A 142,841-nucleotide genomic window follows, 5' to 3' on the forward strand; every position below is an offset into this window, starting at 1 on the left:
TGTGCCCAAGAGAAGGCGCCTCTCTCCCTAGGATGCTAGTTTTCTGCATGCGGGGTCCACACACACCAGCAGGGGATGATTCTAACAATGCATCCACCACCACCACCTGCAGCGTGAAAGGGTACAATCCGACTGGGGGTGGTGGTGGAATACTTTGCCTTTTGTTTCAGCCAGATGTTCTTGCCCTTGCGAGTTGCCGTGGGGTGCTGGAAGGTAACGACTGGTTTTTACTGCTGTGTGAATGGTCAGACTTTTAAAAAATATATATTGTTGTTCTCTTGTGTGATGTTGATGTAAACCACTTTGGGCTAAGTTTTAAGAAAAGGGCAAACAAAATGTTTGAACTGAACGAGAGAAATCATAGAATCATAGAATACTAGAGTTGGAAGGAGCGTAAAAGGCCATCGAGTCCAATCCCCTGCTCAGTGCGTCAGGCGGCCCCCGGTTGAGGCCCATGAAAGAGACAGGCGGAGCGAAAGAAGCAGAGAGTGCAGTTTTGGGGCCAGGCAAGAGAGGAGAATCCCTACCCAGCCCCAGCCTTTTGATCTGGCGCTGGACTCAAACCAGTCTGGGATGTTTTCCACAGCTGTACTTAAGTGGGATTACTTCAGCAAATGCCACCGGCTGGAATTTACCTGAGGGCAATAAAGCAAGTTGAGATTGAATAAGAGAGAAAGAACTCTGGGAGAAAGAAACGAGTCTCATAAATCCACGCAAGAAAGTTATCCTCTGTAATAAAGTTACTCTCTGTTTTAAAACATGTATATTGCATGGATTGAACTGTTAATGTTCCCCAAACCCTCAAGTGCCTCCATCGGAAACCCGGAGCGTTCGCGCAGGCGGCCAAAATTTACAGCCGAGCGCTGCCGTTCGTCTTTCTAAGGGCCCCATTATAGACCGTGTTCTTTGCCTAACTACAGGGGCTTATTGATTTCGGAGATCAAACCGCCGCCTCTTCGCTGCTTGTCAGTTTCTCAGCGACAACTGGGGTGGAGGGAAGGAACGGCCAAAGCCACATTTGCCAGACGAGAACCCTTTAGCTTCCTTTCTTTTAGCTCAGGAGCCAAATTCAGGTTCAGAGAAACATTCGGAGGGGGCGTATTCTGGGGCTGGGCAGGGCTGAAGAGGAAAGAGGTGGAGCACCCAATGCCCCCAAATGCCAGCATAGTTTAGCTTAAACCACTTTACTGCCGGTGTCAAAATCTTTAAACTTTTTGGAATGGGGGCAAAACCACACAAAAGCTGGAAATGAGTAGTTGAGAGAAACGGTGTGAGGAGCACCAGAGGACTGGCTTTCAACCCGGGCTTTAGCGGTTCAGCTTTATGTTTTTATTCTTATTTTATTTGTCCACCGCTCCGAAATTCTGAATGGGGAGTGGTATAGAAATAGTGCAATAAATAAATGAATAAAAGACTGATTGTCAAAGTTCCTTGTGAAGTATGTGCGAGAAAGGCCAGTGAAGAATGCTCCAAGCTGAAGGGCAAGTCCAAGCCGGATCAGGGCCAGTGTTGGGTGGAAAATGGGGGGAGGGGTTGTCATCAGAGGGTCAGAGCCAACTAGGGATGGGAGGGGCAGAGTCTGTTCCATTTGCCTTTTATCTTTTTTAATTTATTTATTTATTTATTTATTTATTACATTTTTATACCGCCCAATAGCCGAAGCTCTCTGGGCGGTTCACAAAAATTAAAACCATCATAAAACAACCAACAAGTTAAAAACACAAATTCATTTATGTATTGCATTTCTATACCGCAATAACCAGAGATGTCTGGACAGCTCACAACCATTCCGCTATTAAAGTCATTCCAATTACAATAACAATACAAAACCATACAAAGAGCAGTAAAACAGAGCAGCACGTGTGAGTGTACACCATCTGTTGTGTGCATGTGTGTTTATGTGTATTTGTTTTTAAGTTTTGCATATTGTTTTTAATGCTTTTAATCTTTGTCAGCCACCCAGAGAGCTTTAGATATGGGGCAGTATCAAAATGTAATAAATAAAATCAATCAATTAATTAAATAATTGCAATTAATTACAAGCAAGGGAAAGCCTGGGTGAACAAGTGCATTTTCAGGAGGCAGTTGAAGCATGCCCGCCTCCCAAACTGCACATGGGAGGGTTTTCCAGAGGATGGAGGCCACCACCAAAAAGGCCCACCATCGAGACTTTAGTGACAGCGTTCTGTCAGTAGCGGAATGACCAGGAATGCCTCCTCTAATGATCTTCAAGGTCGGCTGGATACCTATAGGGGAAGATGTTCTGCTAGGTCATCACTTTGAACATGGCTTGGTAGCTCATAGGTAGCCAGTGCAGTTCTTTTAACTAGGAACGTTTCAAGCACCCAACTGAGTCCATCGGACTCCCCCGTGCCAGCCCCCCCAGCCCCCGAACGGCCGCGCATGCGATGAGCTGATGGGTGGGAGATTCAGGACAGACCAAAGGAAGTGATGCTTCACACAGCGCATAGTCAAACTATGGGATTCGCTACCACAAGGTGTAGTGAGGACCAACAATTTGGATGGCTTTAAAAGGGAATTAGAGAAATTCCTGGAGGAGGAGGAGAAGACTATCAATAGCTACTAGTCCTAATGGCTGTGTGCTACCTCCACTAGCAGAGACAGTGAGCCTGTATACGCCAGTTGCTGGAGAACGTGGGTGGGAAGGGGTTGTTGCATTGTGTCCTGCTTTGTTGGTCCCTGGTCAGCATCCAGTTGGCCACTTTGTGCTGGACTAGATGGACTCTTGGTCTGATCCAGCATCACGGCTCTTCTTATGTTCTTACAAGTGCCCACAGGCATTGGACAGAGTTGAGTCCATCCAGTCCTACTTTTGACACAGGTGTTATGTGAACGCTGGGTGTCCCAATGTTCAAAACGTTTTCGGAGAACACATGCTCACAACCATATTCATGCCTTCAAAGGGGGCCCAGGCGTGTACATTTTGGAAGCAAAACCAAAATCCCCCTACCTCCCTAGTCAGTTTCATGAGGTCAGTTTCTATCTGTCCTTTTAAAGAAAAGAAAAGAAAAGAAAAGAAAAGAAAAGAAAAGAAAAGAAAGATGTTAACGATATAAAATGGAATACAGTTGTTTTAATAATAAACAAAAGAAAAGGCACATGGTATTGAAACTCATGCAGCTTTACTGGTTTTGGCAGAGAGCAGAGGTGGACGGGGGAGGGACATTTGGAATCCCATGTCATAGAATCGTAGAATTTATTTATTATTTATTTATTTATTTATTTATTACATTTCTATACCGCCCAATAGCCGGAGCTCTCTGGGCGGTTCACAAAAATTAAAAACATAGTGGAGAATATAGAATAGCAGAGTTGGAAGGGGCCTCTAAGGACATCGAGTCCAACCCCCTGCTCAATGCAGGAATCCATCTTAAAGCATCCCTGATAGATGTATGCTGCCCTGAGATCTTAATGATATAGGGCGGGATACAAATGTTTTAAATAAATAAATAAATGAATAAATGATAGATGGCTGTCCAGCTGCATCATGAATGCCTCCAGTGTGGGAGAGCCCACAACCTCCCTAGGCAACTGGTTGCATTGTCGTACTGCTCTAACAGTCAGGAAGTTTTTCCTGATGTCCAGCCGGGATCTGTCTTCCTGTCACTTGAGCCCATTAGTCTGTGTCCTGCACTCTGGGAGGATCAAAAAGAGATCCTGGCCCTCGTTGATCTTTCCACTTGCCAATGAGCTTCCAAAGGATGCCAGCGTCATCCTAGAAACACAATTTGGAAGCCACAATATCAGGTGCCAATCTCACGTCAGTGGAGTGGAGCCTGAGTGGTGTTGTATAGACACTACCCAGGATAGCCAGAGGATAACAGCCAGAGACTCCCCCAGACAGGAAATAGCAGGGAATCCTTCTTGCCGGAGGACAAACACAGCAAATGACTCCTTCCGCTGATATGAGCTGGGAGGAGGAAGCTGTCGAGACAATGAACCTTCACTCTTCTCTTTGTCTATAAGGCAATTCATTGGAATGAGACTAATATTGATGTTCTGTCTGCCAGGATGGGTGGAAGGCAAGGAGCAGCCCAGATTATGTTAGCAATGCTGAGATGGGGGTGACTCTGCCTTAGACTAGATCAAATCATTAGAGACTTAGAGCTGCAAGGGGCCACGGAGGTCATCTAGTCCACAGTGGAGGCTAATGTCAGTGGGGCGGTGAAACCAGGTTTCCTTCAGAACCAGCCAGAACTCTAAAGGAGCCATCCAAGGTGCTTAGAATCATAGAATAGTAGAGTTGGAAGAGGCCCAAAAGGCCATTGAGTCCAACCCCCTTGTCAATGCAGGAATCCACAATCTTTCCCACGTTCTTTCTCCCTCGGGCTGATAGACATATTCTCTCAAGTAGCCAATGCCTGCATCTGAAAAGTCAGCAAAATTCAGGTGTCACAACGACCCACCCAGAGGACTAGTGGCTTTGAAATTAAAATCCGGTGATGATAATGCTGTGGATGTCCAAACTGAACACCCAGAATGCCATGGATGTCCAAACGGAAAGCTTTACACCAGTTTTTGCCCTGCTGCTGTCCTGCAGGCAGCTGTGTCGGACTGCAATTCCCATTGGATGATGGGAATTGCAGTCCAACACAGCTGGAAGGAAGCAGCTTGTGGAGGATGGGTTTAATTGAAGCCAGTAATCTACACCCCCCCTCCACTAAGAAAAAAAACCCCAATGTAAATGCAAAGTTGAATGTTTCCATCTGCAGAAGCCTCATGGGATTAGCAAAAGCCACTGAGTTATCTTTTCTGTTCTCTCTGCATTCAAAGCATGCCAGAGCTGAGTTCCCAAGACTTTTTTTCTTCACAAAAAGGTGTTCTACACACACACTTCTCCTCCCTCAAACCTGTGTTTCTTCTTTCCCTTGCTAATTACAGTCAGTTTTAAGCAGATGTTCTAGGTTAACAAGTGTCTGTATTTTCGGAAGTCAAAGTCATGCATTTTTTAAAAAAAATGTTTCAGGGAAACTCTCAGCGACCTTGGAAAATAGTAGAGGTTCTTCTCTCTCTCTCTCTCTCTCTCTCTCTCTCTCTCTCTCTCTCTCTCTCTCCTTTAGGAGGGGTAAAAAAAACCACCTAAAGTTTTACTGCTTGAAAGAGGAGACCCCGGGCCCTTTGCCGATTCATCCGTCTCTCCCTAGCAACAGTCATTAAAGAGTCACTGGTGCCTTTTAAGTCTGTGTTAGCGAGGAGAGGAAAAATTCAAATTTTAGTTCAATATAGGGAGAAGTTGCCTCACCTTTGCAAAGTGCGGGAAAGGTGGTGTTTGAAGGCTGTCCAGGATTTCTGAATTTCTGATCATTCCTTGCTGCGCCGGATCCGGGAGGCACTGCGGGGTTTGGAAGGGTCACGTGGAGCCCTGAGTGTGAACGTGCTCTTCGAGCAAAGCGGCTGCGGGGCGAAGGAATTGCACCCTGCCAGTTAAACAGCGGAGGAGCTCCAGAGGCCGGAGGGGCCTTGGCAATAATCTGGTGTTGGTGGCCACCTGGGACAGCCCTGCGGAAGGGGCAGGGTGCAGGCCGCCTCCGAAAGAAGGGTGCTGCTGGCCTTCCCCTCTTCTGGATTCCTCCCCAGTCGGACTGTCCGGACTTTGTTAAATCTGCTTTTTGCATCTTTTGTTCCATCGTCTGCTCATGGATAGAATCAGATTTTTTAAAAAATCAGAATTGCTTGCTAGGTGCTTTAATTGGCATTAGTGCAAATGCAATTAGGATTAATGTGAATTAGCATAAATCTCCCCCCCCCCAAAAAAAACCCCAACGGTCCACAAGGCCGTGGAATCTGTGTGACTCGGAAGAAGCTGATCCACTGTGGGATCTGTGGGTTGAATTCTTAGAAATCCAAAAGCATTTAAATGTGTTGTGGATTTCTCTGATATTCCTGCAGCCCTGTTCTTGGAGATCCAAATTTGTCTGGTTTCTAAAGTAGAGGATCAGTTGTCAATTGTCCATGCAGAATCTACTTTGGGTTCTCCCCCCCCCAGATCACCACAGAGGGGCACATGAATAACACAAATGTGGGTCATGCATGGTGAATCCCCCCCTCCAAAATTTGCATGTGGCACAGCCCCTCCCTCACATGCCCCTATTGGCTGCTTTAGTCCCCTTCCAGCTCCCTGTTGGCAGTGTCAGCCTAGCCATGCCCACCTACGCACCACACGGATTGGCCAAGCAGGGCTGCCCATCATCCCGCTGGTGGACGGGCTGCCCTGCCTGTTTGTCACGGAGGAAATTAATTGTTATTAAGGCTTGAGTATTTATTTATTTATTTATTTATTTATTTATTTATTTATTTATTGTATTTGTATGCCACCCCATAGCCGAAGCTCTCTGGGCAGTTTACATAAGATAAAAACACAATATACACAAATTAAAAACACAAAAACATACAATATACACATACATTTAAAAACAATTGCAACAACTTTTTAAAACTATGAGCCTAAAAGAACAGACCCCAGCTAATTACATATTGCTAAATGCCTGGGAGAAGAGAAAAGTCAAACCTGGTGCCGAAAAGATAACAATGTCGGATGTCAGCGCCAGGCGTCGTCATCAGGGAGATTGTTCCACAGTTGGGGGGCCACCACAGAGAAGGCCCTCTCTCTTGTAGCCGTCCTCCGAGCTTCCCTCGGAGTAGGCACCTGGAGGAAGACCTTAGAAGTTGAGCATAGTGTATGGGTAGGTTCATGTCGGCAGAGGCGTTCCGTTTTGAACTTCTTTTTTAAAGTTTCAAAATTTTCTGCATGTCAGCACTACTCAAACTTCAATTTAAAATAAAAATGAGCAAAATTGGTCTGGGAGATCTCACGTCATAAGCCTTACTTACACTACTGTATTCTTATATAGATCAGGTGTTTCTCAGCTCGTCTCTCCTCCGGAGGAGGCTGGAAGCAATAAAAGGAAAAAGCAGGGCGCTGGTCTGACTGTACCACAAGCGAGACCTGCAGTGAAATGTTGCAGTGTAAAGTGCTGCCAATCCAGATTCGAGCCAGCCAGTCAAACATGCCCTCTCCTGCGGTTCCATTCTATTCCCCCTCCCTGCAGCCTTTCCATTTTTTTCTCCACCCAACACTCACCCAGCATTCAATGCCCCCGTTGTGCAGTTTGGGGAGATCTGTCTTCTCCTTTTTGGCTTACCCCTTAAAGAAGTTTTGTACTTCTGTGAACATTTGGGTTCCCCCAACCCAGCCCTGCCCCAAGCCTGTGGATGCTTTGTTTGTTTGTTCTTTAAAAATGACATTTGATCCCACCTTTCCTCCAAGGAACCCTAAAAACGTGTTCATGGTCCCCTCCTCCTCTTTTGTTTTAACCTCACATCAACCCTGCAAGGTAGGCTGAGAGCAAATAACGGGCTCAGGGTTGCCCCATGAGCTTTATGGCTGCGTGGGGAGTGGGACAGTTTTGCACAGAAAAGCAAAGGGTAACCCAGACGATGCTTCCCCGTTTAGCACCTCCACGCCGGCACTTTTAAAAATGGACCTGAGCTCGGCCTGTTTTCCCTTCTGTTGTTGTGACGTGGGTTTCTATCAAACTGACAGGTGTTAGTGGGGGGGGCATGGGGGGTGACTTGCGGCCTGGAACTGTGAGGAAGCCCATGCGTTGATTCATCTGTCAGAAAGATTGATTCTTTTGAGCGGCAGCCTGTCATGCGCTACAGGCAGGCTGAACACCTGTGGGAACGATGGGGGCACCTCCAAGGTTGGAATTCTGAGTGACGGCGGGGTGGGTGTGGGTGGGTGGGGTGTCTGCATTTCTGACCCTGCAGGCTGGGGGTGGGGGCTTGTTCCTGGCCTTCTTCCAAGCAGAGCGGTTCCTCTCAAGTAGGCATGTGCTCCGCTCCGATTAGAAGCGCAGAAGCAGGAGCGAATTGGCCTGCTCCGCCTTGCCCAGAGGCGGAGTAGAAGCGGACCGCGGACCCCTAGAAGCAAGGCGAAGAGAAGCGCCCATTTTCGGAGTGCTCCGGTTTCCGCGTTCCGCTTCTATCGCCATCTTGAAACATTTCGCCCATAGGATTGCATTGCGGAAAAGAATCGCAGATAACTGTGTTGTTTTTGAAGCTATCTTTCTAAAAATTCTTGTGCTTGGAGAGTCGTGGATGGGGGTCATTTTGAGACTACTCTCACCTCTCTGCGTGGTGCAGGTCGCGCGCTAGAATTTTTTAAACCGGCGGGAAAAATACCTTTTCTGAAGGGCTGAGGGGCAGAGTCAACTCCCGGTCATGATCACATGATCCCAAAGTTGGAGGAGGGGATAGGCAAAACGGGTAACTTGGGATTCTGGGAACTTCTCTTTCTTAGTCTGAACGGACTTTTCCCAGTGTTTTTTTAAAACAGTAGCCCCACCAAATGCACAAACACAACCTGTGAAATCATAAACTAAGCCAATAATAAGAGATAGAAACACAGCACTGCTACCCACCCTAACTTTGGGGAACAACTGAAAAGATGTGGTGCAAGGGGATGAGCTCCCCTAGGGCATCCCATGTGGACGTGCCCTCACTCTCTGCCTATCATGAGTTGAAGTGACAGTTCCACTTTTCTGTTGTGGTGAAGCAATGGCTTTCATGAGTTGAACTGACAGCCTTGCTTCTTAAAAGACTGGTTGACCACCAGTCAAATTGGCAGCTGCTGCTTCCCCCTCCCCTGGGCACGTCCCCCTATTGCTGGTAAAAGACAGATATAGCCTTTTTAAAAAAGTTCTTGTTGTTGTTTATTCAGCAACACTGCTGCTTTTAATTCCACCCCTCCTTTGTTTATTTATTTATTTATTCCATTTTATATGCATTACTGGCTTATCCTTGGCTCACTTCCTTATGCCCCCAGAAATGTCTGCTGCCTGCCTGCCTGCCTTCCCTCTCTCCTCCCCTGCCTGCCTTGCAGGGATGTTGTGTGTGTCTGGCTTTGACTCAGGGGAGAAGTCCTTCCTGCACTCACTTGGAGTTTTGGAACTTCCAAATCCATTTTTCAAGTGTGGAAGAAGATTCATATTAGGTTGATGATCTCTACTCCCCAATTCATGGCATGTTGGGATTTCCTTTGAAATGGCCCCATTGAGATGTCTGCAGGTTTAAGCCCCGCCAAAAAACAGGGGATGATGGGACTGCCTTGAGTCTGGGCATGCATGTGTATCCCTGGATAAGCTGTCATGGTGGTGAGTTTGAGGTTTCTAACCTGCAAATTGACGGAGCTATGGAAAGGGGTGTGAATGGGGTGTTGGATTTTCATAAATTCCCCAAAAATCAGGGGATGATGGGACTGCCTTGAGTCTCGGCGTGCATGTGTATCCCTGGATAAGCTGTCATGGTGGCAAGTTTGAGATTTTTAACATGCAAATTGACGGAGCTATGGAAAGGGGTGTGAATGGGGTGCCCGATTTTCATAAATTCCCCAAAAATCAGGGGATGATCGGACTGCCTTGAGTCTTGGTGTGCATGTGTATCCCTGGATAAGCTGTCATGGTGGCAAGTTTAAGATTTTTCACGTGCAAATTGACGGAGCTATGGAAAGGTGTGTGAATGGGGTGCCCGATTTTCATAAATTCCCCAAAAATCAGGGGATGATGGGATTGCCTTGAGTCTTGGCGTGCGTGTGTATACCTCCATGAGGTGTCATGGTGCCAAACTTGAGGTTTCTAACTTTCACAGAAAAAAAGTTGTATACTTTTTTAGCTTAATGCAAGCCTATGGGGGGGGGGGGGAAATGGAGCTCCGATCCGGATCCGGAGCTCCGAGAGGAGCGGAGCGGACATGGGCGGAGCGAAGCGGGCCGATCCGAAAATCACGGATCTGAAAGTGAAGCGGAGCGGGGGGGGGGGGTCCGTGCACACCCCTACTCTCAAGGCCGCCTCCTCCTCCAAATTCCACCACCCGTTCTGGAGTTCCCAGTTAAGCGGCCACAATTCCAGCAACGGCAATAGGACTTCAGAGAAGGTCCAAGCTGTGGCATTCCTCTGGTGAGCTAAGCTATAAGCAAGCGTGGCCTCCAAAGAACCTGCAAACCGGGCTATCAGTCCCAAATAAAACAAAGTGAGAGACTTGTGTGACTAGTCCCTTCGAAGGAAGAGGTCATAGTACGAAGCCTCTTTGTTTCCTCTTTTGCAGAAAATAACGTTAGGGTGGCGTGCTTGCACTTTGGGAATCCTCATGCCTCCTTTTCATAAGAGCCCTGATGGATCAGACCCAGGGTCCGTCCAGCTCAGCATTCTTTTCCCACAGTGCCCAGAAGCAGGACATGCGCCCACGGGCGCCCACGCTCCTGCTCCCCAGGAAATTCCTCTGAGAGGCAATACTGCCTCTGGCCATTTGTAGCCACCAGGACTAGTAGGCACTGATAGCTTTCCCCTCCGTGAATTTGTCTAGCCCCCTGTTAAGGCCATCCAAGCTAGTGGGCACCGCGGCAACTCGTGAGAGTGAGTGCCATGCGCTGTGCCTACTGGAACCAACGAGTCAGGAATCCTCCCTGGTGCGGCTGTTTCTTTACAATTCTGTTTCTTTACATTCCCTTTTTTGCCCTTCAACGTCACCAAAGTGCAATTGAGCTCATTGACTCCTAGTATCTGAGCATTCGAGGAGTCTCAGGGGTCAGCTAGTCCAGCCCCTTGCTCGATACAGGAGATCCAGCGCTAGAACCTCGCACAACAGATGGCTGTCCGGCCTTTGCTTGAAGGCCTCCTGTGAAGGAGAGCCCTCACCCTACTCGGTCATTGCTTCCATTGTCCAACTGCTGTCACCATCCAGGCGTTTCTCCTAATGTTCAACCAAAATCTACTTCCTGTACCCTGAAGCCCTTCCAATGTAGTCCTGGTTTCTGGGGCAGCAGAGAACAAGTCTTTTCCCCTCTTCTCTAACAAAGTTGCAGGGATTTGAAGACAGCCGTCACGTCCCCTCTCAGTCTGAATGTTTCCAAGCTAAACACTCCCTGCCCCGCTAACCATTCCTCTCCTGACTTGATTTCCATACCCAGGGCTGCCTTCACGACTTTTCTACAAGCGCATTCCAATTCATCTTGTTCTCTCTTTTGCTCAGCATTTGACCAATGCACGTGCACCCTTGTGTGCACAGATCAAGCACCACTGTAGAACAATGGGACAAAGTGAAATCATCCATATGGGTGATTCCGGATTCTTGTTACGTGTGGTGTTTTACTGAGGTGCAGAAGTGCTTGTGTACCCCCCCCCAAAAAAAACACCACATGCATGCACACACACAAACACAGACAAGAATCTTGATGCACTCATACCTACATCCCATTGTGAACACTCTGTATGTGCGCATGTGCGCATGCAGCACGTTAATGCACCTATGCATGCCCATAAAGGGGGGATGTAGGAATTAACCGGAAGGGCTGTCAGTCTCTGAGATTGCCTAATGGTGATGGACATATTTCTTAGCTGAGGCCCACAAATTCCTCAACCCAAAGTGATGTCCAGGGTGTGCTGTTGGGAGAGGCCTGGGCCATTCACCACAGCACTCTTCCTGAACTCAGACAAGCACGCAATTACAAGGTAGCCTCCCCTCCCAGAAGACTCTGCCAGGAACCCTCCCTGTCATTGCATCGTGGCTGTGTGCTTCCCTACAGAAGGAGCACGAGATAGGGACAAGTCAGCAGTTGCCTTTGGAGGGGAACGGGGAGGGGCGAGAGAGGCATCACGGTGGCCACTTCTGTGCCACCAAAATAGAGGAAACGGGTGATTCAAACGGAGGGCCAAAGTGACAGGGATTTGCCTAAAATGATGACTCTCATTTAAATTTTAAAATACAATCCATCTAGCCACAGTGGGAAAGGCTGGGACCAGGCAGGTGACCGGTACACCTGCTCATTGTTGATGGGCAACTTCAAGGCCTCATCTCCCTCTTCTCTTTCTCTTTAAGCCAGGCTTGGACATGAAACAGAGGGTTGTCCTCTGTAAAGTGGCCACCCTATCATGCATGGAGCAGTAGCCAGTGCAGCCTGGCTGCAACCGGGGACCACCACTGCTTCGGTTCTGTGATCCGCCATCCCCACTGATTCTGGTGCGCAAGCGGTGCCCTTATGTGAGTTCCACCAAACTGCCCCATTCGAGGAATGAGCATTGCCCCCCAGAAGCCCTAGATCTCCACAGTTCAAGTCGGACCTGCTGCTTGCACAGTGTGGTCTTTGGTGCTGGATACTTGCAATGGCCTCTTAACTTTTCACAGATGAAATTAGGGCTTCTTTCTTTCTCTCTGGACTGATAAACGGCTTTTTAGAAAACCTCCGGGCACCTTGCAAAAAACAACAGTTAAACAAATAAAAAATACACTTTAAAAATATACGTTCAAAAATGTGTATTTAAGAGTAAATTTTCATGTTGGGTTGGGTGTTTTGGTTTTTTTAATGCAAAAATGGGATGAAGCGGAATTAACAAATGAACACATGCAAAAGTTGACATGGGCTGAAAGAAGGGTGATTTATCCATTCCTATAATTACGTCTAGATCCATCTTTTCTTCCAAGGAAGTCAAAGGCCTCTAGGACTTTTCAGCACACAATGAAGTAGAAACCACACACCACACACACACAAATATCTCATAGCTACAGATACAATTGGGGAAGGCCCAGAATAAAAGTGATCTTCAGAACCCGATAAATTGCTTAAAAAGCCAAATTGCTCATGACGAGGCAGCCCTGAAAGGCCCACCACCAAAGGCCAGTTGGGTGTGTGGAGGGGGAGGGATTGCCCTGGGTTCTGCCCTGCTTGGCAGCTGGGAAATTGCATGTCTGTGGAAGGCCAGCCATCCCAGATTTAGCTTGGGAAGAACAGGCGGGCCGCCCACATCACACTGACCGCGGACGGGCCTTATAATTTTCAGCCATCCGTGGGAATCACACCCTGCCCTGAGATGAAACGGAGCTCATACTGCAATTTGTACAGCTCCCTGTTCTGCCCAGGCCACGAGTGCAGGACATCCTGTTCTTTCATCCAGTGTGGAATCTGGGCCAAGCTCTGTTTGAAGGGTTGCCTTTAGAGCCCCTTTCAAAATATCTAGATTCTGTAAAGGGGAAAGCAGCAATGGGAGAAATCCATTGGGTAATTTCGCACTTTTGAGCCAATACTCGACCGAAACTTGGCTCTCCTTCGAAATTTCTGTGCCTCTGAATTTTGCAGCAGAGAGCTGTAATTAAAAAATTATAATAAATGCATACATGAATGTGTATATAAGGGGAAATGGCACATCAAACCGCATTTGTTGCTGAAAACAATGTTTAAAAATGCAAAACTGCTTGCAAAAAAATGTGTATTATATTTGGCTATGAGGCGGTATAGAACTGAAATATATAAATACGATATTACGTTAAGCGAAATTGCATTAAAATGCACATATTAGAAACCCCCCAAAGACATGTGCAAATTTTCATCTGAACCTTTTAAATAAAAAAGATTCTCAACCGAACTTCACGTTGGGAAAATTCTCAGTATTTGGGAGGAACGGAATTTAAGATTGACAACATGAGAAAGGGAGAGAAGCCGAAACAGGCTGATTTTTCTCCCTCCTTGGAAATTGGGGCCCCTGAGCATGTGTAAAGTACCTCCTTTTGTCTCTGAAAAGGCCTGGTGGAGGGAGGGGTGTTGTCGGCTGAGAGGCACGATTTAAAAGCAGGCCTTTCCGGCCACCCAAACACAGCGCGATCCTGTGCGTGTTTGCTCAGAACTAAAACCAACTGTGTTCCTCTGGCAGAGACGGCAGCTTCTGCAGCAGCATTGGCACCGGTGGGTGACTTTGGCTTGGGCCTTTTGCACCGGCGGCTGCAGATCCGCGCCTGAATTATTCAGAGCACACGCCGCTACCAGCAGCTTGGTGGAGGCTGCTCAGCGCAGAGGGCCAGGAGGAAGGAGGAGGAGTTGGCAGGAGCTTTTCCTGCTTGCAAAATCTACTGGGCAGCTACTGATTTGCCCTCCCTGCCTCCCCAAAACCTGCCACCCAGAGTCTTTTTCTTTGCAAGGCGAGTGTTTGGGAGACAGGAGGTGTGTTGGGATCGTAATATCTGCTCACTGACAGCTCCACAAGCTGAGCAGGTGAGACCAAGCTGCATCGACACAGGTGTTGGTCCTTTAAAAGCTCCTTCTCCCCCTTTCCAAGATTCCCCCCCTCCCTCAAGGATCCTTCTTACCGTCTGCCTACAAAACCTTCGGTCTTCTTGCCTTCCGCCTCTGCCCTAGCAGGCAGGATGCACGAGGGATGCATGAAACAGTGGTTTCAGTTTGTTTTCGGTCAGGATTTTGACCATCTCACACCTCCTTAACCAAACACGGATCCGGGCCCAGTCTGCGGTCGAAGTCTGTACATTTCTGAGCTTGTCATGTCATTCACATTGGCAGTAGGTGTACACTTAGGGGTGGGGGAGGAACGTGCATGGAAAACAATGGATTTTTTTTAAAAAATGCACACAAGCGCACCTGCCTCAATGGAAGGAGTATTGCGTCAATTTCAAAGATGCTCACAATTGATGTGTAAATTTGAGGAGAAAATACACATGAAAATACACTGATTTTCATGTGGGGAAAAAAAAGCAAGCTCACAACCTGAAACAGAATTTAATTATTTTATTGCATTTCTATACTGCCCCATAGCCGAAGCTTAACAAAAGTTAAAACCATCAGACACAAATTGAAGTACCTTTTTATTCTCCCAGCATTTTGACAGTCTATAAATAAATTTTAACTTGGTGTTTTAAATTTGTAATTTTGCATTGCTGCTGTTTTTATCTGGTTGAGCTTTTATATTGTATTTTATATTATGGTTTTATACTGTTGTTTTATACTTGGAATGTTTTTAATTTTTGTGAACCGCCCAGAGAGCTTCGGCTATTGGGCGGTATAAAAATGTAATAAATAAATAAATAAATAAATAAGTATAAAACAACAGTATAAAAACACAATATAAAAATACTATATAAAAGCACAACCAGGGTAAAACCGAGCACCAATGCAGAAATTCATATAGATTTAAAATACCGATTTAAAATGCAGGTTTAAAACAGCAAGGTTAAAAAAACTAAGATGATAAACTGTTAAAATACTGGGAGAATAAGAAGGTCTTCACCTGGCATCAAAAGAAGTACACTGTAAGTGCCAGGCGAACCTCTCTAGGGAGCTCATTCCACAGCCGGGGTGCCACAGCAGAGAAGGCCCTTTTCCTCCTGGTAGCCAGGAGAACTTGGACCAGCCCATCAGTGCTCTCTAAGCAAAGGAAGTAAGCACGCAACGTCAGGTGGCCAGGGTTAGAGAAGACACGTTTTGCATCTCAAGAAGAGAATGCCTACAAGAATAGTTGCCAGGATTCAGATGGTCAGCACTGTCTTGGACTCACCGATTTCTCTCCCTCCCCCACCCACCCCCCGAGTTAGAGGAAGGGCTGTTGCTCACCATCAGATCCCTTATTTTGCAATCAAAAGACCCCCAACGTCAATTCCCAGCGACATGCAGCACTGGTTGGGTCAAAGGTCCAATTCTGAACCTTCCTTGGTTCCTCTCCCCTGGAAATTGGAAGTTGAAGGGAGCGCCTCTGAGGATGTGCAAAGCATTTCCCCAAACGCATGCTAAGGAGTAAATCAAACCACGCCACCAGAATTAAGGGAAAGGACACTGAACAACTTCTAGGCTCGTATCGACCCCTGGACCTTTTGTTTTAGAAAAAATAAAATAAGCACCAGACATCTGACGGTGTGCTCAGAACCAAGAGGTGGTAGTGCTTGTTCGTGTTTCTGGATTAATTGACATTGAGCACAAGCCTGGAAACGCAAGTTTATTTGAGCCTGGGGAAACCCAGAGCTCCATCAGATGAGTGTTTTATTGCACACTCATTACTGGGCATTCATGGATTTTCACAGGTCCCGCTCACAACATCGTGCGCCTCCTGTGCACCTCTCGCTGATTCTAGCCTTCTTTGCACCACAAAAAAACACCCCAGTAAGTCTGACTTAAAATAAAGACGCAACTTGCCGCTTTCCCCTGCTGTGTGCAGGAGAAGCAGCGGGATCAAAACGGCCCACTGAATGGGCCACGTGCAGGTTGTTTACTGCCTCTTTCGAAAGGGGAAGTAATGAGGGACAAATGCGTGGCCGGAGAAGCGGCGTTCCCCCTGTGTGATGACGCTCCTTGTGGGGCTGATGCGTCCTCCCCACCCCATAACCTTGCTTCTCCATGTTGCTACCAGAGTCAGACAGTTGCGGAGTGAATTGATGGGCTGTCCTTTGAGTTGAAGGTGTTTTGTTCATTCTGACAGGAGTGCGAGAAAGGGACCGCCCTCCGCGTCTGGAATCAGGCGGAAGTTACAGTCCTTCTTGCTCCGAAGCAGAGAACTGAGTGCCAGAGCATTCCCCACTCAGGCCGAAAACTCAAATCGTTAAAGCACGAGGGGAATCATATGATAGCGGCTGGTTTTGCACTTAAAAGGTTGGTTAATGAAATTGATCTGCAACCTCCGAGATATTTCCCGTGGCTTCTGTGGCGAGGCCTTTCTCCCTTTTTAAAAATGATATCTTGCCAGCGTCCCTTTCGGGCACAGCAGGAGCAAGTGTGCTGCTCTCTTCATTGATTGATTGATTGATTTTCTGTTGCATTTCGATCTCAGCTTTATTTCTCTTGCAAGGAACCCAAAGCTGCTTAGGGCACAATCCTATGCTTGTTTAGACAGAAAAAAGTGCTACAACTCCCAGCATGCCCTTATATCCTCCTGCTCCCTTCTTTATCCTCACAACAACCCTGTGAGGTAGGCTAGTGAGTCAGTGACTGGCCCAAAGTCACCCAGTGAGCTTCACGGCCAGGTGTGAACTAGAACCCGGCTCTCCCATGTCCCAGCCCAGCGCTCTAACCACTACACCACCCTGTCTCTCCTCACTCTTTGACCTCAATGACAGAAAGATGTTTCAAGCAGTAGCACGTGACAAAGCCTCCTCTCTTTAGACCCTTGGGGGCAGATGTCCTGCAACAGAGGGGTGTTGTCAGTTTGCAGGCAATTCACCTGGAATGCCCCAACCCATCTCCAGCCTGAATGTCGCGTCTTTTCCTGCTTTGTCGTACGCTTTGTCGTACGCAGCGGCCTCCGTCTCTGTTGCTCAAGGCCCCGCCGTTGAACCGTCTGCTTCCCCCTTGGCCGGTGTAATGCACAGACTCCTCCTTGGCTCTGTGTTTCTGTTCCTGCTGAGCGTCTGGCTTCACAACACACAGAATGGCCAAGTTTTCTCCAATTAAAAGGTTCAGGGAGCAGCGGATATGAGAGATTCTTCTCTGGTTGATACACAGGAAACTGCCTTATCCCGAGTCAGACCCTTGGTCCATCTAACCTGCTTAAATATAAAACATCAACATCATCGCCCACACATCCCTGCCTGAGTCCCTGTTCTGATTATGTGTTTTGACTGGAAGGAAACAGGCCCAGATGAGCAGCAGCAAAACAGTGTAGCTTCTGCTGCAAGAGAGTAACTAGAAACATCAGAAGACACCATATCCTCCTGAGTCTTAGCACTGGCACACCTTGCTCCAGCTTCCTATGATGGGAATTGTAGTCCAAGACATCTCAAAGGACTGAACTGGGAACCCTTTGCGTGCAAAGCGGGCGCTCTGCCACGGAGCTTCCTCCCTTCCACTTCATCTTCATGGATAGCAAAAGGGGTGACAGAATGATCCTAAGGAAAAAGCAGACTCAACTCCTCTCCAAGCAGACACTTAAGCACAGCTGAACGTGGAACGTATCATTCAGAGTCACAGTGGGGACCCTCCTGTAGTTGATGCTACAGGAGTTCTTAATTAATTACTTAGTTAACTGTTTAACTCTGCAATTCCTCATGAGGCATCTGCCCCAAACGCTGTCCACCCATCACCCCCCCAAACACCATACGCCAAGGGTTCCGCTTGGGCTTTCCTTCCAAACATTTAATCCCACCCCCACCCTCTCCCCGTTACCTTTGAACAATTAAACTGTCAAAGCAAAGGGCCCGGCCTCCCAGCGAACCACTGTCTGGCACCAGCAGTAAAGTCCTCTCCGCTTGTGACATTGCAAAGGCCCAGCTGCCTTAAGCAGACACTCGCCGGGAAAAGAATACGGTTGTCTAAACGCCAGAAGGCCAGCAGTTTACAAAACGGTGTGTATTTAGTGCCCATTTTTCTCTGTCAGGAAGGAGCCCCCCCTCCCCCCTCCCCATCCCCCAAATCCTTTTTTAAAGGAAACACACACACACACCCGAAATTTAGCCCAGGCTGCGGAGTTCTATCTCTGCCACTCTCCGCCACTTCACAGATGCCACAATGAGCGCCTGCACTGTTTTCCTTCCGGCAGTCTGTGCTCGCGGGTTGCCCAATTAATTGCATTTTGGTGCCTGTTCTCTTCCAGCAGTCTGGATAAACACAAGGCAGCCGGGATTTTGAAGTAACCTACTCTTGGCTGCTGTGGGGGGTGGGGGTGGGAATCCGTCATTGTCTCAGGCTCATTATGCGCTGCGAAGGCATCTTTCGAACACAGCATCATGGCAGGGGGAGGAGGGAGGGCCGGCCGGCCGGCCGAATCTGAGCACCTTGCCATTTTGAGGTCAAAGATGGCGCGTGACTTTGGTGGCTCAGCGGTCGGCGTTCTCTCGTTGCACAGTTCTTCCTTGTGAAATGTTTGGAGCAGGAAAAGGATGTTATTGATTTATGCTTAATTTTTTATTTTATTTACCCGTTGTTTTGCAGCGAGGCTGCCCTCTGAATAATCATAGCCAACTTCTTTGTGTCATGCCACGTTTTTCACAACACACTGCGCTCACAGCAGTTCACAAATCAAACATGTAATTATAACCATAATTATAATAAAACGTTAAGGATGCAATCCTATGCAGTTTTAGGCAGAAATATGTCCCACAACTCCCAGCATACTACAGGCCAACTAGGTTACAGTTCATTTCCAATAAAACCAGGGTCTCCCGTTACTACCTGTCCTACCCCCTGAATGCACAGTTACTTGGATCCATTTGCAGGGGAAGATGGGTGGGAGGCTACTGTTGCACCATGTCCTGCTTTTGGGTCCCTGGTCAACAGCTGGTTGGCCACTGTGGCTCGGTGGTCCCTTGGTCTGATCCATCAGCTCTGATCTTATGGATGAGGGTGTTCATTCCTGGATGCCCTCCAACGGTTCAGAGCTCTTTTTGTCCAGCGTGCTTCTGTCAAAAGGCTGCTTTAGCAAGGTTTAGGATTGCAGCTTTCGTCATGACACAGTATCTCTTTATTTTGCAGTAGCATGTGCCGCACTGTTTGTTTGCTTTTAAAAAGCCGCCCTGGGTTAGAGGTTAAAGATACGTAAAGGTAATTGTGCAAGAATCTGTTATCGCAAACTACTCAAGTGGAGCCTTCTGGGCAGTGGAAGGGCTGGCCGTGCACTGTTGGAAGCCTTGGCATTCACGCATCTGTGCTTACATGCGCGCACACTCCAGATAAGATGTACGTACCTTCCCCCACCCCACCCCATCCCAGTTTGGAGATTTCACTTCTAGAAACACAATGTTGAACCCTGAAGAGTGATTGCTTCCAGATAGCCTCCTCAACCCAGCACTCTCTAGGTGCATTGGATTACAAGTCCCATCATACCCAGTCAGCATGGCCAATGGCCTGGCCAGAGACAGGAGGAGGTGCTATTAAATGGGCATGGTTGAGGAGGGTGAGGTTATCTGAAAGACCGTATTCTCTCTTATGAGCCTGCCTGTGCTTTGAGATCTTCTGGGGGAAGCCCTTCTTTCAGTCCCACCATCTTCACAGGCCTGCCTGGTGGGAACGCGGGAGAGGGCCTTCTCGGTGGCAGCCCCAGGGTTCTGGAACTCCCTTTTTTTTTGTTCTGGATGGCCTTTGGGGAGAAGTCTGTACCTCTGTTTATGCACTGTGTATATACTGGCTTTTTAAAAATCATTCACATTTTAAATATTTTAAAATGTTTAAATATTGTAGCTTGTTTAATTATTGTTTTAATTTTTGTATATCTCTTTTTGTGTTAACTGTAAAGCCGCCTTGAGTCCCAGTTTTGGGGGAAAGGCAGGAGATGGTGGTGATGATGATGATGATGATGATGATGATGATGATGAAACAACCCCCCACCCCACTCTGCAAAAACATCACTGGCCTGATCTACATAGACTGGGGCAGCACAAAAGATGTGGAAGTGTGCAGGATCACAAATCCACCTGTCTGCTTCAGCTGCTGCCCCCCAGAAGCATATGTCAATATCCTTGTCAATTTCATCCTCTCCATACACACAACTTCATTTAGTACAGCAGAGCCATATTCCTTACTTGCCAAAGAACTGGTCAATTCCACCCAACCTCTTTCCCTTGGGAATGCCAAAGTGGAGGATGAAATTGACACCTTCTTTGACAAGTACAGAATAGGGCTCGGCTGGACTAAACAAAGGAGTGTGTGGCAAGAATGAAACTGACAACGATATTGACAAGAGGGGGATACATAGCAGACACCTGGACTTGCAATTGTGCAAAATGTGCAAGGTTGCTATTTTTTAAAAAAAATGACCCCCATTTGCACAAATTTTAAGACCCAGGAGGGGGAAGGATGCAATTTGTGCAAATTGCCACCAATAAACAAAGAACAGAACATGGAATCTGTGAATTGGATCAACGCACTACATACTGAGTCAACACCAGTGGGGGAAGCAGAACGAAATTCACAGGGGCGAAACTGGAACCATCCATCAGGATTTCACCCCCAGAACGGAATTCTCACACATTCCTAGGCAAATGCTTGGCCCAAACAGTCTGGCCTTGTGGTCAGCTGTCAGCGATACCTTCAGAGATCCTCTGCTAGCTGGCAGTAATGTACCCCCAAAGGCCACAGGCGAAAGGATGTCCAAGCATAACGCACTGCCCCTCATAAACATAGTGAGTTTTGGGCTGATGATGTGAGATTCGAACCCAGAACGTGCTAGGCCGGAGCTTCAAGACAGCTGCCGGCAGCTGTGACCCGTTCCTGGCCGCCTCCGTCCACGTCGACGCAGGTGCCTGGGCTCATTTCATCCCTGGAGCACTGGAAGTCACAGCTGGTGGCTACGGGGCTGGAGCCCCACCCCAAATGAGCACCCAGAGCGTGGCCAGCCAGGAGGGCTTCAGGGAAGCGGAAGCACGGCTCGTTTCATTCCAATGTAGTCAGTCGCAAAGGTGCCGGGCTTTAAGTGAGTTTCAAATGCAAAACTGCACGGGGCTGGAGTGTTTAATTTTGGAAATCAGGCTTGGTACACAGTTTTCTTGTTGTTCTGACATATCAGGGATGGAGGAGCAGTTGCAAACCATGGAACGGGCTGGCTGGGGGTGGAGTGTCCGGAAAAGTTTGCTGCGTGCGTGGCAACTAAATCCATGTAGACATCTCTGGTAGCATCTCATGTAAGTCCTGTTTAGAATAGATCCACTGAAATGAGTGGGATTTGTCAGTGGTGACTAACTTAAGTTCCCTTCATTTCAATGAGTCTACTCTAAGGAGGACTAACATTGAACACGACCCTAGAGACTCTCCTCCCCCCCATAAGACCATGCAGTCCAAGCTCATCCAGTGACTTTGGGCCAGTCGCGGACTCTCAGCCCAACCTACCTCACAGGGTCCTCGTGAGAATAAACTGGAGAACCCGAGGAGGGCGTGAGCCACCTTGGGTTCCTTGCAAGAGGGAGAAAAGGTGGGATGTAAATGTAATAGAAAATAAATAAAATGAAATAAATTCACCTAGCTGGACCACCGGTCCTAACAAAGACGAGGGTGCCTCTGAGCACGTGCAGAGTGCTTTTCCCAGGCGACGGGAGACAACGACTCCCTCCCATCCCTGTTGTATTGCTTTGTTTCAGCGTGGGGAGGAGAGAGAGGCCGTGGCTGGAGCGGGGCCGCCGTGCGGAGCCCGGCTTCGGATCGTGTGAACGCGCGCTGCTTGGCGAAGCGCTTCGGCGCGCCGGAGGTGAAGCCGAGCGCGGCTGTTTTTCCTCCCCTTTCCCAGGCGGAGGGAGGAGGGCGGGCCAGGATCACGGGCGAGGGGCCGGGCCGGCCGGGCGGCCTTTGTCTCCTCCCTTCCCGCGGAAGCCGGATCCGAGGCCAGTCGGCTGCTGCTGCTGCTGCCGCCGCCGCCGCCACCGGGGGGATCGGGGCCCGAGCCAGAGGCGGAGCGCCCCCGACCCCGAAATCCATTCCTGGCGGCGGCGATGGAGGCCAGCGGAGGAGGCGGCGTTCCCGTAGGGCGCTCGCCCTGGCGCCTCCTCGGAGGAGACCTGCCGGCGCTGGCGGCTGCTGCCAAGGTAGGCGTTCTGCGGCACGGGCGGGCGCCGCGGGGCTCCCGATCCACACGGCCCCGCGCTTCCTCTCGAGGAAGGCCCTCCGCGGAACTTGCGCGTCCTCTTCTCGCGGTCTCGCTCCGGAAAGCGCCTTTTGGATCCGGTGGGCGGGTTCCCCTTCAAGGTCGCGATCCCGCCCCGCGCTTCCTCGAGAGTAAGCGCCGGAGACGCTGCCCCGCCGCCACCGTCCCGGCACTGCTGCCTTGAGCTCCCGGTGGCACTGGCTCCGCGGGTTTCCTCGCGAGGAAGCCCAGTCGGACGGCGGCGGCGACGCTTCCTTAGGGGCTGCTGCCAGTCCTTTCCCTGTGTTCGCCGCTGGAGGGGCGAAACCGGCGACGGAGGAGCGCGCGAAACCGGCCGAAACGTCGCCGCGGGCCGGGTTTGGAAGGCGGCCGAGCAGCCGGGGTCTTCCTGCGAAGCGGCCCGTTTCTCGCCCGTTCCAGCGAGCGGCGGCAGTTTCGCGAGGGTAGGCTGGGGTCCCGATCCGAGCATGGAGGGGGAGTCCGTGGTCTCTTCTGCACTTCAGCCATGCCAGGAGAGCCTCCCCATCCTACAGTCCTCCAGATGTTTTGGACTACAACTCCCATTATCCTCAATCCCTGGCTGAGGCTGATAGGAGTTGAAGTACCAAAGATCCGGAGGGCATCACGTTAGACTCTGGACTCCATGGGAATGTGAAGCCTTCCCCAAGCTCCTCCCCCTCGCAAAGAGTTTGACTACAAATCCCAGCATCCACAACTGGGGGGGCTGGTTTTTGCAGTACAGTGCCTCTGGAGGGCCCCAGCTTGGAGAAGGCGGATCTTGCACCCACCTCTTTCCCTGCCTTGCGATGCCCGTCTGAGGTGCGTTTGGTGGTTCCCCCCCTCACCTCCCTGCGGTCGGATGAAAAACCCACAGCAGGGGCAGAAGCGGATGTGGCGGTTTGCAATATATGCTTTCGGTGGCCAAGGTCTTGTTTGTTCGTTTGTGCGTCATGTTCTCTTTTTTTAATCTTTGCAACAACCCTGCAAGCGGGCCATCGGAGAGGGACTGGCCTAGGTTTCCTCTAAGGGGGGGGGGGGCTGGGCTTCATTTATTTATCTATTTGTTTGTTTATTACATTTCTATGCTGCCCAATTTCCTCATCTCCGGAGATGTTGTACTTCAACTCCCATCATCCCCCAGCCAGTGAGGGCCTCTGCTCTAACCACTACACCACACTGCCTTTAACCCAGAGAAGAGCAGATTTTGGGCTTCCAGGATCTCCTTTGCTTTTCTTAGCAATATCCTGAGCTCTACCAACCAGTGCTGTGTGCCTAATAGTGCTTTAGGGGAACATGAGTGCACTTCAAAGCAAGGAACAGGGTGCCTCTGAGCAGATGCCGAGTGCAGCAGTAGTTTTGGTGCCGAAAATGAGCATCCAGTTCCTCATGGTTGTTTTATTTCCCTACCCCCCAGGTTTCTTAACTAAGGTGGTATGGCGCCACAAATGTTCTCTAGGAGATCAGGATGGCCAATGTGGATTTTTATCCCATTTTTATTCTTCAAAACATCTCAGCGATGTAGACTAGGCAGGGGACAAGCTTTAGGAGGGACGGAACCGCTTATTCCTCTCCGCCCCTCCACCTTGATCGACTTTGTTATGAAGCAGATCATAACAACCTCTTGGGCAACCTCTGGACTTCAACTCCCATCATGGCCAATAGGAGATGCAGAACAACAAAAACTCTGTGCGTCACTCTGGTCCGGTAGCTTTTTCTCAGCCTAACTGACCCCACGGGCTTGTTTTGGCACAGATAACACAGAGACGCTTCCGTTCCTTGGAGGAAGAGTGGGGTCAAAATTAAATAAACCATGAAACGGGCCCACGCGTGTGCACGCATGCAACCGCGGGCATACCTCTGTGTGTGAGAGAGAGAGACTCTGCCCTGTGTTGTATTAAAAAGCAAAAGCAGGATAGCATCCAAGTCAGATCAGAAAAAAGGGAGAATCGAGCCGCCATTGATTATCGTAGGAGCCTGTCGTGCGCGGAGTATTGCTGCAGACATCTTCTAACCAGTTACAGCCCCCTGAAAAGATTCTGGCCGAAACGCATCGGGCTTTGAAATAAAACATCTTTTGCAGATGTTTCTCCCTTTTTCCTGACCTGTGTTGTATTAGCTCCACTGCAGTAGTGATCATGATACTTACAAGAAGTAAATTGCAACAAAGGCTTTGGAAACTTCGCTGCTTCTCTCTCCCCCACCCCCCAGTTTTTATCTTTTATTTTTGCAATTTAATCTCAAATGGGTGTGGCATGAGACCACCAGGTCCTCCTAGTTTTTCTCAACCGACTGCCACCCCTACTTCCCACTTTGAAGATCCAAATGGAGATTCCAAGAAGGGATGTAGTCCTGTGCATGTTTAGATGGGGAGGGGGGAATCCTACAACTTCCCATGCTAGGAATTGTAGGACTTTTTTTCCAAGTATGCATAGAACTGCATCCTGATCAGAGTATGGAGGCAGGGTGTTGGGTTTATTCCAGAGTAAGGTCTGTGCGGTGTGGCGTAAAAGCGCTGGACTTTCTGAGTCTTGGAAAATTCAAAAGAGGAAACCAGTGATTTCAGTCTTGCTGTATCTCCCCTCCCCTAATTAAAAACCAAACCAAACCAATCTTTCTGTTGTTTCATCCCCAGTGCTCCGATTTCCATATCTGTAGTGTTTGATGGCTCTACGAGGATTTGAACCCTGGCCTGGTATTTCCTGGTCTGGTATTTGTGCTTTCTTTCTCTTTCTTCTTGCATTTATATCCTGTTTGTATTCCTCTTGCAAGGAACCCAGGGTGGCTGATGTGGTTCTCCTCCTCCTCTCTATTTTATCTTCACAACAACCCTGTCGGGTAGGTTAGGCTGAGAATAAGGGACTGGCCCAAAGTCACCTAGTGAGCTTCACAGCCAAGTGGGCACTCAAACCTGGATCTCCCGGGTCCGTGTCTAGCCTGCCACACTGCTATACCACACTGCTACTGTCTCTTAATACTTCTCACTGGTATTGATAAAGTGAAGAATATAAGAAGATTAAACCAAGGATCCATCTAGTCCAGCATTCTGTTCCCACAGCGGCCAACCAGCTGCCCACAGAAAACCCACAAGCAGAACATGAGTTCAACAGCACTCTACTGCCCATGTTCCCCAGCAACTGGTGCACACAGGCTTACTGCCTCTGATACTGGAAATAGCACATAGCCCATCAGGGCTAGTAGCCACTGAAAGCCTTTTCCTGCATGAGTTCCAAAGCATTGCAATTTCCCTCCCACAAAGGGAGCACTGTATTTGGAGAAGAGTTGCAGTCCAGAGGTAGGACATGCAAAAGCTTCCGGGTTCAGTCTCTGACGCACACCCACCCACCCCAGGATAAACTTCTTCCTGAAACCCAGGAGAGCTGCTGCTGCCAGGTTGAATATCAGGTCTGATTTGTGATGAAGCAGATTCCCTATTTATTTATTTATTGCATTTATATACCGCCCCATAGCCGAAGCTCTCTGGGCGGTTTACAAAAGTCTGTTGCCTTTGCACAGAGGGGGAAGGAAAGGGGGCAGTGCGTAGAAGGGCCTGTCTCACCTGTGCGCCAAAGGGGCTGTTTCCAGGCTGAAAGTTACAATCCTGTTGATAGTGTCCCTGTTGAATCCAGCCCTTATTTAGAATCCTAAGGACTAGCGTCTTAGTTTATTTTTAGGGAAAGGATCACAGCCCATTGGAAAAACATATCCTTGGCAGGCAGAAAGTCCCGGTTTCAATCATCAGCATCTCCAGGTAGAAAAGAATTCTGCCTGGGGAGCGAGCGGCTGCCTGCCAGTCCAAGTCAGCCTGAAGCTGCTTCCTATATTGCGATGGGGGGCGGAGGGGGGGGAGCCATTTTGTAGCATCAGTTGCCCAGCGGGGGGACGGAACAGAAGGCTCCGAGCATTAAAACGAAAATGGGGTCATTGTGACATCTCTCTTTCCTGGCTGGCGCAGTGGAGGTTGCTCCCCCCCCCCCGCCCCCATCTTGTCGCCGTTTAGTGCTCCCACCTCATTTTGCTGCTTAGATATTCCAAGCCAGTGAAAAGCGACGCTGCAGCAGCCGTGCACCTACGACGACGACGACGACAGAGTCGGACCAGGGCTCCAGCAGTTTCCAAGCTAAGGAGGCCGCTGTGGTTTCGAAGGAGTGGCCAGTGGGGGTGGGGGTGGGTGTTTACCGCTCCTCCCGAGGCACGAGGTGTTGACACCATGCTGCTATTCCACGTTTCTTCTGGGTGGAACGTACAAAGCAAACAGCTGCAGAATCAGCGGATGGAAAGTCTTCAAAAAACCAAAACAAACACGCACAAAAAACACCCGAGAGGAAGCCGCCCACAAAATCTGTGAACATGACAGATTTGAGAAGCGCTGCGTTGGGTGCGTCCGTTTTCAAACAGCTTCCAAATTCACAGGACTCAGTCGTGCGCGCGCACCGGATCTCTCGAGGTGCCTTGCAGCCCTTTGATTCAACGGAAGGAATTTGTTCAATTACGTTGTAATTAAGAGCAGCTTTCAAAAGGCATCCATTGGCGCCATAAACTTCTCAAGGGCCCTATGAAGGAGGCAGCTTGTAGTAGTAGTAAGTAGTAGTAGTAGTAGTAGTAGTAGTAGTATTCTGTTTTGCAGAGGGAATAGCGCTTCCCTGAGGCCTCTGGGTGCATTCACAGCTGAGGCAAGGTTGCAGGTTATACAACGCCAGGGGCGTTTCCCTCCCCGCCATGCTGGCTCCATAACTCCCAGAGCAATCCATGCGCACGCCCCCCCCCCCCGGAGATTTCCCTGTGGCTTTTTGGGGAGGGGAGCAGGGCGGCTCCCTTGTTTTGCAAACGTGAACAAGAGAAGAACATCCGGTGTGACACATGGTTATTTCAGAGGCTGTGTTTTCATGACATTGCCATGCTGGGTTCATAAGCTGCATAGAATCTCTTGTGCAGAAGACGGGGCTGAAAATGCAAGTTGGAAAAAGTCTCATCGGATCTCCCTCCTTCCGTGTGCGTCAGCTGGATTGAGGGTCTTGCAGTTAGAATTGCGCTCTGCGCTGTACGTGCAAGAGTGTCCTGGGTGTTCGGTCAGGATGCAGCAGTAGGCTGGCTTCTGCTCCAGATGTCATGCAGAATTCATGAGGCAGGGAAATCAGGACAGTTGTGCGTGTCTACAATTCCACAGGTGTGGCTTTTTCTGTTGCTGCAGTGGGAAAACTGCACCAGTTGAACTCCTACCGCCGTCGAAGGCCAGGCAGCTCTGTCGATAAAGTGCTGGCGACCCCCATCTGAGCTTGAGTCATCCGGTGTTTTTCTGTCTGTGGGAAGCCACCAGTGGTGCCTGGGAGTGCGCATAGGAATGCCTGCAAAGGGCAATGAAGTCCCCTCTGGATGTGGGGACTGCAGCTCCATTGTCCCCAGAGAGGGATACCAATAATCCTGCCAAGTTCATGGGTCACCTCCTGCCCATATGCCCTGGGATGGTTATTTATCTAGAATACGCCCCCACCCACCACGGATTTTTTTTTTTTTAAACCAAACTGGTGACCTTGACCACAGGCTTCTTTTATGTAACACATTATTTGCAAATGATTATTCTGCAGCAAAAGTGCCAAATCCAGCCTGCTACAATTTTTACAACAACCCCATAAGGTAGGCCAGCATTATTCTCCCATATTACAGATGGGAGACTGTGGCTGAAAGATAAACATTTTCATTGAGGAGGCCAAAGGCTGAGTTGGTTGCTCAACACCAATTTGGGCTGGCATCTGCCCGGTACATACTATCTTAGCTGCTACACTTGAGGAGTTGTTCTCTGGTTGTTCAGAGATTTGATCCTGTCTCTCCAAGCCTATAGATCTGTTAGGATCCAATCCAGGCTTAATTTGAGCCCGCCTGAGAATCCGTCTGGGACACCAGGCTTGACCTGAAGGCATGGGAAGTCATAATAGGGCCTCTGAGCCTATGCAGAGTGCATGCTGCTACTCTCTGAGCACAGACACATGCCTCTGTGCAGGAGAGGGTCCTGGCTTTGAGGCAACCCCACTGCCTGAAGACTTTCAGAGAGGCAGTGTGGTGTAGTGGTTAAAGTTGGACTGGAGAGTCCTAGGTTCGAACCCCCACTTGGCCATAAACTTTATTGGGCGAATTTGGGTCAGTTGCTTTCTCAGCCTAACCTACCTCACAGGGTCATTGTAACATCATTATTATCAATAATAACATCATCATTGTTGATGTTAAATAATCTGGAAACAAGCAGCTTGTTCCAGTCTACTCTGCTTTTAAAAAAAAAAACTGATTAAAAACCCTGCAGCCAGGCAGCCCTCCTCCTCCGAAGAAGGGGGTCGCCATGGAATCATAGAATAGCAGAGTTGGAAGGGGCCTAAAGGCCATCGAGTCCAACCCCCTGCTCAATGCAGGCATCCACCCTAAAGCATCCCTGACAGATGGGTGTCCAGCTGCCTCTTGAAGGCCTCTAGTGTGGGAGATCCCACAACCTCCCTAGGTCACTGGTTCCATTGTCGTACTGCTCTAACAGTCAGGAAGTTTTTCCTGATGTCCAGCTGGAATCTGGCTTCCTTTAACTTGAGCCCGTTATTCCGTGTCCTGCACTCTGGGAGGATCGAGAAGAAATCCTGGCCTTCCTCTGTGTGACTACCTTTTAAGTATTTGAGGACTGCTATCATGTCTCTCCTCAGTCTTCTCTTCTCCAGGCTAAACATGCCCAGTTCTTCCAGTCTCTCTTCGTAGGGCTTTGTTTCCAGACCCCTGATCATCCTGGTTGCCCTGCTCTGAACACGCTCCAGTTTGCACATTCAGCAAAGTTCTCTGATATTGCATACTTGTATTCTGATTGTGTTACTCATGAGGAGGGTGCAGGGGCCCTGAAGCCCCCCCTCCCCACCCACCCAGACCACTGGCAATCTTATTTTCTGATTTCTGCGATTCTATCAGGCATCGCCCACACACTTTTGGGCATGGACACATGGTGTAGTGGTGAGAGCATTGGACTAGGAACTGGGAGACCCCGCTTCACATTCCCCAATCTGTCAGCCTAACCCACCTCACGGGGTTGTTGTAGGGATAAAATTGTTTGCATGGGGGAGGGAGAGCAGGTTCACTGCTCTAAGCTCCTTGTGCGAAAAGCGGAACCTTTGGAAACCATTTGTCTTTGCCATAATAAGGACTAGAAACTTGATTGCTTAAAGATGACAGCTCAGGAATACGAATTCCGCTCCTCAAGCCCCATTGTTCACATTTTCCATAGAACAGCAATGCAAGTCCAGGGTTTGTGTTTCTTTTTAAAAAAAGTTTTCCCAGCCAGAAAAAATGCAAATGCACCGTTGGCGACTTTGCCCAGTGTGAGGTTTTTTTCAAGTGGGTCTTCGTAGTTTGGAGCAGGTGAGAGGGAGGAGTAGAGAGCAGATGTCCTTTGCTGAGGTTGTTGTGTGTGGGGGGGTTGCGCGCTGGGGAGAGGGACCCAGAAATGCTGGCAGCTGCCAACAGATTTACGGCAGCGAGAAGGCGCCAAGGTAATAAAGCGAATGACTTCAGCAGTCGCCTTTAAACAGCCGATTGCCTCATCCCGCAACCGGGACTCGCGCGGCGTACCTGCTAATAACTCTCTCGGCGGAGTCGTGTCACTCCGGGGGGGGGGGCTCTGCGATGGCCTGGGTGCTGCTGGCCAGAGGGTGGCACAGTGCGGGCTGGTGGCTCTGATGTCAGTGGGGCAGTAAATCCATGCTGGGTTTGAGTTTGGATTGGTTTGGACTGACACCCGGGACGTATTCACAGTCCCACCGACATTACAGCTTGGATCGGTCCTTTAGGGTTCTGGTGCGGATTCACCGCCCTGCTGACATCAGAGCCACCAGCCTTCATGTGGTTTGCATGTCACTGCCCTGCCCAGAGGGGGCTGACTCCCCAATCTGTCGGCACCCTTCCCCTCCTGCCCTGGGCTGTGTTTCAAGTCATGCACCTCCAGCAACCCACAAATCGATGAGTTGCAAAGGCGATCCATTAGGGTGCATCATCTCCTGGTTCTTTCATCGCCACCCCTGTGATGAAATTAGTTTTGTGGTCGGCCCTGGAACGCTGCCACAGGGCATAGTTGGAGGGTACTTGGAGGTGGTCTAGTCCACACACACACACACAGCCCTGCTGGAGGCATGAAATCCAGAAATAGCCATCCCTCAAAAGAGCCCCTCTTCTGCTTGAAGACTACCGGCGAGGGAGAGCCCAGCCCCTTCCAGGACATTGGTTCCCTTGTCAAATTGCTCTTCCTGTCAAGGAGTTTCGCCTCACGGTCAGCTGAAATCCGTCCTCTTGGAACTTGTTCCCTTAGGTAAGAAGACCTGTGCTGGATTGGACCAAGGGTTGGTTGACACTCTGTTCAGTGGCCAACCAGCTGCCCAAGGGAAACTGACAAGCAGGACACGGGTGCAACAGAACTCTCCTGCCCATGTTCTCCAACGTAGGCGCACTGCCTCTGATACTGGAGGGAGCACGTAGCCATCAGGACTCGTAGCCACGGATAGCCTTCTCTTCCTCCATGGATTTATCCAGCCCCCCTTTAAAGCCATCCAAACTGGTGGCCATCACCACATCTTGTGGTAGTGACTTCCAGAGTTTAACTCTGTGCTGTGTGGAAAAGCCCTTCCTTTGATCTGTCCTGAATCTCCCACCAACCAGCTTTATGGGATAATTAATGACCCCTTTGGGTTCCAGCGTTTTAAGAGAAGGAGGAAAATGTCTCCCCTTCCACATTCTCCACACCACACATGGTTTTGCATAACTCTATCATGTCTCCCCTTACCTTCCCTTTTTTCCAAGCTAAACGGTCCCAGCTGTTATAACCTTCCCTCTTAGGGGAGATGCTCCAGGCCCTTGATCATTTGAGTTGCCCTTCTCTGCACTTTTTCCAGCTCTACAATCTCTCTCTCTTTTTAGATCAGAACTGTTCATAGCACTCCCAAGTATGGTCGCACCATAGATTTGTACACCGGGAAGACGATCTTAGGCATTTTATTCTCACTTCCTTTTCTAAAGTAGTGCTGTCCTCTGAATCGGAGACAGTGAACAAGTCTTTTGCTCTTTGTTCTATGATAACCCTTCCACGTCTTTGAAGAAGTTATTGTGCGTCCGCCCCCAGTCTTCCCATCTCCAGCAGAAACATTCCCAGTCATTTTCAATCTCCATCACACACACACACACACACACACACACACTCCACGTTCTTCACCCATCTCAACATCAGGAGGGACCGTAAAAGCCTGTGAACACAGCCGGTGAGTCTCAGATGGTGGCTGTGGCGAGCCTTGGCAGAAGGCAGGCATGCATCCGGAAGGTTTTATTAGGCGCTGTCAGATAACAGCGGGCAGAGGGGGGACGGGGGACACAAATTATGCCACGGGAAAGGTTTCCTGTTATCAGGCCTCAGCCTGTGGAAAGCAAGCAGGCAAGGCCTGCCGGAGCGGGCACGAAAAGCGCCCCGACAGCATGGCAGTCACTGATTAATTTGTCACGGGCGCCTTTCTGCACGTCTCCTAGCAGAGCGCATAAATTCTCATCTATGCTGCTGCCGCTGCTTCTCCCCAGGCAGTCAGCCCGGCTGGGGGGTCCCTGTGTGCGCACGCACAACTGTTAACTCCCCTCCTTCCCTCCTTCCAAATGCTCCTCATTCATTTATATCATTTCTAGGCTCTCTGGGCATTTTAAAACAATTAATAACCATAAAAATACACTATGGTACAGGATATAAAAAAACATTTACAAACATATCAACAGGATGTCCACCCGTGTGCATGGACACACATACACGTGCACACGCACACACACACATCGTTTTAGCAAGCAATGAGAAATTCCAGCTACCCATTAAAATCATGCGTTCATTGTGCCTCAGTACTACTGAATTCAGTGGGGGCTTGTGGCTCTGACATTGGTGGGGCAGTGAATCTGCTCCGGGTTTCAGTCAGAACCAGTCAGAATTCTGACGGAGCTTCTTTAGAGTTCCAGCTGGTTCCGACTGAAACATGGAGCGGATTCATCGCCCCACTGGCATCCGAGCCACCAGCCTCCACTGGACTCTAGCCAGTCGGTCTCAACAACGCTGACCAAGGTGGTTCCAAGCTATCCGAGGTGATTCTGACTGAAACCCGGAGCGGATTCCTTGCCGCACTGGCATCCGAGCCACCAGGCTCAAGTGCCACAGTCCCAGCTCCATGGGAGGCTTGAGTGACCCAGGCTCCTCCCTGGTAGGAGCAGCCTATCTGAGCAATGAGAAACTCGCATTGTGGCCGCACTGTTCGTTCTTTTCTGCTCTGAAACCTTCACTCCACCTGCGGCCTTCTGCAAAGCAAGCCTTGATCTCCAATGGCAAAGTCCGTGCGCAGAGGGGTTTGCCACCTGCCCTGGCGGAAGCGGAGATCAGTGCTGGCAGAAATCTTCTTTGCAAGGGCTTCTGCAGAATGCGGTCCCTGGACTTTGGACGCTCCCGCCCTGGGCAGCCCCATTTTACTGGGGGTGGACCGGGACGTTTCTACAGCTGGGTTGCCCCCCTTTCTAACGTGGTGCAATCCTCCTGTGACGTTGCCCTGTATGAGCCCCGTCGAATTCACGTGGCCACCGACCTCGTGGCCATTTTCGGCCACGTGCAGGCACCTGGCTGTTTGCCAAGCAGCGAGGAGACTTTTACCCCGAACTCCTGTGGGGTTGGCATTTCTTATTTCTGCCCAAGCTCTTGTGGCTTTAACAGACTAAAAGTAGGTAGAAATTCCACAGGTACCATTTCACCCCCTGGCTTGGTGAAGTGGTGATGTCGAAAAGCTGCCACTCCTGGATTTCCATCTTTTACATGGCTCTAAATGGCAGAGGAGCGCCCTGCCAGGAGAATAGTTGGCACTATTCTTATACATCTGCTTTCCTGCAATAAGTAAGAGAGAAAGGCAGTGTAGCATAGTGGGTTGCATGACAGACGTGAAAGAGCCTAACCTACCTCACAGGGTTGTTGTAAAGGGCCATTGCCCGAACCAGGATGATCAAAGCCCTATGAAGAGAGACTGAAAGAACTGGGCATGTTTAGCCTGGAGAAGAGAAGATTGAGGGGAGACATGATAGCACTCTTCAAATACTTAAAAGGTTGTCACACAGAGGAGGGCCAGGATCTCTTCTCGATCCTCCCAGAGTGCAGGACACGGAATAAGGGGCTCAAGTTAAAGGAAGCCAGATTCCAGCAGGACATCAGGAAAAACTTCCTGACTGTTAGAGCAGTGCGACGGTGGAATCAGTTACCTAGGGAGGTTGTGGTCTCTCCCACACTAGAGGCCTTCAAGAGGCAGCTGGACAACCATCGGTCAGGGATGCTTTAGGGTGGATTCCTGCATTGAGCAGGGGGTTGGACTCGATGGCCTTATAGGCCCCTTCCAACTCTGCGATTCTATGATTCTATGAAAGAAATGTCAGTAGATTTAATTCAATGGGATTTAATAGATTAAATCTACCCCTGACACTCCCCGAAACATTATTTCAAAGAAAAATAGAGAGCCGCCTTTGATTTCTCAATGGGACATAAATATGTTTGTGCCTGGGACGGAGGCACTGCCTCCTCTAAGGGTGGGGGGCTGCCATGTACACTTTCAATACGCCCTTTGCATTCAAAATAATTAAGGCTGCAACCCTATGCAGGGAACGCTGGGAGATATAGAGCTTTTTTCTGTTTAAACATGCATAGGACTGCGCCTGTAACTTATTAAAAACAATAAAAAGCGCACCGGCTGATTTAATCGTGGGGCGGGGGAGGGGCTTCATCAATTAATCTAAACAGCTAATCAGTTAAACGTTTTAGTGCGTCTAACGGTCTCAGCGTTAAAATGAGGAGCTGGGCCTTTGTCCCACTGCTTATAGAAAGGGTCAGGGTGGGATGAAAATGTAAATTTCACGTTCAGTGTGATGTGGCGCCTCCTCGAATATCTCCTCGGGTGGGTGAGACAGTGGGCCAATTTGCCAGGCAGAGACGGGCGCCTGCATTCCCACGCACACAGTGGAGCGTGGAATCTCGGAACCGGCCTTCGACCAAGTCGGAATATTTGTTAGCCTCGCCCAGGGTGGCCTCCGCCTACTTTCCCCAACCTGGCGCACTCTGGATGCCTTGGACGTCAGTGCCCATCAGCCCCTGCCAGTTTGATCAGTGGTCGGGCATGTTGGGAATTGTAGTCCAAAACTTCTGGAGGGCACCAGTTTGGGGAAAGCTGGTCTACCCAGATGCGCACAAGGGACAACCCATGTGGCAGGGCCAGGGCCGGGCTGAATGCCGCCCGGAGGGGCGGAGGCTGCAGAAGGGGACTTCCCATGTTTGGGAGGGGGATCAGGGCTCGCTCTCCCAGCCCTTCGCGCAAGCCAGGCGCCTTGTCACCCCCACAGAGCTGCGCACCCTCAGCCTGTCCCTTTAAAAGAAAGTCCCAGCGCAACTCACAAGGGGTTAAAGGAACGGCTTTGTTTGAACTGGGCAGGGATTCTTCCCTGCGGACGGACGGCTGGAACAGCTTGCGGAGGCCAGAACGCACTGGGCTCGCAGCCAGCAGCCGGCGTGCCGAGCCCAACGGCTCGCGCCATACAAGGAGGTCTGAGGACTAGCAGGCTGAACTTCCTGCTTTGGGGGGGCAGTGGGGGAAGGTCCACCAGAGCCTCCCCCCGCACCCCACTTTCTGGAAGCGTCCCGGGAGTGGAACTCACTGCTGTAAGTAGATCCTCCTGACTTTGCTGTCAGGTGTTGGCATCGCCCGGAGGACAAAAGTCCTGGTAGCTGTTCCGAGCTCCCAGCGCAAGGCTGCCTGCTTCTGCTCTGGGCCTTTCTGCGTCTCGCTTCGGAGTCTCCTGCTCCGGCGCTTCGTTTTCTTCCTTTCGTTGATTAAACAACCGGAAAATGAAGAAGGGAAGGGGGGGGTGAACCACGTTTGCAAATATCAGCCCGAACAGCTGGGATCACGTCTTGCAAACAGGATGTGCTTTCCAAGCTGGCCTGGTTTGTGCTCGCGTCAAGGGCGACGGGTGGGATTCCTCGCCTTGCCACCTCTCACGTGCGGAATTTGGGGGGGGGGAATGTCAGGTTTTCCCTTCTTTGCACTCGGTTGCGCACGGGGTGGGGGTGACGCCGCACTGTGGTCTCCTTTCCTGCAACTTATTTTTAATGCGCAGGAATGGCGTGTTTGCAGTATGTTTCCGTGCCCGGGGCCTCTGCCTGTTTACCCTCTGGGACTTCTGGATGCCCCTTTGCTTTGGGGAGGGAGGTTGAAATGTTGGAATTCTTGACATTCAAGAGGAACACTTAAGTGGAAATGAGGTAATTATTCGTTTATTTAACATCCGGCTCTTCTGCCCCCACCCCCGGCAAAATGGCACAAAAGGCAGGCTATTGCTCGGGATATTGCAGAAGTCTTCAACGGATTCAAAGGGTTAGGGTTAGGTTCTGTCCATCCGACCCGCAGATTCCTACCCGCGGAGTCGTGTTTTTTACACATCGTGTGGATTCCAGTTCGTGTGGATTCCAGAATTGCACGCAAATTTAGTCATACAAAAATATGGAAAATTTAAAAAAGATGCTGTCTCAAAATGTGCATTCCCCACCCCGCGCCCCCAGGCTAAAGCACGAACATGTGCAGTTGAAGGAATTTGCGCATTTGCACAAATGCACTTTTTGGAAGTGCACATTTGCGCAAGATCACACTTTTCAAATGCGAACACAAGTTCAGGATGTTAAGAATAACTCGATTCCATCAATGTGCAGAGGGCGGAACGAAAAGTACCTGACAATCTAACACAGACGGAACGCGTTTAACAAAATCTGTACATCCGTAGCTGTAAGGAACCGAGAAATGGGGCAGTGTGACTTGCAGGTAGACTTGGGGCGCAGCTCCTTAATGTGGACTAGTTGCTTCCAAGAACTGTAAGGTTTAGCTGTGTACACAGAGTATCACCATGAGCTTTAAACCCATCAGACAGCTTTTGGGCTGCATTCTCACAATGCTGTTGGAAGAAAGCGTGTCTGTGTGTGCTTAATTTCTAATGAGAAAATGCCCTAGCAGGAAGTTTTGACTTCTTAAGTCTGTGTCAGGGATAGGCTCCGTGGCAAGGATGAGGTGCTGTCTGTACATGTTCAGAGGCACTGTGATGACATGGATAGCTGTTTCTTTAAGGAAAGGGGCATGGCCAAAAGGGGAGAAGGCTGTGCTGAACAGGTGAGGTTAAAGATGGGAGGGGCGGAGCTAGATGGCCAACTGTTCCTGCAAGGGATTTTTATGGGGGTTCTCCCCCACCCCCCGATTCATGCCACTGCTTACACTTTTAACACTGCGGTTTTGTTTCGTTTTCTTCCATTTGCCCTTTCGGTGCATGGTTAAGAGGAGAGTCTAAAATCCTTTCTTCTGACCATGAAACCCAGAAATGACATTTATTCCAGATCAGCAGCGGGGCAGGAGGGCGTGGCCTGAGAAATTCCAAACAGAATGCCATCGGGAGGGGCCTTCCAGTAGCGCAGGCTTGGAAGTTACTTGCCTCTGCTCACCAATGGGGTGTTTCCAAGGAAGTCCCTGAACAAGGAGTCAGGAACGTTGCCTTGGCCCAGTTCTGGGTGTGCGTTTGCTCCCCAAGTTGTTCTGGCCTGGTGGGACCTGTGTACCCCAGTACGTGTGATTTAAATGGCCATTTAAGCTCCTTTCAGGGCGTTCTGTCTGCATTTGGATTATGTTCACCTCCCCTCGTGCATATTAATTCCTCTTGCATGCATGCAGGGAGAGTTCTGCATACACAAACACACACCTTCTCCTTTTCCACTCTGTGCTTTAGAGTAGGGTCTGGATTCTTATCCATGACCACAGTGGGGCGTGCATGTGTGTGTGTGTGTGTGTGTGATTATTCCGGATAAATTAATCCAGGGTTTTTAAAAGAGGTGCAATCTTCCGCCTGTATTTCTGCTGCATGAGTGGGGTTTGGCAGGGGACAGGGGCCTCAGCCAAGGGTCCCTCAACCGGCAAAGACTTTCCACGTTTAACCATGGTCGCCAGTCGCGCTCGGTTTGTCTTCGGTATCGTCCTCCAAATGTGCGGAAGAGACGGCCCGCTTATGTAATGCATCGAGCTACACGGTTAAGGGTGCATCCTTTGCAGGCTTAGGCAGGAAAAAGAGCTCCTAAAACTCCCGGCATTCGCCAGTCGGCATCGCTTGGTTCTAATTAAACAAGAAAGTGAAAGTAGATCGGAGTGCCTGAAGTCTGCCCACCTCTGGGTTAAGGGGCAGAAAACCTGCCTCTTTTCAGCGGCTCCGGAGATGAGTCCGCGTTTTGCTTCCTCCCGCCACGGTTGCTCAAGTTCCATTGCAACCACATCTGCATCGCTCCAAAAATGTCAAATGTTCAAGCCATGAATTGTCTTTTTCTCTTGCCTAATCCATGGTTAAAGCTGTTTGCATTAATTATTTCCAGCCTTCCAGAATCAAGTCCCGTTTGCGGCCCAAGGAAATAATTGGGGCAGATGTTGGCTGAGAGCAGCCCTTTCCCGAGCTCAGGGAGCAGTGTGCATGCTGGGAGGGGGGCGAGGAGGAGGAGGAGGAGGAGGAGGAGGAGGAGGAGAGAGAGAACAGCTCGCTCTGGAATTAGATATTTTCAAACAACTGTCAAAACTAGGTCACTCGGATATGGTCGGAGGGGTGGGGAGGGGGAGAGGAATGAAATCTTTGGAAGAAAGAACATTCTGTCTGGGGGATTTTCAAATTTCATGCAGATCCACAGCCATTCGTGGCTGTCAGCTTGGAGTAAGAGAGAGAGAAAGGGAGGGGCGAGGCTGCCGTCCCCCACCCTGAACCCAGCCTGCGTACACCTTCCTGGCCCATCTCATCATAGATTCCACTGTCAACAATACTTCAGCCTTTATGGAAGCAAACAATTTGAGAGTTCAAGGGAATTGCCCTCTCAAGGCTTCAGGTTTGGTGTTTCCCAAGTGTCGCCACCACCTCCTGCGCTTTTGGTAGCAGGAGGGAGAATTCCGGCAGATGCAGCTTCTCTCACCATGGCTCAAGGGTGGGGGGACAAGCTGCTTGGAATGTTCTCCCTTTTCCACAGCTATTTAAGATCAGTTTTGAGGCTCAGTGGGAGCGTTGGGCAGGGTGGCTGGGTTCGAATCCTGCTTGGTCACAAAAGCTCTCTGCATGCCACCCCCCTCCTGTAACCTACCTCAGAAGGCTGCGGTGAGGATACCGTGGGATTGCCCTGTGTAGGCTATCCGGAGAACAGTGGAGAGCCAAAGCAAGCCAATGGCAGACGGTGCAGAAGCGGCTGCAGGTCTTGTGTGGTTTGCTGCGGTGGCGTTACTTGGCCGACAGCTGTGTGCAGCTGTGCTCACGTGGAGAGGCCGGAAGGAGGAAGGTGCTGCTGCTTCCTAGGGTTTGGTCCACATTGCTGGGGCTGCATAGAATTACTATTTATTCTGCTTGATTCAGAGGGCCTCCCCCCACCCACCTCCAGAAACACATATAGGGGCTTGCAACAAATTTGCAACATTTCAAAATAATAATGATGATGATGATGATGATGATGATGATGATAATAATAATAATAATAATAATAATACCACCACCACCACCACCACAGGCCTATTCCTGCCATAAACACACACATAAAAGCTTGCAATAACCCCACAATGTTTCATAGAATTATAGAATATTAGAGCTGGAAGGGGCCTATAAGGTCATCATCATCATCATCATCTCATTGCTATGCCAGTTTTCCACAAAAAGTGCCCAAAGCGACTAACAAAACAGCCATATCAAGACATCATAAGGACATAAGAACATGAGAATCATAGAATAGCAGAGTTGGAAGGGGCCTACAAGGCCATCGAGTCCAACCCCCCGCTCAATGCAGGAATCCACCCTAAAGCATCCCTGACAGAGGGTTGTCCAGCTGCCTCTTGAAGGCCTCTAGTGTGGGAGAGCCCACCACCTCCCTAGGTAACTGGTTCCATTGTCCATTGTCGTACTGCTCTAACAGTCAGGAAGTTTTTCCTGACATCCAGCTGGAGTCTGGCTTTCTGTAACTTGAGCCCGTTATTCCATGTCCTGCACTCTGGGAGGATCCAGAAGAGATCCTGGCTCTCCTCTGGGTGACAATTTTTTAAATATTTGAAGAGTGCTATCATGTCTCCCCTCCAGGCTAAACATGCCCAGTTCTTTCAGTCTTTCTTCATAGGGCTTTGTTTCCAGACCCCTGAGCATCCTGGTTGCCCTCCTCTGAACACGCTCCAGCTTGTCTGCGTCCTTCTTGAATTGTGGAGCCCAGAACTGGACGCAATACTCTAGTTGAGGCCTAACCAGGGCCGAATAGAGAGGAACCAGTACCTCATGTGATTTGGAAGCTATACTTCTATTAATGCAGCCCAAAATAGCATTTGCCTTTCTTGCAGCCATGTTGCACTGTTGGCTCCTATTCAGCTTGTGATCTACAACAGTTCATCATCATCATCATCATCATCATCATCTTTATTTGTATTATTATTATTATTATTATTATTTATATAGCACCATCAATGTACATGGTGCTGTACAGAGTAAAACAGTAAATAGCAAGGCCCTGCCGCATAGGAGAATGCCAACAGACACAGAGTAGGGTAAGCAGGCATAAATGCTGGGCCTCAAGGCGGCTCTACAAAATTAAAACATATACAGGTAAAAGCTATAAGTAAAAATACTAATAATAATAATAACAACAACTTACAATCATCATCATTAATCAAAGGCCTCCTTCCGTCACAAATACGTAACAGCTTGCAATAAAATCATATTTCAATAATAATAATAATAATAATAATAATAATAATAATAATAATAATAATAATAATAATAATTCTTTTCTGCCCCAGTGGCCCGGACTCCCAGGTTAGCATGCCTCATATGGCCTCTCCCTGCCAGGGGGGCTCCTGATGTGTTGGACTGCTGCCATTGCCTGCCAATGTCCAATGTCATGGGAGTTGTAGTCCAGAGACCATCGAGTCCAGTGGTGGGGAACCTGAGTCCAGAATCACCTTTCCCGCAGTGGCCAACCGGATGACCATGGGTAGCCCATGAGCACTAGCCCTCCCTTGCTGGTCTTCACCAGCAACCATTCTTCCGGTAGGACGGCAGCTGTGTTTCCTCTTGAGACTGGATTGAGAACGCAGGGTGCAGGCAGGGGAGAAAGCTGTGGCTTTAGATCAGCCCAGGAGAATTTCCAAAGTATTTCTGGGATGGAACGTCGGGGGGGGGGGGGAGGGAGATTCCGACATGCCGCAGTTGCCCCGTGGGGCTGGTGCTTGCTGGCCTGTGTGCTTGTGGCTGCTGTCCTTCCTGAGCATGCTGAGTCTGTCCACTCATAGCATGCGCGCAATCCGGCTTGGCTCCAGAGGCACCGGAACACAGGAAACAGACACTCTTTCGAATCGGGGGGGGGGCAGGAACCGAACACTCGTGGGCCAAATTCGGATGACCAAACAGTCCCAACCGTCCCGTTGCCAAGATCCAAGGGAAAGTAACCCACATTTATTTATTTATTTATTTATTTATTTATTTATTTATTACATTAATATACCACCCCATAGCTGAAGCTCTCTGGGCGGTTTACAAAAATTAAAAACAGTGAACAATAAAAACAGATATACTAAATTTAAAACCACCCTGTGGTTTTGCTGGTGGGCTACTTTTTAGAGGGGTTGGGTTGCGCCATCGCCCCCGCCGCTCACCCCTTTTACGGAGAGGCCATGTAGTTGCCAACCAGAGCTGTGAAGAACGCCCCCAGCCATGCAAGATTGAAATAGGACTGCACGCTTGCTTCTCCAACTTCATCTAAGCATCCACCAGACCATTTGGAGTTCCATAATATTATCCGTTCAGGCCTGGGGGAGCGGGGGGGGGGCTGTTCCTCTTGCACCCTGCCTCGATAGGTGGGAGCTCTCACTCCTTCCTTTTATTTTTGCACATGGTCCAGGAGGTGGGCCTCAGAACCCACCCACCCCGGCATTTTATGACGATTCATTAACAATAAATGAATTTCTCGTTTACAAAACCGTAATCCTGTTTGATCCGTGCTACTGAGTAGGACTCACTTTCACTCTTAAAATTCAGTGTGCTTAACAGCGCTAGGAGGGCTTATGAATGTTTAAAAATTGCTTTGTTGGTCCCTGAAGTAATTTGACAAGTCTGTCAGCCATTGATTAAAAAAAAAGAAGAAGAAGAAGCTACCTGGAATTATTCAAGGTTTGGGATGACTTGGGGAATTAGATAGAAATGGCCGAGGGAGGGGGGCGAGTTAAATGTAAACGGGAGTAAGATATTGTGAAGTGAATATGTTCTTGAAATACTTTCTGCAAAATCCATGACGGATGTAAAATTAAATTGAAATGAGATACTTGGGTGAGGAGCTTGTTGGGAGACGGAGGTGGCGGGATGGATCCATGTGTCCGCGCCCTGCATGTTCTCCAGCGCTCTGAATGGGTGGGTTACGGAGGAGTAAGGGACACGATTCTGATGAGGAGCGCCCCCCAGCGTGGGGAGGTTCTCGAAATGATGGGTTGTGCAGTTTTCCAAACTGCTTCCCCTCCATATCTACATCTACCATCATCTACCGTCATCGCTAATGGTCATGTTGGATGGGAACGATGGGAGATGTAGTCCAACACATGTAGGCCACCACCCAAAAACCCCCCATGGTTTTTGTGTGTGAACCACCCAGAGATCTTCAGCTACTGGATGGCATAAAAATGAGGTAAATACATACTTAAGTTTAATACCAGCATATTTTATCTTAAAGCTATTCTGGCCAGTAGCTCACCCTTAGGAGAGACGTTTTAGTGCTTTTGGAAAGGGGAAGAAAAGGAGCTGAAGGTGAATGATTGGATGGGGGGGAACGGGGGGGCAGGGAAAAGGGAACGGGGCCATCTGGAGAAATCTGGAGGGCTGGATTGGGACTACAGACAGGCCAGATTTGACCCAGAGGCCTTGAGATTCTGCATCCCTGGTGCAGTGTGTGCATAGAGAGAGGGTTTCTTAATGCTGGCCTACTTTGCAGGGACGTTGTAAGGATCATTGCAATGACTCCTGACCTGCATGCAGGAACATGTAAGCATGCTGCAAGAGAACCAGTAGTGAGGCATAGTGGGAGGATTCTTTTGGCCTTCCAAGAGCCCTTAGTTACCACCCCCAAAGAAGTTGCTTGTCGCCTCTCTGCGGGATCCGCTGTTTGTCCGACTGCATCTCATTCCTGTTATCCTCTGTGGGGGAATGTCTGCTGTGTTCCCCCCTGCCTCAGAGTGATGAAATGACCCGATACAGAGATGCAGCTTAATTTAGCTATCCCCAGATAAAACTATTCCTTGCATTTCTGTATGAGTTGCTGTTCTCGGCTTGATCTTTGGGGTGGTGCTTCAAACACCCAAAAAGGCTTTATACCTCAATTGCGGCCAGTTCTCATGTGTCAGAAGGCGCACCTTGGCGCTTTGAAGTGTGGGTGTTCCAGTAAACAGGGAAGCCTCTGGGTTCCTCCATCTTGAAGCTTCCAAGGCCTTGAACAGGCTAGCAGAGAATGTCCTTTGCTCAGCTGCTTGCCTGGAGATGCCTTCTGCTCGCCCCAGGTGAGCGTGCAAGCCACCAATGGCAAGGCTGTGTGTGAGAGCCTTTCTCCAGACATCGATGCTCTCCTAGGAAGCTGCCTCGTCCTGGGATTGAACTGGGAACCGCTGCATGCGAAACATGCGCTCTGTCACCGGGCTACGATCCCCACCTAACGCAGCGGCTCATGGCAGACCACTGCGGCCATAAATCTCAAGCCAACGTCCCGCTAATGGCTTTGGCTGCTGCTGAGCTCTTTAGTGGCGAAATAAATTAATGTTTGTAAAGAGGGAGGGACCCAAAGATGTGAGCAGGGCAGGCATGGCATGAGGAAGTGGATTGATTGTGAGGAGGTGTGTTCCGTCTGGCGAGCGAGCGAGCGAGTGAGGTCTCTTCCCCCAGACGGCTCCCGCCTGTCCTTGGAGCGTGAGGTTGCCATTCCCTCCGCCGCTCACGGACCTCCGCTCACCCTCGGAATCCTTCGCCCCGCTCACCAGTCCGGCCACCCCAATTAGGCTGGCATTTTTAATTGTGTTTCTGTGCATTTGTTTTATCATTGTTTTAATCCAGTTTGATTTGTGGCTGCAAGCCACCTCGGGTGTTGTTTTTTTCTTGGTAGAAAGGCAGGCTACAAATCAAGCGAAGGACTTTCACAAACGAGCAGTTGTGGCCCGCCGTCTTGCTTTGGGTAGACAGATCCGTAACACCACCACCCCTCCCTTGACTGCTGAGCTGCCTGAAGCAGTGCTTCCCAGACGTCCGGTATCGAAACATGTCCCTCGTACATTTCATTTTTAGACCAGGACAGAGAAAGTATGATCTACCCTCCTGTGGCATCTGCTGCCCCCTTCTATTCCTGCCCTGCCTGCCTAGCTTCCACCCGGGTCTGTGTGTTGAGCATAAAAACTAGGCATGTCTGCTTTTTGTAAAATCCACCTTGTCTGCATTTTGCAGATCGTTCAGTTCCTTTCATAGAATCATAGAATCATTGAATAGCAGAGTTGGAAGGGGCCTACAAGGCCATCGAGTCCAACCCCCTGCTCAATGCAGGAATCCACCCTAAAGCATCCCTGACAGATGGTTGTCCAGCTGCCTCTTGAAGGCCTCTAGTGTGGGAGAGCCCACAACCTCCCTAGGTAGCTGATTCCACTGTCGCACTGCTCTAACAGTCAGGAAGTTTTTCCTGATGTCCAGCCGGAATCTGGCTTCCTTTAACTTGAGCCCGTTATTCCGTGTCCTGCACTCTGGGAGAATCGAGAAGAGATCCTGGCCCTCCTCTGTGTGACAACCTTTTAAGTATTTGAAGACTGCTATCATGTCTCCCCTCAATCTTCTCTTCTCCAGGCTAAACATGCCCAGTTCTTTCAGTCTCTCTTCATAGGGCTTTGTTTCTAGACCTCTGATCATCCTCGTTGCCCTCTTCTGAACACGCTCCAGCTTGTCTGCGTCCTTCTTGAATTGTGGAGCCCAGAACTGGACGCAATACTCTAAATGAGGCCTAACCAGGGCCGAATAGAGAGGAACCAGTACCTCACGTGATTTGGAAGCTATACTTCTATTAATGCAGCCCAAAAGAGCATTTGCCTTTCTTGCAGCCATATCGCACTGTTGGCTCATATTCAGCTTGTGATCTACAACAATTCCAAGATCTTTCTCATTTGTAGTATTGCTGAGCCAAGTGTCCCCCATCTTGTAACTGTGCATTTGGTTTCTATTCCCTAAATGTAGAACTTGGCTGCTCATTCCATTGTCTGCTCATTGATGGAATCAGATTTCCCCCCCCAATAACCCAAATTTGCGCAAATTCACATTCGTGCAAATTCGCACTTGCAAAAATGTGGAAATCACCCCTCAAATGCGCGGATCCTCACAAAATGCACGCACATACCCAAAACACACATTTTAATGCACACCCCCATGGAGGAAATGAACCTTTTTGGTTGTTGTTTTTTAAAAAATAATCAGATATTTTTCTGTGACTAAATTTGCGTAAAATTCCAGATTTCTTTTTTTTTTTTTAAGGTTGGCAAATCTGCAGAGTGCATGTGACTCAGAAAAAGCTGGTCCACTATAGAATCCATGAGTTGGACTCATAGAAATCAGAACTCATTTGGTTCCTTTGCAAAGTTTCCCAACATCCCCAAAAAGAACATGGGCAGAGCTCTGCTGGATCAAACCAAAGGCTCAACGAGTCCAAGCAGATGCTCCCGGGAAGCCCGTGAGAAGGATATGGAAGACACTTCCCTGCTGCTCTTCAGCAGCCGGCATTCAGAGCTTGGCTGCGCCTGAACATGGAAGCTTCACTTTAGTCCTCAATGGCGAAGAACCCTTGATCGGCCTCCTAGAATTTGGGGGTGAGCTAAGGCCGTGGACTTTCATTGGCGCTTGGGGGTGGCTGGTTGACCCCTGTGGGAAGCAGGACCCTGGCTGGGAGTGATGGAGTTGAAGTCCAACACATCCAGAGTTGGACTTTTGGTCTGATCCATCCAGACAGCTCTGACTTTACCCCCTGTCCGGGGGGATGAGAAGCAATAGGGAGGAACAGTGGTGTAGTGGAAGCAAAGCTCACAGGGACGTTGGTCCAGCATCTTTTTATTAACAGGGATGCCAGCATTATCCACCAACCTCGCCGGACATCCCTTATCATCATCATCATCATCATCATCATCATCATCATCATTTCATTGCTATGCCAGTTTTCCACAAAAAGTGCCCAAAGCGACTAACAAAACAGCCATATCAAGACATCATAAGGACATAAGAACATTAGAATCATAGAATCATAGAATAGCAGAGTTGGAAGGGGCCTACGAGGCCATCGAGTCCAACCCCCTGCTCAATGCCCCCTGCTCTTGAAGGCCTCTAGTGTGGGAGAGCCCACAACCTCCCTAGGTCACTAGTTCCATTGTCATACTGCTCTAACAGTCAGGAAGTTTTTCCTGATGTCCAGCCGGAATCTGGCTTCCTGTAACTTGAGCCCATTATTCCGTGTCCTGCACTCTGGGAAAATTGAGAAGAGATCCTGGCCCTCCTCTGTGTGATCAACCTTTTAAATATTTGAAGAGTGCTATCATGTCTCCCCTGCTGGATCAGACCAAGGGTCCATCTAGTCCAGCACTCTGCTCACACAGTGGCCAACCAGCTGTTGACCAGGGACCAACAAAGCAGGACATGGTGCAACAGCGCCCTCCCACCCATGTTCCCCAGCAACTGGCGCACACAGGCTTGCTGCCTCAGATACTGAAAGTAGCACATAACCATCAGGGCTAGTGGCCATTGAGAGCTTTCTCTTCCGTCATTACAACCATACATCATCGCAATCATAAAACCACTCATTTCGCTAACCCTGACATAAAAATACTCCAAATTAAGTACAAGATAGGCAAACTCAAAACATCACAGCACAACATCAGTCATTATTGATTTGGAATGCGCAAGCCAGAGCCAAATCAACAAAACCTTTCCCATGCATTCAGGCTTCAATGAACGCTACAAACTGCAAACGGCTGTCCCAAGAATATCAAGTTTGGAAAAGAGCAAGTGGATTCCTCCCAGCCTGTAGGAGCTGGGCAGGATCTACACTACTGCTTTAAAGTGCTTTATAACAGTTATAAAGCGCTTTAACTGCTTTAAAGCGCTATAAAACTGTTATAAAGCGCTTTAAAGCAGTAGATCTCTCTCCTGCTGGCGGATTTCTCAGAGCCACTGAGGGCTGGGATTGGGGAATGAATCAGCGGCCATATTTTTGTTTCCTGTTTTCATGCAAAGTGTTTTGGGGCAGGTTGGGCAATTCAGACCCGATCACTTTACAAAAGAGGTGAGGAAGCAAACTGCCATAGAAGGTGCGCGGGGTTTGCCCGGCCGCGAGGTGCGGGAGGCCAAATCCCACCTATCGATTGGGAATCAACCAGGTGAATCATTGACTACAGGCCTCCGCGGCGCAGTTAATGGAGCCATCTCCCGAGGAGCGGGTCTCCAGAATGCACCTTTGCTTCGCTGGGCTGCCGACAGAACACGCTCGCGTCTCGGGAACCCGCTCGTGCGCCGGCTCCCAAATTCGGTGGTTGATGCCCGTGCAGCCGGAGGGGGATTTGAGGAGGGGGGAAGACGAGCTCCATGTTTGGTGCTTGACGAAAGCTTGTCAGAAGTGATTCTGCTGATACCTTAATTAATTAGGACTGCTTGTGTCTGTGTGTGCATGGAGTAACGCACCCCACATATTAGCTTTGGAGAGGGAGCAACAGCTCTGAGCATGCTAGGAATGCAGACGGACAGAAGGACGTGTCAAATCTGCAATGAAATATCTCTTCTGCGCCCCCTCCCTTTTATTTATTTTTCTCTTGACCCACAAATAACCAGCACTGTGTATAATAATAATATATTTAGTTGGGGTTTGGTTTTTTAAAAAGCCAACACTCTGCAACTTGATTACACTATGCAAATCAAGCAGATTTGCATAATGCATTGTGTCTCTAGCAGCGCAAGGGAAGAGAGCTCAGGCAGTGTGTGTGGGGGGGGGGGTTCGTGGAGGGGGGGGAACCGCGATGCAAACGCTGGAGCTCCGAGCAATTCCTTTGGTTTGTGAGATTTTGCATGTTCCAGGGCTGCCTTCCCTGACCTGCCGCTCCCCCCCCCCGATGTTTTGGACTACAACTCCTATTGACTGTGCTGACTGGGGAATTTGGGAGTTGTAGTCTGAGAGCTCTGGAGGGCACCAGGTTGGGGAATGTTGGTCTAGGGCTTGAACCCGGAGCTCAAGGCTGGTAGAAATAACCTTAGTGAGCTACCTGGCGAGCTACCTTCAGGTGTGCCAAAGGTACATGGCAGGCAGCCCATAGGATGCCTAGGAAGGCCCCCAAAATGTTCCTCCTCCAAATTTCTCCCCAAATACCAAACACCTGGACATTTAATTTTTAAAGGGACACTGTCCTGATGTATCAGGACAATAATCCTTTTACACCAGTGTGGTCTAATCTCAGTTGCTCATAAACCTGTGATTCAGGGCAGGAAGTTGAGGGGCCCTGGGGGGACAGAGCCAAAATTAAATGAACATTAGCCTGCCTGGGTCAGACTAAAGGCCTCTCTAGTCCAGCATTCATTCACACACTGGAACACAAGTAGGACGTGAGTGTAATAGCTCCCTCATTTTTGCTGTTTCTGCCGGTGCTGAGGAGGCAAGTCACTTTTCCATTTCAGCTTTAAACAGAAAAAGTGGCTTGCTTCTTCCACAATTCAAGCAACAACGATAGAACTTTGTAGAAGGCCCACGCGGAAGCACTCCTCCAGTTAGCCACGGTGTGAGCAAGCAGAGCCTCCAAACAACTTGCAAACAAGACATTGTCCCCACAAAAACAAAATGAGAAACTTGTGTGGCTAGTCCCTTTGAAGGAAGAGGTCATTGTATGAAGCCTCTTGGTGTCCTTCCCTGCAGAAAATAATGTTAAGATGGCTTGCACAGGGGTTTCTCAATCCGCTCATGAGAAAACTCAAGCTGGGTGAGACCAAGGGTCCATCTTGTTCAGCGTTCCGTTCCCACAGTCGCCAACCAGCTGCCTCAATGAGAAGCCCACGGGTGCAGTAGCACCCTCTTGCCTGCGTTCCCCAGCATCCTGCCTCTGATACTGGTGGTAGCATAGAGCCATCAGGACTAGTAGCCAGTGATGGCCATAGCCTCCAAGAATTTGTCTAAACCCTTTTAAAGCCATCCAAAATTAAGAGGAAAATCAAACCACCTTCGGATCTTCTCTGAACTTTCCATCCCCTTGGAAGGGAGCCCAGAGTTTCAGTTTAACTGCTGTGGAGGCGGTTTGCTGCAAAAGCCAGGCCTCTCCCCCAAGATGCATCTTTATTTTGTCTTTATTTTGTCTGTCGTCTTAACAATTTCGTTTGTTGTTGTTTTGTAAGTTTATCTCTTGCCCGTTCCGTGGCAGCTCGGAGAGGGCTTTTTTGGTTTTGGTTTTGGTTTTTGGCACCCTGATGGCATACTGGGCCTGTCAGCCCGAACATCAGCTGAGGCTTTTGCCCTGCATGGAAAAATTTTTTATCCCTCAGCTGAGAGATAAAAAATAGTGGTTAATGCCACTTTTAGGCTGTTGGACTTCTAAAACCGGCCTTCTTCTTGGAAAGATGGAGGTCGCCTACATCCGAATATCAGATGTTCAGGGGGAAATTAGGTGGGGTGCGACTTCTTAATCATAGAATCATAGAATAGCAGAGCTGGAAGGGGCCTACAAGGCCATCGAGTCCAACCCCCTGCTCAATGCAGGAATCCACCCTAAAGCATCCCTGACAGATGGTTGTCCAGCTGCCTCTTGAAGGCCTCTAGTGTGGGAGAGCCCACCACCTCCCTAGGTAACTGATTCCATTGCCGTACTGCTCTAATAGTCAGGAAGTTTTTCCTGATGTCCAGCTGGAATCTGGCTTCCTTTAACTTGAGCCCGTTATTCCGTGTCCTGCACTCTGGGAGGATCGAGAAGAGATCCTGGCCCTCCTCTGTGGGACAACCGTTTAAGTATTTGAAGAGTGCTGTCATGTCTCCCCTCCATCTTCTCTTCTCCAGGCTAAACATGCCCAGTTTTCTCAGTCTCTCTTCCTAGGGCTTTGTTTCCAGACCCCTGATCATCCTGGTTTCCAGACCCCTGATCATTGTATGTTGCTGTGGGAGGACAGTACTTGGGCTGAATAAATAAATAAATGAAATCACCTTGATGCCCATTGATATGCCAGAATTCTGTACCCAACAGCATGCAGGTTTCTTGGGTGATGACCTTGTCCTGTTTGTTTTCTGTCACTGCCTTTGAATATGGAGGTTTTACTGAGTTATAATGGCTGATAGCAATTGAAATCCTATAACTTTGTCTATTTAAAGCCTTCTAAGTGGTGGCAGTGAGTTCCATAAGCTAACTTTGCAGGGGGTTGTTTGCTTTTTTTTTATTTCCACGGACTCTGAATCTCCCTGCTAACGGATTTCACTGCAAGGCCCTCCATTCTGGTATTATGAGAGGTGGAGAAAGACATCTCTCTGATCACTCCCTGTACACCAGGTATACTTTTATAAGCATCAGTCTCTCTCTCTCTCTCTCTCTCTCTCTCTCTCTCACACACACACACACACACACACACACACAAACACACACACACACACACACACACACCCCTCTCTAAAGCAGATCTGTGTTTGTTTTAGAGCACAATCCTATACCCACTTCCTTGAGAGTAAGCCTCATTAAACAAACAGGCTTACTTCTGCGTAAATATGCATAGGCTTGTGCTATTCAGTTTATTTATTTATTTTATTAGTAATATTTACATACCTCTTAATATAATAAAATTTCTAAGCAGCTCATGTAAAATTGCCCTTGGCTAGATCAAATGTCTGCAACCGAGGTCTGCAATGTGTTGGGCTACAGCTCCCATCGCCCCCAGCTGACATGCTGGCAAGGGTCCATGGGAATTGTAGTTGAAGACACCTGGAGTGTGCCAGGCTGAAGAAATCTGGTTCCGAATGTCCACTTTATTTTTTTAAAGAAGGAAGAAAAGTAAAGCTCTTTCACTAACGACATTCACATGTGCACACAGTACAGGACAGGCGAGGAAGCTCAGAGGCTTCTGGTTCTGGCGCATAAGCAAAGGCTCTGCTTTCCCTGGGCCTTCATGGCTTTGTTTGTGACTCTGCCTTTGAAGAAGAAGAAACGGTGCCTTGCTGTGCAGCTCTGTTGTGGGCTCTGCTCCTGGTCTCCCCTGGGACGGTGCGCTAACTTGCCAAACCAGTTGGCGCACCAGGAATTCCATGCCCCAGAGGTATGAAAATCCACACGCCCTCTGTGTGTTTTTAAGCAGGTTCCAAAGTCTCCACCTCTGTTTATCTGGGGAAGGTTTTCGCAGGGACCTTGTGTGCTTCCCCCCCTCCTTTTGCCAAAAAAAATATTTCCCTTGATGCTGCAATCAATGCTGTCCTGAACTGAAGCACGCAGCGAAATGAGGTGGTGGATGTAAAACCGACTATATATCACTTCAGAAGCTGGTTTTCATGGCTCCTCCACATGCTAGCATACTAGGAGAGAGGCTCTCGCTCAGCTTTCCCCGTTAGCTTTCGACATGCAGGGAGTCATAAAAACAAAGGAGAGCATTCAAAAACGCCACTTCCCCCTTTGCAGGCTAAACTGGTACACTAAGGGAGGGCACATGTTCCCCCTCTCCAAATCTTTCTCTTTAGTTGCTGTTGTTTTAAAAGAAAATTTCCCTGCATGTAGAAAACTATCACATCAAGAAGTTTACATCCCCTCACCCTAAATCTTTCCCCTTAAGTTGTTGTTGTTTGAAAACAAAACTTCCCCGCATGTAGAAAACTATCACATCAGGGAGGAGTCTAAACTTCAGCCTTTTTCTCTGGTCTGCTAGTTCTCTCCCTGCTCCACCCCCTGGTCTCTGCATGTGCAGACAAAGCTGGCGTTTTTCTCTACGCCAGAAGAAGGCTAAAGCCAGACTCTCTGTAAAACCAGAGGCCCTGGTGCAGAGCGGCTGGAGGAGCAGGGGCCCACCAGTAGCCCTTTCAGGATTTTCCTCTCTCTCACACACAGGAAGGGCTTCTTTACACAGCGCATAGCTAAACTATGGAATTCTCTTCCACAAGATGTGATGACGGCCACCAATTTGGACAGCTTTCAAAGGGGGGTGGATAAATTCCTGGAGGAGGAGAGGGCTATATCCATGGCTACGAGTCCTGATGGCTATGTGCTATCTCCTGTATCAGAGGCAGTAAGCCTGTGTGCACCAGTTGCTGGGGAACATGGGTGGGAGAGTGCTGTTGCACCCGTGTCCTTCTTGTGGGTCCCTGGTCGACAGCCGGCTGGCCCCTGTGTGAACAGAGCGCTGGGCCTGATGGACCCTTGGCCTGACCCAGCCTCAGGGCTCTTCGCATGTTCTTCCTTTTAACCACTGGGCCATAAATTTGTGTCCATTCTCCTGGCTTCATGCAGTACCAGGAGTGGAGCAGGAACTTGTGCAAGTTCTGCCAGGCCGTTCTCTCTGATGGCGCCAGGCACGCGCACCCCGTCCAGTCTTCCTGGCAGTCTTGCAGGCTGATTTAATTTGAAACGGTGCCGGGATGTTGGCCCTGTGAAGAGGCTGTCCGTCTGGTGGGTGCTTTGATGAATTATTCTTGAAGCTCTGCTCTGGGAGCTACATTGTTTCTGCCGGGAAGAGGTGAGCGGCAAACCGAGGTGACTGCGGGCGGGGGGGGGGGGGGTTGGGCAGCGGTGGCCACTTGGCCCAGACTGAGCGTTCGTCAGACACCTTGGTGCTTTATATCGAATAGCAGCATACGATTGGCCCTTTGGTATCACATGACTCCCTGGCCCAGGAGGATTCTGGGCTTTTAAGCTCTTGCACAAGCTGGGACTTCGGAATGAGTCGTTGCCAGTTTGAGGGTGTGTGTGTGCGCAAGGTCTCTTGTGGTAGACTCTCTCTTCAGTCAGTGGCCTTACATGGCTGCGATGTCTAAGTGGAACCTCCCATTTAAGAGGCAGTCTACCTATAAGACCTCGGAATAATGCTATGCTGGGGTATTTTGGGACATTCCAAGGGTGTCTCTGCCCAGTGCCAGCCAGGGGAGGGGAGGGGATGAAAGCAATCACCATTGGGCCTCTCTGGAGTGCCAGGGAAGTTATCTGTCCCTGGTTGCAAGCAGCCCTGATGGAAAAGGGAGCAGCAGAACCTGTTCCTGCAGCAGCGTTCTCTCTGGAATCGTTTGCTATTGCATTAGGAAACCGAGAAAGCGAAAGACCCAAGGAGGTGACTGCTCAGTGTCTCTTGAAATCCGGACCGGATGCGTCCCCCTCGCCGCTCTCCCGGGTTACTTTAATAGCTAGAGCCATCAGTCAAGGGTGAACTTTTGATGAGAGCAGGCAAGAAGAATGGCCATGTCTGGACGGAGACGGGCGATTGATTTACCGGGCAAGAGTGTCACCTTCGGGGGAATGGATGTCTCTGGGTTAGGAAGGGGGGGGCTTTCCTTGGAGAGTAATTACGCACCATTGGAGGAGTTCAGGGAGGACCGCAGCGCAGGGACAGGGCACACGCCTTGCATGGAGAAGGACAGCGTGGCAGGGAAAGGCCGTATTCCCAGGGCTCTAACTGATGTTGTGGGACTGGGGGGAAAACCCACACACATTTTAATGTGAGTGCTCCAGTTCAGAGCTCCAGCCAGCCATGCCCTTTTTAGAAAACTCCATTCCGTTCTCCTGTCCCCCTGGTTTTATCTTCCCGTGCCCCCCCCCCCCAAAAACAGTCCATATTCCATAGCCGCTGAGTATACTCATCACTCATTGGACTGTTTGGGGTTTTTCCACCCCTTAAGAGTTTTTTTCCCCTGCTGAAGACTCTGTACAGCTGCATATTTTGGGGTTCCCCCAAGCCTGTCATGTTTCCCTTTACTCGCTTTCCTTCTAAGCTAAAACCCCCAAATGCTGGAACCATTCCTGATCAGGAGGTCGCTCCAGTCCCTTGATCATTTTGGTTGTCCTTTTCTTCACCTTCCTTAGCTCTATAATCTCCTTTTTGAGTTGCACCGGCCAGAGCAGAACCCAGTATTCCCAGTGGGGTCGCACCATAGCTTTATATGGGACATCTGTAAGGACTGCATTTTTCCACTAGGATTCCTGTAGGAGCCATATACAGAGCGGCTTGCATTCGAGCTGTGGGCGGCACTTTGCACATGCCCAGAGGACTGGTCTTAAGCTCCTGGCAGATCTGTTTGCAATAATGTCTGAGACCAGACATGGACTGCTTTGAACACTTGCTAAGTGCTGTGCAAATACCCTACACACGTTTACGAGTGAGTAACCCAGCGGGACTTCCTTCTAAGTAAGGATGCATTGGGTTACGCTCTGTGTGTGTTTTCCCCGGCCTGGCCTTCCCACCGGCTCCTGCATGGTCTGAATTCCTTGGGCGGTGCTCTGTCTTTTGGGGGAGAATTCCAGGTCTCTCATTAAGTCGTGGGAAGGTCTTGGCATCCGTATGTCAGGAGATTCGCAGGCCAGGGCTTTTTCAGCCCTTCGGAAGGACGAGGCCAGGCTGCGGCCTAGGGGACCTACAAAGCGGACGCCGCCAGCAAAATTAAAGGTCTGGGAGTGGAGGGGGACGCTCCTTCAGTCAAGGCAATTGGTCGGGGCGTTCTCTCTCAGGCTTTGCAGTCTCCATTGAAAGCCCCACCCCGCCCCGCATGGGGGGTTTCCCATTTTACTTGCTCACAAATGCCGAAAGCACGCCGTCGCCAGGCTAGCTGCGAAAATAGGCAAAGCTTCCAGGGAGATTTGGAATCATCGGAGGGGCTGAAACGAAGTCCTTTGCATCCATCTGTCTTATGTTCTGATGTTCTTGGGGTCCAGGATTGGGACAGGCAGGGACATTTTCAGGCAGCAAGACACCGCATTCAGGATAGCTGAAACCATATCAGTTGTCTCTGGAAATCTCAAGGGCAGCGGGCAAGAATTCTTCTCCCAGGCAGTTAACAACACATGCTGAGTTTTTAACTGCCCCTTGAATAGTTGTTTTAAATGTCTATTGTTGCTTTTATGCTTTTGATGATTTTAATTTTTTATATTTGTTTTACTGTTCACTGTTTTTAACCTTTGTAAACAACCCAGAGAGCTTTGGCTATGGGGCAGTGTATAAATGTAATAAATAAATAAATAAATAAATAAATAAAAATAAATAAATAAATACATTTTTAGCTCCGATGGGCTAAGAGCCATCAATATTCCTCCTTCCATGAATTTGTCTAATCCCGTTTTTTAAGAAAATAGCTCATCTAAGCTAGTAGCGATCACATGACTTACCGCAACCTGGGTTACATAGCGTGAAATGCGCATTGTGCCAAATGCCTCCTTTTGTCTCTCTTGCGCGCCAGCCGCTCCGATCCATTGTACTGTCATGACGTTCCCCAACCAGGCGCCCTTCGGGTATCTTGGACTACAACTGCAGTCATCCCCAGCCAGTGGCTTTAGCGTGTATGTCTGCCCATGTCACCAGTGGCAGGGAAGCCGCACCACCACCTGGCCGTTTTGGTTTTTCCCCTTTTCTGCACCATTCCAACGCTCTTCCTGACGCGGGGTGGTCCAGATTTGGCCACGCCCGACCTTTGTGTAAGAGCATTACAACCACAATAATAAAACGTTTATCTCCAGCCCCTTTCCTAAAGGCCCATAGCGTGGAATTTGCCTTTTCCCAAAACAGCTACAGGCTGGGCCAGTGCTCTCTTCTAGTGACCCGCCAGAACCCCAAGATCTTTTTCCGAGTCAGTCGCCATCAGCGCATACGTGTAGCTAGGATGTTTTGCCCCAAAGTTAGGCACGCACAAGCATTTTGTTTTATGCACACAAAACATGCCAACACGTTCCATCTGCCACCCCAAATGCGGGCAGGAGACCGTGGTCTCCAAAGATGCTCGTAAATGACCGAACTTGCCTTTGCATTTAGAAAATGTACATTATTAAAAAATGCACATTTTAATGCTTTACTCTATGAGTTTCGGTGGGGGGCGCGAGTGCACTTAATTGGTACACTTTTTTTTTTTTTTTTTTGGAAAATTTTCCAGTGTGGTGTCGTGGCTAAGATGTTGTACTGGGAGTCGGGAGATCCGGGTTCTAGTCCTCACTCAGCCATGGAAACCCACTGGGTATCTTTGGGCCAGTCACATACTTTCAGCCGAACCTACCTCACAGGGTTGTGGTTGTTGTGAGGATAACATGGAGAGGAGGAGGATTATGGACGCGGCCTTGGGTTCCTTGGAGGGGGGAAAAGGCGGGGTATAAATGTAATAAATAAATAAATAATTTTCTCCTGTTCAAAATGCACACCTTTGAAAAGAAAAAGCGCAAAGGACCGTGGAAAGCCAGGGCTCGGGCCAATGGCGTGCACGCGAAAATCCCTTCTTCGCCCACTCCGTCCTGAGGGCATCACTTTAGGGCTGCTCCTGCTGTCGCGCACGAGCCCTTCCGCTCTCCAGTTCGGAGGGAGCGCTTTCGGCAGCTGCCTCCGGAGGCGGCCGGGCGAGGCGAGGGGGCCACTATTGGAATCGGCCCCGGTCCGCCTGGCAGCAGCGGCTGCACTGGGGAGATGCGAAGCGGGACGCCCCTTTTGGTGAGGCCTGGGAAGCAGGAGAGGAGATGGGGTGAGGGGGTGAGTGGCCAGGCCTCTCGGCTTTGGGAAGGGGGGGGAGGCGGAGAGACGCGCCTGACTTGCAGCGTCTCCCCGGCGCAGCTGGCTGACTCGACCCTGCGACTCTACCCCGGAGCCGCGGCCCCTCCCTTTTATTTATTTATTTATTTATTTATTACATTTATATACCGCCCCCATAGCTAGCGTGCTCTGGGCGGTTTGCGGAAATTCTAAAATTGAGATAAAAACGAGTATACAACATTTAAAATTCTAACACGCGGAACATACATACATAAAGCATTAAAAACCGTTGAAAATAAACATGTGGGTGATTAAGATGTGCTGCCATATGCCTGGGCAAAGAGGAAAGTCTTAACCTGGAAAGTCCCTTCCCTGTGCCCCCTCCCTGCTGTCGATAGTTAAACTGTAAGCTCCTCGGGGCAGAGGCCCGGCTGTGCCCTTTTCCATCCTGCTTGTGCTGTTGGCCCTGGACCTGGGACTCAGCAGCGACTCGTGCTGTACCCTCAACAGCCTACGGGTCAATGACGGGAACGCACCCCCTGCCCCCCCCCCCGGACTCCGTTCCCTTTCCCCTTCTGCCGCTGTTTCTCCCGTGTCAATTTTGAGACTGTAAGCCTTGCGGGGCAGGGAGCTGTGATCGTGTGCTTTGTGCCATGTGCATAGACGGTGCTATAGAACTAGCAAGAAGAAAGAAATGCAGTGCTCCCGATTAAGCTTCCAGCCAGCCAAACCCTCTCTCTGAGTTTCCCATTCCATTCCACTACCACCCAGTTTTTCACCCTAATTCCCTTTTTCGTGCTTCTGCCATCCTGGCAGTTCCCCCGAGCCTGCTCTCGCTCCCCTCTTGTGCCTGGATGGTGCTGTTTTGGCTGCATGAGGAGCGGCACATGCAGCCCAAACAGAAATAGCATGAACGATAATAATATTAAATGAAGATAAACAGTAGGCGATCGATAAACTAATCTGAATTTTTTGCTTTCAAAGCAAAAAAAAAGCATACACTTCCTCCCTCTTTTTGATGAAATGTCCATGTGTTGAGCCTTGGTTTCCCCACCTGGGGGGCGGGGGGGGGGGGTTTCAACAACCAGGACGGAGCTCCTGTTCATGCTCTGTGTCCGGCGCCTTGCAGATGTGATGGTTAGAGGGAGCTCTGTTCCAGATGTTTTGGTCTTGGATTCCCAGAGGCATGGCCAATGGTTAGGAATGCTGGGAACCGTAGTCCAAAACAGCTGGAAATCTACTTTTTACCAGTCCCTCATTTAGTTATTCTGAGCACCCAATTGACATAGGGCAGGGAGCTATTTGGGATTAACTTCTCTGTGGCACAAGGGTGCCTGTGCGTGGCTTCCTCGTGCATGTGTGTGGATTCCAAGACCAGAGAGTAGTGCATCCCCCTAGAATTTGGATGGCTTTAAAAGAGGGTTGGATAAATTCCTGGAGGAGGAGGAGGCTATCCATGACTACTAGTCCTGATAGCTATATGCTACCTCTCGGATCAGGGGCGGTATGTCTATGCACTCTTCAAATACTTAAAAGGTTCCCACACAGAGGAGGGCCAGGATCTCTTCTCGATCATCCCAGAGTGCAGGACACGGAATCAGGGCTCTTCTTCTCTTCACGTATTAGATTGGTGCCGTGCTGGTGGGCTTCTCAGAGGCATCTGGTTGTGCCACCGTCAGAAAAAGGATACTGAGCTATTTGAACCTTTGTTCTGCTGCAGCCTCGAGGCTCTTCTGGGTTTCTCCTGCTTCTGTCAGCCTAAAACTCAAGCTTTGGCTCTTGGACAGTATAGAAATGCCATAACTAACTAACAAAACCCAACTTAAGTGGAGCTGGTCAATGTGAGAGTGAAACCAAGAGCGAAAGGCAGCCTCCAGATGAACCTGCCCACAGTCTGGCATGGGATCCGCTCCGTCTGTCGTTCTGTGGCGCCATGCCCGGCTTGCCCACACGTGGGTTGCTTCCTTGGCTGCCTCACACATGACTGTGTTCGAAACCAGGGACCATGGATCTGGGACTCTAGCAATGGAGGCTGGTGACTCTGATGTCTGTGGGGCCGTGAATCTGCTCCGGGTTTCAGTCAGAACTCTAAAGGAGCTCTCCAAGGTGCGGAACCCCCGTGAGGAGCCCCTTTAGAGTTCTAACTGGTTCTGATTGAAACCCGGAGCAGATTCATGGACCCACGGACCTCAGAGCCACCAGCCTCCACTGGACTCTAGCCAGTCAGTGTTGACAATACTGACCAAGATTGAAAATAGTCCAAGATTAAAAAAGGCAGCTTCCTATCTTCCTATTTAATTCTGTCCTTTCTTCAGTCCCATGAGGACTGGAACCTTACTTTCTGTTTAGGCGGAAGATGAAAGCTCAGGGTCAGCATCTCTGCTCTGCCTGCAAGTATGTCCCTGGTTCGATTCCCCGGCATCTCCGCTGGGGCTGGGGAAAACTCCTCCTGCCTCAAACCCCGGAGAAACACTGCCAGTCCAGATCAAAAATACTGGGCTAGATGGGCCGAGGGTCTGACTCAATAGTAGCCCATTTCCTAAGGCGGACCCCAGTTTGTGTCGGCCACTTTCCGCCCCCTTCCATCCCCACTCGTGGCACATTCCCAGTTTCCCGCACTGCTGCCAGAACTCAGAGTCGCGTCCCATTCGAGTGCGCAAACCTTTCGGGTTCCCCTTTTGCCGCAAAACGGGACTAGTGGAAGCAGACGGTCGTGTGGATCAACGGCGGCTTTCCTTGACATCCGCAGGGAGGTCTCCTTTGATCCTGGCTCACCCGGGTGTTTGTTATTTTTTTAAAAAATAAAAGCAGTCCCGGGACGTCCACAAGCCGATTCTTTCTCCACCGCAGGGTTTCTGCCAGCTTCTGATTCTTCCCATCATTGTTCCAAAATGCTAGAAAGGAGAGGCCTTCTGGAGCTGTCTTCCTTTCTTTGTAGGTGGAAGGAAACGGAGGCAGGGTGACTTTCTGTCCCTTCGCCTCCAGCACATCCAAGTGACACCTAGGTTGTGTTTGTGGATCTTCTCCCGAACCCAAGAAACTGGGGGTTCCATCTTGGAAATCTCCTTTCTGAGCTTGTTTTCAGGGTTGCCTTTTTAACTGTAAAGGCCCTGAACTCCGTAAGATTGGGGCACTGGCCTGTTGTTGCAGGAGCCTATTCCGGATGCCCAGGGTCTGGGGCAGGGCAGGGTTTTCGTCATCACCTGCTCCCTGACCCTTTTCACTGGAGAGGCTGATGGGGATTTTGCACCCCAGGCTTCCCACATGCACAGCAGGGGCTCTGCCACTGTGTTTTGCCCCCTCCCCTTAAAGATACCTCCACCCTCTTCCCCTTCCAGGATTTGAACCCGGGATGTTTTGCAAGAAACATCCCCCTTTAGGGCAAGTGTGGGGGAGATTGTTTCTGTTGAGGGGGGCATTGCCTCAGGGGGTATTCCGTCTGGAGCAGCTGCTGTTGGTTGGCACGGCCAGAGCCAGAAGTGGACAAGAGCAGCCCTTTGCCCTCCCTGGCCCCTCCTTTCTCTCTCGCTCTTTCTGCCACCTTTCTTTCTTTCTTTCTTTCTTTCTTTCTTTCTTTCTTTCTTTCTTTCTTTCTTTCTGCCACCCCTTTCCTCTCTCTTTCTGCCAACCTCTCTCTCTCTCTCTCTCTCTCTCTCTCTGTGGCATCCCCCTTTTCTCTCTGTCACCCCCTTCCTCCTCACCCACTGGGTTGCCAGAGAAGGAACCCATCACTCTTGCAACTGCCCCCACCTCGTTTCCCCACCCTCCTTCACCCTCTCTGGGCTCCACATGAAATCAGGCCAAGGGTTGTGTGCAGCCCCCAGGCTGCCGGCTGCCCAGCCTACTTTAGAGGCTGAATTCAGCAAATGAGATACATAGATATTGTTTTTGTAGTTCTTGGTTCTAGTACCTGGGTTGTAGAGAGTATGAGCTTTTATTCTGTTCTTATTGCAGTTTTATTGTTTCTGTCCTCCAAACACTTGGTTGGCAGATACAAATAAATGTATCAATTTATCAAATAAATGTATCAATTATAAATTTATCAGCACAATATTGGCTGCAGATGCTTGCCCGTTTGCACTATTGACCCTGTCTTGTCTTTTATTTATTTTAAATGTTACCTGCCTCCCTGTGTTCATGTTTCCAGGGCGGAAATAAAATACGATAAAATACAAAAGTACTTCTGTGGTTTAATTTGTTTTTGATTGCTCTTTACGGCAACTTCAGTTGCTCTGTACAATCGCCTCGAGTACGTCTGCAGGAGATCGATTCATAAACATTTGAAACAAATGGCAGATTTTAACGAGAATGAGAGTGACTCTGTGCATAGGCAGACTGAAACGTAAACATAGACGGAATAGACTGAAAGGAGACAGTGTTTCTGTTTTGTTTTAGTTTATGGGGGGATTAAGAAAAGACATGAGAAAGGGCTATAAAATTACATTTGGGGTTCAGTAGAATATGTTGCCCTCTCAGTACAAGAACTCTTGAGTCACCCAGTGAAAACTGATTGAAATGATGTTCAAGTGAGACAAAAAGCATAGAATCATAGAATAGTAGGGTTGGAAAGGACCTACAAGGCCATCGAGTCCAACCCCCTGCTCAATGCAGGAATCCACCCTAAAGCATCCCCGACAGATGCTTGTCCAGCTGCCTCTTGAAGGCCTCTAGTGTGGGAGAGCCCACCACCTCCCTAGGTAACTGATTCCATTGTCGTACTGCTCTAACAGTCAAGAAGTTTTTCCTAATGTCCAGCCGGCATCTGGCTTCCTGTCACTTGAGCCCGTTATTCTGTGTCCTGCACTCTGGGAGGATCGAGAAGAGATCCTGGCCCTCCTCTGTGTGACAACCTTTCAAGTATTTGAAGAGTGCTCTCATGTCTCCCCTCAATCTTAGCAAATACCTAATGCTGTGTACAATTAACTTGGGAAACTCACAGCCACAAGATATGGCGAGAGGCACTGGATTTTTTTTTTTAAAGGAATGAGAGAAATTAATGAAAGTATCCAAATCAAAGGAGGACTAGATTCGTATGTGTGAAAAGATTCGTGCGTAGAATGCTAGATGAATCTTTGGATCCATGATCCAGCAAAGCAAGTTCCCTGTTCTTCTTATGGCCTGCCCCACAGAGGGAAGGGGTTTGTTCCTGGATTGATCCTGGCTTTGCCATTCACAGCTGGCGCACAGGGAGACATTCTACCCAGGCGCTACCTAGTTGCTTGTGCACAAATCCTTTCAAACATACAGATCTATTCCCATTTTCCTTCAAGCTTTCTGGATATTTGCAGCCTAATTTAGGAGGGGATTTGGCTGGGGCTGAGAGAGCTGAGAGCCCAAGCAGCGTTTGCCGGGCTGGAGTTACAAGTCCTGCGATGCACCCAGAGTCAGGGTTGTTGAATCTCTTTCAGGGGCCGCGTTCCAGAAGTGGGCGGGGCTGAAACCAAGGGGATGGGAACCAAAATATCAAAAATGCCGGCATATTCTTGCTTAAGGCTCTTGCTACCTGTAACTAAGGCTCAAAGAGGCATTTCATCATTTTAGAATGGGGGGAGGGGCGGAAAGTGCACAAAAAGCCGGGAAACCTCCCAACGAAAGGGGGTGGGGCCAAAGCCAGGGTCCGGATTGGGCCCGTGAGCTCCAGGTTCAACATCCTTACTCAGTGCATCCGCTACAGTCAGTCCTTTCAAATTAACCCTAACCTCTCCATAATTCCCAGCGCAATCCCATGCCACCAAACTCCCCGTTAAGTGATCCTCCCTCCACCCAATGGTGATCCACTGGGCCACAGGCAGGCATGCCAACCTCATGTCTCCTGTTTTGCCTGCCTGAGATTCCAAAAAAGGGAGGTGTTGTTGACTACCTGGCAGCCCCCGACACGCGGCATGTGTTGAAACATAATCCCGAGGTGCTGTGTGGCGCAGAGCAATAAAGCAGCAGTTTCTGCAGCTGAAACTCTCCCCACGGCCTGAGTTCGATGCCAGCGGAAGCTGGTTTCAGGGAGCCGGCTCAGGTCGACTCAGCCTTCCATCCTCCCGAGGTCAGTCAAATGAGTACCCAGTTAGCTGGGGGAAAGGTAATCACAGCCGGGGAAGGCAACAGCAAACCACCCCGCTATAAGGCCTGCCAAGAAAACGTCAGCGAAAGCTGGCGTCCTTCCAAGAGTCAGTAATGACTCAGTGCTTGCACGAAAGGTTCCTTTCCTTTCCTTCCTCGAGAGAGGTTGTGCGTGGACGCCGGGCGCTCTCCATGACTAATGAAGGTGCTGTCTCGGATCCTGAGGAGAGGGGCGTTTCCTGATCCTTTCTCCCTCCTTCCTTTCCTCTAGATCCCATCTAATGCCGAGGCTGAAAGAATCACGCTCCCACGAGTCACTGCTCAGTCCAAGTAGCGCGGTGGAGGCCCTGGATCTCAGCATGGAGGAGGAAGTGGTTATTAAACCTGTGCATAGCAGCATCCTGGGGCAGGATTATTGCTTCGAGGTAAGTGGCATACAGTGGGGGTCAGCGGTGTGTGTGTGTGTGTGTTACCAGCTTGCTTGCTGCCTTGGGAAGCAGGATGCTGCACTAGAGATGGGGTGGAGGAGAAATTCATAGAATCATAGAATAGCAGAGTTGGAAGGGGCCTAAAGGCCATCGAGTCCAACCCCCTGCTCAATGCAAGAATCCACCCTAAAGCATCCCTGACAGAGGGTTGTCCAGCTGCCTCTTGAAGGCCTCTAGTGTGGGAGAGCCCACCACCTCCCTAGGTAACTGGTTCCATTGTCGTACTGCTCGGTTCTCGTTTTAGTTCACTAGGTTCTCATTTTAGTGCAGACGCACTGAATGTCACACTTTTGGACCAGTACAAAAAATGAAACCTCATTCTCCTTCACAGTTCACACTGCTCCAGATTTTTCCATGGAGTTGAACTACACCGGAGTACGTTAGGAGAAATTGCACAGGCACAAACGTCCCTAAAAATAAAGTTAATCAATTGCTTGCCCCAAAATGTACATATTGGGCCAAACTGCATAAAGAAATGTATGCATTAGGGGAAACGAGCACGCAAAGGTGTAGGAGTTGCATGCAAAGGGTTTTTTTTTAGAAAAAATATTCAACATTTGGGACAAACCAACCAGAAGACTGGAAAAATGAGACTCTGACCTGTTCACACAACATGACAAGCCAGAGTACGGGTTGAATGTGGTTTGACACTGAATCATGGGTTGTTGAATCGTGAGTTTTTGAATCATGGGTTGTTGTGTTGTACGAACCCAGCTGCACTAACAAGCCATGGTTTGTTAACCATGATCAATCCACAAAAAGAACCCATGGTTTGTTATTCAATTGTGTACTGTGGGTTGTTCGTGGTTACCCATGGTTTGTTAGCACAGCTGGGTGCGCACAACTCAACAACCCACGGTTCAATGACAACCCACACTCAACCCGAACTCTGTCTTGTCATGTGGTGTGAACCCCGCCACTGAGAGAAACAGAAATTGACAGATGAGTCCATTCCTGGAATCCAGTAGAATTTTAGGATAGTTTTAGGATGCTTTGGGGATGTTTTTTAACAGTGTATATTATGCTGGAGATGTGAAACCAAGGAGAACGATTCCTTTCCTGCCCTCCTCGGCATCCCGGAGTCTGGGTCCTGATTAGATGGAACTATGGTTTGAACCAACAGGGCCATTTGTGATTCTCTGATCTAGCTGAGCCTTCCTCAGATGTGTTGGATTACAACTCCCATAGTCTCTGGCATGGGATGATGGGAGTTGCACTCTAATACCCCCTGTTTCTATGGCCAAAGTAGGCATTGGTGTGTGATTATTATTATTATTATTATTATTATTATTATTGTTGTTGTTGTTGTTGTTGTTGTTGTTGTTGTTGTTGTTGTTATTATTATTTATTTATTTATATAGCACCATCAATGTACATGGTGCTGTACAGATAACACAGTAGTTTTCCTTAGTGATCCATGTTTTAGCCTTACCTCTCCTTGGTCCAGTACAGTCATTTAGTCCTGAATAAGAGCATGTACAGAGTGCCCATCTAACTAAGCATTCGGTGGCATTTAAAACAGCCCATTAATAGCAACCGCTGGGTGGTTTGCTTTGCTTTGCTTTGCTTTTGCTGTTGAAAGCAGCAACAGGTGGATTATTTTTGGAAAGCAAAGAAGGGAGAGATTTTCAGATGAACCAGAAGATGAAATGAAAGGTTCTTTTCCAAAATAAAAGATTGGCACAGGGTCAAGCCAAGATGCTATCTTCCCAGCAATCGCAAGGAGGCTCAGGAAATAAAGATCATCTCTCTCTCTCTCTCTCTCTCTCTTTGGTAAATCACAGCATTTTGATTGTGGCGCACGCAGGGAAGATAAAATGGAGCTGGATGAAAGATAAATTTGACACCCTTCTGTCCGGAGCTGCTCACCGATTTTGCTTGGCAGGGGAAGGCAGAACAGGGGTGCTTGGGGGAGACAGCAAAATACTAAAATGACATACTTGTAAACTGGGCTGGAGTGGGGAAGTGAGCTGGCATTTTGCTTGCAAGTGCAACCGATTAAGGAGCGGTGTCAAAGAGGGACGGGACGGGATGCAAATATGAATTGCACCTCTGGAAAGGGCCGAGGCAGAAACAAAGCAGGTGGCTGCAATCCATCCTGTGTGTGCAAGAAATCCGCTTTGGGGCCTGTTTGGCTGAGGATTGGGGCCGCAGCAGGCACCCTTGCTCCCAGGGCAACGCATGTTTTTCAGCTTCCTGCGTTGGCACAGCACAAAGGTTATTTGGGGGGTACCTGAGGCAAAATGAGGCACAGTTATAGTTGTACGTTTCGCACTACGATGTTTCTAGTCCTTACGATGGGGGCAGCAACCTGGAGCCCTCCGGATATCTGGGACTATGACTTCCATCATCCCTAACCATTGGCCATGCTGTCTGGGGCTGATGGGAGGCATAGTCCAAAACAAGAGCGACCCTGCCTTATGGCATAGAGAGGAACCTTGGCAGCTGGGAGCAAATGCTGAAGACATTTCTGCAAAAGTCGCTGAACACATTTCTGCAAAATACAGAGAGTGGCATATATTTGCTTCATTTATTGAGGATGCAGAATTTAAACGATGACCCAGATCCAGCCTATCCTCTTTTTCTTTCAGTGCTGGGAGACAAAAGTGCTTAGATGGATTTCCTGATATTGGCAGAATTCTCGTCTCCTTTTGCTTTGCTTTTTTACCCAAAATGCAATTGTGGTTATTACCTTTATAAACACACATGCGTCTCAATGATTTAGGTGGCGAGGCGGGCGTAGAGTCGTTTACCATGCCAGAAGCCAAATCAAGACACGGTTTGCTTCGCTGTCTTCTGTTTTTTAATCGAACTGCGTTCCCGGCTTGAGGAGAGCTAACCGTGTTTCAGCGAGAGGTGTTCGTGATTGAACTCTGCCTTTGAGCGCATGCAGTTCAACTTCCTAACGCACCTGCTAGTTTTCTCTGGGAACAATTTCAACCTTGGATTGCCAAACCTCTGTGTCGTCTTTAGGGCGCTTTGGTTCCATCACATCACTACTACATTGTCCTGTTGCCTGCCGACAGAAACGCAGGCACGTCAGTCTGGCTTACTGCGAGGGGCAGGGAGCCCACAAGCGTTCCCTGGTGGATTAGGATTTTTGAAATCCAAGCTCGGAGGGGAGAAATACTGAAGGCAGAAGAGACGTGGCAGTCTTCCACTCGTGGAAAAGCATCGGGACGCCGAGAAAATTGAACTGACGTCCTAGAAAAGAAGCCGTCAAGTTCGCCTCACCCACCCAAGCACAAAGAGAGGGTGTTGAAAGCAGGATTTGTGCTGAGGACCAAAGAGGATGGTGCTTGGGGAATGCTTGCTAGTCATGCCTGCTTAGGACGTCACCCATTTATTCTACTTTCCTTCTGGCTTTTTTTTTAAAAAGCAAGTCACTAGCCCTTAAGACTGTGGTGAGGAAGTCGGAAATCCTTTCGGTAGGCATTGCACCAGCTGAAATCTCAGAACCGGACCTTTAATTGGTTTTACTGTTTTTAAATTCTATGCTGGTTTTAGCTTATTTATTTATTATTTATTTATTACATTTTTATACCGCCCAATAGCCAAAGCTCTCTGGGCGGTTCACAAGCTTATTAACGGTTTGATTTGTTTGGTGCTGTGTATAATTATTGTTTTATATGGTTTGTATGATTTTAACTGTGCACCGCCCTGAGATACAGTAACCTTGTGATACAGGGTTATACAAATGTCTTAATAAATAACATAAAATAATTTTTTTAAAAAAAAAATATTAATACATCAAACAATACATCAATACAAATAAAACAATACTACATAATACACAACAATATGAAATAAACTTTTGATAAACATATATTCTAACTTAATTCTCTTAACATAATCATACTTAACATAAAAGTGTTCCCCCCAACCACGGGATCTTATTAATGTTTCCAGAAACTCATTGCTTCCTCTGGAGGTGTTTCCCCTCTCCCCTTTAATAATACAAATTCTAGGAACCGTTTCCATATTCCCTCAAAGTCATTCATTTTTATCATTCCTCTTCTAACTTATATTACATGTTAATTTATCATTAATAGCAATATCCCATATTTCTTTATACCAATCTTCTATATAAAATAAATAAATTAAGACCACATCTTTAATTTATTTTCAATAGTTATTAGGACTGTGCACCGCTTCAGCTCCAGATCCAAATTCCGATCCGAATTGGGCCAATTCCGACTGAATCAGGCCGGATCTGGTGCAGGTCAGATACAGGCCAAAGTGGCTCAAAGTGCTTCAGAGCACTTCAGCCCGATACGGACTGTCCCCTGCACGCACACACACACACACACACACACACACACACGTTCCCCCACTTGCATAATGTTGCATACAGGGCTCTTTATGGCCACCATTTCTAAAGGATTTTATGGAAATATGTGAGTCGTCATTTTTAAAATGGCGATCCCTGAAGAGGCGCAGACAGCTGCTGGTGCTTGTGACGGGTCCAGGTATGAAGCAGGAGGCTCACAGGTGTGAGTGGGGGCTGGGGGTCATGAGCAGAGGGGCAGTGGGCAGCCATCCAGCTTATTAGATGTCTTCGGTTCTGGATTCGGGGCCAGTTCGGAAGCTACGAATCAGCCCCCAAAGTAGGTAGGGTAGTATTTAACTACCGTCCTTTATTTATTTATTTATTTATTTATTTAAAAACAATGAAGATTAAAAACAGATATACAAAATTTAAAACCACCAAAAGTATGTGTATATAAAACAACTATTCTTGGGTCAGTTAAAAACTCAGCATATGCTGTTAAATGCCTGGGAGAAGAGAAAAGTCTTGACCTGGCGCCGAAAAGATAACAATGCTAGCACCAGGCGAGCCTCATCGGGGAGATCATTCCATAATTGGGGGGCCACCACTGAGAAGGCCCTCTCCCTATCACTTGTTTTCGAGAGGGAGTTCCAGCAACATTAGAAACATCACGGCACAAGCAAAATAGGAGTTGCCTGTTGCCAGCTGGTTATAAATGGCATGGGTTTCTCCCCACCTTTTCAATCGGGTGATGCAGAACCCCATATCCAGCCCACCTCCAAACTTCAATCCAAACTTCCAGGGTTCCCCAAATGGCCATCCTGCCTGTCCCCCAACTGAAGAGAATTTAGGGGGTTCCCTGGCTTTTGTACCTCCCCCCCATTTTAAAAGTTTGAAATGCCTCTCGGAAGGTTTAGTGACTGGCAGTGAAGACTTTAAGCCAAAATATGCTGGTATTTTCTGATAGTTTAACCCCTGCTTCTGGTTCCACCCATCACTGGAATTACGTTGAAAGTCATTCTGTACCCCGGCTTTGATTGCGATTTTGGAGGCGGGGGCTCTCACTCTTTGAGCATGAAACACTGGGAACGGGCAGTTAGTCTGGGTGAGGCATGGAGGAGCGAGTCTTTGAGGGGAGGGCGCCAAAAGCCAAATAGCCTGGAAGGAACCACTCTTTTCCCAGAAAAGGCCTCTGGGACATGGAATGTTGCCTCTTTGTGTCACGTCCACTGCAGGTCTTGGGATTGTGCAGAACAAATGCATGCAAATCTCATTTTCATCACTTATCTGGGCTGCAGAAGATGAGTCCAGAATTGCATTTTCCCCCCATTATGACACTCTTCCCCAACCTGGAACCCTCCAGATGTGTGGACTACAACTCCTACAATCCCCCAACCAGCTGGCTGGGGGATTGTGGGAGTTGTAGTCCACACATCTGGAGGGCTCCAGGTTGGGGAAGGCTGCATTAGAATGATAACATGACAGGGCTGTGTCTTCTCTTCTGTAAAATAATTAACGTTCTATGTCACATTAATCCAAGAGAAGGTAAATTCCCGGGACCAACTGAATGACAAATTATTCAGATTTGCATGCTGTCTCTTGTCTTGCATAATTTGTACTGTTTTGCATAACCCTTTATAATAATAATAATAATAATAATAATAATAATAATAATAATAATAACAACAACAACTGGGAAGGGGTTGATACCCCATCCTCAGCCACAGGAACGCTTGTTCAGCCAGCCGTATCCAGCTTCAGAGATCTCAGCCGACATTTTGCCTCCACAAGGACTAGAAGCACAATCTTTTTAAAAGACGAAAGCCTCTGTTCTCAAGCAGGCAAATTCCGTGCCGGGTTTTTCTGTGCTCCTGCATAAGCAAAGCGACAGAAATCATCTCCGCACGGGAAACTGGCCACGCCTGAGCCACGGCCGCCACGGCTCCGTGGCACTGAGATTTGGGGTCGTGGCGTGGGGGAAGAGAGTGCCTTCCCATCGCTTCCTGGACTGGGCAGCGGGGTCTGAATGTCAGCCGCCACAAGCCAGCAAACTGATACTTCTGAAACTGTGCACGTGAGCAAATCGGCACACAGACCTCACCGGGCTAGAACCTGGTGAGTAGTGGATCAAAGAAGAAGAAGAAGAAGAAGAAGAAGAAGAAGAAGAAGAAGAAGAAGAAGAAGAAGAAGAAGAAGAAGAAGACCTTTCACACACAGTGTAATTGATATGTAGAATGAGATGCTGCAGGATGTGCTGATGGCTTTAAAGGGCGTTGGTGGAAGAGGAGATCTGTCCATGTCTGTCATTCATGATGGCTCAATCGTACCTCCATATGCAGCAATGCTCTACCAGCTGCTGGGAAGCAGGAGCTGGAGAGGATTCTTGCCTCCACGCTTGGCTCCGGAGGCAAGAATCCGGAGCCAAGCGTGGTGCTCTGGAGGCCTCTCTTTGGGCCTTGGGGGAAGCTGGGCACTGAATTACATCGACCTTTGGGTTGCATCCAGCGACGTGCTCTTCTCTTACGCTCCTGACATCCGGGCCTGCAATGGTATGGTGAACCGCAACACCTCGGCAGCTTCCAAAGGAGAGAAAGGAGCTCAGTGCTAGAACCCCTGGTTTGCATCCCAGCAGCATCTCGAGGTGGGTCTGGAAAAACTCCTGCCTAGAACCCTGGAGAGCCGCTGCTGCCAGTCTGTGTTGACGATACTGGGTTCAATGGAGCTTGCAATGTTCCTGTTGAATTCAGTCCTATTTTTTTAGCATCGTGAGGACTTCCTTGTCTTCTTTTTAGGTAAAAGACTATAGCTCAGTGGTCAAACGTAACATATCCTTTCCATGCAGAAGGCATGGTTCAATACCAGGTTCAACACCTCAAACACTGGAGAGACGTTGCTGCCAGTCCGTGTCGACTTGGCTGGCCTAGATGGACCCAGGTTTTGACTGAGATGAAGGTGGCTTCCCTTGTTCTTATTTAAATTAGCACTTCATTCGGAACAATGAGGACTGGAATCTTAAAGTATCTGTAAGAGAAGGGCTAGAGCTCAGAGCTACAGCTTGGTATGCAGAAGGTCCCAGCTTCAATCCCTGGCATTCCCAGGGAGGCCTGGGGGTATACTCCCACCAGAACCCTGAGAGAGCTGCTACTAGTCCTGTGGTCTAAACTTGGTAGCCATCTTGGGGGGGGCACCTGCTCTGCCAAGACAGCCCACAGAACGGCAAGTCGGTGGCGGGGTCCTCCCATTCCTGTCGACACCACCCTCCTCCCCATGCTTTGCTTCCCCCCCCACCTCACAGGCGAGCGCAAGGCTCCTCCCTGGCCTGTGCCAGATGCGGCTGCAGCGGCCGGCCTCTACGCCTTCCGCCCCCCCAGTTCCCCCCCCCCCGTCCCCTCTGCCGTCCTTGGGAGAGGTTGGACTCCGCATATCAATAAGTAGGTCAAATTGCAGCAGCGGTGCCTGGCGCCTTCGCCCACCGGGAGAGGCTCCGTTTTCGGCAGCGAGCGCAAATTGCAGGATAATTTTGCCTGGCAGAAGCAGCTACCCATCCATGGAACGAGGATAATGAGTGAAAACGAGTTACATTTGAGAAACTAATGATTCTGCACTCAACACACACACATTAATTGAATTTTGTGCAGGAAATTAATACCTATATTTATCCCACCGCCCCCAACTTCTCCTATATCTTTAAAAAAAAAAAAAAAACTTCCCGGTTTCATTACAGTTTCCCCATTATTGGGGTTCCCTTACTTAAAGCTCCTGGCATTTGCAAAGGGCTTTCCGTCGCTGTCATAAGCAGAGGTGTGGAAAAGGGGGGGAACGGGTCTGGCGCAACTCCCACGCGAGCACAAAACGGAGCCACGGTGACGTTTTCACGTAGCAAAATAGGCACCCAGAGGGTGTGATCCTGTGCACGATTACTCAGAAGACCGTCCCGTTGTGTTCCATGGGGCTTGCTCCCAGGTAAGGGTGAATATAGGATTCTGGCCTAACAGGAGATGCGAACAGGCTTTGCAAAACTGTGTTCAGCGTGGAGAAGGTAGAGAGAGGGTTACTCCCAGCACAGGCAAAAATAATGACAGCTTCACACAATCCGTCATTCACTTATGGAACTCCCTGCCAGGTGAGGCGGTGATGGCCGGCGGCTTTAAAAGGAGATCACGCTATCCGGCATTGTCAGACAGTGAGATGAATCTCAGCAAGGTTTTGAAGGCCTGAGTCAGGAGGAGGAAGAAATGTGTTTGGGAAGAAATGCCTTTTAACACAAACTGACTTGATTCGCAGTTCCAGAATGGACACGTGAACATGAGCGCAAAATTACCCTTCAGGTTTTTTGCACATCTGAATTTTCCAATGTGGTTCTCCAGAAAAAAAGTCTACAGAAAGACCTATATTGGGGGTGGGAGATATTCCTGGAAAGAATTGTGCGTATTAGGGAGAGATGCGGAGAAACCAGCTGACGATTTTTTGCACTCGTGAACCTGCACGCCAAAATGTGGGCATGTTTTTGTGCAGATTCAAAGTTTCGCTGACGGATGGGGAAACGGGACAGAACAAAGTCGCTCTTTTGGGGCAGAGGGATGGGGTGTGCAGTACAATGCGCAGAGCCTTTCTGTAAGCTGGAATGCTGCTGTGCAGGGGACGTGGGGCAGAGGCGTGTGTGTGAAGGTCCGCCTGGCTTCCGGTTCCAGGGCAGCCCGTGTTTTGCCTGAAAGCTGAACGCCGAGGGTGAGGAGGAGCCCAGGTGGTGCAGGGAAGAGTGTGACCTTCAGTCTGGGGCAGAAGTGTGGGGGTGTGTGGGGGTGTGTGAGTGTGGAATGGCTCCATTGATTTCTAGAGAAGGCCGCCTCTGAACGACGTGGGACGGAGTTTGGCTGAGCGCTGGCTCGAAGCCAGCTCCCAGGAGCTGAGTGGGAAAAGTGGAGAGGCAGAGGCGGGATGGTTGTGGTGGGGCAGAGCTTTGAAATGTATGCAGCAAGCTCAGCCACACAGAGGGGAAAGGGGAAAAGCTGGGTCGGGGGGCATCCAAGATCTCCCCAAATTGCAAATCCAGGCTCGGGGAGGCTGCAGAAGGGGGAAAAGGCATTTGTGCACATGGTGGCATTTCGGCTTTGAACAAAGGCCTGGATCTCAGGGGCGTGGGACCGTTCCTTTGCCCTGGAGTGCGTTTATACTTTCCAGCGCTACACAGATGCAAACAAGGACACACTTGCAGGGCCCCCAAACTCGCGGCCTCCCCATTAGGCCTGGCTCTTCTCCGTTGCATGCTGGGAAAGCCCAGCCTCCATTCATTTAAAAGCCAAAGTGGCATTTGTTCTTGGCGGGTGAAAGACGTGTGGTGGAGGCACCGTCCCCCTCTGCTAATGGGCTGCGGCCGCTCCAGACACACATCTTGGCCAGCTGCAGGGTGCGACACAGCAGGCTGTGCGCTGCAAGGTGCCCTGATGCTCATGCACAGGCGTAGATGGTGCATGCGAACGAAGGGCAGGGTGCACCCATCCCGCTGTGCAGCCGGTGTGGAACTTCCATAACTGCCACACGCACACACAACCTGGTGACCTCCGTATGTGTCAGGCCACAACACCCATCATCCTGTGTGATGGGAGTTGTTGTCCAGCCCATCTGGAGGATGCCGACTTGAGGGGCACTGTTCTAGAAAGTTTCTGGGGAAAGAAAAGGGAGAGTGCTAGATATGGGGACTAATGTATTTTTGAGAGGGGCGGGGGATGGACCCGAGGTGGGTGTTGCAGTATTGAGACTTCTGGGGTGCCCGCAGGTTTTGCTGAAGTACTTCCCGATTAGACTACTGCAATGCGCTCTACGTGGGGCTGCCCTTGAAGACGATGCGGAAGTTGCAGCTAGTGCAAAATGCAGCAGCTAGACTGCTGGCAGGTACATCTTACAGAGACCTTATAACACCGGTCTTAAAGGAACTGCACTGGCTGCCTATATGCTTCCGGTCAGAATGCAAGGTGTTGGTAATGACACTAAAAGCCCTAAACAGCTTGGGACCTCAATACGTGAGAGAGCGCCTCTCCTTATATATGCCTGCCTGAGACTTTAGATCTGTTGGAGAAGCCCTTCTCTGCATCCCACCAATGCAACATATACGTTATGATGGGTCAAGGGAGAGGGCTTTCTCTGTGGTGGCACCCTGACTGTGGAATGCCCTCCCCTTGGAGGCCCGATTGGCGCCAACGTTGATTGCATTTCAATGCCAAGTAAAAACATGACTTTTTAACAAAGCCTTTGATGGTTAAACTCACTGGCACATTGTTTTAACTGCTTTTATTGCTTTTAAATTATATATTGTTTTAACTTGGATCATGATTTAATTTGTTTTTAACTGTACATATTTATTGTTTTATACTGTATGTTTTTATCTGTGCTCCGCTCTGAGATCTTAATGATATAGGGTAGGATATAAATGTTTTAAATAAATAAATATATAAATAAATGAAGCCAGTGAGGTCAGTTCTCCAAAGGCGATCTGAGCAGTTTCCAGGGGACCGACAGAACCAAGAAAATGGGGATGGGTGTGTGTGTCAGGTCTACAACAGGCAAAGGGAGAACAAGGGACAGGATCCGTGGGCCACATGCACAGACGGGGAAGGCAAGGGCAGCAACCAGTCTCAGCGGAGAAAAGGGGAGCAAGGCAAAGAGCCGGTCAAGTTACTAGTGCTCAGTGAGGTTTGTGGCCCTGGTAGATGTGGGAGATACGATAACCAACTCCATTCCGTAAGTGTCCTGCTCGTAACTGCTCTTGAATGAGAATGGCATCTCCTTGACCTTTGGGGCCTCTGGACTCACTCCAGCGCAGAGTGTTTAGAACGGAGAAAGAACTGCACAAAAGCGGGGAGGGGGTGACCCAAATAATTGGCATTTGGGGGGGATGGGGTGGGACCAGAGGGAAAGGGGGTGGAGTCTTCTGGGGAACCCGAGGGGGGTGGATGTGACTGCAGGCCTCAGGCCGCCCAGCGCTGCCCTAAGACCAGTAGCGTTGCTGAGGAACCCTCCGCCTCTTCTCTCTTCCCCTCCAGGTCACGACTTCGTCTGGCAGCAAGTGCTTTTCCTGTCGGTCCGCTGCCGAGCGGGACAAGTGGATGGAGAACCTCCGTCGTGCCGTGCACCCAAACAAGGTAACACCCGCAGCTTTTGCCGTCGCGCCCCCTGCCTCGTTCCCTTCCTCCATTTCCCACGCCGGCCGACGATCGCCGCAGTCACGGAAGGGGAGACAGACGGACGGACGGACGGACGGACGGGGGCCACTGAATGCGGAAGCATAGCGAGAGGAGACGTCAGCGGCAGCTATAAACGCACAATTTATGCACAATCCATTAACGATTCATTAACGAGCCGAGGGTAAAACAAAACAAAACACCTCGCCGCTTTTTTTAAAAAAATGCACACAAATAAACGTCGCTGTATCCCAGAAAGGAACGTAAACAATAGAATAAGCATAAAATTATGCAGCCTGCGTAATGGGACTTGACTGAGCAACTTGAATATTCTAACATAAAAGCGCGACACGAATGAAGCTGTCACTTTCCAGCAGCTGCTCGAAAAGAGGAATGAACAGATAGGCGGTGCGATAGAAATGAATGTATTTTGCACACTTTTTAAATCTTTTTTTTTTTTTACCCCTTTCTGGAACAATTATTTTAAACTTCGGTTGGATCGTTATGTATTTTGCTTTCGAAATGAAAATAGTAAATAAAAATGATCCACCCTCGGCCAAAAATGAATGCAGCTGTGAGCCTGCGCCTGTACATGCTTACTTGGAAGTAAGTTCCATTGGTGTGAGTAGAGCTTACTCCCCAATAAATTGCACATGGTAACACTGTAATCTCATGCATGTCTTGCACCTTATAAACGGTGGCCGGGGGGGAGGGGCGTACGGCCTCCGCAGGTGGGCCGGATTTGCTCCCTTGGTCTGAGGTTTCCCATCCTGGTCTACAAATGTCCTTCTCCCCACCCGACCCCGTCAAAATACCGTCAAAATGCGCTGCCTCTCCTCGCCCGCAGTGGTCCCAACCCTGGGCACCATGGTTGAAACGGACGCAGCTGCGTCCCACCCCTCAAGCCCTCTGGAGATGGGGGAGACATTTAGAGGGGGGGCCTATTGAGGGCAAAATCCCTTTGTGTACAAGTTCCCCTCATCTCCGCTACAGTTTTTCCTCTTTTCATTTTGAGATTCCCCTGGCAGCCAAATTGGAAATGGTGCGATTTTTTTTTTAATAGAGCAGGAATTGGGAGGGGTGTTTTATCAGCCTCCTTTCTTCTTGTAATTGGTGCCAGTGAGACAAGAAAGCACCGTGGTATTTGGAAAATGAACATAAGCGGGGGTTATTATGCAAATTCCCAAGAGCCGGTAATTTCCTTAAAGTAAAAAATGTAATTAAGAATCGGTTTCTGTTCTAACGCCTTCCAATAATGAAGCCGTTCATTCCTCCAATATATTTTTTTTGCGCCGGGTAATTGCTTTTCTTCCTACCCCCACCCCCGGCTCTCTCCTCTTGACCTTTTCTGTTGTTTGGTGTCTGACTCTTTCCGCTAGGACAACAGCCGACGCGTCGAGAACATGCTCAAATTGTGGATTATCGAAGCCAAAGACCTGCCGGCGAAGAAGAAGTATTTGTGCGAACTCTGCCTGGACGAAGTCCTCTACGCCCGGACAACGTGCAAGTTGAAAACGGACAATGTCTTCTGGGGGGAACACTTTGAGTTCAACAACCTCCCGTCACTCCGGAGTATGACTGTCCACTTATACAAGGAGACAGACAAGAAGAAGAAGAAGGACAAGACCAACTTCATTGGGTTGGTCAACATCCCGGCGGGCTCAGTCACGGGCCGGCAGTTCGTGGAGAAGTGGTACCCCGTGGTGACGCCCAACCCCAGCAAGGGCAAGGCAGGGGGACCCATGATCCGCATTAAGTCGCGCTACCAAACCATGAGCATCCTGCCCATGGAGATGTACAAAGAGTTTGCCGAATACATCACCAACAACTACATGGTCCTTTGCTCAGTGCTGGAGCCGGTGCTGAGCGTCAAGAACAAGGAGGAGATGGCCTCGGCGCTGGTCCACATCCTTCAGAGCACCGGAAAGGCCAAGGTAAGGCACTCGGGGTCAAGGGACGTGGTTGCGGTTGCAGCTCTAGCCAACCACCATTGGCATCTCAGATCTTGATGGGGGGCCCTTTTGTGGGTCATTCCAAGTCCTTGTTGGATTCTGGACCAGACTTCCCCAACGTGGCACCCTGGAAGTGTGTTGGGCTACAACTCCCATTATCCCCAGGAGGATGGGATTTGTAGTCCAGCACATCTCCAGAATGCCAGGTTGGAGGAGGCCGTCCTAGAACAAGTGGATTTGGATAAACCTGCCATCCCCCCTTCTCCTCCTCCCCGGAAGAAGAGCTGGGGAAGACCTCTCTGTGCCGGAGATCTTGGAGAGGTGCTGCCCGCCAGAGTTAACACTTAGGTGCAAGATGGACGAGTTTTAGCCAGAGTCCTAGGCTCTTATATGTAATCTCTGAGCTGCTTAATTCGGCCTCGGAACTGCATCCACCAAAACAAACCACCCACAAAAGACGTATTGCTAGCCTTTCTACCCAAGGCACACCAGCATGCGGATTTGTGGCTGAACCCCCCCCCACACACACACACAAATTTTGCCTCCTGCTGGTCACCTGGAGGCAAAATTTGTGCACCCCAGATGATCACATGAGTGGCAGCTTTCAAGCCATTTCCTTTTCACTCCCTTTTTCTTTTCCCCCTTTTGTACCATGTCAGTTAGAGTCTGCTATCAAGAACTGTGTTGCTGTTTTTAACTATTTTTCGGGCCTGCCATAAGAAATGCAGTTGCACCCCAGTAATTGTCCTTCAAAGTCTAATTGAATGTGCACTCTTCATATTTAGCGTTTGACGGTATCTTATTGCTCACCCTGTCTGATTTGCCTTTTTAGTCGTGGTGATCAAACATGTTGTCCATTAAAGCATCAATTAGTGAAAAGCAGGGGTTTGGGGAGGGGCAGGCGGAAAAGAAAGCCATTATCCAGTCCGACTCTCTATCCGTTATTGACTCTCTGCGCAACTTGCTTCATTGCTAATTGAGCCTCTCCTTGACACGTTTCTCCCAGGGACAAATACTTGAGTTATGTTTAAGGATCAGAGGGGCCGGAGGGGGAGGCGGTGTTGATGGGAGCAGGTCCGTTCTTCAGGCAGGAGGCCAAATAGGCACCTGAGTAACAACTTGGTCCAACTGGGAATCTGGCCCACAGCCAGCAGCTTAATAGGTCCAAGAAGAACCCGTTTTGCCTTCAGGCTGGAAGCTGCAGTACTGCTCTCTGGCCATCTGTGGTGGCGGCGCTGCTGTGCACAGCGAGAGTCCCCAGTTTGAGACCACGCCTGCTGCCTTGTGGAGTATGTAACTTCCTGTAATCTTTACATTAACAAAACGGAGTGGATTATTGTGTCTTCGGGTGCAATCCTACACATGCAAAGGATTGCACCTTTCATTTCCGAAAGAGCCACCCAACTTGCCTGAGCTGAAGGAAAGCCGTAGTGGCCATTCCGAGACAAACGGAATGCCGCCCTGAAGAACCTCAGCGGCAGGGCCTTCCCTGTGGCGGCCCCCACCCTCTGGAGGACCCTCCCTCGTGCGGTTCGGGAGGCTGAAAACATAATATCTTTTAAACGCCTCCAGAAGACATACCTTTTTACACAGGCTTTCCCTGGTCTTTTATATTGCCTTTTAAACTTTTTCATCTTTTAAATTTATACTTGTTGTATTTTATCGTTTTAAATTGTGCACAGCCCAGAGAGCTTCAGCTGATGGGCAGTATAAAAATATAATAATAAATAAATAAATAAATAAGAAGCTAGCCAGTGAGGAAAAGGCACTCCGCATGAGCCCAGCGGCCCTTTTGTGTGTAATGTTTGCATTTACCAGTCCCTCACGTTGAAAATCAGATCTGCAGTTAAACCAGGTGGCTTCAGTTAAGCCCCACGGTGGAAGGGACAGAGGCTCCCCAAAACCCAGGCTGAGTGCATAAAATGGCCACCTGCCATACCTTGGATCTGGAGGAGAGCCCCCCGTGCCCGTATGAGCTCCTGCTGATGCGGAGTTCCCTCCGTATGGTGGGCCCAGGGGTAGGGGGTGTCATACGATTTGAGACAGGCGCCCCAGGAGTCGTGATGATGGGAGCGCTTCTGTCACACTTCCTGCACGTTGTCTCAGCAGTCCTTCCAACAGTCTTGCGAGGTAGGCTGGTGTGATTATCGCTTTATCGGAGACGGGAGGCTGAAACTAGGAATTGCATGGCCTGCCCTAGGGCTTGTGGTTGAGTTTGCGACCAGATCTACAGCTTGTTCCCAAGGCAGGGGCCACATGTCTGAGGACAGGGAAGAAGGGAGAAGAGATATTGTTCGGTTCGCATTCTAATGGAAACAAACCAAATTCTCGTTTCCCGACCCAGCACGCGGTCCAAAATGCAAATTATACCTCGATATCAGCCCTTTTCTAGATTTTGCAATGCAGTTCTTCAGTCAAAAAAAAGGTGTTCCCCAAGACAGCTTCGGCTATTGGGCGGTGTAGAAATGCAATAAATAAATAAATGTGTGTATTGGGGGAGAAATGCCCACAGAAATGAATATACTGGTGAAAATAAAGTACATCAACACATTACATTGGGGAAATTGCTTGCGTATTTCATTAGGCAAGATTCTGTACAAACATGCAGCTGTTGGGAGAAATGCAGGCGGAACCGTGTACCAATTTTCACCGGGCGTTGTAAAAAAGAAACTCGGAGGCTGGTGTGGAAACGGAATGAAAGGAACTTAAGGTTGGAAAAATGAAGGGACTGTGCCAATCTGAAGGGGACTGATCCGTCCATTCCTAGGAGCAGGCCCAGCTTTTCAGCTCTGCAAAGTGGCCGTGTCCCGCAAACCCCCCTCAGCTGTTTTTACCCGGGTGATGTGCTGAGAGTACAACCGTCCTAGGCTTTCTGTTCAGGGCTGTCGTCAAAGATTATGGAGGTCAGGCGTGCAAAGCAATGTAGGTCTTCCAAAGCATGTTCTGCATGTGTGGATCAGGGAGGGGACGCAGCAGGGGGTAGTTGTTGGGGTGAAGCGACAAATGCGTGGCTCGGGGCCTTCGCTCCCGGCATCCACAGCTCCACGGAATTACCCCGGGGGTTTCTCAGGAGTGCCGATAGCGGTGGAGAGCTGTGGTCACTCCAGCGCAGACACGGCACCACGGGTCCTGAGCACGCCGACCACCACTTTGCGATCTCGGGACTCGAGCCGCCGCTTCGCTAGCCTGCGCGAGTCACAGCCGCTGCGTGGCTTCCTCCCTGCCCCCACCCACCCCTGTCCACCCAGAGAGACAAGCTATCTGATCATATTTCTTATAAGAGCCGTTAGTCCAGCTAATTATGACTTTAATCAATTTTACGAGCACACGCGCAGCAATGAGCCCTCCCCTGCTCTTGGCGGTAATTACCTCCTTTGAAGAGGGTGAGTGGCAGCTCCAGAGATAAGTGTGCATCCCCCCCCCCCCCCGCTGCCCTCTACGCCTTCCGCTTCCCGGCGTTGCCTGATCTTGTACACAAACGAGGAGGCATTTTTCTGAGCATCCCCGTTAGAGCCGTTCCGTCTCTTACCAGCCGTTTGTATTCAAGGAGCAGTGAAGCGTTCCCAGCGCAAAAATGTCGTTTGCGTGGCCTCTGTCCTCTGGGACGTTGCGGGGCGATTGCAGCCCTTCTGCCTCTTTGCTTCCCCCCCCCTCTCTCTTTCTTTTGCTGTTTCCCAGGCCTCTGCTTGAGACATGAGTGCAGGGTCAGAAAGTGGTCCCATCTAGTCCAGTGGTCAAATAGTTGCCTCTGGCGAGCTCTGAACGTGGTAGATTCGCTCCTAACCATCATGGCTAGTAAGGAATCACAGCTAAACCAAAGATTGATCCGTCCCACATCCTGCTTCTCACAGGGGACAGACAGATGCCTCTGGGAAGCCCAAAAATAGGACGCAAAGACAACTTCCCTCCTCTGTTGCAGGTCCTCGCCATCATAGGTACGTCGGTTCTGAACATCAACACCACTTGTGTGCGTGTCAATCTCCACCTTCAGAGGGAAAGATCGTCCTAATACCAGGGTCTGGGGATGTACAGTGGGGTCGGGCTTTTGTGCTCCGTTTGTGGGTTTCTTCCAGGGACATTGTAGAATTGCAGGGCTGAAAGGGAGCCGAAGAGGTCACCTAGTCCAACCCCCCCACACACTTTAATGCAGGAGGAAGCTACGGCATTCCAGACAGATGTCCAGCCAACCTCTGCTTAAACAACTCATGTGAAGGAGAGCAGGGAAACCCGGCCCATCACGCTGTCAAACAGCCCTCACTGTTACGATGTTTCTCCTAATGTTTAGGCAAAATCCGCTTCCCTGCAATCCCCACCCATCGATTCGAGTCCTGTCCTTGGGAGCAACAGAGAACAAGTTGCAGCTCATGCAGTGCTGGTGAATTTTGGGGTGCAGGTGCTCATCATGACTGTCCCCACAGCCACACACCCAAGGAGAGTCCAAAAATTCAAGCTGCCACGTTGATCCACGCCAATGACCCATTTCTAGCCATTTTCATCTCCACTGGAAGCCGCTCTTCTGCAAAGTGAATGCGTCTTCATTGCCCAGTCAAGACCAAAATACTTTGGCTTACAACAGGGAACGTAGTATCGTTGGGAAAACCCATTTCCCGCCAGCTATTGTGAGAATTGCAGCTAAGCTGGGAGGCAGCGGGGAAGTCTGAGGTCAGAGACCCTGCTAATAAAAAAGTGGTGGGCTGCATCCCTGTGAGTGCTGCCTCCACTACACCACTGGTGGTTGGTCCCTGTGGGAAGCGGAATGTGAGACAGTCATAGTCTGATCCAGTAGAGCTGGTCTTCTCACCTAACCTGCCTCCCCTCCCTCCCACTTACGCCATGGTTTCTTCTTCATCATTCAGCCCAGAGCATGCATGCCCCCCCCCCCAGTGGGCAGAAGGGCAACCCGGAGCAGTGGCCCATCCAGAGGTGCGGCAGGTACACGCTTCTACATTGGTTAATGATTGATGTGATTTGTCACAGCACACTGGAGGGTTTTTTCTTTTTTTCTGCAGCACGTAGGTTTGTGAATGCTTCCCAAGTCACTCGACTTCAGGATCGGTGCCTCTGCAGGCACCGGATGAGAGGCAGTTGCTCTCCAAGTGGACGGACCAATGGAAAAGACGCACGATACATCTCCTATTGACATCCAGTCCCGGGGGTGGGGGGTGGCGGGGAGGCGATGGCGACAGGGCAACAGCTGGACGGCTGCTCACCGCAGAGCCGCTTACAACCTGCTTCAGCCGACAATGACCCGCCCTCCCTCCCCCAAGCACAGAGGGGGCGCCCCTCCCCGCCCACGGGGCTCCGGGGTGATCTTTGAAATACGCTCTAATCTCATTACCTTTATCAGTAAAAGCCGCTTAAGGTCAGGTCAATCCTATTAATGGAGATTGCCGGCGGGGGGACACACGTATTATTTCAAAGTCAATTTGCTCATCGTCGGTCACTGGCGACAACGGGTGGGCGAGCGAGCTTGTGCCTGGCTTCGCCCGGCTTCTCTTTTTTCGATTATCATCTCCACCGTTGAGGTTTTGCATTTGCCAGCCCGGAGAGCAGGAGTCTGCGGTGAAGGGCACCCTGCCCCGACACAGCGCCCTCCAGAGGTATTGGACGGCATTTCCCATCATGGCGGCCTTCATCCAGCCCCCTGCTCGCGGCAGGTTCTGCAGTGCAGGATGTCGCTACAGCTAGGGTTGTAGGAGAAGCATCTTTTCAGAGTGGCGTTCAGCGGTTTTTCTTCGGTTTGGCCTCCTGGATGTCATTTTGATTCCTGCAGCAGCCAGTGGGCGGATTTTTCCAGGCGCTTGGCACTTTTCCACCCCGCAGTTTTGCGCAGATTCGGCCGTCATTTGCGTACACTGGTTAGAAATGTGCACGAATGGTGCAGAAATTTGCACAAATTGCAGAACCTGCAGAAAATATGCAAAAGCAGTTGCCAGAGTTCAGGGGAAATGCTGCAGCTCTTCTCACAAATGCAAAGTGAGTCGTTCATGCTGCAGAACTCCATCAAATCAAAAAACAGAACTGGATTTCCCAGCAACGGATGTCCTACAGTATCCCTGGGTGGCCGCCCAGCCTCTGCTTGAAAAGCTCCAAGCAAAGGAGAACCCCAAAGAACGCTGCCTGGGCTGGGAGGGGGTGGACCCTGCTGCCCCCCAACATCCCCAAGCCAGAACTTCTACCCTCCCTGCCCCTATGAAGCCATAGAGCTTCCTTGCTTATCACGCTGGAACTCAACTACCAAAATGGATGGGCGCGACAGATCCTGGGCAGATGAGACAAAGGACTTCTTCTGAGGGGAGACATGAGAGCACTCTTCAAGGACTTAAAAGGTTGTCACACAGAGGAGGGCCAGGATCTCTTCTCGATCCTCCCAGAGTACAGGACACGGAATAACGGGCTCAAGTTACAGGAAGCCAGGTTCCAGCTGGACATCAGGAAAAACCTCCTGACTGTTAGAGCAGTATGACAATGGAACCAGTTACCTAGGGAGGTTGTGGGCTCTCCCACACTAGAGGCCTTCAAGAGGCAGCTGGACAACCATCTGTCAGGGATGCTTTAGGGTGGATTCCTGCATTGAGCAGGGGGTTGGACTCGATGGCCTTCTAGGCCCCTTCCAAGTCCACGATTCTATGATTCCCATTTATGTACAGAACTCGCTTGCCACACTGTGAGGTGAGAAGCCTGGGCTTAGATGGCTTTAGAAGCCCAATTCAACCAATTCAAAAGACCCATGGATAGCTACACAGTGACAGGATAGCAGCAGTGGTCAATTTTGAAGGCTCCATCTGATTGTCTCCATGGCCTCCGCACCCCCAAGGAGAGTCCAAAGCTTCAGGCAGCCCTATTGATCCATATCAAGGTACCGGTTCTACTACTTTCAGCTCCACCAGGAGCAGCTCTCTTGCAGAGCGAGTGGGGCTTCCTTGCCCATTCGAGATGAGGCCGCCCCCACATACTTTGCATAAGTACAGGGGGAAAAACACACCCATCAGCCTCTATGAGGGTTGGAGCTAAGCTCAGGGGGGACGCGGAAGCCTGAGGGGCCTGGCAGGTGATGTCAAAGTCCCTGTTAATCAAAGAGTCCTAGTGATGTGTCCCTGTGGAGCCTGGTTCCACTACACCCCTGGATAGCAGTTGGGTTTGGCGGGGGGGGGGGGACGGCAGCAGAACCTTTCCAAACTTTGGGAAGTGTACGTGCCGCCTAAGTGGTACACTGGGCGCCAGCGTGCCCCAGCCCATGCTTTCGGCCCTTGCCATGTACCATTCCAGCCCAGGCCGGGTCCCATTCTGAGAGGCTATTGATGTTTCCTACAGTGGAGGCTGGTGGCTCTAATGTCAATGGGGCAGTGAATCCACTCCAGGTTTTAGTCCGAAACAATCTCAGAACTCTAAAGGAGCTGTCCATGGTGCAGACGCCAACTCGGACTGGTTCTCACTGGAACCTGAAGCAAGTTCATCGCCCTGTTGACACCGGAGCTGATTCATCGCCCCATTAACATTGGAACCACCAGCCTCCTTGTTTGCTAGGATATTTATCTGCCAAAACTGGGTGAATAAAAGGATGGGAAAGGGTGCCGGGGAGTGGGCGGGAGGGCAGGGCAAGTCACCATCCTGCCTTCATCGAGACTCTGGTCATCTCTTCAGAGATTGAACCTGCGGCTGCCGCAGCGAATGCAAGCAAAACGTTCTGCCACTTTAAGTGCTAATAACCCATTCCAGCACTAATGGCCCCGCTACTCATAAAATCTGCCAACTTTGCAGATCCGTTTAAGCCCCCCGAGGGCTGCCGTTGGGACTAGGAAGGTGTCCGCCACCGGTCTCCCCTCCCTCACCCCTGCACAGCTTGCTGCATTCTCCAGGGGGGTGGAGTGGGCGTAGGTTTGTGTGTGTGTTTTTTCCTTTTTCTTGTTTTGCTTCGGAACAGAATTTGGCTGTGGCTTTGTCCACCCCGAAATGTCGCTTTGAAAAATTAAATCTCTTTGAAACATCTCCGTCCCGCCCTTTGGCAGGCTAGCTAACAACGGGAATTAAAATGATCCCTTTAAAACGCAGCCCGCAATATATTTAGGTGGGGGGAAACAACGTCAACAACCAAAACAGCAGTTTTTTTAAAAAAAGTCCAACCATAAAGCAACAGATTGGCAGGAGAGTCAAAGGCAAACGTTAAGAACGGCGTCCGGAGAGCCTCCACCTCCGAGCTTGGGAGCCTCCGGCAGCCTTTCCCTGGCCTTGGGAAGCAAATGAAGGGGTAGAACAGCCCGCGGGGCTCAATTTGGCTCCCTGGGTTCCCCCCAAAGGCCACGCCCCCCAAAGGCCACGCCCCTTCCCCAGCCCCCCCCCCCCACGCCCTTTCTCTCAACCGGCACCCATCTTGTAGTTCGGCTGCCACCGGGGAGAAGGCACCAGCTTGGTTGCCGCCCCCCTAACCTCTGAACGCGGGAGTCCCCAAAGCGGGACCCCCCGATGATGATGTCCGCCTGCTGGCAGATGCAGAGGGGAGCAAGCGGTGCTTGCATGGAAAAATCCAGCTCGTTCATGAGAAGGAGACACTTCATTGTTTCACACGACGTGGGCACCATTCAACGTGCTGATGAATACCTGTCAAAACCTTCCATGGTAAAGGTAGGGGACATGCATCCCCTCCGGATGATGTTGAACTCCAGCTCCCATCTGCCCCATCCCACATGGCCAGTGCTCAGGGATGATGGGAGATTTAGTCCCACAATGTCTGGGACTGGTTCCCCGCCCTTGTTCAATGGCTCGACAGGCCCGGGTTCCTGAAACACACACACACACCCATCATCTCAGCCTTAGCAGTTCTCATTCTGCCCCTTGTCCAAGAGGTTAACGAGGACAGGACCTTCTTGGCTGTGGCCCCCTATATCTGTGGAATGCTCTCCCCATGCAGTGAGGCCACTGGGCACAGCCCAACCGCTGATGCCATTTTGCCCAGGCCTTTCCTCATGCAATGCAGGCTGCTGCCCTTGATTATAGTTTCACCTAGGGATGAGTGGATGAGCGATGTTCAAAAAGGCTAGGATTCTCTGAACGCCGCCTCACTGCGTGCTGGTGCCCAATTCCTGTTTGCATTGGCGATCGCTGCTTGCTCTGCGCAAATAGGAAAATTGTGCAATTCGAGCAGTGATCGTATGAGAAATTTGCACATATTTCCCCAAATTCACACAACTTTCACCCATAGACTAAAACAGGGCTTTCCATCCATAGAGGGAAATTTGTGCAAATTAGGAAATTTGCGCAAAACCAAGCTCAGAAATTTGCGCAAATCGACACCCGAGCAGTTTGAAGACATTGCGGGGGATTTTTGCTCATGCTTGTGTTCAGGGCTTTGAACAAGGCGCACTTGCAAAAATGAAATTCTTCTACATCCCTAGTTTTATCTGTTCTGCTGACTTCAAGGGGTTTCTTTTAATCCAGTTTTGGGATTGCATCCGATCTTTACCAATCGAGACAATTTTCCAAATAAAACCCTGCAGCGAAGACCAGAGATGGCGTTCTCTTTCTTTGGATTTGCAGCTGTGTGTGTGTGTGTGTGTGTGTGAGAGAGAGAGAGAGTGAATGGCCGGCCAGCCACACAGCAGCGTGAGGAGAACATGGTGCGGACCTCAAAGTCTCAGAGCATTTGCCCACAAATAGACTTTGGGTGATGTCCAAAGTAATCTCTGTAATATTATCCTATTTCTTTGAGAGTTGTATTCCCTGCCTTCCTGCTGCGGTTATTTTTTTTTAAGGCAGTTGAATAATATTAAGGCAGGCGCTGAGCGTGGCTTTCTTGCCTAAATCCCCACGTGCAGCCTAGCAATTCCAACACTGGTGTGGCCCTCCCAGGCTGCTGGTGGGCTGCCTTTTCTTTTTTAAAGAAAATACAAACAAACCACTAAATAATTATTAGTGTTGAACTACCGTTACATTTTAAAGCACCACCTGAAGGTTCCTGTATTTATCACCTTATTGGGTTTTTTTGTTTGATTTGTTTTAGGATGGGGGGAATTCAGTGCAAAACGGTGCTGGGAAAATCGTGAAGGGGGAGGTTTCTTGGTGGCACGGAGCGAGAGAGAACCAATCCGCTGTGTGTACAGCCGGATCCTGCTGCAATATTGCAGAATTGGCCCCCACCTCACAGAGGTGAACCATGCAGGGGAAAAGGATGTTTTCAACTGAATGCAGCAAAGGTGGCTTGCGAAATGCCCCCACCTCTTCCCCCCCCTTCTGGAACTGTCTCTCCGTACCGGTGGCTTGGAATTTAAAACAAAACAAAACCCATATTGTTTAGCAGCTACTCATCCCCACCCCTCCCTGACCAAAGGGAGGAAGAAAATCGGATTGAAGAGCCCCTTGAAAGGGGGGCAGATAAACTGAGCCTCTGCGTGCTCACGCTGACGCCAATTGGCCAAGCCAGCCCCATTCCAGCTGCAAAGGGGAGCAAAACTCTTATTTATTATAGTTATTTATTTTAGCATTTTTATCCCGCCCTTTAGCCAAAAAGGCTCTCAAGGCGACTAACAAAAATATTTCTTAAGACAGTCCCTGCCCACAGCCTTGCAATCTTAAAAAAAATGACACGAAAGGAAAGGGGACTGGGAGGGAGGAGGGGGGAGGAAGCAAATTCAGGCATTAGATTCTTAGTTGCAAAGTTCAGCAGTGACTGTTGGTAACTCTTGGCTTGTTTCATAAAATCATAGAATAGCAGAGTTGCAAGGGGCCTACAAGGCCATCGAGTCCAACCCCCTGCTCAATGCAGGAATCCACCCTAAAGCATCCCTGACAGATGGTTGTCCAGCTGCCTCTTGAAGGCCTCTAGTGTGGGAGAGCCCACAACCTCCCTAGGTAACTGATTCCATTGTTGTACTGCTCTAACAGTCAGGAAGTTTTTCCTGATGTCCAGCTGGAATCTGGCTTCCTTTAACTTGAGCCCGTTATTCCGTGTCCTGCACTCTGGGAGGATTGAGAAGAGATCCTGGCCCTCCTCTGTGGGACAACCTTTTAAGTATTTGAAGAGTGCTATCATGTCTCCCCTCAAACTTCGCTTCTTCAGGCTAAACATGCCCAGTTCTCTCAGTCTCTCTTCATAGGGCTTTGTTTCCAGACCCCTGATCATCCTGGTTGCCCTCCTCTGAACACGCTCCAGCTTGTCTGCGTCCTTCTTGAATTGTGGAGCCCAGAACTGGACGCAATACTCTAGATGAGGCCTAACCAGGGCCAAATAGAGAGGAACCAGTACGTCACGTGATTTGGAAGCTATACTTCCATTAATGCAGCCCAAAATAGCATTTGCCTTTCTTGCAGCCATATCGCACTGTTGGCTCATATTCAGCTTGTGATCTACAACAATTCCAAGATCCTTCTCGTTTGTGGTATTGCTGGCAAATACTACAATAGTATTGGCAAATACTACAATAGTGTTGTAGTATTTGCCATGCAGCTTCTTCCAGGGAAGGGAAGGTTGTCAGTTTGGCTGGAATTAAAAACTTCACGCGGCCGCTGGAGACCGGTGTAGTTTCACCAGGCAAGCTAGAAAGAGAGGGACCCTAGAAACGGGGAGATGTTGAGCATGCAGGCAGCATGAGAGCTAGCAAAGGGCACACCTCCTCCTGAAAGCACAAAAAGGAACGGGTTCAGTTTGAGGGGCATTATTTTTCTTCACACGAGTGTGCTGTTCTTTCGCAACCCTCTAACCATTGCAAATATCCTACCAATTTCGGGTGAGAAGGAGCACAGACTCCTCCCGAGGAAGAGGGCTTTTTCCCCAAGCAAGTCTCCGCATTCTGACTAGGCGGCACGCTGCTTTTTAGCCCCTTCAGCCACAGTCTCTGGGACTCCGTCGCCTCCCTGTTCTCTCCGCCGCCCCGTGTACATTTCAATTCCGATCGCCGTCGCGGCCTGACGAAAGGCGCTGATTCTTAATTAGCGACGTCCGACCTTGGCTCTGCCTTGCGAGCCACTCTTGTCACTTTCCCAACATACTAATTATCTTGGGAACATTGAGTTTTACAGCTTCTCCTCGAACCCGGGGCTTGGCTGGTCTTGTTGGATGGAGAGGTTGTTGGCCTGGGGTGGGAAAGAGAGAGAGAGAGAGAGAGAGAGAGAGAGAGAGAGAGAGAGAGAGAGAGAGAGAGAGAGAGAGACAAAGCTGGTTAAAGGACAGTGCTGCCGAGATCCTCTTATGGCAGATTCTTCCTCTGAATTGACGTCATGTGTCGGAACGCTTTTATTACTGGCGTGATTCCGAGAACTAGGACTTTGCTGCTGGACTTCTGGACGTGTGGGAGTGCCGTCCTAAGCTTTGCGGTCCTGCCTCCCAAGGAAACGGGACTGACGGTGAACCAAGGAAGGTTCTTCCAGAGATCCATTTCTTGGATGTGCATTAAGTGTGCGTGTGTGCGTGCCTGGGTGAGGAAGAAATGTAGAACGCCCCTCAATCAAGCCGGCAAATCTCATTCCTTTTAATAGCAAGCTCGGGCAGCGAGTGCCGACAGGATCATAGTCAAAACGGGAGCCACTGAGAAATCCTGGGGTTGTATGGCTGGCAGCAGCACACACACAAAATCTTTAAAAAGAAAACAACAGCAGCAGCAAACCAAAACAGCACAATGAGGAATAGAGTGTGTGGGGGGGAATGCAGCGGGGAGGTATGGATGTCCTAAATGAGAGCCTTGGTTTATGCTGCAACATTTTGTTGCAGTTCTCACTTGTATTCTGTTTTATTTATTGCATTTGTATACCACCCCATAGCCGAAGTTCTCTGGGCGGTTCACATTCTGTCATAGTGCCCCTCCTCACATGGCTCTTTCTGCCTGCAACTATAGGAGCGGCCCTCCGTCAAATTCCCTTTCCCCCAAGATCTGCGGTGGGGAATGTCTCTGCCTTCCCCCACTGCAAGGGAGGCCTCTGGGCCTTTGAGATACTGGAAACCATTGCACCAGTCTCTGCACTCTTCTCACAACTATTTGCATGAAGTCAACACCCCTCGGTCTCGGCAAAGGGAGCCATGCTTCAGAGGCCGAGAAATACGGAACTGGGTGTGTATTGTATTTGCCTAGGCCTCTCTGTGATTTGGCTCAGGGGCTTCTGGAACAGGATGATGTTTTCATGAAAACAAGTCGTCGTCGTAATCCCCACGATTCTCTCTCTTCTCTGCGGCTGTCCCAGTAATGTAATGCTTCAAATATGTGGCAGGATTCCACCATTCCACAGGCCAAGATGTGGGGTTTTTTTTGGGGGGGGGGGCTGGTCAAATGCCATCTTTCTATGGAGTTCCTTAGCTGATTTAATTGCCAATATGTTCCTCTGTTTTATTTCGCCCTGGTGTTAACTTTCGGTGAATTCATCATTTCTGACAGTTCGGGTCATTACTTAACTTCCTCCCCCACAAGATGGCTTAGTCCTTGAGGGTCCACCGTCCTTGCAAGGCCTGGGGCATTTAAAAGCTACATGGTGGGCAGATATCCAACAGGTGTGTGTTTCCCAGCATGGGGGTGCAGCTTCATCAGTTGAATTTCTGCCTGACATGCAGCTGTTTGAGTTCAGGGGGAAGAGTCTACCCAACCCTGATGTCCTCCAGATGTTTTGGACTAAATTCCCACCATCCCAGACCATTGGCTATGTTTTCTGGGGCTCATGGGAACTGGAGTCCGATACATCTAGGGGTAAAAGCTGCCATGGAACATAAATCCCCAGGAATAAGTGGACGAGAACAGAAACCGCACCTGGGAAACTACTCCATCTGTGGTTGGGGGGCAGGAGGCGGGCCCAGGGAAAGGGGGAGTGGCCTTCCAGGCAGTGGAGGGTGGTGGCTCCTATGTCAGTGGGGCGGTGAAGCCGTTCCAGGTTTCATTCGGAACGCTAAAGGAGCTCTTCGAGGTTTTTCAATCCCTCCTTTAGAGTTCTGGATGGTTCTGACAGAAACCCGGAACGGATTGACAGCCCCACTGACATCGGAGCCACCAGCCTCCACTGCTTGCAGGATGTGTCCCCAGGTCTGAGTTTCTCCCCACTTGCCGTCGAAAGGTCTCATGACGCCCACTGCTCACTGCAATCTCCTCCTCCTCTTCCTCCTCCAGGATTTCTTGACCGACCTCATGATGTCCGAGGTGGACCGCTGCGGGGAGAACGAGCACCTGATTTTCCGGGAGAACACCCTCGCCACGAAAGCCATTGAGGAGTACCTGAAGCTGGTGGGGCAGAAGTACTTGCAAGACGCCTTAGGTAGGGTGGCGGAGAGCCGCTTCCTCGCCCAAAGGGGGGATCCCAAAAGCCGGCGTACTGCTGACCCTAAAAAGTGCCTTCATGGGTCAGGACCACAGCCCGGCTTCCCTTTTGATGGCTTTGGGAAGCCCAGGAGCGGAGGGTACCAGCCCTCCCTATTTGTAGGTAACTCAGTAAATAGAGATAAATAGAGATAAACTACCACTGAATATGGAAGTTCCATTCTGAGCTATCATAAGAACATATGAAGAGCCCTGCTGGGTCTGGCTGAAGGTCTGTCCAGCCAGCCTGTAGCCAGTGTGGTGTAGTGGTTAGAGCATTGGACTGGGATTTGGGAGACCCAGGTTCTAGTCCCCACTTGGCCCTAGGAACTCACTGAGGCACTGTGGGCCAGTCACTGACTCTCAGCTTAACCTACCTCACAGGGTTGTGGTGAGGATAAAAGGTAGAGGAGGAAAAGGACTGGGGAGGCCCCGTTGGGGTCCTTGCAAGAGGAATCAAAGGGTGATATAAACATAATAATAAATAAAAATAGAACCAGGTAGCTCCAGAACACTCTCAAGCAAGGCGTTGAAGGCATTACCCTAGCGATTTGTACTTTAAGGTAAACTGCTTCTGGACATGGAGGCTCCTTTCCTAACTGTAATGGCAAATAACAACCACAGGCCCCTCCAGCCCCATCTCGTTGGAGAGCTCCTTTAGAGTTCTGTCTGGTTCGGATTCACCGCCCCACTGACATCAGAGCCACCCGCCCCCACTGAGAGCACCCCGAAGGGGCGTCTGGTGTGGCTAACCACATGCCTCTGGGGAAACCACACGTGGGACACGAAGGCAACGCTCCCCTGGTGTGTGTTTGTCCCCTAGCGCCCAGCACCCCAGAACACCTCATACGAAGACAAAAAACACGGGAGGAGACCCAGCGTATGAGCTCTGGCCCACAGAGGACAAATCTTTTAGGATGCATGGAGCTTCCAGGAGAAGAGGAAGTCTATCTCTAAATGGTCTACTTCCCAACGTCAGTTTAATGCACACGAAGGGCACATGTAGTGATCCTCGTACCTGAATTGCACCACTTCTGATTGCAGACTGGTTGAATGCTTTTGCAGGGGGTAGGATTCTTTGTATGAAGAAATCTAGCAGGGCAGGGAAGTTTCATTATTTACGTGGTGGCTTGAATGGGCAGAGCTGCAGGAGGGGGCCACCGTAGTCCCCCTGGGACCCTGAGTTAAACCTCCTGGCTCATGGGAGTCCCAACAGAATTTCCCCCGCCCCCCCCCCCCCCCGGACCCTTTTCTGTGTTTGGAAGAAATAACCTCACCTGGTTGCCTTCTCACTGGGAGGCAAAAGGCGCCACACATAATCCAGCCGCTCCGTCTTCCTGCAGGGCTGAGCTATTTAGTGCCTCCCACCCACCCGGCTTCTCCCCTCTCTCATGAGCAGGAGCAGAAGTTGGTATCCTAAGAAAGAGCTCCTTGTTTTGCTCTTTTCTCATGTTCAGCGTCCCCGTATCTGTTTTCTGAGATACAAGCAGGAGTCGTCCGCCCGCTTCCAAATGTATCTCTGCAGTCATGAGGGCCAGTCACTTGCTTTTTAAAACCAAAAAACAAAGGTAAAGGTGCGGCTCTCAGGAAGCGAAACTCTGCGCGCGTCTTGCCCTTGCTTCGGACGCCCGCGGAATCGCCGTGCGCCCCCAGCGCTCAAGGTGTTCTTTTCCTCGTTTTTCGATGCTTCTAGGCGAGTTTATCAAGGCGCTGTACGAGTCGGACGAAAACTGCGAGGTCGACCCTAGCAAGTGCTCGTCCTCGGACCTCCCCGAACATCAGAGCAACCTGAAGATGTGTTGCGAGTTGGCCTTTTGCAAAATCATCAACTCCTACTGGTCAGTAAATCCTGCTGCAACCAACAAGGGCAGAGAGGGAGGGGCGAGTTCTTTACATAAACAGAGGCCGGGCTCTTCTCATTTCCTCCAAGACAAAAGTTTTCCTCCGGGAAAACCCAGCTGATGAGTTTACCTTCACGGAGCAACATTGCGCTTGTATTCCTGTAAGCAATTCAGGTTTTTGTTCCGTTTTTAAAGTTGTGACTTTTTAAAAAATCATCTCTGTCAAGGGAGGGTGGAGCAGTTCTAAAAAGAGAAGTGCCTGAGTTACAGAGGTGGGGGAAGGTTTCTCTGTACCCGCTCAGGAGTTACGGTGGTTTCATTTAAAGGAGGGTCATGGCCAGAGATTAGAGGGGTGTGTGTCTTGCTCAGTGGATAAATTGCAGCCTTCCCCCAACCTGCGGCATTCCGGATGTGTTGGACTAAAGCTCCCATGATCCACAGTCTGCAACTGTGGATCATGGGAGCTTTAGTCCAACACATCCGGAATGCCGCAGGTTGGGGAAAGCTGGTATAGTCTAAGGAAAGGCGAGGGGGCACAGAGCTGCAAGGAAGTTGCCAGCTGTCCTGAAAAATAAGTACGGGGTGCATCTATTTCCTTTTCAAGACTGAGCGCGGCTGCACGGGGTTGCTGTTCTGTTTGCAGTGCCGGGGACACCCGCGCCTCCGTAAGGCACCTGCTACTACGTAATGCTGCCTGGTGAGCCTGTTTGTTTTAAAAAATGTGTGGCACTGTCTCAGAGTCAGCCTAACAATAGCCTGGGAAATGCGCCCAAGGGGAAAATGGTGGAGAGAGCCGGCCGACGGATGCGGGGACGCTGCTCCTCGCTCAGGAAGAAGAAGCCAGGGAGGCAGCAGCAAAGCCGCCAAGAATCACTCCATTCCTTGTCTGAGAATTATTTAGATACAGGTGCACTTAGATCAGTCTTTCCCCAGCCTGGCCCTCACCAGATGTTTTGGATTTCAGCTCCCATCAGCCCCCAGACAATACAGCTGTCGTTAAAACATTGGAGAGTACCAGGCAGGTGGAGGCTGGTTTAGATGAATCCAGAGGCAGTTTGAGGGATTGTCTTGGGCACCAGCACAAAATGGCTGCTGCAGGAGGCGTGGCAAATGGCAAGCAACCTGCCCAAAAGTCTGAGAGCACAGCAGAGGTGGGGTCTGAGCCCCTGCTCACTAAACGACAACACCAGCAAAAAAACCTATTTCACAGCAATCTTAGCTGTAAGAAAAGGTGTGAATTTGAAAATAAATAAAAAAATTGGGAGGGGTGGGCCACCCTGGCATGTGCGCCCAGAGAGGGCCCATCCATACCCCCTGCCTCACTTTGCCTGCCCCTGGAATTGGCTAAAATAGGACCCCATTGATCATTCACTCATCATACACACGTACACATACATATATTCTTAACACAAGTACCAATGAAAACCACAGGTAAATAAAACTCACTCGGCTTGCTGGCTGAGATTTCTTTAATTGGGTGCCACTCCTGTGAATATCAATAAATAGTTAGATAGATAATCTTGATCATCTTCCAAACAACCCTGCCAGGCAGCCCAATGTATCCCTGAACAAAGCTGCCTTGCCAAGATTTCCCCAATGATTTTATTTATTTATTTATTTATATTATTACATTTATATACCACCCCACAGCCGAAGCTCTCTGGGCGGTTTACAACAATTGGTAAACATTAAAAGTATACAAAATTTTAAAACCATCAAAAACACAAAAAACAGTATAAAAACAACAGTATCCATTTAAAAACAACAATTCTGGGGTCCATTAAAAACAAACTTAACGTTGTTAAATGCAGCTTTTGCCAACCTGATACCCTCCAGATGTGTTGGACTACACCTCCCGTCATCCCCCAGCCAGGACGGGCATTTTCTGCTCGTTTCCGGGGTTGTTTTTTTAAAGTGCCAAAGCCCTGTGGCACAAGTGGCGGTGTGCTGTGAGTGCAATTGGATGCTGGCCAGCGCTGCGAGTGGGCCGAGGATGATGGGAGGTGCAGTGCTGGCGGACGGGACCCATCTTCCACCTGAATCCTCGCCCGCGGGGGCAGCGGGGAGGTGAACTCCTGAGTTGCCTACCTTGTTCCTCGCTTGTCTTTGCAGCGTGTTCCCGAGGGAGCTGAAGGAGGTCTTTGCCTCCTGGCGCCAGGAATGCAGCAACCGCGGCCGCCCCGACATCAGCGAGCGCCTCATCAGCGCCTCCCTCTTCCTGCGCTTCCTCTGCCCGGCCATCATGTCCCCGTCCCTCTTCCACCTGCTCCAGGAATACCCCGACGACCGTACGGCCCGCACGCTGACCCTCATCGCCAAGGTCACCCAGAACCTGGCCAACTTTGCCAAGTAAGCCTGTCGCTCGCGGGGCCGGTCTTGTCGGGGCGCCGCCTCGGGACCCGGGGCTGTGTGGACGGCTCATGCCCTTTGGCCAGCATCCGTTAGGGCCGGCGTCCCACCGATCTGCAATTCTGCCAGTCAGCCAAAGGGGCAAAAGAGTTCTGCAGGCCAGTGAAGAAGAGAAATCGTATCCAGCTGCCTCTTTGCACTATTTAGATTTCAATTCGAACTCTATAATACTAAGGACGATGAACTTACTTGATTTCGAAAGAGCTGCCATCTTTTCTGCATGCAATGGGGGTGTACATGCAAATCCACATCTTCGGTTGTCGGCTCAATGGTCTATATACTCTCTTGTCCCAACCAAAAGCCTTTCCCAAGTCTTCTAAGCTGGGGTATATTTAACTGGAGATTTGAAGGGCACCTTTAGCTAATGGGCATCAGCGTCTTTATAGGAGGGCAGAATGAATGCGTCGCGACATTTAAAGGGGTAGGGGAAATTCATTCAGTTCATAGCAGGATTTCAGGGCTCTGCACCGCGTCAGGCTCAAACCCCAAATCCGAATCGAAGCAGGCCGATTTGTCTAAATGCAGATTGGGCCCAGATGGGGTCAAGGTTTTACGAAGTGCTTTGGGGCACCTCAGCCCGACTCACATCGATGGTGACCTGCTGCCCCCGCCTGCTTGCGGGAATTACCTGACCTGTCTGGCCCCCATAGTTTGCAACCTTAGCCCTACGAAACTATAGAGCCCCCATCTTCGTTCAACATGGCGGCTCTCTTGAGGACGGGGAATTGCCAGACGGGTCAGGTAAATCCTGCAGGCAGGCAGAAGCAGCAGCTTGGTAGGCGCCCGGGAACCCGTAATGGCCAACTCACTCTGGGTGTCCGGAGCACACTTCAAATCCAGATCCGAAGCAGGTCAGCCCAGGCCCGAAGCAGCCTGAGTCGAATCGGAGCTAACTTGGAAACTCCAAATTGGCCTCTGAAGGGAATCGGGGAGGGGGGGGGTCTGTGCACAGCCCTAGAAATAAGTGAGCAGGTGCATTTTTGATAGTTACCTTTTGGTTGTGATGGGATCAACCAACAAGAGAACACCGTGTACCCAAAATTCAGTTTGAGTCCTTTTTCCCCTACACCCCCACCCCCACACGTCTCACAGTTATGATTTTTTAAAGCCCCTGAAACCAAGAGGATCACTTCCGAAAACAGCCGTGCTGTCAGTTTTCTAAACTAAGCCCGGAGGTTCGGGGGAAACAAAGGAGGGGGGAGAGATTTCAAGAAAGCTTCTCACTGGCTTTTGCAGGGAAGCTCTGAGCTGCTTATCCTAAAAAAAAAAATAAATAAATAAAAATGGAAAAGCAGCAAGCATCAGCGAGATGTCTGAAATGCAGGAGGGGAGTTTGCAGGCGAACGCGTCCTCAGGCAAGGTCTGGCAGAGCGCAGGAGAGGCGCAGCCGTGTCACACGACGGGAGGGAATCAGCCCACCTCCGCCGGTTCCCCCGCCCTGCCGGCCGGGCCCTCCTCCACCCCAGCAAAGCAGCGTTCAAGTTGGGCAGCACACCAAGGTCGGGGCGACATTGCCGGGCCTCCGGGTGCACGAGCTGGAGGAGGAGGGCGTGCAATGGCATCTTCTGGGAGGCAATTCGGCTTCAGGGACTTCAAATCTCCCCGCCAAGGCCATTCCGCCGCCCCTCTCCACGCTGTACAGCCCCAGGGCTGGGAAGAGGGGGGCAGGCAGTGGGGCCAGTTGGCAGGGCCTACAGTTTTGAGGGGGCCTACTCCGAGTCACCCTGGGCAAAGTTGCTTGATTTTTCCGTTGTTGATGATGAATCTGCCCAAAGAAAAGCACGTAAAGCATTTCTGGATGTGAAGAAGGGCTGTCTTGTATACATCTTGAATAAAAGTGCTGGCCATTACTTTATATATATATAAATCGTTCTAGTTCGTATGCATTTAGAACTGATTAAAAATGACTTAAGGAGCAGTTTGAAATGGGCCCTACATTTCCTATCTGGACCGGGCCTATTCGCAGCTCTGCCCGGCCCTGTGCAGTGCTTGTTCCTTTTCTTTGCCTCCCTCTTCACTGGCTTCCTGCCCCACAGCCTCTCCCCATCCGGCCCCTCGGTCCTGTGTGAGGATTTCCCAGACCTATTTTTGTCCTTGGCCCATTCCCGGCTGTTCTCCTCCGCAGAAATCCCATCACTTTCCCCCATTTTCCTGCCAACAGTAGAGAGATACTCTCATCCCATCCCTGGGACTTGCACAACTCTCTCTGTCTCTCTCTCTCCACCGCCCCCCAACCCCACAGCCAAATTATACCTTTGACTGTCGTACTCCTGTTGGGGTGGGGGCCATGGCTCAGTGGGAGAGCCCCTGCTTGCATCCAGAAGGCCCCAAGTTCGATCCTTGGCATCTCCACAGAGGGCTGGGAAAACTCCTGCCTGAAAGCCCAGAGAGCTGCAGCTGCCAGCCAGTGTTGACAATACTGGGTTAGATGAGCCAATGGTCTGACTCGGTGTAACACAGCTTCCCAAATTTAATTCAGCCCTTTGTTTAACATCATAGGGACTAGAATCTTCAGTGGTGGAGATTGCAGGCATTGCAGGCAGAAGGTCCCAACTCCAAAACCTAGCTTCCCCAGATAGGACAGGAAAAACTCCTGCCTCAAAGCCCAGAGCACCGTTGCTGCCAGACACTGTCAACCATACTGGGCCAGACGGACCAGAATATCTTCATGGGTTCAGCACACACATCCTGCAAATCCTGACCCCATTTTGCAAGCCCACATTGGGCGGAGGTGCTGGTGGAATCACGGGCGGGTTGTTATTTGGGGTGTGCTTGCAGAACCTATCGCCCTTTTGTGCCACCGCCCCCCCCCCCCCGCCCGGCAGGTCGGCCTTCCCCATGCTTCGGCGCATGCTGCGGCCATGGGAATCTATGAACGCTCCTTCTTTGAGGGAGCCATCAAACGCTCGCTAGGAATGTTGACCTTCCCACTCATGCAGGCTTTGAAGGGAAAAGCGTCTTGGCCGTCGGACATCAGCACACCGGCTAATTAGCTCTTAGCCCCCACCCCACCCACCCCCGAGATGGCTCTCCAGCAGTGCGTTACTACGGCTACAGTGCGCTACTACGGCTACAGAGCCGTTCACCCGAGACTCCCCCTGCGCTTGCCATTACAGGTTTGGCAGCAAAGAAGAATACATGTCCTTCATGAACCAGTTCCTGGAGCACGAATGGACCAACATGCAGCGGTTCCTCTTGGAGATCTCCAACCCGGAGACGCTGTCTAACACGGCGGGCTTCGAGGGGTACATCGACCTGGGCCGGGAGCTGTCCACCTTGCACTCCCTGCTCTGGGACGTGGTCGCTCAGCTGGATCAGGTAATACTCAGGAAAGTAGGAAGACACTTCTGCGTTTTATAATATGCGCTTACCACCCCTCAGCATTTGGATTCCAGGATGGGGTGCAAGGCAGAGAAGCGATTCAACTAGTCACTGACCAAAGATAAAAGCTGCAGATGAAACCTCAAAACAGAATGACATTATTAAAGTCCCTGGGTAGATAAAAATGTTGCCCGGTGCCTAAAGGGTAGATGTCAGTGCCAGGCACACCTCTTTGAGTAGAACACTCCACAACTGAGGTGCCACTGCTGAGAAGGCCCTGGACAATGGATGTAGCTCTAAGGGAAGTAGTGCGTGGAGAACAGCCTCACCAGGTGACCCCAGCCGGGCTCCCTCCAGATGTTCTGGACCGCAACCCCCCATCATCCCTGGCCATTGGCCATGCTGGCTGGGGCTGATGGAAATTGTAGAAGGTTGGAGAAGGCTGCTTAGATGCTAAGAACCTCAATAGGTTGTCATGGGTGGAGGCAGGGGTGGAGGACCCTGGGTCCGGGCTTCAAATCCAGCCTTCCTGGGGTCTCGATCTGGCCTTCCATGGCCACGCCCCTTCCTGGCCACGCCCCCTTCTCCCCACTACTGATTGTTTCGAGGTTTCCCAGCTTTTTTGAAGTCCCCCCCCCCCCCATTATTCTGAAAAGCATTGAAACGTTTCTCCTGAGGCTGAGTTACCGGCCATCAGAGCTTTAAAGCTAAAACAGGCTGCTACTTTGGTGGTTTGGGCCACACCCCTATTTTGCCTTTGGCCCCGCCCACCTCTTCAATACGGCCCCCAGGAACTTCTCAGAGGCTGAATTTGGCCCCCGGCCTGAAAGAAGTTCAACCCTCCCCCCTGGTCTAGGCACTCCTTCAGGTATTTGGCCCACACCAAAACGTGTTCCTGAGTACATCAAGTTTACGTCCATCAGGTCCAGTGTCCTGTTCCATCCAGGTGCTCACAGCTGAGACGAAGGTGAGGCTCCGCCCTCCTTGTATGGCCTCTCGCAGTCCCAGTTTTATTGTTGCCCATGGATTCCGCTGTTACGCCTTATAGACCTTGGCGGGCCTTGCAGGGACCAGTTGCCAGCTCCAATGGTCAGAGGGCCAAACGCCCTCTACGACCCCCGACCCCCCGTCTCCCTCAGGGACCCTCCCGTCTCACCGCCACGGTCACCAGCTGCTCCTCCTCCTCCTCCTCTTCCCCACCCTGGCTACCGCATGCTTGCTCGTGAGCGAGCCCTGGCGGCCCTGGCATCCGCGGCTTCTCCGTCTCACCTCCACCGTTGCCTGGAGCAGACGGCAAGACAGGCGGACAAGCAGGTTGCCATGAGGAAGAGGAGGAGGAACTCCAGGGGGCTTTTGGCAAGGGGGCCCTCCTGGGCTGCGAGCCCTCAGCAAGAGCCCCACCACACCTACCCTGGACGCTGGCCCTGGCGGAGATCCTGGCTCAATCGTCGAATTCTGCCCCCCCCCCTTCCCCAGCCTGTCTGTACTTCAACTGCTGCTGCCGCCACTTTTCATGTCAGGGAGGGCAACATGTGTGCTGCGTGGCCCCGTCCCGTCCCCGGCCTTTTTGTAATCCCCACCACTCCCTGCCACTGAATTTGTAGCCGCCCACATCACGAAAAGCATCATCATTTATTTTTCTTTAAAACAAGGGAAATTGCTGCTTCTCTCCCCCCTCCCCCCCCCCCACACCCTTGCCTGCAAATTTTCCAACTGTAAATTCAGTGGAACAGTCAGGGTGGGGGTGGGGGTGGGACGTGGCCCACCCTATCATAGCAAAACCAGTTTATCTAGGAAGGGCGGCAGAGAAGTGCAAGAGCATCTGAATAGGAAACTGGATCAGTTTAGTGGGGGAAGCTTTGTGGCTGCAGGAAGGTGGGTGTTAGAGTGGGCAGTCAGGGGGAAGGAAGGAAGGAAGGAAATCAACTCAGCCACCCCAAAAGTACTTATTATAAACACGGCCAGCAATGTCCAAGAGGGGTGGATTGTTTCGAAACGAGTCTTTGAGGGTCCTCTGTGACTAGACTTTGTAAAGGCACAGCTACCTGCTGTGGTCTTATCTCATCCCGCAGGGGATAATAGGAGTCGTATCTCAAAACGCTTTGAAGGTTGGATCCTAATCCTTTCTAAATACCCATCTAAGACTCTCTCACACAGTGGTCCTGCCACAACGTTCTCTCTAGTGAATCCACACTTCTTTTATTTCATTTGTTGTTCCTTTATTCAAATTATTGTTATGCCGCTTTTCTATCAAAAACTCTCCCAAGTGGCTTGAATTCTTCTCACGTCGCCGACGCTGCACATGTGCACTCTGATCCCAGCAGCCACGTTTCTGGGCGTGCATGTGGGTGCGCCTCCAGTTGCATTTCCTTACAGCATTGTGCATCTGCACTCCTTGATTGCAGCTGCTGCGTTTCCACATGCCGTGACGCCTGTGCGCCCCCGACCCTGGCTGTCCCCATTTCCTTGTGCGCAGTTGCGTGCGTATGCTGCATCGTAATAGCTAATACTGTGAAATCACCTAATATGTGATTCACAGCCTAATTGTATCGCGTCTTTTCCATTAAAAGAATAATAACAACGACGATGTAAACAATTGATGTACAATATAAAACTCCTCCTAGAGTGCAGGACACGGAATAACGGGCTCAAGTTACAGGAAGCCAGATTCCAGCTGGACATCAGGAAAAACTTCCTGACTGTTAGAACAGTACGACAATGGAATCAGTTGTCTGGTGAGGTTGTGGGCTCTCCCACACTAGAGGCCTGCAAGAGGCAGCTGGACAACCCTCTGTCAGGGATGCTTTAGGGTGGATTCCTGCATTGAGCAGGGGGTTGGACTCGATGGCCTTGTAGGCCCCTTGCAACTCTGCTATTCTATGATTTTATGAAAACGAGAAAAGCTTCCTGAAGAGAGTAAAGCCATTTCCCCTTCCATGGGATATCTGTGCGGGAGGCGAGGAGCACACCCCCATTTTGGGTTTCATCAGGTTCCACTTTTAAATGCAGAATCACCAAGAGCCTTTTAAAGCCCACGAGCAGGGAGGCGGACCCCTCACGTCCAGCTGGTAAGAGACGCTGTTAAGGAAGCATTTGACAACGGTGCTAAGAGCGTCGTCAGGTACGGCTCACCTGGCAGCTCGCAGCGAGATGCACAGGCGGTGATCGTCTGTGCCTGTCTTTCCTTCCAGAGCACCGCCACAAAGCTCGGGCCGCTGCCGCGCATCCTGAGGGACGTCAACACCGCCCTCAGCAACCCATCCTGCGTGCAAGTCTCAGTCACGACGGATCACGCCGCCTCGACGCCGACCGCCGGCAACAGCATCTCCGTGGGGCTCCAGAAGATGGTGATTGAGAGCGACTTATCTGGGTAAGGAACGAGCGGAATGGAGGCTGGCGCTGGTAGGTGGAGGGGCTCTTGCGGAGACGCGAGCTGAGGCGCCCACCACCACCACCACCACCGAGGATTGCGGAGGGGGTCGGACTCGGGGAGGGGAATCGCCAGCCACAGAGGGCCTTCCGCCCACTAGGGGACTGTGCTATTTGGGGTAGCTTACTGTTTGAAGATTTTGGGTGGCCCCACATAAATCAAGCGAGAGAGAGAGAGAGAGAGAGAGGGAGAAGGAGGTGCGAGGGGAGGTGGGGCTCCCCCCGTATTCGGAGGGTTTTATCTTCCCCAGCAGGGAGGGGTGACAACTTAACACAATGCGCAGAGGTGAATTTCTGTGCATGGAACACTTCGACCTGACACCCCGGCCTTGTAAAAACACACCGGCTTTGATCCGGGGGCCTAAGGGTATTAGTCACTGCAAAGGCCCCCCCCCCCTTTCATTGGAAATCAATTGTTCAGCCTCTTGGCGGTTTGCAGCAGACAAACGGAGGCACTTTTTCAATTGTCAAGTTCTTGCCTGAGCTGCCAAAGGGTCTCCCCAACTCTCCTCAAGCTGTAGCCCTCCAAAGGTGTCGCACTACAATTTCCATCATCCCCCAATTGTAGTGCAACGCATCTGGAGAGCGACCGTTTGGGGAGGCCGCCTAAGGGAAAGGACAGCTCCCAATCTGTGATACTGCGTATGTCTGAACAGGTCTGCCTCTGGCTTTCCAGTCTGAGCACAGAGGTGTTTGAACTACCAGGAGTGGGGGCATGCCCAAACCTCCCAGTCAGGGGAGGGCACAATACCCATCCCCCAGGGACCGCAGTTGCAGCCACGCTCTTCGCTTCCCCCAAATGCACTGCCTTGCAAGCTCTGCCGTTCCGTGACGTAGCGGGTTCAAGAGAACGGCTGCCTTCCCCAGCCGGCGTCCCCATCTGCCACAGCTGCCCAGCAATGGTGTGAGGCCGCCAGGCGTTGATGCAGTGGTTGGCGGTTGGTTGACCACCTCGGCCCCGCCAGCTGGTTGACAACCAGCCGAGGAGTCCGGAGGGGAGGTGACCAGCAGGCCACCTCGCCAGGGCTGCAAGGTGTGCTCCCCACTTCACCACAAGAGGGCCGCTTTCCGTAGGTCCCCCCAAATGACGAGGGCCCTTGACGGAACCCAGGAAGCCCCTCTCCGGGGTGGGGAGAATCCGGCTCCCCGATGGGATTGGCCGGTTGACTCCTCACTTGCCCGCCGTGCCCTCGCTTCCTAGCCCTGCGTTCTGACGATGCTGGCGTGGAGCAGAGAAAAGATGCAGGAGCCGTAAAGTCAGGGAGGCCCCACCCTTCCCGGAGGCCACGCGTGGCTCAGACCAGCCCACGCATGAGCATCGAGACGAGGCTGGGTTTTTTGTTTGCTCGCTGGCTGGCTGGCTGCCCTTGTGCCCGGGGGGGCTGCCTCCGTGCAGTGCTCGCGGTTCTCTCTCTCTCTCGCTCGCTCCTTTGTTTCTCCTTCTTCTTCCTCTTCCTCTTCTCCTTATGCATTTTTATTTCCCCCACAGTCTGATAGATTTCACACGGTTACCGTCTCCAACCCCTGAAAACAAGGACTTGTTTTTTGTCACAAGGTCTGCGGGGGCCGCCCAGCCCTCGCCTGCCCGGAGCTCCAGCTACTCGGAGGCCAATGAGCCCGATGTCCAGATGTCCAACGGCAGCAAGAGCCTCTCCATGGTGGACTTGCAAGACAACCGGGCCTTGGACACTGGGGCGCCTTCCGTCCCGGGGCCGGCCGAAGCCCTCCACGAGGGCCAGCCCTCCGCCGGGCAGCTGCCGGGCGCCTGGAACGCCCGGGCGCAGCAGAACAACGTGGCCGCCATGGCTACCGTGCGCCGGGCAGGACAGACGCCGACCACGCCCAACGCCGAGAGCGCCCCCGGGCGGCCCCAGCTCCTGGCTCCCCTCTCATTCCAGAACCCGGTCTACCAGATGGCAGCGGGCCTGCCGCTCTCGCCCCGGGGGCTGGCCGACTCCGGCTCCGAGTGCCACAGTTCACTCAGCTCCCACAGCAACAGCGAGGACTTGGCGGCTGCCGCCAAGCACGGCTTCGGCAACCCCACGGCCACCCTGGCCACGGAGGACTTCAACCGGCGCGCGGGCGAATTGGCCCGCCGCCAGCTCTCGCTGACAGACAAGGCCGGCCAGCCCACCATGCCCCGGCAGAACAGTGGCGGCCCCCAGCGGCGGATAGACCAGCCGCCCCCGCCCCCGCCGCCCCCACCCATCACCCGGGGCCGGACCCCGCCCTCTTTGCTCAACACCATCCAGTACCCACGGCCCTCCAGCGGGGGCATGCTCTCCTCCTCGCCGGATTGGCCAGGCAGCGGCGCGCGGCTCCGCCAACAGTCCTCGTCCTCCAAGGGCGACAGTCCGGAGATGAAGCAGCGCACCCTCCACAAGCAGGTCAGTGGGGAGGGCGGCGCCTCTGGGGGGGGCCAAGGAGGGCCTGGGGAGACCTGAGCTGTCCAAGCCCCCGAGGCAGCCTGGCTCTAAAGGAGGATCGCCCCGTGGCGGGGGGTGGGTCTCCGGGGGTGGACACCTACTCCGTCCCAGGCCTGCGCTCCGTGGCAGCTTCATTTCTCGTTCCTCTCTGCCATCCAACTGCTGCTTTGCCCATATGTGTGCTGCCTCGCCCATCCCATGCCACGCTGAATCCAGTGCCATCTCACGGACTCTTGCTCCGCCCAGGGGCGGGACGCCCAAACCCTTGGCTCAGCCTTCCCCAGCCTGGTGGCCCTGCAGACATCTTGGATTGGAAACCCCACTGGCCGAGACGGATGGGGGCGGCGGAAGCTCCGGTCTAAGACACCTGGAGGGGCACCAGTCTGGACAAGTCTGCCTCAACTGGGTTGGTTGGTTCAGCTCAGGCTGGGGAGAGTCCCCGCTTTGCCACCACTCCCACGCAAGCATCCGAAGTGGAGAGTAGTTTGATGGCGCCCCCATTGCTCTGCTGTATAGCTCAGAGCCGTGGGTTCGAGGTCCCAGTGGGTCAAACTGCACCCCAGACGTTCTTGGGCCGCTTTTACCATCCCTTTGTTGCCTTCACCCCAATGGGTCTCGCAGGCTTCTGTAGCTATTCCAAAACCTGCCGGACCCATTTGACCAAAGATGGAAGCAGGGAGAGTGGAAATGAACTCATTCTCCCTTTCCGTTGGTGGCTGGTGCCGCACCTCCTCCTGGCATCTGTCAACGTCCCTCTGGACGCTTAGTGGCAAATGCAGCCGGTAATGAGGGCGCTCCTTCTTGTCTAGCCAGGCTCCTTGTTTTGGGAGGAAGGGGCAATGAAGCCCCCCCCATGCCCACGCAAAGCCCGTCTGTCACGGCGGCTCCTTGCAGGTGTGGCACAGCTTCTCTCCACCGAGATGGCCGCCGTTACCTTTTAGGAGCAGTTGCAGTCATGAGCTATGTGCTGGGATGTCCCCCGTTCGAATTCAGCTCAGCCATGAACAGCTCAGCTGAGCCAAAAGTTCTTAGAAAAAAAGGAAAAAGGACTTTCAGCTCAGGAATTGAGGGGGTGAGGGGATTCCAAAACTGAGGAGGGGATAGCAAAACATCTTAAGGATTCAGGGGGGTGGGGGTACCATTGGCAGTCCACACTAGAGGCCTTTATTTTTGAAGTTCTTGTGGACACCAATGGAGGCAGCTTCTGACTGGTGGCTATTTCCTTTTCCCCCAAATGCCCCGGACATGTCATTTCAGGGCATTCAGAGGGGTTGGAGGAATTCTTCCCAGAATGCTCTGGGACAGCTTTCTATCTGGAGCACCGGTGGTGGAGGAGGAGGAAGAAGTGGTACCTCAGCAGCAGTGCTGCCCACCGATGTGACGCTCCCCCTCTCTAGGACTTAAGAAATTGTTGCTCCGTGCCTGAACTGAAAAATGACGCCACCCCAAAAATCGCTGCCTCCAAGTAGGGCTGCAGATTTGGAGGAGAGGGCTGCAGACATCCCAGTAAGGTTCAGCCAGGTGATGCGACGGTTTCAGGTTGCACCCAGGACTGTTGGGGGAAAGGAAAAAGGGGATGGCCAGGGTTTCCAGCTGTTTCCATCCTTTGAGGAAAGGCACAGGCCCCTCGGTCCTTAGCGGACAGCAGTAGAAAGAAACTGGACGGTTTCAGGTAGTCAAGGGAAGAGTTCCTCCAATTTAAATCCCTAGAAAAAGGTGTGGCTCAGCTCCCAGGTGCTTGGGAAAGGGGGGTCTAGCACCAGCTTCAGAACAACGGCCTGAGCCGAGGGCCCAACCGTTGGGCATTTGGGACGTGTCTCTCTCTCTCTCTCTCTCTCTCTCTGTAGCTTCATGTCCATTTCGGTTTCCGCTTTTTCTCCCTTTCTTTTCTTTTTTTCTCCCCTCCCCCCTCGCTCTGGTTATATGTTTCATTTTAGGCCCCTTCTCCTGTGAATCCCAATGCCCTGGACCGCACGGCCGCTTGGCTTTTGAATATGAACGTGCAATTTTTAGAAGAGGAGAGCAGTGACCCAGAACCCAAGCACAGGGATAAGATCCGGAGTAAAGACGAGTTCAGCCAAGGGGAAAAGGTAACGGCGGAGGGACGCGAAGGCGGCGTCTCCAGAGAAAGAGGCAGAGAGAGCTGGCTGCTTCTCCACTCCCCCCACCCCCCCCTTGCGCCTCATCCCAGGACCTTTCGGGGGTGCAGTTGCCAAGAAGTCAGCACATGCTCACATGCCCCCTGCCCTGGCAAAAAACTTAGGTGACACTAAGGAGGACGGGGCCACAAGCTGCCTCACCCCAGGTCAGAACGTTGGTTCTTTGAGCTCAATGTTGTCCAACCCAGCCTTCCCCCAACCTTCCAGAGGTGCTGGACTACAATACCCATTATCCCCAGCCAACTGGTATGTGATGGGCAATATCTCTGGAGGAGGCCAGTTTGGGGAAGGCTGGTCTAATCTGATGGGCAGTCACTTTCTGGAGTATTGGGGGGAGAATGGTGCCTTTAACTCCGTTACCTGATCCTATGACCTGAAGATCCTTGGAGACTGAACCTGGGACCTGCGTTTTTAAAAACAGGGACTCAGTCCCCAGAACTATGGGCCCTCCCCATAACATTTCTGGAGGTTTGAGCTCCCTGCTCTCCCCCCCACACACACACACACACTCCACTCCCGATTCATTGAATTTACCAGGCACTGAAAAAGTTCAAGTACCCAAAAGGAGAATCATGCCCCAAGGCCAGAAAGCTGGCTGCAGCTCGGAGAAAGCCCCCCCCCTCCGGTTTGCACCCCCAGATAGTCCCAGCTTCAACGCCCAACAGCTCCAGTTAAAACTGTCCATAATCTGGCACGTGCTGGTCACCAAAGGGCCCAAGCTCAGAAACCTGTCCAGGACTGCCACCCCCAATGACTACTCCCTTGGGTGGCCCAGCCCCCTTCTGCCACCCGCAAGCCTGGACAAATGGGCAGCGCATTACTCCCATCCCTGTCTTTTCCCTGCCCGATTAAGGGAGTCATGGGTATTCTCCCCCACCCCACCCCACCCCCCCACCCAACAGACCCTATGGCGAAGGGGCCGCAGGCTCCCCGATGAAGAGCTGTTCTGGCATTACGATCATCCCCACCCTCTGGGGCAGGAGCTGCAGTGCACCCCTGTGTGGATTTTTTCATTTCCTTGCCTTTTGCGATGCTGCTGTCATTCTCTTGCTGGCATTCAACCTCTCATTCGCACAACCCACTCGCTTCCTCAGTGTAGTAAGACCGGAATGTCAATGAGGTAGATGTGGCAGCAAATGCCGCTTACTCACTGCGGAGGCCACCACTGCTGCGGATGCCCTCTTATGCCTGTGATTTTTCCCCTCCCTTTAAAGCTCGTGTGGCGCAGAGTGGGAAGCGGCAGTGACTGCAGCCGAAACTCTCCCCACGGCCTGAGTTCGATCCCAGCAGAAGCTGGTTCTCAGGCAGCCGGCTCAGGTCGACTCAGCCTTCCATCCTTCCGAGGTCGGTAAAATGAGTACCCAGCTAGCTGGGGGAAAGGTAACGGCGACTGGGGAAGGCAGTGGCAAACCACCCTGCTACAGAGTCTGCCAAGAAAACGTCAGCGAAAGCAGGCGTCCCTCTAGGAGTGAGCAATGACTCAAGTGCTTGCATAAAGAGAGGTTCCTTTCCTTTCCTTAAAGCTTAGGGTCTGCATCTGCCACTCGAAACTCTGCTCTCGGCTTGTTCTACACACCCAGTCACCCTCAACACCTCTCCAACTCAATGAAAAGGGGAAAATGAAAAGGGGAATACACACAAACACGCACGCACACATCCTACCTTCCAGTCCTTGATTCTTCGCCTGGTTTGGTCCTTGGCTGCCTTCTACTTCTCTTGAAGTCTGTTCAATTGGGAAAGTCTCTCAAATTAATTCCAAACTGGGCAGACATGCATTTGGACATGGCTTGCCTCTCCTCCGGTCAATTTCCTCCAGTGCTACATCCCTGCAAGGAGGCTATCTTAAGAGAGTTGTGTCAGGATTCCTTTGCATGAGCTATAGCCATGTGCACCGTTGCATCCAACTTGCTGCTTTTTCCTTTTTGCATTGTTTTATTCATATACACACACACCTGAAATGCAGCAGGAAAAGGGAAAGAAGGCAAATGAACTGGAGGAACTGGAACAGGGGTGGGATCTCTCAAGCCTGGGCATAAAAATCTGTCCCAATTTGGGCCTCCAGAATTCGCTTTCCCCTGGACTCACCCCCCCCCCTTTTGTGCAGTTTTTAACCCCATGCTAGAAAGGCTGAAAAATGCCTCTGCTGAAGCTTTAGTTACTGGCACTAAGAACTCTAAGCTAAAATAAGCTGTCCTTTTTAGTCCCGCCCCTCTTCCCTTTGGTCCTGCCCACCACTGGAATGTGTCCCCTGAGAACTTCTCCAAAACTAAATTGGGCTTTGGGGTTGAAAAAAGGTTCAAAACCCCTGAACTTAAAAGCAGCAGCAAATTTATAAATGCCCCATTCCCACCTAAGAAACCAGTCTGGATAATTTGGATCCCACAAATCCAGAAGACGAAATCAACCCCACAAATCCTTCCCAGCTTCGTTATGTCCTTTCCCTGCTGTTGTCTCTCTCCCTCCATTCCAAAATTCCTTCCTGGCCTGGAGTGTAGCAGAACCCTTGGAACTGCTTTTGGGCTCTGGTATAAATGGCCCAGGGAGCTTTTGCATCATCACATCACAACCCCAGACAAATCTACAAAGCCTGTTGGCTACGCGGAGGTGCTCGGACAGCTGGGCAACCCTAAAACAGCAGCCTGCCCAGTGCGTGTGGATCTGCCCCATGCTAGTTCCTGTGACTTCATTTTAAAGCAGGGAAGGACAGCTTCAGAGGGTCCAAGAAGACTACATGCACCCCGCCACTGGAATTGCCACCGAAGACCTGGGAGAGGCCCATTAAAACGAGTTGCCTGCTTAGCCTGATGGGCTGGGACTCGGGAGATCTGGGTTCTAGTCCCCACTCAGCCATGGAAGCTCACTGGGTGACTTTGGGCCTGTCCCAGACTCTCAGCCCAACCTACCTCACAGGGTTGTTGTTGTTGTGAAGATAAAATGGAAAGGAGGAGGATTATGTATGCCGCCTTGGGTTTCTTGGCAGAAAAAAGGCTGGATATAGAATCATAGAATAGCAGAGTTGGAAGGGGCCTACAAGGCCATCGAGTCCAACCCCCTGCTCAATGCAGGAATCCACCCTAAAGCATCCCTGACGGATGGCTGTCCAGCTGCCTCTTGAAGGCCTCCAGGGTGGGAGAGCCCACAACCTCCCTAGGTAACTGGTTCCATTGTCGTACTGCTCTAACAGTCAGGAAGTTTTTCCTGATGTCCAGCGGGAATCTGGCTTCCTGTAACTTGAGCCCGTTATTCCGTGTCCTGCACTCTGGGAGGATCGAGAAGAGATCCTGGCCCTCCTCTGTGGGACAACCGTTTAAGTATTTGAAGAGTGCTATCATATTCTCAGACGAAATTTATTCTCGTCCGAGAATAAATTTATTCTCAGACGAGATCGGGTGTGTTCAGGGTAGTATGGCCGTTTTATTTTGCAACAAAATAAAAATAGCCTAAACAATTTTAACATAGAATAATTTAAACAAAATAATAATAATAATAATAATAATAATAATAATAATAATTTATTTGTTAAATTATTTTTAACAAATGGATCAAGGCAGGGTACTACACAAATGCAAAACGCCATAAAATACATATAATTGATTAAAACATTTAAAACGAATACATTATTAAAAGCAGCACAGTATTAAAAGGCATCTTAAAATTCAGCTGGGTAGGCCTGCCGGAAAAGATCAGTCTTTATGGCTTTCTTAAAATCTGGAAGACTGTTAAGTTGACGAATCTCTCCCGGCAGGTCATTCCATAATCTGGGAGCGGCAGAGGAAAAGGTCCTCTGGGTTATAGTTGTCAGCCTTGTTTTTGTTGGCTGGAGTCAATTCCTCCCAGAGGACCTGAGTGTGCGGGGCGGATTGTACGGGAGAAGGTGATCCCACAAGTAGCCTGGACCCAAACCATGTAGGGCTTTAAAGGTGATAACCAGCACTTTATACTTTGCCCAGAAACTTCTTTACTTAGGTAAACAGTGTAAAACAGTTTAAATAAACAATGTTTTTCCTAACGGGCCTGTTCTGAGACAGCGGACATAGACGCCTCGCGAGATACCACCAAACACCATAGATCATCATATACCTCCAAAGGAGGGACGCTGCTTTCATAGAATCATAGAATCATAGAATAGCAGAGTTGGAAGGGGCCTACAAGGCCATCGAGTCCAACCCCCTGCTCAATGCCGTGCCGTGCCACTGAAATTTGGCCGCTATTTAGGCGTCGGTGGGGTGCCCGGGTTGCATGTTGTCCTGTTTTAACAGATGGAATGACCCCGCTCACCTTGGAAATGTGAGTTTCAAAGGCTGTGATGCTGTGTGTACACTCAGCCTTGCTTGCTTCTGGGTCGATATGCATCAGATTGCACTGCAGAGCTGCGCGGTGTCGCTCTTCTCTTCCCGGTAGCCCAATGTGGATCACACGCCTCAAACGGTGAAGCATTACGCAAATAAATGCACCGAAACAGAACGCCCCCCAGTGTGCTCTTCCTTTGTGCGGCTGGCTTGCACCCCGCCCCCCACCCCGCTTTCCTCAGCTTCCGCTGCCGCTGCCGACCTCGCCCACCACATACGCAGCCTCCCCGCTAACAGCGTTCTCCACGTGGCGTGGCCGACCTCGGCCACAGCGGCTCAAGGGAGAAGGCTGGATGGAGAGGAGCCGCCCCAGGTGGATTGGGCAACCGGCCCGAGTGCGATGCGGGGCGGGGCACCGAGGGCAGGCCGCGAGGGCGCTGACCGCCGGGTCTTCCCTGTGCTTGCCCCCTCGCAGCAGTACCAGCAGGACGTGGTGGTGTTGCAGGACAAGCTGCGCATCTCCAACAAGAGGCTGGAGGAATACGAGGCCCGGTTCAAGTGCCAGGAGGAAGCCAGCCAGAAACTGATGCTGGAATATCAGGCGAGGCTTGAGGAGAGTGAGGAGCGGCTGCGTCGGCAGCAGGAGGACAAGGAGATCCAGATGAAAGGCATCATCAGCAGGTAGGAGAGCAGGTCTAGAATACAGAATCTCAAACTTTGGTGTATGACCACCAGCATCAACCCCAGGTTTCTAGTCCTTAAGCCTAGAAAGAAGGCAGATGTACTACACAACCATTATGGAAGAATATGGTTGATTGATTAAAACATTTATATCCTGCTCCTCAGCCATAAAGTCTCCCAGAGTGGCTTACAACCAGCAAAGGGGTAAAGCTCTTGCCTCCAAACTTAGAATCTAAAAAGTCATAACACACAAGGAAAAATGATGGGGAGGGAAGAGGAGAAATATAAGAAGATTCTCTCCAGTATCAGAGGCAGTGTGAAGATCAATACCAGTTTCTGAGCAGCTACTGGGGAGTTACTACCCTCATATCCTGGCTTGTGGGCATCTGATTGGACATGGTGCTGGACTAGATACACCTTTGGTCTGGTATATATCAAGACTCTTCCCTGTCTTCCTAGACTTCACCAAGGAAGGGACTGGGGCATTATTCCAGCTTCCCTTCATAACATCTACTTCCCTTTGGAGGTAGCATTGGGCTGGGATTGCCTCCAAGCTATTCCTGACACGGACCCATTTCAGATCCCCATCAATGCACCATTCTAACACGCTCTCCTAATATTGATTGTTTTCCAAGCTTGCCTTGAGTGCTTCTTCCAGGCCTGGAGCCAGAGCTTTCACTAGAGGCCGGGGGCTCGCCATAAATCAGCACGAAGCCGCAAAAACAAAACAATAAAAACCTTGCTCTTAAAACTCTCGCTCATTTCCCTCTGACAGGCTGATGTCCGTGGAGGAGGAGCTGAAGAAAGACCATGCGGAAATGCAGGCGGCCGTGGACTCCAAGCAGAAGATCATAGACGCGCAGGTGGGTTGCCAACTTCTTCGATTTGGCCCTGCTCCTCGTCCATTTAGTAGCAGAAATTTAGCCAGCAAAGCTCCACCTGGCCGGGCTACAAAGAAGTGGTGGGCGGGTCCGGCACAAAGGTTGCAACCTTTTCCACAGATGGGCCAACTAATGGTCAGGGAGAGAAAGCGTTATCCGAGCAGCACCAGGGATTCGCTTCGCTTCTCGTTTCAACGCTGTGGCGCTGCGCTGTAGCTCTGCGTCATTAGTGGGCAATCAGAGAAGCTGCTGGCCTCGGCAAAGACACCGCTTGGCTGATTTGTTAATTAGTCTCTGGGCACTATTCAATATCGGAAAAATCAGACAAGTCACCGGGAGATCTTTATCAGCTCGCGGGAAAGCGATTCTGGCTGAAGGGAGAGGAGCTTGAACTGCACACGGCACAGAGGGAGGCGGCTGCCCCTTGCTTGCAAGGCAAGTCCGTGTCGGAGGCCAGCTGGGCCAAAGGAGGCCGTCCCCTGCGCAGTGCACTGGGCACGAGCCTCCTGCTGCACGACTCCCTTACAATGGAGGAGGACAAGGGGGGGCGGGGGGAAGGATTCTAACGCAGGTCCTTTTAGGGTTGCCAAATCATTGCAAGGAATCAGAGTTGATTTGTTGCTGTTCACGTGGGTCACAGAACGTAGACAAGGGTGGGGTCCCTCAGGCCCCGGGGTCCCTCGGGCAAAGGACAATACGGTGCCCCCTCCCGTTCCATGTACAAAACCTGCCTGAATCTGCCTTCAGCACGAATGTCCTCCACTGAACCTGAAGGCAGCAGGCTAACTTGTGGGGCAAAGAGGAGGCAGCAAGGCACACCGCTCTCTCCTACCTCACTGTGCCCGATGGTAGGGCTGGCCCTAGCCCGGCCCCTTCCCTCCAGCCACCAATCATTTGGTAGCCTCCTGGCTTCTGTACTGTTTCCCACCGATTCTAAAAGGTTGAAATGCCTCTCCCTACAGCTGGTATTTTTGTCTTTTTGGCCCCTCCTCCTTTGCCTTCGTCCCCGCCTACTACTGGGATGCAGGCCTCAGGCTGCAAGAGGTGCCCCGCCCACGAGGTAGGCAGCGCCCTCTGCTGGATGGGATCAGACGTCCATCCAGTCCTCCTGGCTTCCCTCCAGGGCCAGGCAGGAAAGCCTGCCAGCCCAGGGCCTGGTTTCGGCTTCCAGCCTTCTCGGGCAAAGAAGTAGCCTGCCTTCGAACACGACGGTTCCAGACTTGGATATCATGGCTGATAGCCATTGATCAACCTCCCTGATCAATTTCTCCAGGACATATAATTAACTGATAGCTAATTAACAGAAAACTTATCCTAAACTCAGTGGGGCTAGAGGGACCAGCCGTCTAGGAGCGTTGCTAGGCTTGGGCTCCTGGGGCCCTGGCCCCGACCTATTTCCCAGGGCCCCGAGTGTCCACTGATGCCAATGGAAGGTTTCATTTTATTGATGCCTGTGGAATTTCATTGAAGGCAATGGGCAATTAGCCTCTCCATTAATGCTCATTCAGGAGGAAAGGGGAAGGGGGTGGGCCAACCCCGGAAGGTCAAACTGGGTCCCCCGAAGGGCCAGAGTTCACCCTCAGGCTGGAGGCCCTGCAGCCCTGATTTAGGACGATCCGCGTTGGGCTTCTTGCGTCCCCACCTGCTTCTTTGCCCTCTTTCTCCTCTGCAGGAGAAGCGCATTGCCTCCCTGGACGCAGCCAATGCCAGGCTCATGAGCGCCCTCACGCAGCTGAAAGAGAGGTACAGCACGCAGACCCGTAATGGCATCTCCCCCACAAACCCAACTAAATTGCAGATTACAGAGAACGGCGAATTCCGAAACAGCAGCAATTGTTAACCCGCTGGGAGTGGCTGCTGCAAGAGAGAGAGAGAGAGAGAGAGAAAGAGAGAGAAAGAGAGAGAGAGAGAGAGAGGAAAGAGAGCCTGGCCAGAGAGCGAGTCCGCAGCAGCAGCAGGAGGGGTGAGCCATGCTGCTGGGATGCTCGGCCCTCCACCCGGCCCTCCCCGAGTCAGTGGGGGGGAAGATCACCCACTGTCCTCTCCACCAAAGATGGCACACGTGACCGGAAGCCCTGCGCCCCACGTGTCTGAGGGACAGGAAGACCCAGGAAAGCAGCCGTGTGGAGCGGAGAGTTGCCATTCGGGGTTCGAGTGTTTACACAGCAACAAGAGCGAAAAAGCCGGCCTTTCCCTGTGCCAGCTCTCCCAAGGACGCACGGCGGAAGCCAGGAGGGCCTTGTTGTTTCAAGACGTCCTGGTTGGGGCGGAGCTGGGTCAAGGGATGGGCTAACGGGACTTCCGCAAAAGGTTGCAGAACCCCCACCCTGGACCTCCGCAGCTGGCGCAGATGTGTCGTTGGGGAGCCCTGGTTCCGTGCTGCGCTGCTGTGCTGCTTTGTTCTCTCTAGCTTGGTCCCGCTGCCTGGCGATGCCATCAAGCCGTCACCGTTGGTATCTCTGCTTCGGCGTTTGCCCTGCCCTCTCTCAACAGGAGTTCCCTAAGAGGGCGGAGACTGTCGTGGGCGCAAGGGAGCCCGCCCTTCTCCTCCCACCTCCAGGGTTGTCCCATTCATCGCAATGGACCCGCTAAAACTGAACAGGGCGCCCCATGCGTGCAGGAGTTCCAGGCATGCATCAGAGTGCGCCCGTCGGTCCGGGCCTCTGAGGGAAAGGGTGCAGCCATTATAGTGGGGGAGAAAGGACACGGGTGAAGTTTTCTGCTGCAGTCAGGGAGAAGGGCCCAGAGCAAAGCGGCAGCCCCCTCGCTTTGCATGCAGAAAGCCCCAGGGCCAATCCTTGGCATTTCCAGTTAAAAGGAGCAGGAAGTAGAGGCCGACAAAGACCCCTCTCTACCTAAGGGCTGCTACCAGTCAGAGCAAGCAATACTGAGTTAGATCGATCCACAGTCTGGCCCAGTTGTAGACAATGTCCTAGAGATGGCCAAGCTAGTCCACGCTGGGGCTTCCTCTACCATGTTGCAGAGAGGGATCCTACCCTGCGTCGTATCCTGCGCCCTCCACCATCTCATTCACCAGCATCCACCCACCAGTCTGGGTATCCCCATAACCACCTCCTGGCTAGACTGCCTTCCACCTGCTTGCATGTAGAAAAGTAGCCGCCACCACCACCCCGCTTGATAAAAGGTGCAGACACCCTATGAAAAGGAAATTAGGGGCTGAGATCAGGAGTAACTTCTTGCACTGAGAAACAGCAGGCGCTGCAGGCCTGCGCTAGGAAGGACGGAGCATCCCATGAATGCCGGCCTTGAGCGCCCGAGAGGCAGACAGCTCTGGCCCGGGTCTCTTTCTCTCTCGAGGAGGAGGAGGAGGAGGAGGAGGAGGAGGAGGAGGTTTGCCTTTGGGCCCGTTATTGAGAGGCATCAAACTCTCGCTCAGGCTGAAGAGCTGGAGCCGGCGGGGGGCGTGGCATTTTGCCTGCTTAAACGTGGAAAGGAGGGCAGTTCGTGGTTGTGGTATGAGTCACAAAGTCCACATCTGCCAAGGGAGCCAGCAGAAGTGGGACGCTGTGGAGGGAGGAGGGTCCCCAGTTTTGCAGGTCTAGGATTGGTTCCCTGCAATGCCAGTTTAAAAGGGTCAGATAGCAGGTGACGGGGAAAGAGCAATCTTTCTCGGCCTGGGAAGGCCCAACCGTTTGGTGCCCGACTTGGAACAAGGTCGTTTATGATCTCCCGAGTGCCAGAGAGGACGGCCCTGCGGAAGCGGGTGTCAAGACATGCAAGGAAAGCGACGGGTCGCAGTTTCCTGTGATACCAGTTGTGCAGCTGAGTCCTAAACTAGAAAGGCATGAACCACAGATGTACGCGCGCGCACACAGAGTCCAAAAGGAACGCAGGGCCCTCGTGCAACAGGATTTAGATAAATTGCCGACACTATCAATTCCCCGGTCTGCTCTCTGGACAAGAAGGGAATCCCCACACAGTCCCTGCGTCATCCATGATGCCAAAAAATAACCATCTATAGAGATTTGCCGACTTTGCCTGTGCTGCTAGCGCCCTCATGGAATTCCCATCCAACATTGAGCGTCCTGCATCCCAGGCAGATGATCTGATGGGTGGCGGGTACATCAGATGATCTGTATTCTCACTCCCTCACATACACACACACACACCCCTCCTGTACAGTTTAGCTTTCCGGTGGTTTTCAGCAGAAAAGGTGTTGGTGTGGGAATTGATGCAGTCTTCAGTCTTGCGAAAGAGAGAAGGAGGAAGAGAGAGATGGGGGGAAGTCGCCTCCCCTGTGGAAGCATGAAGGTCGGTAACTCCTATCTCTTTTCTTTCACAGTATGCGATAGGAATAAAAACAGTCAAAAACCAAAAGCAGTCCACTTTCTGGAATACTATCCTCTTTTAAGGGGGAGTGGGTGCTGCGTGGGAAGTTAACCGCCTCGAAGGCCGCAAAAGGGACTAACCGCCGAGGACTGCAGCCTCCGAAAACGCTCCCCCCTGATCCTAATTGCTGGGCAGCTGTAACCCGGGATTAGCCATTCCTAACTGACCTGCCTCCCTCCCCAGCGACGGGGTGAGCGGCGTGAAAGGGTGCTGTGCTACTAACATCCAACCAGCTTGCGGGTTCATTGTGTGTCTTTGTTTTGTTTTGTTTTTAAAAAAAGGATCCCCGATGGTCCTACCACGGTCTTGTCAGTGAGCCGTCACAAGACCCGGGGTGTTTAAGGTGTAGGAAAGCAGCCCGTTCTGCCCCTTGAGAGGACACGGTGGGTCTGCATAGCTACGCCCTGGCGCACAGAGACAAGTGGAAAGAACCAGGACGCCCGTCCGTCTCCGCAGCTCTGAAATGGCTCCTTTAAAAAAAAAAAAAAAAAAGTCACGTACGCCAGTGCAATATCAGCCCCCTAAAAGGCGGACCATTCCGAGAACGAACATTTCTTTTACCTGAGGGGATGCGGTTCCAAATTTAATTTTAGAAACAAAAGAAACTGAAGCTCCATATTTATGTGCCACCATCCCATGTGGGACGGGATGTTCTGGAGCTCTCAGACAATCACATATCACTTTGCTGTACCCAAATCTCTCCACGGGGCAAAGGAACCGGGGGGTCGGCAGGGGGCGTATTCGTTGCAGCACTGAACCTGAGTGTTAAGCGTTTGCCCATGCTAATCCACGTCCTCCCCCCCGCACACGCACAAAACAAATACACCGCGAAGTCATCGGTGGGATGGAGTATTTTGAGTACGCAATGCCAAGGAGGAACACGGCAAACGAATCGATCTGGCCGAGTTTGCGCCCCAGAATGAGAGGTGGTACAACTTGAATGCCGCATTAAGCGCTGCAAGGTATCCAACAGAGAATTTTTAACACGCGGGACGTAGGTGCTTGCAGGCATCCCTCTGCAAGCATGATGCCAAAAAATAACCATCTGTAGAGATTTGCCGACTTTACCCGTGCTGCCAGCGGCCTCATGTCATTCTCTCCGCAGGCACCTCCAGGCAAAGGACCTCTCGGGCGGTGGCTGAGATTTCATAAACATCTTGGATATGTGCCCCCGACCACTACTTTAAAAATGCCAGGGGGTGGGGCCTCAGAGGGGCATCCCTGCAGGCACTTTGGGGTCGTGGACCACCCTCTCTGCGTGTGGTCCGCTGCTGTCGGTCGAGAGTTTGGGGTTCATCTGTGGTGGGTGATCCTGTTGCATGGTGCCCCAATCCTTCCACAGTGCAAGGAAATCATCCAACCGACGCAGCCCGTAAATTAAGTCAGCGGCACCAGAACAGACCGAAAGTGTCTGGTGCTCTGTTGGGGGATCTTGTCGCGATATTCCGCTTTGCTGGGGGATGTTGGTCGTTTGCCAAGTTCAGTTTCGCATCTCCCATTGCCTCCACCTCCCAACAGTCAATCCCACCAGATTCCAGGCCTACGGAGCTCCCTAGGCAAACAAATCCAAGTTCTGTCCAAAACCTTCGGGCTTTTAAGGTCTGGCAGGCCCTTTGCCACGCATGCCACAATTCCCTTTTCTACTGCCTTTCTGTTATTTTTAAAAGCGGTATTGCAGGCCCGTGTGGTCGGGCGCAGTTGCCCCACTGTCAGCCAAATTTTGGCCCTCTTGAGTGGTTTCATGCCAGCCTTACAGAAAGAAACCATATCCCTTTCTTGCTGCATTCTGACCCTTCCACCATAAGAACTCGTTCTAGAACACCAACGATCGGTAAAACGTTGAAAATAATCATAATAATACACAGATCGTTATGAATACGACTCGTACAGGTTCTTTTTATGTAAAACGAGCAAAAATGTTCTGGCGTTTTGTGATTTTAACGTGCCATTTGCTGCCTAACAATTGTACAAAGCGATTTCGGCTCCAACAATGCAGCTCTTTTGGCCGAGATTTTCAATACGGTGTTACTGCCTTGTGGAGTTCAAAGCGGGGGGGGGGGGGGGGCTCAGAGCTGACAAAACTTCAAACTTCAACAGGGTCATTTCAGGGCTGGTCTGAGCCCCGTTCTGGGATTTGCTGCCAGTGGTCAACTTTGGAACCCAACGGATCCTGAGTGAGGGAAGGCCGAGGTGTTTGAGGAGGGTCCTTGTTAATATACGGCTTTTGATTCCAAATTCCAAGAGGGCTTTTTAGTGGCCAGACCAGACCAGGCACGTAAAGACACTGAAAGGTTTGAAAACTGTGGCTGAAACGAAAAGGGAACGCCCACTAGCCAGGCCCATGTCCCCATGATCCCGGGCATAGCAGGTGTGTACAGTGTGATGCAGAAACGTGCATCATGCCCAAAACGTGCATCATGTCAGAACCCACAGGTGGAAACCAGACGCACGTTTCAGTGTGAGCACTCCCTCTGCAGCACACATGGCCTTGCCTATTCTCACGCCGCTAGTCATGCGCAAACACCACTTTAAAGCTTGGCTGGATCCGGACTGGGCCAGTTCCAGAACGCAGATGGGACTGGAAGAGAGCCCAGATATGCTACAACAAACACATGGTCCACAAATCGGGCGCCACACTTTAAGGCCGTGGCTTATTTTAACCCAGCCTCACCATGATCTGGTGGAGGGACACTGGAGCTCTGGTTCTGGCGTCCCACTCGCAGGCGCATGCCGTACTCCTCTCAATAGAGGGGCAGCCATCAGCCTGAAGGAAGATTGCATACGAAACTCTCCTCCCAGGCCCCAGCAACTGGAGCATCTGGAAAGCCCACAGACCTAGAGGGGTGCATTTAGGGTCGATTCTTGTGGAGGCCTGAGACTTGTGTTGGATCCAGCTGGACATCTGGTCCAAGTCCTGTTCAAAGGACCGGCCCAGTATGTCAAGCTTTGCAATCCCTGGCTGGAGGAAGCTGCTGATCTGGTCTCAGGACAAATCAGTTGTGACGGAGCTTGCTAGCCTTCGCCGTTCCCAAACTACATTTTTATTCCCCTCCCTGTTATGAATGAGATCAAGCTAACCCACTGGAGAGAACAACCCAACCCTAGAATGCAGGGTGCTGAAGGAAATCCAGTAGATACCTGTTGGGGATGGCCCCCCAAATCCCTAATCTGCATATTCCACCTCATTGGCTGCCCCTCAAGTGCCATAGATGAGTCTGTTTAGATGCGCTCAAATCCCTGGATAGACTTCCTTGATGCTTGAAAGGTCTCTGCCCCGCGTGCTTCCAGTTGAATTGGTGCACAGGGCGGACCTAGAACTTGGAGCCAAAGGGCCCAGGCGTGCTGAACCTAGCAAAAACAGGGCAGGAAGAAATGGACTTTCTGGACCCAATGCAAGAAAGACGGATGCAGAGAATTCTTACTTTGGAAGGACAATTTTCACGCTGCAACAACCAAAACAGAACTCTCCCAAGTCGACAAGAGCCCTAAACGTTTCATGGTTTGGCACCCAGTACGTGCAAAGCCTCCATGACCCACCTGTTTGGGTTTTACGTTTCTCCCCTTCCCTCATTTGCATCACTGTGTCTTAAAATATATACCTCTCTCTCTCTCTCTCTCTCTATCTCTCTCTATCTCACACTGTATATTCGCTTGGGCCAATCTTGGTTTTTGTTAAAGGCGTTTAAAAATAATGTTTTGTACCCTCTCATAAAGGAAAGCAAGCAAAAAAAAATTTTTGTAAGTATGTTTAAAAAAACACAATAAGAATAATAAGAATACAAATAATAATATGAAGCGGAGCGTCAGGGCTTGCTGAGTCTCTTTTAAAAACAAACTATGTAATAATGTACAGAGAAGGTAGTCGGTGTTGAGAGAAAAAAAATGTGGCCGTGCAATTTATGTACATTTGCAATTAGAAAATATTAAAGATTTATTTAGCTATTTTATTTAAGATTCTCTCGGCGGGTTACTTATTCGCTCAAAAACCGGCGGCAGGCTGGATGGGAAAGGTCCTCTGGGGTCAACGCAATTTCACAGTAGGGACCCAGATCACCTGAAACTCTCCTCTTTTTAGAATTCCCATTTCTGTGGCTTCTGTGAAGCCCTTGGATCAGGCCCTTTTGAGACCGGGGGGGGGGGGGAGTGCAGGGGCAGCACGTCACCAAACGCAATGCAGTTCCCAGAATTCTTTCCAAGAGGCCAAAGGTTGAATCCCGATTGATGCTGGATCAACTGTGTCCCTCCTCCTTCCCATGCAAGTGGCCTCCAGGCTCCTGAAAATGCTGCACAAAGAGTGAGGAGACCCTGTGGAATGGGATCATCTCAGGTAAGGAGGGATCCCCCTCAAAGAAAATTTGGTGGAGGGACCTATCACAAGCGGAGACCTACCTCTCCTGGAAGGCAGCTGTTGGATCCAACTCTGTGGCGGTTCAAGTTGCATAAAACCAATCTGAGCACGTAGTGCAGGCATATGCCCAGAAAGAATCATAGAATAGTAGAGTTAGAAGGGGCCTACAAGGCCATCAAGTCCAACCCCCTGCTCAATGCAGGAATCGACCCTAAAGCACCCCTGACTGATGGCTGTCCAGCTGCCTCTTGAAGGCCTCTAGTGTGGGAGAGCCCACAACCTCCCTAGGTGACTGGTTCCATTGTCGTACTGCTCTAACAGTCAGAAAGGTTTTCCTGTTTTCCAGCTGGAATCTGGCTTCGTGTAACTTGAGCCCACTATTCCATGTCCTGTCCTGCACTCTGGAAGGATCGAGAAGAGATCCTGGCCCTCCTCTGTGTGACAACCTTTCAAGTATTTGAAGAGTGCTATCATGTCTCCCCTCAATCTTCTCCAGGCTAAACATGCCCAGTTCTTTCAGTCTCTCTTCATAGGGCTTTGTTTCCAGACCCCTGATCATCCTGGTTGCCCTCCTCTGAACACGCTCCAGCTTATCTGCAGCCTTCTTGAAGTGTAGTGCCCAAAATTGGATGCAATATTCAAGATGAGGCGTAACCAGGGCTGAATAAAGGGGAACCAGTACTTCATGCGATTTGGAAGCTATACTTCTATTAATGCAGCCCAAAAGAGCATTGCTGAGCCAAGTATCCCCCATCTTATAACTGTGCATTTGGTTTCTTTTTCCTAGATGTAGAACTTGGCATTTATCCCTATTAAATTTCATTCTGTTGTTTTCAGTCCAGCAATCCAGCCTATCAGGATCACTTTGAAGTTTGTTTCTGTCTTCCAGGGTATTCGCTATCCCACCCAAGTTTGTGCCATCTGCAAATTTGATAAGCGTTCCTTGCACCTCCTCATCCAAATCATTAATAAAAGTGTTGAAGAGCACTGGGCCCAGGACTGAGCCCTGCGGTACCCCACTCATTACCACCCCCAAATTCGAAAAGGTACCGTTGATAAGCACTCTTTGAATCCGATTCTGTAGCCAACTGTGAATCCACCTAATAGTTGTTCCATCTAGCCCACTTTTAACTAGTTTGTTAATCAGAATATCATGGGGCACTTTGTCTAAGCTTTGATGAAGTCAAGATATATTCTGTCCACAGCATTCCCACAGTCCACAAGGGAGGTTACCCGATCAAAAAATGAGATCAGGTTAGTCTGACAGGATTTGTTCTTGACAAATCCATGCTGGCTTCCAGTAACCATTACATTGTTTTCAAGGTGCTTGCAGATTGACTTCTTTATAATCTGCTCCAAAAATTTCCCAGGGATGGATGTCAGACTGACTGGTCTGTAGTTCCCAGGTTCCTCCTTTTTGCCCTTTTTGAAGATAGGGACAATGTTAGCCCTCCTCCAGTCGTCCGGCACCTCACCCGTCTTCCATGATTTCACAAAGGTAATAGACAAAGGTTCTCAGAGTTCTTCTGCTAGCTCCTTCATTACTCTAGGATTCAGTTCATCGGGCCCTGGAGATTTGAACTCGTTCAAAGAAATTGGGTGTTCCTTGAACATTTGTTTATCAATTTCAAACTGCAATCCTTCCCCTTCGACTTGTACTTCACTTTTTCCAGGGGGGGTCATAGACCCGCTTTTGGGAGAAGACTGAGCCAAAGTAGGAATTGAGCACTTCAGCCTTTTCTTTGTCCTCTGTTATCAATTTGCCATCCTCATTAAAGCAGTTGAACCACCATTTCTTTTCTCTGTCTTTTACTATTCACATATCTGAAGAAAGCCTTTTTATTGCTTTTAGCATCCCTCACTAATCTCAGCTCATTCTCAGCTTTAGCCTTGCTGACAACTTTTTGGCACTTCTGTGCTACCTGTCTGTACTCTTTTTTTGTAGCCTGGCCTTCCTTCCACTTCCTATATGTATCCTTTTTTGTTTTCAAATCATCTCTAAGCTTTTTGTGGAGCCACATTGGTTTCTTCTATCTTTTTTCCTTGTTGGAATTGTTTGTAACTGTGCCTTTAAAATTTCCTTTTTAAAATACTCTCACCCATCTTGGACTCCTTTTCTCATTAGGGCCACTTGCCATGGGACCTTACTTATCATAGTTCTGAGTTTATTAAAATCAGCTTTCCTAAAATCCAGAGTACGTGTATGGCTACACTCAACTTTTGTCTCCTTCATAATCAAGAATTCAAGTATGACATGGTCACTTTCCCCCAGAGTTCCCGTAACTGCACCTTTGTCCACTAAGTCATCCCTATTGGTCAATATCAAATCAAGGATTTCCGATCCACTAGTTCCTTCCTCCACTTTCTGTAGAAGAAAGTTATCACCCACACATGTCAGGAATTTCTTGGAAGGGCCGCTTTTGGCAGTAATGGTCTTCCAACAGATATCTTGATTCCTGCATTGAGAAGGGGGTTGGACTCGATGGCCTTATAGGCGCCTTCCAACTCTACTATTCTATGATTCTATGATCGGGGTAATTGAAGTCCCCCATCACTACTACATCAAACTTCCTTGAAACACTGTCAAATTTCATCCTTGTCTTCTCCTTGATTGGGTGGTCAATAGTAGACTCCGACTATCATGTTCCTTTTATTCCTTGCCCCATTTATTTCAATCCAGATGCTCCTGGTGATGCTCCCAGTCTGATCCGCCTGTATTTCTGTGCAGGGATCGGTATTTTTAACAGATAGTGCAACTCCGCCTCCCTTTCTGTTTCTTCTGTTCTTTTTGAACAAGTTATATCCTTCAATTGCTCTATTCCAGTTATGGGAGTCATCCCACCAAGTTTCAGTTATACCTATCAAGTCATATTTGCCTTCATGTATTAAGAGTTCAAGTTCATTCTATTTGTTTCCCATGCTCTGGGCATTAGTATATAGACATCGAAGACCATGTGCTTTATAGTCTGGCTTTGTTCTCACATTGCTGTGAACACTATTTTTAGGCAGTATTGGAGCTGTTGCCTGTGTTATGGTGCATGGGCCTTCATCCATTGTTACCTTGAAGTTTATGTCTCCCTCCCCCTTAGGATTCAATTTAAAGCCCTCCTGACAAAGTTCTTCATGCTGTGGCCAAACACAGTCTTTCCAGCCCTTGTGAAGTGCAACCCATTGGGTTCTAGTATTATGCGAGAAAGAGAAAAATGTCTCCCTCTCCACTTTCTCCATGCCAGGCATAATTTGTACACCTCTATCATGTCTCCCCTTTCTAAAAGGTTGAAATGTCTCCCCTAAGGCTTAGTTACTAGCCGGAAGCATGTTTAGCTCAAATATGCTAGAATTTTGCCAGAGACCTTTTGCCTCCAGTCAGTCTCACCACCAGAACACAGGCCCAAGAGCCTCTCCAAATGGAATCTGGCTCTCGTGCTGAAAGGTTCTGAGACCAGAGCCAGATCTTCGCGAATCTAGAATATGTCCACTGACTTCCGCCATTAGAAACCAAGGCATCCCGCCCTATCAAATTCCCAACTGCTCACACTAGTGATGGCAGCATCAGCCCAAAGGAGACACACGCACGCTTTGGGCTCCGCTGTCTCGCCTCCTGAGACCCTCTCTGGGTCAAGGTTTCACCTTTTGCAGCAAAGGTCACTGAGTCGGTAGCGTCGGGTTATTTGCCCAAGGAGGGGGGGAGAAGAGAGGACCTAGAAAACATTTGCAGTGAAACTCCCAGGGCCTCTTGCCTCCTAAGAAGACGTCTTTAAATAACAAAGACAGCCCAAGAGAACATATTAATATCTGAGAGAGAGGGCAAAATGCAGCAGATTTCAGGCAAAACACTGGGGCACTGATTCAGTGTCCTGAATCTCTTTTTCTCCACTAATTTTGACTGCAAATTATGTTTCAGATCTCTGCCACAGCAACGTAGTGGGCGGGATGGAGGCAGGGGGAGAGAATTGGATACAGCATTTGTGTTCTGTACCAATGGGCGCTCGGGAAGAGCACAGGCCCAAGGAGGTGGGAGAAGTCCAAGCCAAGGAAACAGGACTAAGCTAAGGGGTCCTTTTAAAGCGTCCAGAAAAGAGGATGAGAAGGCCAGTGGCTGAGAGTGTCTTGGGCAAGCCCAGCAGGGCCACGGAATTTGATGCCACAGAATTCAGACTCTTGGTATATGTGTTTCAAACTGGGGGTGGGGGAGAGAGAACTAGGGGTGCAATCAAATGCATGTCTAGACAGGGGGGAGTCCTAAAATTCCTAGCATTCCTAGCAATGCTGGGAACTGTAGGACTTTTTCTGTCGAAACATGCATAGGATTGCACGTTAGGTTTCTACTAGTCCTTCACTTTCAAAGCATGTAAGGTAGGCGGGGTGGACCTTCCCAAACCAAAGTGGGCTTGGTTGGACGTGGTCCCATGTCCAAGGGGCAGGCGATATCACTGCCCCCCCCCCCGGCTGACCAAAAGTGGGATGAATTATACATACTAGGAAACATTTGCTGGGCCAGGGATTGGGGTGTGTGTGCAACATGGTTTCCTGAAGCCGAGGCTTTGGTACCCGGCATGGCCCGTTGTCTCCCCCCATGAGCAGCAGAGGCCGGGCCGAATTATACAATCAGGCCTTCAGATTTGCATACAGTCCTACCAGTCGCAGAATTCAGCTATTGGCTTTGTGGAATTTCTGTTTCTTCCTGGCTTTGGAGTCACACCAATAGAAGATCTGGGTGACTTTGGCACAAAGCCGGTCCTTCTTGCTTTGGCCCGGCGCTCCCGTGCTGACCTGGGAGCAAAGACTGCTGTTTTTCCAACAGCCCTGGATTGTGGCCAGCCTAGGCCAAAGGAACCGGCCCGCCAAGCCACACCTGCGCCGGATCAACCACAAGGCCGCCGGTCATCCCAGAAGATGGCAGCGCCTCTCGGCTCCCCAGGCCTGGCAACGCAACGTCTTTGCCTCCAGCACTCTGCGCCGTGGCTCATTTTGATCACAGCAGCTTGTCTGCCTCGATCCTCCAAGGAGCTAATTATGTCGCTGTTAATGAGGCACAGGTGCTAATTCTTCCCAGCGTTTAATGAGCTTCTTCCAAGGTTGCCTGCTTGCGACTTCTTAAAGGGCTAGGGGAGAAAAGAAGGACAGCAAGTGGGCCGCGGAGGTTGGGTGAGAAAGAGAGATTGCATCCAGGGGACAGGTTCTTAAAGAGCCCACCAAGCCCGACTTCCCCTCACCGGAGACCCACGCAGAGACGCTGTGAGTCCTCCATGCCTTTATCGGATGCCTAGGAGGCTCAGCAGGGCCCGATCTTGGCCTCTGGGTACCAAATGGAGAACCAGTGATTTTGGAGCTCTGAAATTCACTTTGACGCTTGTTTCAGCTGGCTGCCGTTTTCATTTCCCGACCTGGTTTTTGTCTTGTTTGAAAGAGAGCAGTGGCAGTGCACATTTCTGCACATATCTTTCAGAATTGCAGAGTTTCGCCCACTGACTTAACAAAGTGTTCAACGTTTTGAACACGTTCGCAAATTCGGAAACTTGCACGCGCTTTCTCAGAAAAAAGCACTTCGGCCCGTGTTCGTGGCTGTGAACAGGATACATTCACCTGACTTGTATTTCCCTTCCTCCATGTCCCAGCAGCAGCTTTTGAGACAGGGGAAATCCCTGTAGGGCAGGCCAGCTTGGGGGGGGGGCTGATTCATCCTATAATATGTACAATGCCAACATGGATTCTTTTGCCCAGCTCTCTGCCACCTCTAGTTTTTATATTTGGGATAAACAAGTGAAACCATCTAGAGCAAAATGATGCATGGAGTTCTCCTGTACAGGATTCTAGCCAACCACCTAGTCATACCCTCTTCTGTGATACTCCATTCCATATCTCCTTCTCCCTGCTTTTCCATTCCTGCACTATCCACAACCTAGGAAGCCCTATACGGCTTGTGACGAGACTATGTGAAACACTGCCTTCTCCCATATGAGCCTGCCCAGTCCTTAAGATCTTCGGGAGAGGCCCTTCTTTCCAGACTGCCACCTTCAGAGGCACAACTGGCGGTGACACAAAAGGTGGCCTTCTCGGTGGCCGCTCCCCGGCTGTTCCCTCTCTGCTGTCTTTCTACCAGCAGGCAAAGATCGCTTTATTCAAGCAGGCCTTTGGTATTCAAGCGGGTCTATTGAGCCAAATGCTGTGTGCTTTACACACCTGGTGCTTTACACTTTTCTTTTCTTTTTAAACACAAATCTGCAAGCTAGCCAGACTTGACGCAAAGTGAGTTGGGCCAGCTCCCAGGAAAGCGAGCCAAAGCCCGGGGAAGGGGGTCAAGATGACTAGCGTTTGGCAATAGGGATGGGTCCAACTCATCGGATGATTTGCCCCACTGCCGTTCACCCCCGGCTGCACATCGCAGGAATTTCTTTGGCAGCGCGGCAACTGTCCGCTCTGGTCCAGAACCTCCATTGTGCTCCACAATAGAGGCTCCAGAAATTACATAATATTTACTTACTTTATTTACATTTATATACCACTTTGTTTTCCTCCAAGGAACCCAAGGTGGCATACATAACCCTCTTCCTCCTCTCCATTTTATCCTCACAACAACAATCCTGTGTGAGGTAGTTCAGGCTGAGAGTCTGTGACTGGACCAAAGTCACCCAGTGGGTTTCCATGGCCGAGTGGAGACTAGAACCCAGATCTCGAGACTCCCAGACCATCACTCTAACCACTACACCACACTGGCTGCATAAATGGCGACCGTAAAGACACTCGTCCGGAGCCTCCATTATGCGCAAAAACAGAGGCTCCGGACATTGTGCTTTTCCTCCATTGCATAATGAGGCCTTTATGGTCACCACTTAAGCAGTGGGCGGAATTACGCCATTTCCTGAGCCTCCCTTGCCACACGCTATGGAAACTCCAGAGGAGGGCGGATGGCTGCTGGGCCGGGCTGGTTGGCCCGCAGGCTCATGAACACCTGTTTGGGTCTGGGGGGGGCGGATGCGGGGGAGTACATCGGCCTGCAAGACCCAGTCAGGCAACCGCAACATCTTTATTTGGCAAGCTTCATGCACACACACACACACACACACACACACACACACACCCTGGACGGATTCCTCTGGATTCCTCCCTCATTCTCAATAATATTTTGTTTTTAATCTGAGTTTTATTGCAAGCTGCCATGAGCACCATTTTGGGGGGTGGAAAGGTAGGAGAGAAATTAAATAAATAACGAATAAATACCAATCAGTCCCAGTTAGTAGCCTAGTTCAATAGAAGCCCGACCGGGAGGTTAACAGAGCATAGATCCCTGCACCAGGCGAAGTCTGGCCAGATAGGGTCGCAGCTGGTATTTCCGCCTCAGCTGCTTAAAGGCGCTCTGAGGCCACTTGTGCCTCCAGTGACAACAATGGATCCAGGAACTCCACACCTGATCCTTCCCAGGGAGTGCAGCCCCCTCCAGAACGGCTTGAACGCCACTCCGCTGGGCAGGAGAACCACCCAGTCACAGTAACTGCATCTTAGCTAGATCGAGTTTCAGTTTATTGCCCTTCATCTAGGGATACAAGAGAAATTTGAGATGGACTAGAGTTCGGATTTCTAAAAGTCCGACCTGCAGAATCCGCTGCGAGCCGGCCTCGCCAGGCCACGCAGAATCTATGAACTTCCAGATTTATTTATTTATTTTTACTTTCCTGAAATTTACACAAATTTGCAGGAAAATCCGCAAAGCTTTTGCTGAGATTTATGCCATGGTGGAAAATATATGCAGGGAAAAGTCAAACGGAATAGGGGGCAGTACGCTAAATGTTACGTACTAACATCAAATATGTAAATTCTTGCAAACTTTCATACGAAATTATTTGCTAACGGATGCCAGAACAAACAACACTGTACAATCCACGAACACACGCAGGGTGGATTTCACAAAACCTGGACATTACCCTGCTCAGGCACCAATTCAGGCCATCCGCTGCCTCGCTTGGGCTAGCTGAAACGGAGAGGTAAGACACCTCCGCCCACAACGCAGGTTAATCTTCAATCAGAGTGAGGATGTTGGCAAACTTCACGCAGTTGGTAAATAAGGAGGTATGGGTTTTGTTAAACCCATTCCATCTGTGTTTTGCAGATGGTCAGCTGCCTTTCATTCCATCATCCCTTCATTAAGGGAACTGGATTGGATTGGATTTTTTACCAGAATTTAATTCTGCTTACGCTAATTTGCATTAGTGCTGATACAGATTCATGCCTCTGCACAAGTGCGGAGTAGTGCTATTGTACAGTTGTGCAAATGCACTAATTCACATTAACTAATTCGGATTACCACATTTACGCAACGGCGTTAATGTGCAGTTGTGAAAACGTGCTAATCCTAAACACTGCAAATCCCCACACACAAAGGGTAAAACCTGTCCGCAAATCTACAAGACTCAAAAAACAGTGGTCCATTGCAGAATAAAGAAGCGTCTGAAGTGTCTGGCCTCTGAGTTGCCTGTCCACAGTCTCTCCACTATGATGAAATGCACTGCTGTTTTATTTCATTTAATTCCTTAAATTTATTAGATGCCTTTCTCTTAAAAAAAAAAAAAAAAGGTGTCAAGTTGTCTTACAGCAAGGGTTAAAAATATACAAAGATTAAAATCAATTTAAAATAATCAAGACCCAGTAAAATAACTAGGTCAGGAAGCCCCGTCATATGTCGTCAATGCCTGGGAGTGGAGGAAAGTCTAAGCCTGGCAATGAAACCATGGCTATGTTGGCACAAGCTGTTCCTCACAGGGGAGAGTATTCCATAACAGGAGTGGGGCCACCCCTGAGAAGACCCTCTGCTTTGTTGCCATCCTCCGAACTGCCCTCAGAGGAGGGCTTCGGATATGGATGAAATTGCATTTAAAATTATGGGAATTGGTTCCAAATTTGCATCCATGCATTTAAATGAGCATGTGCAACATTCTATGCAAATTGGTGTCCAGTGACTTTCCTGGCAACATGTAAGGGGCCACCAACCTCTTGTTCAACTAAAATGATTAAGGGGCTGGAGCATCTCCCCCTACGAGGGAGGGTTACAACAACTGGGATTATTTAGCTTGGAAGAAAGGAGGCTGAGGGCGGGGGTGCATGATAAAGGTATATAAAATTATGCCTGGTGCAGAGAATGTGGATAGGGAGACATTTTTCTCCCTCTCTCAAAATACTAGAACCCAGTGGGGTCCTCCCATGAAGCTGATTGGTGGGAGATCTAGGACAAATAAAAGGAAGGACTTCTTCACACATCACATAGTTAAACTATGGAACTCACTACCACAAGATGTAGGGATGGCCACCCATTTGGATGGCTTTAAAAGGGGGTTGGATAAATTCTTGGTGGAGCAGATGGCTATCCATGGCTACTAGCCCTGATGGTTGTGTGCTACCTCCAGTATCTGAGGCAGTAAGCCTGTGTGCACCAGTTGCTGGGGACCATGGGTGGGAGGGTGCCGTTGCACCATGTCCTGCTTGTTCATCCCTGGCCGATGGCTGTTTGGCCACTGTGAGAACAGAGTGCTGGACTAGATGGACCCTTGGACTGATCCAGCATCAGGGCTCTTCTGATGTTCTTCTGTCCCTGGTAGGGCACCTTCCGTGATAGGGGGCTGCTGGACACCCTGGAATGGGGTGGGGGCAAAATCCAGCAGGAAGAACAATCTTGGGGCATTTTACAATTCAGGAGAGACAGAGAGAGAAATGTAGTGTGGTGGGGGCAGAGAATTGATGGGCGATGGGGGTGGGGAGTTCCTTGTTTATTATCTCAGAAGGAAATCTAAGGCACCTCGTCGGCTGCTTCAACCAAGGACTTCTGGAGCCTCTTGATTATTTGAATAAACTCTCTTGCAAGAGCTCTGTTACAGCTTCATTAGAGCAAAGCCGAATATAAAATCCTCCCGGCTCGACGCTTTTGACAGCTTTCCGGCAGCAGCGGAGGCCTGGCTGCCGCTCGCCTCTCTCCCGGCATGCTTGTCACAGGGACAGGAGTTGTCAGCAGGGAGAAAGGAGGCTTGGAATTGCAAATCATTTTGACAGAGCCGGCAGGGCGCGGGGCGGGGGAGAGAGAAAGGAGGGGAAGGGAAGGGGAGAAGTGGGGCACGGGGAGAGGGTTTCGAGAGCGCCTCTGAGTCCCAGCTTCATCAGTGTTAATCATGTTTTGCTAATTCCGCTCATTGAGGATTTGTAACAAATTTCATATGCAAGGTAGAGATGCTCTTCGTGTCTGCAAGCACTGCGGGCGTCCTCTCCTGCCTGCCCTTGTCTGGGATTCAAGGATGCACGGTGGTGGTGGTGGTGGTGGTGGTGGGGAGATGGTGCAGAATGACAACGTCAAGCCCCGGGATGGGCTGCCAGCCCGCCCTCCAGCAAGCCACAATGTGGGCCTGCGCTGTTCCGCAGGGGCTTGCCTTGTGGCCAAACCGACCTGGAGATGCCGGGGATCGGACCTGGAACCTTCCGCATGCAAGGACCTGTCACCCTGAGCCATGCTGTGCCATGTGATCTGTCACACGTTTCAGGGGATGAGACAATGGTTCTATGATTCAAAGCAGTGGCGTGGTGGTAAAAAAAAAAAAGGAGGGGAGGAGGCAGGCGCTCTTCATAACCATCCCCATGGCCACCACCCTGCAAGGAGAGTCCAAAAATTCAGGCTGCTGGGTTGCTCTGCATCAACAGTCCAGTCCTAGCTGATTAAATCCCCACAAGGAGCAGGTCCTTTGTAAGGGTCTGAATGGCCCGTTCAAGCCCAACGTGCCCCCAAAATACTTTACACCACAACAAAGATCATTCCTGGACAAATCCATGTCCTCCCACCACCCCAGCTACTGTGAGGCTTGAAACTACACTTGGAGGAAGCAGAAGAACATCATAAAATCGTAGAGTTGGAAGGGGCCTCTAAGGCCATCGAGTCCAACCCCCCGCTCAGTGCAGGAATCCACCTTAAAGCTTCCCTGACCAATGGCTGTCCACCTGCCTCTTGAAGGCCTCTAGTGTGGGAGAGCCCACGACCCCCCCTAGGCAATTGGTTCCATTGTCGTACGGCTCTAACAGTCAGAAATTTTTTCCTGATGTCCAACTAGAATCTGGCTTCCTGTCACTTGAGTCTGTTATTCCATGTCCTGCACTCTGGGAAGATCGAGAAGAGATCCTGGCCCTCCTCTGTGTGACAACCTTTTAAGTATTTGAAGAGTGCTATCACGTCTCCCCTCAGACTTCTCTTCTCCAGGCTAAACATGCCCAGTTCTTTCAGTCTCTCTTCACAGGGCTTTATTTCCAGACCCCTGATCATCTTGGTTGCCCTCCTCTGAACATGCTCCAGCTTGTCTGCATCCTTCTTGAAGTGTGGTGCCCAGAACTGGACGCAATACTCTAGATGAGCCCTAACCAGGGCCAAATAGAGAGGAACCAGTACCTCACGTGATTTGGAAGCTATACTTCTATTAATGCAGCCCAAAATAGCATTTGCCTTTCTTGCAGCCACATCACACTGTTGGCTCATATTCAGCTTGTGATCTACAACAATTCCAAGATCCTTCTCGTTTGTAGTATTGCTGAGCCAAGTATCCCCCATCTGGTAACTGTGCATTTGGTTTCTATTTCCTAAATGTAGAACTTGGCATTTATCCCTATTAAATTTCATGCTGTTGTTTTCAGCCCAGCACTCCAGCCTATCAAGATCACTTTGAAGTTTGTTTCTGTCTTCCAGGGTATTAGCTATCCCACCCAATTTTGTGTCATCTGCAAATTTGATCAGCGTTCCCTGCACCTCCTCGTCCAAATCATTAATAAAAATGTTGAAGAGCACTGGGCCCAGGACTGAGCCCTGCGGCACCCCAATCGTTGCCTCTCCCCAGTTTGAGAAGGTTCCATTGATAAGTACTCTTTGAGTCCGATTTTGTAGCCAACTGTGGATCCACTGATGCTGGATCAGACCAAGGGTCTATCTAGTCCAGCATTCTGTTCACACAATGGCCCACCAGCTGCCTCGCTGGGAAACCCACAAGCAGGACGTGAGTGCAACAGCAGGGAAGCCTGACAGGAACCGCAGGTGATGGCGGCGTCCCTCCTAATAAAAAAAAAGGCCAGCGCCTCATCCCTGTGAGCCCCGCTTCCACTACCCCATTGGATTTAAGTGAGCCCCAAAGGCAGATCTGCACATGCTCAGATATTTCAGGCTTGGCAAACAGATTTGTGGTTATTATTGCTCTAACGATGAACATGCCCACTCAGTGTGCGGCCGCTGTAAAGCAGGCAAACCCCATGATGGGCATTATAGGAAAAGGAATTGAGAATAAAACTGCCAGTATCATCTTGCCCTTATACAACTCTATGGTGCGACCACACTTAGAATACGGTGTATAGTTCTGGTCACCACACCTAAGAAAGGATATTATAGAGCTGGGAAAAGTGCAGAAAAGGGCAACTCAAATGATCAAGGGCCTGGAGCATCTACCCTAGGAGGGAAGGTTACATCAACTGGGATTGTTTAGCTTGGAAAAAAGGAGGCTAAGGGGAGACATGTAGAGGGGTACAAAATTATGCCTGGTGCAGAGAATGTGGATAGGGAGACATTTTTCTTTCTCTCTCAAAATACTAGAACCAGGGGCCATCCCATGAAGCTGATGGGTGGGAGATCCAGGACAAATAAAAGAAAGGACTTCATCACACAGTGCATAGTTACATGATGGAGATCACTACCACAGGATGTAGCAATGGCCACCAATTCGGATGGCTTTAAAAGGGGGTTGGATAAATTCCTGGAGGCGAAGGCTATCAATGGCCTTCCCCACAACTGATGGTTGTGTGCCATCTCCAGTATCAGAGGCAATAAGCATGTGTGCACCAGCTGCTGGGGAACATGGGCGGGAGGGTGCTGTTGCACCATGTCCTACCTTGTTGGTCCCTGGCCGATGGCTGGTCGGCCCCTGTGTGAACAGAGCGCTGGACTAGATGGACCCTTGGTCTGATCCAGCCTCAGGGCTCTTCTTATGTTCTTAACATAGCAGGAATGTAGAAGCTGTTGTAAAACACAGTAAGGCAGTTGAAGGCAGCAAAGAGAAACGTTAATTGCATCTTTCACAACTGAAATAATACACATACAGTAGGTATCCAAAGACCATTAAATGCAAGGCCTAGAATTACCTAAGCTGCAGCACTGGTGCCCAAAGGCTGTCGAATTCTGTGTTGCACTTTGGTTTGCCAACACCTTCACTCTAATTGAGCAATCATTTACATTAATGGCCTTGTCAAGTGAAGAAGGACCAGGGAGACCCCAGAGATGGGGTAATGGGGTGTTAAAATATGCATTTTCATGAGCCAATGGAAGCACCATTCGCTACACACCTCTCCACGCCTTCTCCCAATGGGGTGGATCATTCCACATGCTGGGTCAGCCAGTCGGGTGAAGCATGGATGAGGTGTTGATGTCAAGGCTTATCTTCATTTATGTATTTATTATTACATTTATATCCCACCTTTTATCCTCGTATAAGGAATCAAACACGGCTTACATGGTCCTCCTCCTCCTCTCCATTTTATCTTCCCAAAAACAACCCCGTGAGGTAGGTCAGGCTGGGAGTCAAGGACTGGCCCAAAGTCACCCAGTGAGCTTCATGGCCAGGTGGAGACTTGAACTCGGCCCTCCCCAGTCCCAGTCCAGCACTAGATTGTTGGACATCAAGGAACGTGCAGGGACAAACCCACCCTGTGCAAGAGACAGCGATCGCGTTTGAACCACAATGGAATGAGCTTTCTGGTATGTTCACATCAAAATCGTCTCTGGTTCAGGACAATTCGTCATGAAAGCGTAAGGTATGATGGTGTGGACCAGGGGTGGGCAACTTGTCCCAAATGTTGCTGGATTACAATATCCATCAAGCTTCAAGGAAAAATCCAAGGGGCCTCAATGAGCTCTAACAGTGTCTGTTTGCCCATCCCTAGCCAGGGTCATACAATCAGTCCATGGAGTTGAACACAGCCTGTTCTGTTGGCAGAGTCCCTCCATGGGCCTGGATTGAAACAGAGCCCTTTTGCTTGCAAAATATGTGCTGCACCCCAGAGCTATGGCCCTCCACCAGATCATCTAAGTGGGGATAAGGTAGAACCTGGCCCCGAGCATACAGAAGGATGTGGCAGTGGTTTAAAGAGCAGGGCCGGCTCTGCTGTTAGGCAGTTAGGCAGTCGCCTCAGGCGTCAGATTTTGGGAGGTGGCAGCAAGGAGGAGAGAGCTGTGTGCCATGTGGCCTGCTCTGCTCCCCTCCGTCACTATGCTGCTTTCAGGTACAGTGAAGGGCACTGTCTTGAGCCACCCCTGTTGAAGACACCAAATGATCACAGGAAAAACTGCACAGGAATTGAGAGTTTTGGAAAGGGATGCAAAGTTTAGTTCCTTAAAAAAAAAAGTGCAGGGTTGTCTAAAGGCCACAAAGTGCAAACCAACCCTGCATGGGCCTTAAGCAGTGATTCCATGCAGAAAGACGCGTCTTCTCCACTGCCCATTAAGTAAAATGTTTGAGGGGAGGGTTAGGAAAACAAGCACAGCTGAGACCAAGACAGAACTGATGCCCCCCCCCCCATGACTTTCCCCTTGAACCCACACATGTAAATAAATTCATTTGGGAGGAAACGTCTGGCCAAGCTGTTTGGTTGGCTGGGACAACATCGCCCCTCATGTCTCTTGGCCTGTGGGGTTCTGGCCTGGCCTGGAGGCAAAGCAGGAATAGGCCAGCCACAAAGATCGAAGAGGCAGGCTGCCAGCCCCAGGTCCAAAAGCTAATTAGAAAGAACATTACGACAACGAGGTGCCGGCAATTCCTGGCCCAGCCGGGCCCAGATGCGGCTGCCGGCGTCCGACTCAATTATGATCAAAGCAGGACGCAGTCAGATCCCGCGGCCCTCGGGAGAAGACGTCTCTCGATCTGTCTTTACGAGCGCTCCTGGATTATTGATCTCCAGTGGGGGACCTGGGCCGTGTGTGTGCTTTCGTGTTGTGTTATCTGCATATTAGATAGAAAGGGAGGAGGGTGGCGCGTGCTTCCCCAGTTTGAACCACGGCCTCCACGCTTCCAGACACAGACAACAAAAGCACAGGGCGTCTCTTTTCCCTCCTCCCTTCCGCCGCCCACCTTCCCTAAGTTTCCCGTGTGTTGATGCGAGGTTTAATTGGATGGCCTCAGCCTGCACCACGCTGGAAGGGAATGAAAAGTCTAGTTGCAGCTGCAGCATACCAATTGACGTTGATTTATCGCAGTGACATTTCCCACATCAAGCCCTTATTCTTCCAAACACCGTTGTTATGTGCTCGAAGAGACCTCAGAGCAGACGTTGGTGGGGGGTGGCATGGAGGGGCTGGTTGGGAAGAACAAAAACATGGTCTGGGACCGGTCCTCCAATAAGGCAGAGTGTGGTGGCTGCCTCAGGTGGCAGATTTTGGAGGGCTGGGCGGTTCCCATGCTCCTGAGCCAGTGCTACGGTGGCATCGCAATTTGCTTGCTGCTAGCCTGGACTGCCCGGCCTACTCCCAACGCGACCGGCAGCACCCTTGGGAGAGGCCCCCCCAACTGATCAAGCAGGCAGAGAGACAGACAGCCCAGGACTCGGACGCCACCAAGCACTGCGTATCTGCGCTCCTCTGCTCCTGTGAACCACACCGGCACAGCTGCGGATCTATTGCAGTATTTGAGCAAGTTGCAAGCAGGGGCCATGGGGAACAGGGAGGTGTCCCATGATAGAGCTGGGTGTGTGAGAAGTATGCCCTGCCTCACACCTTCTAAGGCACCCCACTGCCCTCAGGCCTCTGGAGGATTTCATTCCTGCTGCTTAAGTAAGATTCAATTGCCAGCTCCTGCAGGTAGAAATGGGCGGGGCTGACAGCAGTGTAGCAGCTAAGCTCAGAGGGAAGTCTGAGGGGCAGTGGGAGGTGACGCACATCAAAAAGGGCCAGGGCGGCATCCCCGTGCAGCCTGCCTCCACGACACCACCACTGTCCAGCTGCATGATCGCGACCCAAAGGGCTGGCACCATTCCTGCCATTCAGAGGGCTGAGCTCGCTGTCAGCTGTGCAGGATGCGGACCCTCCCTCCCTCCCCCCTCTCGGGGAGTTAGGAGGGAGATCAGGCAGGAGCTGCTCAAAAGGACGGACAAAATGAAACAGAGAACAAGAAAGCCAAGGTGCATCTTTAGCGAGGGTGGTGCATTTGGCATGGGCCCAGGAGAGGCCTGGGGGTCTCCTTCCCCCTTGTGCAAGAAGAGCAGGTTCAGATCTCCATCCAGACCAAGCTTCCCCAACCTGGCACCCTTCAAAGGCCTGATGGGAGTTGTTGTCCCAGCCATTGATGATGGCAGGATTTGGAGGGGGCGCACAATCGCAAGCTCGCTGACCTCCTGGAGAGTTGACAAGAGGAACCAATTTCCTCGCCCAAGAGGAGACGATTTGCCATTTGGACGCCCACTCTCCCAGTTTGGGGAGCTCCTTCTGGAGCTCCTCACAATCCCTTTTTGTTTTAACCACCTTAAATAATTGGGTGTCATCGGCTAACTTGGCCACTTCACTGCTCACTCCTAATTCCAGAACATGCATAGGGGTGTGCCCTTAATAATGCAAAATGGCACATGCTCGGTATATTTCTTTTTGGCAAACAGTTTTTTCTCTAAGGTATCAGGAATGCAGAAACAGTTGTAAAGCACAGAATGATGGAAGAGAAATGTTGGTCATGTGCTTCACAACTGAAGCACAACACATAGCTATCTAAAGAGGTCTCAATGGGCCCGTTACGTCCAGGGCCTAAAATGATCTAACTGCACCACTGTATTTAACTTCCAGGCCTTGAGAGGCATGTTAAGGTGTCTCTCCTGCTAAGCAGTACACCATGGCCGAGATTCCCTGTGGAGTTTAAGCGCCCCTGCGGATTTAGCATTATTTAACAATCGTTTTCAAGCTAATTAAGACCAAGTTAATAAAGCTGTGAGCATTCACAAAGTGTCCAGGTTCAAAACAGAGTTGGAGAGGGAACACCAACCTCTAAATCCCAGCCTTGTGTTTAATAATAAGATACATTTTGGAGGAGAAGGAAGAGGAGGACGCCACACCACCACCACCAGCAGCCACACACACAACACAATCCACAGGTGAGTGAAAGGCAATTTTAATCATTCCATGGTGCTTTTAGAAGATACATTCACATCCAACTTGCTGCTTCGGAGGAATTCCATGCGTGGCCGATAGGTTAGATGGCGAGAAACCCATTAATAGCAGGATGTAGAAGGGTTTCGCTAGAGCTGAACCGAATGTTTGCATATATTCTGGATTTGCCATGAAAAAGTGTTCAACTTGGATATTCAGATTTAAACCGAAAAACGTGAGAAGTGCAAACTTGCCTCTCAAATAGGTAATTTCCCCTCAACGTTTGAATGCTTCCAACTTCATCGCAACCCCTTGATTGCTTTGATTTTGACAGGCGTCAAACACGGGGTGTCATATTTTGTCCTACATACCACTGCATGTCATCTTTCCAGTGCTGTCAGGTACTAATACCATTGCATGTCAACTGTCAAATACAGCCAGGTATTAACAACAAAAAAGAAATACAGCTGAATATTAAGTCTCAAACCATTCTAAATCCTGATATCAAATATCAAAATACAAACAAGCAAATATTCAGTGAAAATCTAAGGAAGCATTTTGAAAATATTAAATAGTAATGAGAAGAATTTATGGGAGCAAGTTAGTTTTGGCTCAAGCGTGCCCGTGTAGTTCTAAGGAGAGCCCAAACTCTTTCATCCTGTTGACACAAGATAGACCACAAAAGGGGGAAATCGAATGTACGTTCCAGTGTAGTTTTTAACAATCGCATTACTCTTCATTTTAAAATAACTTATAATCCAGAATTTTGCAAAATGAGCAAATTGTCCATCCACAAATAAAATATGCAAACTAGCAAATAACAAACCAACCCAGGTTTTACTAAAGACAGGACGGCCCTAGGCTCCACCCCAGCTTTTACAAGCCTCCTGCAGCCAACTCGCGAGTTGCTATAATTTCAGCAGATACCACCCACACATTTTCACATTCATAAGGACTAGAGACTTACTTTTTAAAAGTAAAACAAAAGCCGGGACTCCCCAGAATTCAGAACCTACTGCTGCTGCATCGTTCTGGTACACCTAGCCACAATTATACACACACACCAGGTAAATAAATTAAAAATGTAACCCTCAGGTGAGTAAAATGCCCTTACACAATGACCTTCCCAAACAGTTGGGTAAAGGTATTTGCAGGATCAAGGACTATGTAGGATACCTCACATACCCACACCCCATCTGAAAAGACAAGAGTTTTCCAGCAACATTAGGGTGACCCTATGGAAACCACCTGGTGAAATCCCCTCTTCATCACAGCTGCAAGAGGCCTTCTCCTGTGACCAGGTACAAAAGAGGGCAGGGCTCCTGCAGCTTTAACTGCTGTGATGAAGAGGGAATTTCACCAGGTGCTGCATGCATACAAAGGACACCTGCTGAAATTCCCCTTTCAATGCAACTGTTAAAGTTACAGGAGCCCGGTCCTCCTTTCCATATGGTCACCCTAAACAACATTCTCCTGCATGTTTTAGAGTTGCAGACAGATATTTCTGGGGGGCACACCAAGTTGGGGAGGTATTGTTTTCAAAAGGTTTGTGACCCTAAAGAAAAGACAGCAATAATCCCCCAGAAACACTCCTATGTTTCAATAAGGCTCACGTAAAAGCATTAAGCAAAGCATTCTACTTACTGGGGGCACTGGTGTGGCGAGGTGGGGCACCTTCTCCTTCTAGCTAATTGAGGCAGACTTGAGTTTGTTGGAAGAAGCAGGTGTAGAGGAACAACCTTCACCCTTCCTGAACAAGTGAAAATGCACAAGGCAAAGACCACAAATGCCCCTGATACAGGTAAGTGGCTTTCCTAGGGGACCTTGCAAAGGATGCTGGGATCTGTAGTTTTTTTCTTACTGCCACTATAGATCAGAGACTAAGGAGCCGTTTAGCCCTGACCTGTGGGCAAAGGTGGACAATTGTTTCCAGTGGACATCAGTAGGGAATAGTATCCTGGCTAAGAGTGGAAGTTGGCAAGTCCTGGGTTCGAGTCCAACCAGAACCCTGAACTCTTTGCATGGCTTTAGTAAGCTACTCATTTATCCAGAGCCCATCCCCCCCAATCCCGCAGAATCCGCTATTCAGAGTATTCTGCCTCTAAACACAGAAGTCCCACCTAAACATCTTGGCTCACAGCTGTTCAGCGTCTGTATTGTCCGATGTCCTGAGAAAGAGCGCAACTGGCAAAATATTTCATCTTTGCAGAACATGTCTAAACCTGGCCCTCCTGTGAATACAGAGCACATCTGGCCTCCAGGTGTTCGGGTCTACAACTCCCACCAGCCTTACCCAGAGGTGAGGGGTTATGGGATATGTAGGCCAAAAGCAAGTGGAGAGCAATAGGTGACCTCCCTTCTTCCTTCTAGGCGCAGGACTGCCAACCTCCATTAGTCCCGGAAAACATGGTCCTCTTGATTAGGAGTGGGGAGAAGGTGGGTCTCCAGATGTTTCAGACTTCAACTCCCAGAATCCCCTGCCAGCATGGCCAATGTCAGGAATGCTGGGCACTGAAGTCCAAAACAACTGGAGATCTGTTTTCTGCCCACCCATGATCTAGACGACTGAGGTTGGGGCTCTGGGGGGACAGAAAAGAGAAGGCAAGCAGATGTAAAACTTCTCCTATCACTGCTTCACTATGGCAGGAGAAACTGAATTAGCTGAAATTCTCCCTTCTTTTAAAGGCATAGCAATGCCAGTAGGCGGATCCGGCAATCCTCGCTTTTATTTCCCACTGCTCCTGCTCTCTGATGTGATAAAAGGGGGCTCCCTTTTCTCTGTCTCCTACTCTGAGGTAGCAATTAGCTACCTGAATCTAATTACGGTAATTTCCAATACATATTATACATCCTACTTTGCACAAATTCCTGCTAATTTCTTAGCATGCGCAGCAGTTGCAGAGTTTCCCAATCACGAATAGAGGGGGGGGGGGAATAGTGGCTATTTGCTATGGATACCTGATGATGATGATATAAACAGGTATAACTGGCACACATATTGCATCTTTGGGGGCGATGTAAATAAATTCTCCTAAAAAAACTGTCCGTCCCCCCCGCCAAAAAAAATATTCAGTGCTTGAAAGTCCAATTCTGTAAAGTCCTGTGCAGATTTAACCCAACTACAAAGGAACAGAGTGTTAAAAATAATTTTATTTACGAATATGCTGATGCAATGACCTCTCTAAAGTGCAGAGACCAAATGCAAAGAGGTGTCCTTAACTAACCTGCAAGGCTAAGATTATGGTGCAAGGCTCACATCAATTTGGGTGAACCAGGAGTTCCTGGAAGATTTCTAGGTGATGCTCACCTTTTAATTAGGGCTCAATCCTGCAAGGCCTGGGCCCCCAACAGAACATCAGGCATTATTCGTAAATCTGGAGGAGGCCTGCAGGTAGGTTGGGCTGGATGTGCTAAGTATTATCAGGATCAGGTCCTCTCTTAAATAAAACTCAGAACTGCCACCCTGGCCTTAAAACAGCCTCTCCAAACCAGACATCCTCTAGGTATATAGTAGGGTGACCATATGGAAAGGAGGACAGGGCTCCTGTAGCTTTAACAGTTGTATAGAAAAGGGAATTTCAGCAGGTGTCCTTTGTATTTATTTATTACATTTTTATACCGCCCAATAGCCGAAGCTCTCTGGGCGGTTCACAAAAATTGTATGCATGCAACACCTGGTGAAATTCCCTCTTCGTCACAACAGTTAAAGCTGCAGGAGCCCTGTCCTCTTTTGTAGAGTGAACAGATATAGAGTCAGCCTAGTATACAGCAACCTTAATTGATATGGTGAATTTGGTGGACGAGTTTACAAGGAAAGTGTGAACCCGTGGAGTGGCGCATTCTCCAAGGTTTCACGGGTGAAACACAGCACATGGCTGCCTTACAATGCATTATCAGTAGTTCACAATATGCATTGGCCGCTGCCGTGTGTGTGAAATAGCTGGCTGGCATTGGGTGCTTTAGTGTTCCTGTGCATGTACACATATTTACGTGCATATGCTGAGTTGTTCGTTTTTAATTGCCCCCAGAACAGTTGCTTTAAAAGGATATTGTTGTTTTTATGTTCTTGATGGTTTTAAATTTTGTATACTTGTTTTTAATGTTCACTGTTTTTAACTTCTGTAAACCGCCCAGAGAGCTTCGGCTATGGGGCGGTATAGAAACGTAATACAATAATAAATAAATAATAAGGATGCATGTACACCCTCAGCAGTGGCAGCACATGTGGCCACAAGCTGCACACTCATAGAGACAATCACTGGCGTAGTGGTAAATTTTGACGTGGAGGTACGCATCAACGCAGTCCGCATAGCCGCAACCGCAAGGTGAGTCCAAAAATGCAGGCAGCTGAATTGATCTGTTTCAACAAACCAGTTCTAGGAGTTTTCATCTGCGCCAAGAGCAGGTCTTTTGCAAAGCGAATGGTTGGAATTGCCCATTTCATCAGAGCAAGTCACCCCACAATACTTTGCATTATAAGGAGCAATATATTGTTGTTGGGAAAATGTAATTCCCCAGCAGCTACTGTGAGGATTGCAGCTAGGCTCAGAGGGAAGTCATGAGGATGTTGGTATCCCCACTAATGAAGAAGCACTCGTGCTGCGTCCCAGCAATCCCTAATGCCACTATGTCACTGGAGACAAGGCATCCGGTCACCAGACACAAACGGCTGTGTTAGCAAGAGCTGAAGAATGAAAACGTTCATCATAGCATCAAGAATAGCAGAGTTGGAAGGGACCTATAAGGCCATCGACTTCAACCCCCTACTCAATGCAGGAATCCACCCTAAAGCATCCCTGACAGATGGTTCTAGTGTGGGAGACCCCACAACCTCCCTAGGTAACTGATTCCATTGTCGCACTGCTGTAACAGTCAGGAAGTTTTTCCTGATGTCCAGCCGGAATCTGGCTTCCTTTAATTTGAGCCCGTTATTCCGTGTCCTGCACTCTGGGAGGATCGAGAAGAGATCCTGGCCCTGCTCTGTGTGACAACCTTTGAAGTATTTGAAGAGTGCTATCATGTCTCCCCTCAATCTTCTCTTCTCCAGGCTAAACATGCCCAGTTCTTTCAGTCTCTCTTCATAGGGCTTTGTTTCCAGACCCCTGATCATCCTGGTTGCCCTCCTCTGAACACGCTCCAGCTTGTCTGCGTCCTTCTTGAATTGTGGAGCCCAGAACTGGACACAATACTCTAGATGAGGCCTAACCAGGGCCGAATAGAGAGGAACCAGGACCTCACACGACAGAT

At 50.2% G+C, this 142,841-nt stretch overlaps 1 protein-coding gene across 5 annotated transcripts; it reads left to right on the plus strand.

Annotated features, from left to right (window-relative positions):
- The first annotated feature begins 22,216 nt into the window (after positions 1–22,216).
- DAB2IP (DAB2 interacting protein) lies at positions 22,217–113,677 on the plus strand. 5 transcript variants are annotated; one of them, XM_063144500.1, is made up of 14 exons: positions 22,217–22,290; positions 62,458–62,611; positions 73,985–74,083; positions 75,502–76,056; positions 90,153–90,297; positions 92,032–92,176; positions 94,292–94,528; positions 97,705–97,906; positions 101,101–101,279; positions 102,828–103,725; positions 105,702–105,854; positions 110,688–110,893; positions 111,669–111,756; positions 113,447–113,677. In XM_063144500.1, the coding sequence occupies exons 2-14, from the start codon at positions 62,468–62,470 to the stop codon at positions 113,612–113,614; spliced, it is 3,219 nt and encodes a 1,072-aa protein (XP_063000570.1). In that variant the 5' UTR covers positions 22,217–22,290; positions 62,458–62,467; the 3' UTR covers positions 113,615–113,677. The 5 variants fall into 5 exon arrangements, with proteins under 5 accessions (XP_063000570.1, XP_063000572.1, XP_063000571.1 ...); XM_063144502.1 differs by lacking the exon at positions 22,217–22,290 and adding an exon at positions 33,072–33,091; XM_063144501.1 differs by lacking the exon at positions 22,217–22,290 and adding an exon at positions 34,976–35,064.
- Positions 113,678–142,841: the final 29,164 nt, after the last annotated feature.

The sequence above is a fragment of the Elgaria multicarinata genome, chromosome 19 (assembly GCF_023053635.1).
Source record: "Elgaria multicarinata webbii isolate HBS135686 ecotype San Diego chromosome 19, rElgMul1.1.pri, whole genome shotgun sequence".
In the NCBI taxonomy this organism is placed as follows: domain Eukaryota; kingdom Metazoa; phylum Chordata; class Lepidosauria; order Squamata; family Anguidae; genus Elgaria; species Elgaria multicarinata.

Bases quoted from the DNA above. Each gene is read 5' to 3' on its own strand.
- DAB2IP (XM_063144500.1), top strand. From the start codon at position 62,468: ATGCCGAGGCTGAAAGAATCACGCTCCCACGAGTCACTGCTCAGTCCA. The intron at 76,057-90,152 runs GTAAGGCACTCG...TTCCTCCTCCAG, and splicing joins AGAGCACCGGAAAGGCCAAG to GATTTCTTGACCGACCTCAT. The intron at 105,855-110,687 runs GTAACGGCGGAG...GCCCCCTCGCAG, and splicing joins AGTTCAGCCAAGGGGAAAAG to CAGTACCAGCAGGACGTGGT.